Genomic DNA, 139,810 nt, shown 5'->3' on the forward strand with positions numbered 1-139,810 from the left:
GTGTGGGTTAGGTGGACTGGCTGTATTAAGTTGCCTCTTACTGTGGTGGGTGTATAATTTTGGGGATTAGCCTTGGTAAATGTGCAGGGGTAGGGTGGGGGAGAGGGCCTTTCAGAGAGTTGTTGCAGACTTGATGGGCCGAATGGCCTCCTTCCGTAGGGATTCTATGAACAGGGCACCAAGCGTGGTGGATTTCAATAACCCAAACACTAACTGGGATCCAATCGGTGTGAAAAGTATCGTGAGAGCAGAATTCTTAAAATGTGTCCAGGGGAAAGTTCATTGGGCAGTACACAGCAAGCCCCACAGGGGAAGGGGGGTAGTCTGGGGCTCAGTGTTAATGGGCGATCCAGTGGAAGGGGTTGGCGTTGGAGGACACTGGGAGGTGGGGGGGTGGTGATCAGAATTCAGTGGATTTTGGGTCGTTATGAGACTAAGGGTTAAAGTTCTGTTGGGGAAAGGCCAATTTTACTGAGCTGGGATTTGGGAAAAGTGGATTGGAAACAGTAATCAGAAGGTCAGTCAGTGTCGGAGCATTGGGGAGGGGATAGAGGGAGTGAGGGTACACACCAACTCTCTTCCCACACGGAGAAGGGGGGTGGGACTAACAAACCCAGGATGTTAAAGAGCAGAGTAAAGCAAAGGCTGTGAGCAGGATAGAAACTAGGGCAAGAACACTCAGGAGTTGAATTAGTTTAGTGAAGGGAGGGGTTATGGAGAGGTGGGGGGTGGGAATATTGAATCGGGTATAATGATGAGCTGGATCGGTAAGGTCACAATCCAGGCAGTCACCAGGACTGTATCCAAGGCTGTTCCGGGATAAGAAACGGCAAAAAGACGGATCCACTCCAGCTCTGACTACAGTCCTGGGGCCAGAGGCCTGGGAGACAGCCAGGGAGAAACTCTCCATTTTACAGGGAGTGAGGGTGGGGGGATTCACACTGGGGGGGTAGGTAAGGGTGATGGGGATCTCGCTGGGTGGGGGGGATTCACACTGGGGGGGGGTAGGTAAGGGTGATGGGGATCTCGCTGGGTGGGGGGGATTCACACTGGGGGGGGGTAGGTAAGGGTGATGGGGATCTCGCTGGGTGGGGGGGATTCACACTGGGGGGGGGTAGGTAAGGGTGATGGGGCTCTCGCTGGGTGGGGGGGATTCACACTGGGGGGGTAGGTAAGGGTGATGGGGCTCTCGCTGGGTGGGGGGGATTCACACTGGGGGGGTAGGTAAGGGTGATGGGGCTCTCGCTGGGTGGGGGGGATTCACACTGGGGGGGGTAGGTAAGGGTGATGGGGTTCTCGCTGGGTGGGGGGGATTCACACTGGGGGGGGGTAGGTAAGGGTGATGGGGATCTCGCTGGGTGGGGGGGATTCACACTGGGGGGGGGTAGGTAAGGGTGATGGGGCTCTCGCTGGGTGGGGGGGATTCACACTGGGGGGGGTAGGTAAGGGTGATGGGGATCTCGCTGGGTGGGGGGGATTCACACTGGGGGGGGTAGGTAAGGGTGATGGGGCTCTCGCTGGGTGGGGGGGATTCACACTGGGGGGGGTAGGTAAGGGTGATGGGGATCTCGCTGGGTGGGGGGGATTCACACTGGGGGGGGTAGGTAAGGGTGATGGGGTTCTCGCTGGGTGGGGGGGTTCTCGCTGGGTGGGGGGAAGGGGATTGGGGGGGGGTTCTCACTGGGCAGGGTGGTAGATGAGGGTGGGGGGATGGTTGAGGGTGGGGGATTCTCACTGGGTGAGGGAGGGGGTATTCTTGCTGGGTGGGGTGAGGGTGGGGGGATTCCTGCTGGATGGGGGGGCGGGTATTCTCGCTGGGTGAGTGGTGGGTGAGAGTGGGGGGGGGATTCTCGCTGGGCAGGGGATTCTCGCTGGGCAGGGGCTGGGTGAGAGTGGGGGGGGGATTCTCGCTGGGCAGGGGGTGGGTGTGAGTGGGGGGGGGGGGGGGGGGTGACTCTCCCTGGGCTGGGGGTGGGTGTGAGTGGGGGGGGGGGGGTGACTCTCCCTGGGCTGGGGCTGGGGGTGGGGGTGGGGGTGGGGGTGAGTGGGGGGGGGGGGATTCTCCCTGGGCTGGGGGTGGGGTGGAGTAGGGATGAACCATCATGTAATTTTCCAGGTTTGAGCTGATTAAATATGCATCATTTTGGAGCTCAGTGAATCACGGGGCGAGCTGGACAGGAAGTCATCATTAGTTGTTAGCTGATGGGGTGAAAGGTCCTGGTGCCCGATTGAAACATGACCCAGACTGACCTCGAGTCACTACGGGCCAGGAGTTCAGCGTCACTCATCCAGACAGCTTCCAGCCACATCTCGTCCTGGAGTAGCTGACAGAGATAGTCAGCCTCACTCTGGGACATCTGTCAGTGTTACTGTATTCAATCCTGCTTTACGTAGCAGACCCCAATGTCACACTCCATCACGTTGTGACTCCCACACTGACAGGCTGTTGGAACAGTGAAAATGGAGTCTGTTTGTACTCAGTACCAATCTCAAATGGCTGTGTTGAGTTTGGGTTCCCTTCCCCTTCCTCCACCGGTAAAAATGGGAGTGGGACATCCACATCTGGCCCCTATCCCCCATTGCTAAAGGTGGCCTGACAGAAAGGCAGCCCATGGTATCAGGGTCACAAGCTCTGTCCCTCAGCAGCTGAGTGTGCTGTCTGGACACACTCACCAATACTGAGTAACACAGGCTCACTTACACACTGATCCCTGATTGTTAACTGTTCAATTTCCCCTAGGAATGGACATATACCCGGGATCAGCAGATCAGGCAGAAGCAGCTCTGTCTCTCTGTGACCACCCTGTTCCCGGGATCTCAGGTTATTTTGACACCTTGCAGTGACCGAGATGGTAAACAGGTAATGTCTCTCGCTACCACATCTCACTCAGGCTGTGGAACCTCTGAGTGGAAAGAGTTGAACCTCCAGACCATGTGAGCCTGTGTACAGTTCAGTGTGTGTGTGTGTGTGTGTGTGTGTGTGGACCATGTGTGCGATGTGTGGATCCATGTCAATCTTTGTCCTTGTGTAAGCATGTGGACAGTGCATGTACGTACATGTGAACGGTGCATGTGGATGTACAATGTGTATATATACAGTATGTGTGTATACATTGTGTGTCTGTGTCTATGGACTGTGTGACCGTGCATATGGATACAGTGTGTTTCTGTGTACATGGACAGTGTGTCAGTATTTCTGTGTATTCAGTGTGTACCTGTGTATGTGGAAATTGTCTGTATGTGTATGTGGACAGCGTGTGCTGCAGGTGTGCCTGTACTGTAATATCCCGTGTTAGGGATTGTGTGGTTTGCACACAGAGATTCGAAGTAACACACAATAGATTTATTGAAAGATGTTTTTGGCAATGAACAGAAAATGAAACTAAGAGAGAATTCTGTGAAGCATCCCAATGACATCACCATCAAATCATGTGACTGGCTCTTAATGCAATCATACAACCGTGTCACATATAACATCCTTTCCCCTTTACACTTCATCTTCAGTTTGAACCGTGTAAGAAATTGGAGCTGTTTTTGCTAAGACTGTGACGAGTACCCATTCCTCACTCACAGCATAATGACACACTAACACTCAATCTCCTTGTTGAAATGAGCTTCGATTTGCCCTTAACTCTCTTCGAGCAACTTGAGATTGGTCTGCTGTTGGAAGTTTCTGGAGGTAATAAAAAATCAAACATAGTTCTCAATTTTCTCTTTAAGAGGAGAGGTGAACTTTGGGTAGTTGCATGCGTAGTGTTTCTATAAGATGCTAAAAAGCTAGTCACATAACATACTAACAAACCTTGTCCTTTTGGACCATACCATTAAAAAATGTTTGAAGGATCATACAAATCTTTCAACCAATCCATTGGTTGATGGATGATGAGGTGCAGATTTTATGTGCTGAATACCATTTACTTTGAGATCAATCTCAAACTCTTGTGAACCAATATCGCCAACAACCTGTTCTGGTTTACCAAATATTGTCAAGTTTTTCAATGGTTTGTTCAGATGTCGTAGATATCGTGATAATAATATCTGCCCACTTTGAGTGTGCATCAATTATAACTAAGAATTTGACCCTCAAATGGATCAGCAAAATCTACTTGCAATCATTGCCATGGGATTTTAGGCCAATCCCAAGGGTGTAAAGGAATCAATAGTGGTGTATTTCTTATTCGTGCACAGGATTGACACTGTCCCACTTTTTCTTCAATCTGCACCCAAAATAACTGGTATTAATTCCTTCATCCGAACCGAACCAAAATATCATGTAACTGTTCAAGAACTCTTCCACACAAACTAGAACTCAAATTCCCCACAATAGACACCCACCTTCTCAATAGGTGTGTGTGTGTGTGTGTGTGTGTGTGTGGATACAGTGTGTGTATACAAAGCACTCCATTTAATCTTTGCCTTATATATTCTTTGTGTCACACAGCGTTGGCAGAGGGCTGGCTCCCGTATCGAGCACCAAGTTTCCCGTTACTGTTTAGACACTGAGCTGTCAGGAGATGAAGACATGAAAATCCTGGTGATAAATCCGTGTGAGAAAACAGCCCTCAGTCAGCGCTGGGACATGGCCTAGGTGCCCTGGGAACTGAGAAACCTCAGCACTTCAAGCAATAGCAGAGAAAGACTGGATAACCTGTGAGATTAAAAACTGTTTCCAGATTGAGATCCAACCAAAGTCCTTTTGCAACTTGACCTCCTCAAAAGACTCCTGCCTTTTGTGAGCTGGGGTTTGTGATAAGGAAGGCCTGACACTTGGGTCTTATCTTTTAGGCCTCAACTCCATTGCCATGACTGCTGATGTGGACACAGATTTATCAAGGTGGATTCACTTTACAAGTTGTTGAATAATTTGAGTGAGTTTGGAGAATGAGAATATCTTGTTCTGTTTGATACACAGTGAGTGTGGGTATTTACTGTCATGTGAAGAGGTATGGTTTGATCCACACCTGCCCTGCTTCTGGAGTTGGCCAAATGTCATCCAGACTCAAAACTTTGACTCTATTCTCTCTCCACAGATGCTGTCAGACCTGCTGAGATTTTCCAGCATTTTCTGTTTGTGTTTGAGGTTGAATATTTCACCTGCTCCCCAGTGCACTGGGAGTGAATGTGCTGTTCAGAATGAAGAGATACTGGGGAAAGGAGGGAGTGAAGGAGAGGCGAGTGTCGGAATACCACACTATTCTCCAATCACCAAGATCCGTACTTCTGGACTCACTTTGTTATTTGCACATTCCCACACCAAGATTCTCCTGACACCCAGTCAGGATCTATATTCCCGGAGAATGTGAAACATCTTGGAAAACACCAATTCCTCCACTCCAGTATTCCAGAATTAACAGTCCGTGTCCCATCCATTCACCATTTAGAGATCAAATGGATCCTCAACCAGACTAATCATCCTGATTGATCCCTCATTCAAAAGTGGAACCATCACTAATGGATTTGAGTCCAATAAAGGCAATTCACTCTCATAATTTGTATTGAAAATGATCCCTTGTGGATCCTATCAAAACAGAACCTATCCAACAGCAACCGGTTCTTTACTTCCAATGGAAAGGGAATCAGCTGGGACGGTGGAGGGAGCGCGACGCCGGGGGGGGCAGAGCGCGACGACGGGGGGGCAGAGCGCGACGCCGGGGGGGGGCAGAGCGCGACGACGGGGGGGGCAGAGCGCGACGACGACGGGGGGGGGGGGGGGGGGGGCAGAGCGCGATGCCGGGGGGGGGGGCAGAGCGTGACGCCAGGGGGAGCAGAACACGGTGGGGGAGAGTGACGCCAGGGGGAGCGGAACGCGGGTGGGGGGAGAGTGACGCCGGGGGAGCGGAACACGGGGGGGGGGGGGGCGGGTGGGGGGAGAGTGACGCCGGGGGGAGCGGAACACGGGGGGTGGGGGAACGTGACGTTGGTAGAATCATTACTGTGGTGATTGTCCCTTTAAGCGTATCACCTTCAATAGCAGAGTAATGTTCACCCGGCCTGTGGGACCAGTTGGAGCACAGAGAGGATAATCACCCCAGGGTGATGGACAGGACACGTCAGGAGCCAGAGGCAGCCATAAGGTTGCTGTTTTCCTATTAAATCCTTTTTGTGTTCGCAAATCGAGTCTGTGAAAGTGCATCATTACTCCTGGTGACGAGTTTAAATGATCATGTCACTGCCTGTTTCAATCAAAGTTAAGAAGACATGCTCACCTGAAGCTTCTCTTCAAGCAAATGGAGATAGTGCCAGGCCCTGAATAACATAAAATCAGAAAAGATGGACAAGTACAAGATGGGTGACCAACAGAGGGAACACAGCCAGAGCCCTGGGTCAGAATCCAGGGTGAACAAAATACACAAAATGTACCTGCGTTTACATCATGGATCCAGGAGGCTCAGTGCATTGGAGAGGCTGTGGGAGAGACACAGGAAAAACCTGAACTGGCCAGCAGAGTCAAACATTTAGATAGAAATCAATAAAATTACAAGAGTCAGCGACAGGGTGGACAGAATCTTTGTCCCAGAGCTGAAATGTGTAATAGTAGGGGACGTGCATTAAGGTGAGAGGGGAAAGTTCAGTGGAGATCTGAGGGGCAGGGTTTTTTACACAGTGTGGTAGGTGTGTGTAACGCACTGTCAGGGGTGCTGCTGGAGGCAGATACAATAGGAGCGTTTAAGGGGCTTTAGATAAGCATGTCAATATGCAAGGAATAGAGGAATAGGGACCAAATGCAGGCAGAAGGGGTTAGTATAATTTGACGTCATGTTCAGGACAACATCAAGGGCATTCCTGTGCTGTCCTATTTTGTGGGGCAGCACAGTGCCAGGGACCCGGGTTCGATTCCCGACTCGGGTCACTGGCTATGCGGAGTTTGCACGTTCTCCCTGTGTCTGCTTGGGTTTCCTCCGGGTGCTCCGGTTTCCTCCCTCAGACTGAAAGACATGCTGATTAGGTTGATTGTCCATGCTAAATTTTCCTTCAGTGTATCCGAAAAGGTGCCGGATTGTGGCGACTAGAGGAATTTCACAGTAACTTCATTGCAGTGTTAATGTAAGCCTTGTAACTAATAAATAAATATGTTCGAAGGAAACCAATAGTGTACACAATACTCCAGGTGTGGGGGTTGAGGGGGGAGGGGGTGCTTATACCATTCTGAACCGCTATTTTTTGGTGGGTCAGGTTGGGAGACGCGTGTGTGCGCCCATTTGCAGGATTCGCGCACGCGTTCCCAACACTTGCCCGTCTCTCACCACCAGAGAGGACACGGTTGGGACAGCACTGGAAACCAGTAGGAAGGCCAGGTAAGTGATTTTGATCCATTTTGAATGTAAATGTGATTATTGGGCCTGGGACTGAATTCTCGGAGTCCGCTAGCATCTCCCACCCTGCCAGGAATATTTCACTCTGGCAGGGTTTATAACAGCTCCCCACATTCCGGGAACTAGCAGGAGAGCCAGTCGGAATGAAGGGGGCAATTAGGGCCCCCCCCCCAGTGCAGTCGGGCAGTGAGTGGGTGATGCCTCCTGAGCATGTGCACCATGGCAGTGCCAGTCTGTGGGGGGTGGGGGGGGGGGGGGTTTCTGCCTCCCACTGAAAAAAGTCATGATTTACATGAGTTTTCCCACCAATTCAGCACTTAGAACTTCTTTGGGAGAATCCACCCACCCACTCACCCACGGTCTCACCAATTCTCAGTACAACAGAAGCATAAGCTCCCTATTTTTGTAATCAATCCCCTTCTCAATAGACAATAACACTCTATCAGCTTTCCTCGTGACCTGCTGTACCTGTTTCCTAGCCTTTTATGATTCATGCATTAGGACACCCAGATCCCTCTGCTGCTCAGAGTTCTGAAATCTCTCACCATTTAAATAATAAGATTCCTTTCTATTTTCCCTGCCAAAATGGACATTTTCCGCATTATACTCATTGGCCAGATCTTTGCCTAGTCACTAATTTTACCTGTATTCCTTTGGAGCCTCCTTGTGTCCCCTTCAACTTGCTTTTTGCTCTTTGTGCCATCTGCAAATTTAGCAAACATATTCCGAATCTTCATCCAAGCCATGTACAGAAATGGGAAAAGGTTGAAGCCTTAGCACAGATCCCTGTGGCAAATCATTCACTGCATCCAGCCATATTCCAATTGGGCCAGCGGACCTGCTGAGGTGAATCCTGATTTCCTCGATGCCCATCAGGAATTCCGATTTCTGGCCGACACTCCATTCCGCGTGGCATTGAGATGACCGCGGGCCTCCTGCTGCCACCCAACATCTCAAAACAGAACCTTTCACAACCCCAGGACATCACAAAATGGCTGTTCGCCGAACCGAATATTAGTGAAATGTAGGCAATCTGCACAGCAAGATCCCACACATAGGAATGTTGTAATGACCGGATAATCTGTTCTTTGAGGGTTAAGGGATTCACTAAATCAATGCTAAAGTCAGAACAAGTTCTCTGATTTAAACACCTGAAGAGCTTCAAAGGATTCTGCCAAGATAGAAATGTCTCAGCGATTCCTCTGTGTTTCACATTGGCTGTTTGTTCCAGATACAGAACTCAAACAGAATAAAGTGGAAGCCACAACTGCCACCTTGTGGAAGCATTTTAATAGGAATATTTTAGGAATACTGGGACTAAGCCCTGTGACAAAAAGGACACAAAATAAACACATACAAAGCAGTGTCCCCTGTGTGGATCATCTGAGGTTTGTTTACTTGGGTCTTCTCCCCTTTTTTCCAGCAAATTAATCTGGAGGAAGAACGGGAGAAACTCGGGATAAGAACAGCACAATGTGGAGCAGACAGCTGGAAGCACAACTCCCAGGAGCAAAAGAAAGTAACTCAATGGCAAAAATGAAAGCTCATCCATACAATCACTGATAAGCACATGATGCCCAAACTGAGGAATACAGGGCAAAATCAGACAGGAAAAGATCAGCAGAAATCAGAACTGGAATAGGCCATTCAGCCTTCGAGCATGTTCCAACATTTCATAAGATTATGGACCATTAACAAATGACAAATTGAAAACAGATGCAAAGCCCTGGGCTCCACAGCGATTCAGAATGCTGTTAATACACCATGATTTAGGTTACTTTAAAATATCCTGAAAACAGAAAGAACAAAGCATAATGAACCGACACAGTGCAACATAAACACAGGGTAATGAACCGACACAGTACAACATAAAAACAGGGTAATGAACCGACACAGTGCAACATAAACACAGGGTAATGAACCGACACAGTGCAACATAAACACATAGTAATGAACCGACACAGTCGAGTATAAACCAAATAATTCCCCTCTCTCCCTCCATGCAATTAGAGAAAGTTGACAGCACATATGCAGGCCACTCATATCTTCTGTTCCATGCCAGCCCATGGATACCCAGGTTCCCCTTCTAATCACGCAGTCCTGCACCCAGCCCTTCGGCTTACACCACTTCAGATGCAGTTCCACATACTTTTAAAAAGAGTTTAGCAATTCTGCCTCCATCACCACCTCGGGCAGTGAAGTCCAGGTACCCAACACCTTTTCTGTAAAAAACCTCTTCCCCATATTCTCTCTAAAGGCAGCATGGTGGCAGAGGGATTAATACTGTTGCCTCATAGCTCCAGGGTTAAATTCCTGACTTGGGTCACTGTTTGCGTAGATTCGACATGTTTTCCCCATGTCAGCGTGAGTTTCCTCCCACTGTCCGAAAGACATGCTGGTTTTAGCATGGCCAATACACCGATTCTCCTCAGTGTACCCAAACAGGCACTGGAGTGTGGCAACTAGGGAATTTTCACGGGTATGACCAGCATTTAATGCCCAGCATTAATTGCCTGTGAGACGGTGCTGGTGAGCCACGTTCTAGAAACGCTGCAGTCCATCTGTGGATACACCCACAGAGCTGGTAGGAAGGGTATAGACACACCCACAGAGCTGGTAGGAAGGGTATAGACACACCCACAGAGCTGGGAGGAAGGGTATAGACACACCCACAGAGCTGGTAGGAAGGGTATAGACACACCCACAGAGCTGGTAGGAAGGGTATAGACACACCCACAGAGCTGCGAGGAAGGGTATAGACACACCCACAGAGCTGGTAGGAAGGGTATAGACACACCCACAGAGCTGGTAGGAAGGGTATAGACACACCCACAGAGCTGCGAGGAAGGGTACAGACACACCCACAGAGCTGGTAGGAAGGGTATAGACACACCCACAGAGCTGGTAGGAAGGGTATAGACACACCCACAGAGCTGCGAGGAAGGGTATAGATACACCCACAGAGCTGCGAGGAAGGGTATAGACACACCCACAGAGCTGGTAGGAAGGGTATAGACACACCCACAGAGCTGGTAGGAAGGGTATAGACACACCCACAGAGCTGGTAGGAAGGGTATAGACACACCCACAGAGCTGGTAGGAAGGGTATAGACACACCCACAGAGCTGGTAGGAAGGGTATAGACACACCCACAGAGCTGCGAGGAAGGGTATAGACACACCCACAGAGCTGGTAGGAAGGGTATAGACACACCCACAGAGCTGCGAGGAAGGGTATAGACACACCCACAGAGCTGGTAGGAAGGGTATAGACACACCCACAGAGCTGCGAGGAAGGGTATAGACACACCCACAGAGCTGCGAGGAAGGGTATAGACACACCCACAGAGCTGGTAGGAAGGGTATAGATACACCCACAGAGCTGGTAGGAAGGGTATAGACACACCCACAGAGCTGGTAGGAAGGGTATAGACACACCCACAGAGCTGGTAGGAAGGGTATAGACACACCCACAGAGCTGGTAGGAAGGGTATAGACACACCCACAGAGCTGCGAGGAAGGGTATAGACACACCCACAGAGCTGGTAGGAAGGGTATAGACACACCCACAGAGCTGCGAGGAAGGGTATAGACACACCCACAGAGCTGGTAGGAAGGGTATAGACACACCCACAGAGCTGCGAGGAAGGGTATAGACACACCCACAGAGCTGGGAGGAAGGGTATAGACACACCCATAGAGCTGGTAGGAAGGGTACAGACACACCCAGAGAGCTGGGAGGAAGGGTATAGATACACCCACAGAGCTGGTAGGAAGGGTATAGACACACCCACAGAGCTGGTAGGAAGGGTATAAACACACCCACAGAGCAGTGAGGAAGGGTATAGACACACCCACAGAGCTGCGAGGAAGGGTATAGACACACCCACAGAGCAGTGAGGAAGGGTATAGACACACCCACAGAGCTGGTAGGAAGGGTATAGACACACCCACAGAGCTGGTAGGAAGGGTATAGACACACCCACAGAGCTGCGAGGAAGGGTATAGACACACCCACAGAGCTGCGAGGAAGGGTATAGACACACCCACAGAGCTGGTAGGAAGGGTATAGATACACCCACAGAGCTGGTAGGAAGGGTATAGACACACCCACAGAGCTGGTAGGAAGGGTATAGACACACCCACAGAGCTGGTAGGAAGGGTATAGACACACCCACAGAGCTGGTAGGAAGGGTATAGACACACCCACAGAGCTGCGAGGAAGGGTATAGACACACCCACAGAGCTGGTAGGAAGGGTATAGACACACCCACAGAGCTGCGAGGAAGGGTATAGACACACCCACAGAGCTGGTAGGAAGGGTATAGACACACCCACAGAGCTGCGAGGAAGGGTATAGACACACCCACAGAGCTGGGAGGAAGGGTATAGACACACCCATAGAGCTGGTAGGAAGGGTACAGACACACCCAGAGAGCTGGGAGGAAGGGTATAGATACACCCACAGAGCTGGTAGGAAGGGTATAGACACACCCACAGAGCTGGTAGGAAGGGTATAAACACACCCACAGAGCAGTGAGGAAGGGTATAGACACACCCACAGAGCTGCGAGGAAGGGTACAGACACACCCACAGAGCTGCGAGGAAGGGTATAGACACACCCACAGAGCTGGTAGGAAGGGTATAGACACACACACAGAGCTGGTAGGAAGGGTATAGACACACCCACAGAGCTGGGAGGAAGGGTATAGACACACCCACAGAGCTGGTAGGAAGGGTATAGACACACCCACAGAGCTGGTAGGAAGGGTATAGACACACCCACAGAGCTGGTAGGAAGGGTATAGATACACCCACAGAGCTGGTAGGAAGGGTATAGACACACCCACAGAGCTGGTAGGAAGGGTATAGACACACCCACAGAGCTGCGAGGAAGGGTATAGACACACCCACAGAGCAGTGAGGAAGGGTATAGACACACCCACAGAGCTGGTAGGAAGGGTATAGACACACCCACAGAGCTGGTAGGAAGGGTATAGACACACCCACAGAGCTGCGAGGAAGGGTATAGACACACCCACAGAGCTGCGAGGAAGGGTATAGACACACCCACAGAGCTGGTAGGAAGGGTATAGATACACCCACAGAGCTGGTAGGAAGGGTATAGACACACCCACAGAGCTGGTAGGAAGGGTATAGACACACCCACAGAGCTGGTAGGAAGGGTACAGACACACCCACAGAGCTGGTAGGAAGGGTATAGACACACCCACAGAGCTGGTAGGAAGGGTACAGACACACCCACAGAGCTGGGAGGAAGGGTATAGACACACCCACAGAGCTGGTAGGAAGGGTACAGACACACCCACAGAGCTGGTAGGAAGGGTATAGGCACACCCACAGAGCTGGTAGGAAGGGTATAGACATACCCACAGAGCTGGTAGGAAGGGTATAGACACACCCACAGAGCTGGTAGGAAGGGTATAGGCACACCCACAGAGCTGGTAGGAAGGGTATAGACAAACCCACAGAGCTGGTAGGAAGGGTATAGACACACCCACAGAGCTGCGAGGAAGGGTATAGACACACCCACAGAGCTGCGCGGAAGGGTATAGACACACCCACAGAGCTGGCAGGAAGGGTATAGACACACCCACAGAGCTGGCAGGAAGGGTATAGACACACCCACAGAGCTGATAGGAAGGGTATAGACACACCCACAGAGCTGCGCGGAAGGGTATAGACACACCCACAGAGCTGGTAGGAAGGGTATAGACAAACCCACAGAGCTGCGAGGAAGGGTATAGACAAACCCACAGAGCTGCGAGGAAGGGTATAGACACACCCACAGAGCTGGTAGGAAGGGTATAGACACACCCACAGAGCTGGTAGGAAGGGTATAGACAAACCCACAGAGCTGGTAGGAAGGGTATAGACAAACCCACAGAGCTGCGAGGAAGGGTATAGACACACCCACAGAGCTGGGAGGAAGGGTATAGACACACCCACAGAGCTGGTAGGAAGGGTATAGACACACCCACAGAGCTGGTAGGAAGGGTATAGACACACCCACAGAGCTGGTAGGAAGGGTATAGACACACCCACAGAGCTGGTAGGAAGGGTATAGACACACCCACAGAGCTGGTAGGAAGGGTATAGACACACCCACAGAGCTGGTAGGAAGGGTATAGACACACCCACAGAGCTGGGAGGAAGGGTATAGACACCCACAGAGCTGGTAGGAAGGGTATAGACACACCCACAGAGCTGGTAGGAAGGGTACAGACACACCCACAGAGCTGGTAGGAAGGGTACAGACACACCCACAGAGCTGGTAGGAAGGGTATAGACAAACCCACAGAGCTGCGAGGAAGGGTATAGACACACCCACAGAGCTGGTAGGAAGGGTACAGACACACCCACAGAGCTGGTAGGAAGGGTATAGACAAACCCACAGAGCTGCGAGGAAGGGTATAGACACACCCACAGAGCTGCGAGGAAGGGTATAGACACACCCACAGAGCTGGTAGGAAGGGTATAGACAAACCCACAGAGCTGCGAGGAAGGGTATAGACACACCCACAGAGCTGGTAGGAAGGGTATAGACATACCCACAGAGCTGGTAGGAAGGGTATAGACACACCCACAGAGCTGGTAGGAAGGGTATAGACACACCCACAGAGCTGCGAGGAAGGGTATAGATACACCCACAGAGCTGGTAGGAAGGGTATAGACACACCCACAGAGCTGCGAGGAAGGGTATAGATACACCCACAGAGCTGCGAGGAAGGGTATAGATACACCCACAGAGCTGGTAGGAAGGGTATAGACACACCCACAGAGCTGCGAGGAAGGGTATAGATACACCCACAGAGCTGGTAGGAAGGGTATAGACACACCCACAGAGCTGGTAGGAAGGGTATAGACTCACCCACAGAGCTGGGAGGAAGGGTATAGACACACCCACAGAGCTGGTAGGAAGGTTATAGACACACCCACAGAGCTGGTAGGAAGCGTACAGACACACCCACAGAGCTGGTAGGAAGGGTATAGACACACCCACAGAGCTGGTAGGAAGGGTACAGACACACCCACAGAGCTGGTAGGAAGGGTATAGACACACCCACAGAGCTGGTAGGAAGGGTACAGACACACCCACAGAGCTGGTAGGAAGGGTATAGACTCACCCACAGAGCTGGGAGGAAGGGTATAGACACACCCACAGAGCTGGTAGGAAGGTTATAGACACACCCACAGAGCTGGTAGGAAGCGTACAGACACACCCACAGAGCTGGTAGGAAGGGTATAGACACACCCACAGAGCTGGTAGGAAGGGTATAGACACACCCACAGAGCTGCGAGGAAGGGTATAGACACACCCACAGAGCTGGTAGGAAGGGTATAGACACACCCACAGAGCTGGTAGGAAGCGTACAGACACACCCACAGAGCTGGTAGGAAGGGTATAGACACACCCACAGAGCTGGTAGGAAGGGTATAGACACACCCACGGAGCTGCGAGGAAGGGTATAGACACACCCACAGAGCTGGTAGGAAGGGTATAGACACACCCACAGAGCTGGTAGGAAGGGTATAGACACACCCACAGAGCTGCGAGGAAGGGTATAGACACACCCACAGAGCTGGTAGGAAGGGTATAGACACACCCACAGAGCTGGTAGGAAGGGTATAGACACACCCACAGAGCTGGTAGGAAGGGTATAGACACACCCACAGAGCTGCGAGGAAGGGTATAGACACACCCACAGAGCTGGTAGGAAGGGTATAGACACACCCACAGAGCTGGTAGGAAGGGTATAGATACACCCACAGAGCTGGTAGGAAGGGTATAGATACACCCACAGAGCTGGTAGGAAGGGTATAGACACACCCACAGAGCTGGTAGGAAGGGTATAGATACACCCACAGAGCTGGTAGGAAGGGTATAGACACACCCACAGAGCTGGTAGGAAGGGTATAGATACACCCACAGAGCTGGTAGGAAGGGTATAGACACACCCACAGAGCTGCGAGGAAGGGTATAGACACACCCACAGAGCTGGTAGGAAGGGTATAGACACACCCACAGAGCTGGTAGGAAGGGTATAGACACACCCACAGAGCTGGTAGGAAGGGTATAGATACACCCACAGAGCTGGTAGGAAGGGTATAGACACACCCACAGAGCTGCGAGGAAGGGTATAGACACACCCACAGAGCTGGTAGGAAGGGTATAGACACACCCACAGAGCTGCGAGGAAGGGTATAGACACACCCACAGAGCTGGTAGGAAGGGTACAGACACACCCACAGAGCTGGTAGGAAGGGTACAGACACACCCACAGAGCTGCGAGGAAGGGTATAGACACACCCACAGAGCTGGTAGGAAGGGTATAGACACACCCACAGAGCTGGTAGGAAGGGTATAGGCACACCCACAGAGCTGGTAGGAAGGGTATAGACACCCACAGAGCTGGTAGGAAGGGTATAGACACCCACAGAGCTGGGAGGAAGGGTATAGACACACCCACAGAGCTGGTAGGAAGGGTATAGACACACCCACAGAGCTGCGAGGAAGGGTATAGACACACCCACAGAGCTGGTAGGAAGGGTATAGACACACCCACAGAGCTGGTAGGAAGGGTATAGACACACCCACAGAGCTGGTAGGAAGGGTATAGACACACCCACAGAGCTGGTAGGAAGGGTATAGACACACCCACAGAGCTGCGAGGAAGGGTATAGACACACCCACAGAGCTGGTAGGAAGGGTATAGACACACCCACAGAGCTGCGAGGAAGGGTACAGACACACCCACAGAGCTGGTAGGAAGGGTATAGACACACCCACAGAGCTGGTAGGAAGGGTATAGACACACCCACAGAGCTGGTAGGAAGGGTATAGACACACCCACAGAGCTGCGAGGAAGGGTATAGACACACCCACAGAGCTGGTAGGAAGGGTATAGACACACCCACAGAGCTGGGAGGAAGGGTATAGACAAACCCACAGAGCTGCGAGGAAGGGTATAGACACACCCACAGAGCTGGTAGGAAGGGTACAGACACACCCACAGAGCTGCGAGGAAGGGTACAGACACACCCACAGGGCTGGTAGGAAGGGTATAGACACACCCACAGACCTGGTAGGAAGGGTATAGACACACCCACAGAGCTGGTAGGAAGGGTATAGACACACCCACAGACCTGCTAGGAAGGGTACAGACACACCCACAGAGCTGCGAGGAAGGGTATAGACACACCCACAGAGCTGGTAGGAAGGGTATAGACACACCCACAGAGCTGGTAGGAAGGGTATAGACACACCCACAGAGCTGCGAGGAAGGGTATAGACACACCCACAGAGCTGGTAGGAAGGGTATAGACACACCCACAGAGCTGGTAGGAAGGGTATAGACACACCCACAGAGCTGGTAGGAAGGGTATAGGCACACCCACAGAGCTGGTGGGAAGGGTATAGACACACCCACAGAGCTGGTAGGAAGGGTATAGACACACCCACAGAGCTGGTAGGAAGGGTATAGACACACCCACAGAGCTGGTAGGAAGGGTATAGACACACCCACAGAGCTGGTGGGAAGGGTACAGACACACCCACAGAGCTGGGAGGAAGGGTATAGACACACCCACAGAGCTGGTAGGAAGGGTATAGACACACCCACAGAGCTGGTAGGAAGGGTATAGACACACCCACAGAGCTGGTAGGAAGGGTATAGACACACCCACAGAGCTGGTAGGAAGGGTATAGATACACACACAGAGCTGGTAGGAAGGGTACAGACATACCCACAGAGCTGCGAGGAAGTGTATAGACACACCCACAGAGCTGGTAGGAAGGGTATAGACACACCCACAGAGCTGCGAGGAAGGGTACAGACACACCCACAGAGCTGGTAGGAAGGGTATAGATACACACACAGAGCTGGTAGGAAGGGTATAGACACACCCACAGAGCTGCGAGGAAGGGAACAGACACACCCACAGAGCTGGTAGGAAGGGTTTAGATACACCCACAGAGCTGCGAGGAAGGGTATAGATACACCCACAGAGCTGGTAGGAAGGGTATAGACACACCCACAGAGCTGCGAGGAAGGGTATAGACACACCCACAGAGCTGGTAGGAAGGGTATAGACACACCCACAGAGCTGGTAGGAAGGGTATAGACACACCCACAGAGCTGGTAGGAAGGGTATAGACACACCCACAGAGCTGGTAGGAACGGTATAGACACACCCACAGAGCTGGTAGGAAGGGTATAGATACACCCACAGAGCTGGTAGGAAGGGTAGAGACACACCCACAGAGCTGGTAGGAAGGGTATAGACACACCCACAGAGCTGGTAGGAAGGGTATAGACACACCCACAGAGCTGGTAGGAAGGGTATAGACACACCCACAGAGCTGGTAGGAAGGGTATAGATACACCCACAGAGCTGGTAGGAAGGGTATAGACACACCCACAGAGCTGGTAGGAAGGGTATAGACACACCCACAGAGCTGGTAGGAAGGGAGTTCCAGCATTTTGACCCAGCAAAAATGAAAATCTGTTTCTGAACATTTTTAATCTGCTTCTTTTAGCTGAAGAGTGTAAAATGAAACGGGAACAATACTGAGCATCAGTACCTCACTGGCAGGGGCACCAGAAGCTATAGGACAGCAGCTGAGAGGCAGTGACAGAGTGTCTCCTCACTTATTTAGGACAAGGATACTGTCAGAGGGAATAAACAAGTATTCTGAGTCTGGGTCAGCATTCAGTAAAACGGTTTTATTTCCACATGAATGAGGAAGTGTCAGCCTCCGCACCAGTGAAGTCCCGTCTGTATCCCGGCTGTTTCTGAAGATACAAAAGCTGCACGCGTTACTTATACTGTTCTCTGGGGTTCAGAGTGTTGTAATACAGGATATCATTGAGATGAATCACTTGAATTGATTCTGGTTGATCTATTTTGATGGGTACTTCACCTTAATTGGTTGTGTCTGGCTGTCCTTGTCTGTTTTGTGATACAAAAGCAATGTGTGTGATAAACAGGTTTTGATGGTGTGACAACACCCCATCTCCAGGTATGCCTATTCTGAAGAAGTGCTGAAAAAAAATCTTTTTTCTCTCCGTACAGATGCTGCCAGACCTGCTGAGATTTTCCAGCACTTTCTCTTTTGGTTCCACTACCAAACCCTGTTAAACATCACTTGAAACAACTTTCCACTTGCAAGGGCATCCATCGCCCCCTTGGTTTCTTGTTACTAAACCAACCTTTGATCTAATTTGCCACTTTACCCTGCATCTCATGAGCTTTCAACAAGGTTGAGATGACTGACAGGAGCTTATGAATTTGGGCTGAGGTTTATGAGATGCTAAGAGACTGTTTGGTCTGTGGGATATATAATATAACTTTCCAAAAATGCCAGTTGGCAGAAGCCCAACTAGACCGCAGACAGGTGCTACAGCTGGCCTTATCATTGGAAAAGGTGACAAGTCACAGGTCATCCCGAAACCCACGGCAGTTCGACTGGATTCGGGGACCAACACTTGACTGCAGGCAATCCTCCCTCAGGAAGGATCTGGATACAAATAAACTGCAGGACAGTGCCAAAACAAGGCCTAGCTTTGACCAGACAAACAACAGTCCCTGCAGAATCCCACCCAGCAAGGCAATGTAATTGTTACTGAAATATGGATTCAGAACAGCAAAGTAAGCCTCAGGACCAAGAGTTAGGGAAAAAAACATGTTGGCCGGTGTCCAGTAGAGTCCACACCCTGGGAGCTCCATCTGATGTAGAATTAAACTGCATAGCAATATCCAAACCGGACCCAATTAAGATAACTGTAAGATTAAATGGACATCCAGTGTTAATGGAGGTTGATACAGGTGCGGCCGTATCAGTGATCGGAGAACCAGTGTTCAGTGAAATCCACACTGGATTCCAACCCCTAAACTTAACCAAGACATCGGCAAGACTGAGAACTTATACAGGGGAACTTCTGAGAGTTGAGAGGACAACATTTGTATGAAAAGCAACTGGTGCAGTTACCATGAATGGTAGTGGATGACTCAGGCCTGGCCTAATGGGGTGAAACTGGCTGAGAGAACCTGGATTGGATTGGGTAGTTATGATGTGGAGATGCCAGCATTGGACTGGGGTACAACAGAAAGAAATCCCACAACACCAGTTTAAAGTCCAAACAGGCTTATTTGTAGCAAAAGCCACAAACTTTCAGGACAGCCTGTCCCTTCGGCAGGTCCTAAAAGCTTGCGGCTTTTGCTATAAATAAACCTGTTTGGACTTTAAACTGGTGTTGTGGGATTTCTTTCTGTTGGACTGGGTAAACACCTTCCAGTTAGAAAATGGTTCCTTGTCTGAAGTCCTACTCAAATACCCAGACATTTTCCAGGAAAGGTAAGGAACCATAAAAGGAGGCAAGGCGACCTTATACATCAACCAGGATGCAGTCCTGTGATTTTGCAGGGCACGCCCAGTACCATTTACTTGAAGAGAAAAAGTGGAAACAGAAATTCGAAGACTGGATGGAACCAGGAGGTATCATAAAATCTGTCCAGTTTGCAGAATGGGCAGCACCGGCGGTGCCTGTTTTGAAGCCAGATGGTTCAATCCATCTTTGCGGGTTCTTTAAACAACCGACAGTTATTCACAAGTGGACAAATAGCCAGTTCCCTGGATCGAGGATTTATATGCGAAGTTGGCAGGGGACTTTTATTCTCGGAATTAGATATGAATCATGCTTTTTGCAGTTGCAGCTGGATGAAGGTTTGCAGAAATATTCCACAATCAATACACTAAAGGACTTCCAGCAACACACAAGGTGAGCTTTTGATGGATCATCAGCCTTGATATTCCAGAGAACAATGGAAGCCATTTACCTGGATAACATTCTCATTACAGGTAAGACAAAGGCAGAACACCCACAGAAGCTGGAGGAAGTTCTTAATCACTGGCATGCACCGAAAGGGGGAGAAATGCTTCTTCTTGGTACCTCACATGACCTTTTGGGCCAACAAGTCAGGTCGCCATCCTCTGGGGGACCTGGTACGGGTGATTAAAATTGTCCCAGCTCCCACCTCCATCCCGGATATGGTCATTTTCAGCACTGGTGATGTGCTATGGAAAATTCATACCAAACCAGCCTCCACCTTGGTTCTGCTACAAAAGGATCAAGCCTGGGAATGATCCATTTGTCAAGATCTGGTTTTCAAGAAAATAAAGCAACAGCTGTCTTCGTTGAATGTCTTAGCACATTATAATCCCAGAAAAGAATTAGTGCTCACCTGTGATGTGTCTCCATACAGCACCAAAATAATATTAGCACATAGATAGCAAAATGGACATTAGCGCATTGATGGCACAGTGTATGCCGCTAGGACCACAGCCATAGCAGAAAGAACGTACGCCCATATTCATAAGGAAGCGTTGGCAGTAACATTTGGAGAGAAGAAATTTCATCAATACCTTTGTGGGCAGAAATTTGTGATCATCACCATTACTGCACCCAAGAGAATGAGAACGATGGTGTGGAATTCATGGAGAGAGGTTCTTCAGAAGGACACGGTACATACATATGTATGGCTGACACGGGGGCACAGTGATTAGCACTGCTGCCTCACAGCACCAGGGACCCGGGTTTGATTCCCGGCTTGGGTCACTGTCTTTGCAGAGTTTACACGTTCTCTCTGTGTTTGCGTGGGTTTCTTCTGGGTGCTCCACTTTCCTCCCACAGTCCAAAGATGTGCAGCTTTGGTTGACTGGCCATGCTAAATTACCCCTTAGTGTTGGAGGACTAGCTAGGGTGAATAAACGGGGTTATGGGGACGGGACCTGTGCAGACTCGATGGGCTGCATGCCGTCCTTCTGCACTGTAGGGTTCTATGATTCTATATGGATTTCAGCAAAACCATTTCACCAAAATCCCACGTGGGAGACTTGTAAAGAAGGTGAATTCACATGGGATACAGGGTAAATTAATAAAGTGGATTCAAAATTGGCTCAGATGTCAGAGACACAGGGTGACGTCCAGTGGCCAATAGCGTACCACAAGCATCTGTGTTGGGTCCCCTATTATTCATCATTAATAGAAATGACATTGCTGAGTATGTGCAGGTATGATTACTAAGTTTGTGGAAGGCACAAAGATTGGCTGGGTAGTTAACAGTGAGGCTGAATGTCTTGGGCTACAAGGAGATAAAGATGGAATGGTCAAATGGGCAGATAAGTGGCGGATGGAATTTAACCCTGTGAGATGACATTCTTTGGAAGCAGTAATGTGACAAGCAAGTATTCAATGAATGGTAGGATCTAGAAAGTTCTGTGGAACAAAGGGACCTTGGCGTGTTGGTCCACAGATCTCTGAAGGCGGAAGGGCATGTTGGCAAGGTGGTGAAAAGGGCATATGAAACACTTGCCTTTATCAATCGCGGAATAGATTACAGAAGCAGAGAAGTCATGTTGGAGTTGTGTGGAATTTTGGTGAGGTCACAGCTAGAGCACTGTATGCAGTTCTGGTCACCACAGTTTAGGAAGGATGTGATTGCACTGGAGAGGATGCAGAGGAGCTTCACCAGGGTGGAATGTTTAAGTTACGAAGGGAGGTTGGATAGGCTTGGGTTGTTTTCTCTGGAGCAGAGAAGACTGAGGGGCGACCTGATTGAGATGTACAAGTTTATGAGGGCCACGGACAGAGCGGATAAGGAGCAGCTGTTCCCCTAAGACCCTTGTCAGGCCTCACTTGGAGTACTGTGCGCAGTTCTGGTCGCCTCACTATAGGAAGGATGTAGAAGCTATTGAAAGGGTGCAGAGGAGATTTACAAGGAGGTTGCCTGGATTGGGAGGCATGCCTTATGAAGATAGGTTGAGGGAGCTGGGACTCTTCTCCCTGGAGAGACGAAGGTTGAGAGGCGACCTGATAGAGGTTTATAAAATGTTGAGAGGAATAGATAGGGTGGATTCTCAGAGGCTATTTCCCCGGGTTGAAATGGTCACTACAAGAGGACACAGATTTAAGGTGCGGGGAGGCAAGTACAGAAGTGATGTTAGGGGTAAGTTTTTCACTCAGAGGGTGGTGAGTGAGTGGAATCGGCTGCCATCAGTGGTGGTGGGGGCGAACTCGCTGGGGTCTTTTAAAAGACTTCTGGATGAGTATATGGGATTTAGTGGGATTGGGGGTTATAGATAGGTCTATAGATTGGTAGGTGTTGATGTGATCGGCGCAACTTGTGGGCCGAAGGGCCTGTTTGTGCTGTAGTGTTCTATGTTCTAAGTTGAAGGGTCAGTCACAAGGGGACAGAGGTTCAAAGTGAGGAGTGGGAGGTTTAAGGGGGAATGTGAGGGAAAACCTTTTTACCCAGAGGGTGGTGACGGTCTGGAATGCGCTGCCTGGGAGGGTGGTGGAGGCGGGATGCCTCACATCCTTTACAAAATACCTGGATGAGTATTTGGCACACCATAACATTCAGGGCAATGGGCCAAGTGCTGGCAGATGGGATCGGGTGGGAGTTCAGGTGTTTCTAATGTGTCAGTGCAGACTCGATGGGCCAAAGGGCCTCTTCCGCGTGGTATAATTCTATGATACTAAGAAAGGACAAAGCAGTGCCACCGATAACATCAGCTTGGATCCAGCGATGGGCTCACAGCTATCAGCTGGAGCATTGACCGGGAGGTTGAGTGGCAAACACAGATTCCTTGAGTAGGTCGCCTTTAACAGACACCCCAGTGATGGGACCCAAAGTGGAAGAGACAGTAATGACTGCATTTTCTGGATACCTTCCTGGTGGCTGCACATAATACACGTCTCTGGACACAAAAGGGCCCTGTGCTTGCAAAAGTGAAGCGCTGAGTAATGACAGGGGCAACGGAAAGGCCAGTCCGACCCCAATTCCACCCTTACTGGAGGAGAGTAGGCCATGGTAGAAGGTGTAATACTACTCTGGGGAGGATGAGTGGTAGTTCCGAGTCAGGGCTGCCATGCTGAACTGGCTGAATCACATCACGGATACCCAGGAGTGTCCATAATAAAGATGTTACCAGGAGCTATGTTTAGTGGCCCAGATGGACACGGACATAGCGGCACCAGTGGGTCTGTGGCTACAATACCAGCAAGGACCAAGGTGGCCACCAGCAGCTCCCCTACAGAATGGCTGCAGGTGGATTTGCAGACCCGCTCATGGTTCAATATTCTTGGTCAGAACGGGAGGCCCCACTCCAAGGTGTTGGACGGACAGAAGGTGAAGTCTGCGAACACCATGGTAACAGTAGAGAAACTTTGCATCTCAGTGGTGACACATGGGATCCCGGAGATGCCAGCCTCTGACAATGGACTGGCTTTCACAGCCAGGAGTTCACCCAGTTCATGAAGTCGAATGGGATTCTGGATGGCACCATGCCATCCAATATTGAATAGCCTCACACAGAGAGCAGTGCAGCCTTTGAAAACTGGGTTAAAAAAGCAGCCAGCAGTGTCAATGGACACCAAGTTCTCCCACTGGTTATTTAGTTAGAGGACAACCTCCAGGCCACAAGATGAATAACACCCGCAGAATCGCACCAGGTTCATTCTGCTCTTCACAAACCTGCGGGGAGGGGAAGGTGGAAAAACCAGAAGCTCAACACAAAAGCCACAGCAATAGCAGCCGGGAGAGACACATGGAGAGCAGGGAAAGCATCAGGTAAAGAATTACAAGATGGTCTCGTGTGGGTACTTGAAATGGTTAAGTCTAAGACAAAACACACATGGGTGAGACCATCCTGAATAAACATTCTGTCCAAGCACAAGCCCCTAAATCACCTGGAGCCAACACTGTCCAGCAAGACCCAGACTCTCTGTCGCCCACAGGTAGGAGCTGGGATTCTGAAAGGGGCACAGCAGGTGGAGCAGCCGCAACTCCTCTGCTGCTCAAGGGACAAACTCAAACTCTGCCTGTTAGATAAACTCCTCCCAAACTGGATGCTGCGTTGGAGGATCTGGACCCAGTGCTGAAAAGCAAGACATCCCTGAGGTGCATTGACTGCTGAGGTTCCTCGGACTTACGGAGGGAGGGTTTAATGATCTCACCGAGGTACAAGAGGCTGGTCTCTTCGAGTATAAGCTCCCTGATTGAAGCTATAATGACCTGCCCAATGAGGGAGTCTCACTGGTCTATAGTGTACCGAAAGCACTCCGACTCAAACAGAATGAGTAAATAAAGGGAACCTGCTGAAGGAACACTCACCTCTCAGGAGTTACTTCACTTTCCTCCTTCGCATCCTCACTCCCACACCCTCCCTATCACTCTCCTCTCCCCCTCCTCCCCACCCTCCATCCCACCATTCCCCCTCACTTCTCCTCCACCCTTCCTCCCCTCCCCACCCCCTCTCATTTTCCCCCTCCCCATCCCCTCCTCTCCTCCCCCCTCCTCTCTTACCCCCCACCCGCCCCCCTCCTCTCCTCCCCCACCCACCCCTCCCCCTCCCCTCCTCACCCCTCCCCTTCCCCTCCTCACCCCCCACCCACCCCCCTCCCCCCCCACCCACCCCTCCCCCTCCCCTCCTCCCCGCACCCACCCCTCCCCCTCCCCCCTCCCCCCCCTCCTCTCCTCTCCCCACCCCTACCCCCCCTCCCCTTCCCCCTCCCCCTCTCCCTCCCCCTCTCCTCCCTCCCCCTCCCCTGCAGTTCCCCGCTCTGCCTCTGGGTGCTGCTCTTACCCACATTCCGGGAGCAGCGACGTGGATGTTGGAAAGTTTGGGGAAAGTTTCATTGAGAGTTGGTGAGTTTGGGGAGATGTTGGAGATTGCTGTCTGGCTCAGTGACCTCCCGCCTGCCTGAACATCTGGGCCTCAAGCAGTGTGCCGAAGGCTGGCAGAATGGACGGGGCGGTGACTATCATCCTGCTTTCTATGGCAATGTTTGGGGGCTGCTTGCTGCTGGGACTGATCCCTTTAACCATCAGACTGCCCCAGGTAAGAGACTGCTTCCTCACCCACAAGCCTGTCTCTGTCCCTGCCACTCCTCAGCCCCAGACCCTGTCCCTTTCACTCCTCAGCCCCAGACCCTGTCCCTGTCACTCCTCAGCCCCAGACCCTGTCCCTGTCACTCCTCAGCCCCAGACCCTGTCCCTGTCACTCCTCAGCCCCAGACCCTGTCCCTGTCACTCCTCAGCCCCAGACCCTGTCCCTGTCACTCCTCAGCCCCAGACCCTGTCCCTGTCACTCCTCAGCCCCAGACCCTGTCCCTGTCACTCCTCAGCCCCAGACCCTGTCCCTGTCACTCCTCAGCCCCAGACCCTGTCCCTGTCACTCCGAGCTTAGTGCGAACCACAGCGATTACTTTCAACCCGTTTGCTGGAAAGTTGAACTTGTATCAAAGTGCTGCTGTGAACTGTTCCCTCCCTGTAAATAAGCACATTCCTGTTCTCTCAGCCCCGCTGCTTAATGAGAAATAGAAATACCCAGATAAACTGGGGCTCAGACAGACAAAATGATGTAGGCATTGTCCTGCTATCATTTCTGTTTTGGATATTGAATTCCAATTGGAAGTGAACCTGAGTGTTTGGGAATGTGGATGATATTATCCATCTCTTCACTATCTCCCTCCTAAGTGTGGGAGTCACTTCACACAGGGCAATGTAGCTTCCTATCATCAGGATACAGTCACCGCGTATGACACTGGGGCGCAGCTCTGCCATTGTAAAGCAGTTGACGTTGTGTATATGGATTTTAGTAAAGCATTTGATAAGGTTCCCCATGGTAGGCTACTGCAGAAAATGCAGATGCATGGGATTGAGGGTGATTTAGCAGTTTGGATCAGGAATTGGCTAGCTGATAGAAGACAGAAGGTGGTGGTTGATGGGAAATATTCAACCTGGAGTTCAGTTACTAGTGGTGTACCTCAGGGATCTGTTTTGGGGCCACTGCTGTTTGTCATTTTTATAAATGACCTAGATGAGGGTGTAGAAGGATGGGTTAGTAAATTTGCTGATGACACCAAAGTCAGAGGAGATGTAGACAGTGAGGATGGATGTTACAGTTTGCAGAGGGACATAGATAAGCTGCAGAGCTGGGCTGAGAGGTGGCAGATGGAGTTTAATGCAGAAAAGTGTGAGGTGATTCACTTTAGTAAGAATAACAGAAGTACGGAATATAGGGTGGAAGGACACTTAGTAGTGTCGACGAGCAGAGAGATCTCGGTGTACGTGTACGTAGATCGCTGAAAGTTGGCACCCAGGTTGATAAGGTTGTTAAGAAGGCGTACAGTGTGTTAGCTTTTATTGGTAGAGGGATTGAATTTCGGAGCCATGAGGTCACGTTGCAACTGTACAAAACTCTGGTGCGGCCGCACTTGGAGTATTGCATACAGTTCTGGTCGCCGCATTATAAGAAAGATGTGGAGGCATTGGAAAGGGTGCAGAGAAGGTTTACCAGGATGTTGCCTGGTATGGTGGGATGGTCTTATGAGGAAAGGCTGAGGGACTTGAGGTTATTTTCATTAGAGAAGAAGGTTACGAGGTGACCTAATTGAGGCATACAAGATGATCAAAGGATTAGATAGGATGGACAGTGGGAGCCTTTTACCTCAGATGGTGATGGCTAACACGAGGGGACATAGCTTTAAATTAAGGGGTGGTAATTATAGGACGGATGTCAGAGGTAGGTTCTTTACTCAGAGGGTAGTAAGGACGTGGAATGCCCTGCCTGCAGCAGTTGTGGACTCGCCAACTTTAAGGGTGTTCAAATGGTCAGTGGATAGGCATATGGATAACATTGGAGTAGTTTACGTTAGAGGGTCATTAGATTGGTTCCACTGGTCAGTGCAACATTGAGGGCTGAAGGGCCTGTACTGCGCTGTAATGTTCTATGTATATAACACCGGGGTACGGCTCTGTCACTGTATATAACACCGGGGTACGGCTCCGTCACTGTATATAACACCGGGGTACGGCTCTGTCACTGTATATAACACCGGGGTACGGCTCTGTCACTGTATATAACACCGGGGTACGGCTCTGTCACTGTATATAACACCGGGGTACGGCTCTGTCACTGTATATAACACCGGGGTACGGCTCTGTCACTGTATATAACACCGGGGTACGGCTCTGTCACTGTATATAACACCGGGGTACGGCTCTGTCACTGTGTATAACACCGGGGTACGGCTATGTCACTGTGTATAACACCGGGGTACGGCTCTGTCACTGTGTATAACACCGGGGTACGGCTCTGTCACTGTATATAACACCGGGGTACGGCTCTGTCACTGTATATAACACCGGGGTACGGCTCTGTCACTGTATATAACACCGGGGTACGGCTATGTCACTGTGTATAACACCGGGGTACGGCTCCGTCACTGTATATAACACCGGGGTACGGCTCCGTCACTGTGTATAACACCGGGGTACGGCTCTGTCACTGTGTATAACACCGGGGTACGGCTCCGTCACTGTATATAACACCGGGGTACGGCTCTGTCACTGTATATAACACCGGGGTACGGCTCTGTCACTGTATATAACACCGGGGTACGGCTCCGTCACTGTATATAACACCGGGGTACGGCTCCGTCACTGTATATAACACCGGGGTACGGCTCCGTCACTGTATATAACACCGGGGTACGGCTCTGTCACTGTATGACAGTTGATACAACACTGGTGGGGACAGGTCTGTGATTTGATTTATTATTGTCACATGTATTAACGTACAGTGAAAAGTATTGTTTCTTGGGCACTATACAGACAAAGCATACTGTTCATAGAGAAGAAAACAAGAGTGCAGAATATAGTGTTATAGTTATAACTAGGGTACAGAGAAAGATCAACTTAATGCAAGGCAAGTCCATTCAAAAGTCTGATGGCAGCAGGGAAGAAGCTGTTCTTGAATTTCCCTCCTCCCTCCCTCCGTCCCTCCCTCCCTCTCCACCTCCCTCCCTCCCTCCCCTCCCCCCCCTCCCCCCCCTCCACACCCCTCCCTCCCTCCTCCACACCCCTCCCTCCCTCCCCCCTCCACACCCCTCCCTCCCTCCCCGCCTCCACACCCCTCCCTCCCTCCCCCTCCACACCCCTCCCCCTCCACACCCCTCCCTCCCTCCCTCCCTCCCTCCCTCCACACCCCCCTCCCTCCCCCTCCCCCCCCTCCCTCCCCCTCCTCCCTCCCCCTCCCTCCCCCCTCCCCCTACACTCCCTCCCTCCCCCTACACTCCCTCCCTCCCTCCCCCTACACTCCCTCCCTCCCCCTACACTCACTCCCTCCCTCCCTCCCCCTACACTCCCTCCCTCCCTCCCTCCCCCTACACTCCCTCCCCTCCCCCTACACTCCCTCCCCTCCCTCCCTCCCCCTACACTCCCTCCCCTCCCTCCCTCCCCCTACACTCCCTCCCCTCCCCACCCCTCCCTCCCCACCCCTCCCCCCCTCCCTCCCCCCCTCCCCCCTCCCCCCTCCCTCCCCCCCCACACCCCCTGCCCCCCCCCACACCCCCTGCCCCCCCTACACCCCCTGCCCCCCACACCCCCTCCCCCCCCCCACACATCCCCTCCCCCCCAACACACCCCCTCCCCCCTCCAAGAAAGATCTCCTTAAAGATCCTCCACTGCTCCTCAGCAGACCTACCTTCCAATGCGCTCCCCCAGTCCACATTCGCCAATTCCTCTCTCATCCTACCGTACTCCCTCTGTTCAAACAAAGGATGCGTGTCCGGGAACCCACTTTCTCCTCCTCCATCTGCACCAGAAACTCCACCATACAATGATCGCTCTCCCCAAGAGGATCCTTCACCACAAGGTCCCTAATTCTACCCACCTCATTACATAACACCAGATCCAAGACAGCTCGCCCCCTCGTCGGCTCCAACACACACTGTTCAATGTAGAGATTATTACCTCTTGAGCTCCTGCTTGCCAGTTTCTCAACTGCCTGAACATTGACTGTAAGGCCACATCCCCCTTTCTATCTATAAATGACTGCCTACTGTAGGCCCTCCATTTCCTCTCCAATCCTCTGCTTTCAGACCCTTACTCTGCTGTGAGGAGGGCAGTTCTCAATGAAGGATAGAGTGTGTTGCGTGTTCCAGGCTGGGTTTAAAGACCAGAACTCATGGGTAGAGGACCCCTGTACCAGGGCAAAGCTGAAAGCTGTTTGTGTGTCAGCTTTCTGATCATCATGGGTTGGGTTTATCACTCCGATACCTCTTCATAGTACAGTTGACTGTTTGCCCACTAATCCAGCTCTGCTTGGCTGTGTCTCCCTCAGCTTAGCTTCTCCAGCTCTCGCATTATTGCAAGTCCTACCTTGGATCTAGTTCCATGCTGACACTAGGTGAAGTGGGTGAGTGGGTAAATGGGTTGGAGGTTGTGGACAAAGCTGAGCCTGTCTCCCTTCCCCGGTTCCTGATATAAAAGAGCCCACCAATTGTTTGCACTTATTCTGAATCATTGGCATTGGCTGTGAGAAGTTGTACATTTGACCTCCTTGATAAGACAAAAGGTATTTTGAGAATTGAGTCTGGCTAAGAGCCAGGTCCCTTAGTTATGAAGAGAGGGACAGAGGCAACTCTGTTTATTAATGAACTGGATTCCAGCAAACAAATACTGAGCCAGTGTGTGAGCAAAGTGACAATACATCCTGCAGGCTTCCCCCATTGATATGAATCCACCCACAGTATGAATTAAAGAAAGGACTTGTATTTCTCTGCATCATATTGGTCTCGCCAGTGTCTTGTAATACAACTAATTATTTTGACATGAGTTATTCTTCAGGCAAAACTGGAAGCCATTGATGCTAATAACAAATACCGATAACATAATTGCTTGAAACTTCTCCACTCCAGTCTCAGAATTCCAAACAAATGTCGTTTCTCTAACTAACCCAGCTGTTAAATCCCAGCTCCCTGCACTGCCCCTTCTCAATGTTTCACATCTTTCTCACCATAATAATGACCAGATATTTTTTCTCATTATACCCTCATGGGATGTGGGCATCGCTGACTAGACCAGCCTTTGTTGTCCATCCCTAATTGGCAAGGTGGTGGGGAGCTACCTTCTTGAATCACTTCAGTCCATGTGATGTAGGTACACCCACAGTGCTGTTAGCGTCATAAAGGCTCATAGCATGGAAACAGGCCTTTGGCCCAACTTGTCCATGCTGCCCAGTTTTTAACCAGTAAGCTAGTCCCAACTGTCTGTGTTTGGCTCCTATCCCTCTATACCCATCTTATCCATGTAACTGTCTAAACACTTTTTAAAAGACAAAATTATACCCGCATCTACTTAGGGAGAGAGGGAGTTCCAAAGCTTTTGACCCAGCGTCAGTGAAGGGACGACACTATATCTCTAAGCTGGTCTGTGGCCTGGAGGGGAACCTGCAGGTGGTGGTGTTCCCTCCTGCCTGCTGTTCTTCTCAGTGTTGGAGGTCCTGGATTTGGAAGGTGCGGTTTTGGGGCCTTGGTGAGATTTTTTTTAATGGACATGGACATTGCTGGCATTTTATTCCCATCCCTAATTGCCCCTGAGCTGAATCATTTGCTCAGCTGTAACAGAGGACAACCATGTTGCTGTGAATCTGGAGTCACATTTAGAAAAGGATGACAGATATTCTCTCCTAAAGGAACATTAGTGAAGCAGGTGGTTTATTACAACAATCAATGATAGTTTCATAGTCGCCATTACTGAGAACTTGTACTCCAGATTTATTTATTAATATAAATACCACCAGCTCCTGTGGTGGGATTTCACCCATGTCCCCATTAGTGTCAACAGTGACATTACCACTATGCCACCATCTCTCCTAAATGCACTGCTTCTTGAGGACTATACACGTTACTGCCACTGTGCACTGCTGGTGGAGAGAATGAATGCTCCAGATAGTAAAGGGGATGCTGAAAGTGCATACTGTCTTTTCCTGGATGGTGTCGAGATGATTCACTGTTGTTGGTGCTGCATTTGTCCAGGCAAGTGGAGAGTATTCCATTACATTCCTGACTTGTGCTTTGTAGATGGTGGACATGCTTTGGGGAACCAGGAAGTGAGTTACTCACCGCACTATTTCCAGCCTCTTACCTGCCCTTGTAACCACAGTATTGAGGTAGCTAGTCCAATTGAGTTTCTGGTAATCTCCAGGATGTTGATAGTTGGGGATTCAACAATGGTAATGTCATTGAATGCCAAGGATCGATGGTTAAATTCTCACTTTCTAGCTGTGACACTAACAGTTACTACACAGAAACTACAGAAGGTCATGAATGTAGTCCGATCCATTACTCAAACCAGCCTCCCATCCATTGACTCTGTCTACACTTCCCGCTGCCTCGGAAAAGCAGCCAGCATAACTAAGGACCCCACACACTCCGGACATTCTCTCTTCCACCTACTTCCTTTGGGAAAAAGATACAAAAGTCTGAGGTCACATACCAACTGACTCAAGAACAGCTTCTTCCCTGCTGCTGTCAGACTTTTGAATGGACTTACCTCTCATTAAGTTGATATTTCTCTACACCCTAGCTATGACTGTAATACTACATTCTGCACTCTCTCCTTTCCTTCTCTATGAACAGTATGCTTTGTCTGTATAGTTGGCAAGGAACAATACTTTTCACTGTATGTTAATACATGTGACAATAATAAATCAAACAAGTCACTGTTTATTCTGCAGGGTAAGGATCATTCACTGTGTAACTGTACACAGTCACTGTTTATTCTGCAGGGTAAGGATCATTCACTGTGTAACTGTACACAGTCACTGTTTATTCTGCAGGGTTAAAGTAAACACTAGACTTGCCTGAGTCTGAACTCTAAACCTTTAGAATCATACATACTAATGAGCCTCCATTGTTGTTTAGTTGATTGATTGCTGATTATCTGTCGTAAAATATTGGTTTGAGCCTCACTGACTTTAATGTCAGGAAAGAACTGTAATGTAACGCACTGTGTGTGAAAAAAGCAAGTGAAACCACCTAACAACTTTGAAGAAACCACAGCAGTCAATCAGGCTGAGAATCTTTATGAACATAGCAATTTACAACAGCAGTTTATTATTGTGGAGCAGTCAGTGTGTATTATTGTGGAGCAGTCACTGTGTATTATTGTGGAGCAGTCAGTGTGTATTATTGTGGCGGAGAGCAGTCAGTGTGTATTATTGTGGCGGGGAGCAGTCAGTGTGTATTATTGTGGAGCAGTCAGTGTGTATTATTGTGGAGCAGTCAGTGTGTATTATTGTGGAGCAGTCAGTGTGTATTATTGTGGAGCAGTCAGTGTGTATTATTGTGGAGCAGTCAGTGTGTATTATTGTGGCGGGGAGCAGTCAGTGTGTATTATTGTGGAGCAGTCAGTGTGTATTATTGTGGAGCAGTCAGTGTGTATTATTGTGGAGCAGTCAGTGTGTATTATTGTGGAGCAGTCAGTGTGTATTATTGTGGAGCAGTCAGTGTGTATTATTGTGGAGCAGTCAGTGTGTATTATTGTGGAGCAGTCAGTGTGTATTATTGTGGAGCAGTCAGTGTGTATTATTGTGGAGCAGTCAGTGTGTATTATTGTGGCGGGGAGCAGTCAGTGTGTATTATTGTGGAGCAGTCAGTGTGTATTATTGTGGAGCAGTCAGTGTGTATTATTGTAGTGCAGTCAGTGTGTATTATTGTGGTGCAGTCAGTGTGTATTATTGTGGAGCAGTCAGTGTGTATTATTGTGGAGCAGTCAGTGTGTATTATTGTGGAGCAGTCAGTGTGTATTATTGTGGAGCAGTCAGTGTGTATTATTGTGGAGCAGTCAGTGTGTATTATTGTGGTGCAGTCAGTGTGTATTATTGTGGAGCAGTCAGTGTGTATTATTGTGGAGCAGTCAGTGTGTATTATTGTGGAGCAGTCAGTGTGTATTATTGTGGAGCAGTCAGTGTGTATTATTGTGGAGCAGTCAGTGTGTATTATTGTGGAGCAGTCAGTGTGTATTATTGTGGCGGGGAGCAGTCAGTGTGTATTATTGTGGTGCAGTCAGTGTGTATTATTGTGGAGCAGTCAGTGTGTATTATTGTGGAGCAGTCAGTGTGTATTATTGTGGAGCAGTCAGTGTGTATTATTGTGGAGCAGTCAGTGTGTATTATTGTGGAGCAGTCAGTGTGTATTATTGTGGAGCAGTCAGTGTGTATTATTGTGGTGCAGTCAGTGTGTATTATTGTGGAGCAGTCAGTGTGTATTATTGTGGAGCAGTCAGTGTGTATTATTGTGGAGCAGTCAGTGTGTATTATTGTGGCGGGGAGCAGTCAGTGTGTATTATTGTGGAGCAGTCAGTGTGTATTATTGTGGTGCAGTCAGTGTGTATTATTGTGGAGCAGTCAGTGTGTATTATTGTGGAGCAGTCAGTGTGTATTATTGTGGAGCAGTCAGTGTGTATTATTGTGGAGCAGTCAGTGTGTATTATTGTGGAGCAGTCAGTGTGTATTATTGTGGCGGGGAGCAGTCAGTGTGTATTATTGTGGAGCAGTCAGTGTGTATTATTGTGGTGCAGTCAGTGTGTATTATTGTGGAGCAGTCAGTGTGTATTATTGTGGTGCAGTCAGTGTGTATTATTGTGGTGCAGTCAGTGTGTATTATTGTGGAGCAGTCAGTGTGTATTATTGTGGAGCAGTCAGTGTGTATTATTGTGGAGCAGTCAGTGTGTATTATTGTGGTGCAGTCAGTGTGTATTATTGTGGCGGGGAGCAGTCAGTGTGTATTATTGTGGTGCAGTCAGTGTGTATTATTGTGGCGGGGAGCAGTCAGTGTGTATTATTGTGGTGCAGTCAGTGTGTATTATTGTGGCGGGGAGCAGTCAGTGTGTATTATTGTGGAGCAGTCAGTGTGTATTATTGTGGAGCAGTCAGTGTGTATTATTGTGGAGCAGTCAGTGTGTATTATTGTGGTGCAGTCAGTGTGTATTATTGTGGTGCAGTCAGTGTGTATTATTGTGGCGGGGAGCAGTCAGTGTGTATTATTGTGGAGCAGTCAGTGTGTATTATTGTGGAGCAGTCAGTGTGTATTATTGTGGAGCAGTCAGTGTGTATTATTGTGGAGCAGTCAGTGTGTATTATTGTGGCGGGGAGCAGTCAGTGTGTATTATTGTGGCGGGGAGCAGTCAGTGTGTATTATTGTGGAGCAGTCAGTGTATTATTGTGGAGCAGTCAGTGTATATTATTGTGGAGCAGTCAGTGTGTATTATTGTGGAGCAGTCAGTGTGTATTATTGTGGAGCAGTCAGTGTGTATTATTGTGGCGGGGAGCAGTCAGTGTGTATTATTGTGGCGGGGAGCAGTCAGTGTGTATTATTGTGGAGCAGTCAGTGTGTATTATTGTGGAGCAGTCAGTGTGTATTATTGTGGAGCAGTCAGTGTGTATTATTGTGGAGCAGTCAGTGTGTATTATTGTGGCGGGGAGCAGTCAGTGTGTATTATTGTGGAGCAGTCAGTGTGTATTATTGTGGAGCAGTCAGTGTGTATTATTGTGGAGCAGTCAGTGTGTATTATTGTGGAGCAGTCAGTGTGTATTATTGTGGAGCAGTCAGTGTGTATTATTGTGGAGCAGTCAGTGTGTATTATTGTGGAGCAGTCAGTGTGTATTATTGTGGAGCAGTCAGTGTGTATTATTGTGGAGCAGTCAGTGTGTATTATTGTGGAGCAGTCAGTGTGTATTATTGTGGTGCAGTCAGTGTGTATTATTGTGGAGCAGTCAGTGTGTATTATTGTGGAGCAGTCAGTGTGTATTATTGTGGAGCAGTCAGTGTGTATTATTGTGGAGCAGTCAGTGTGTATTATTGTGGAGCAGTCAGTGTGTATTATTGTGGAGCAGTCAGTGTGTATTATTGTGGAGCAGTCAGTGTGTATTATTGTGGAGCAGTCAGTCTGTATTATTGTGGAGCAGTCAGTGTGTATTATTGTGGAGCAGTCAGTGTGTATTATTGTGGAGCAGTCAGTGTGTATTATTGTGGAGCAGTCAGTGTGTATTATTGTGGAGCAGTCAGTGTGTATTATTGTGGAGCAGTCAGTGTGTATTATTGTGGAGCAGTCAGTGTGTATTATTGTGGAGCAGTCAGTGTGTATTATTGTGGTGCAGTCAGTGTGTATTATTGTGGCGGGGTGCAGTCAGTGTGTATTATTGTGGAGCAGTCAGTGTGTATTATTGTGGAGCAGTCAGTGTGTATTATTGTGGAGCAGTCAGTGTGTATTATTGTGGAGCAGTCAGTGTGTATTATTGTGGAGCAGTCAGTGTGTATTATTGTGGAGCAGTCAGGGTGTATTACTGTGGAGCAGTCAGTGTGTATTATTGTGGCGGGGAGCAGTCAGTGTGTATTATTGTGGAGCAGTCAGTGTGTATTATTGTGGAGCAGTCAGTGTGTATTATTGTGGCGGGGAGCAGTCAGTGTGTATTATTGTGGAGCAGTCAGTGTGTATTATTGTGGCGGGGAGCAGTCAGTGTGTATTATTGTGGTGCAGTCAGTGTGTATTATTGTGGAGCAGTCAGTGTGTATTATTGTGGAGCAGTCAGTGTGTATTATTGTGGCGGGGAGCAGTCAGTGTGTATTATTGTGGAGCAGTCAGTGTGTATTATTGTGGAGCAGTCAGTGTGTATTATTGTGGAGCAGTCAGTGTGTATTATTGTGGTGCAGTCAGTGTGTATTATTGTGGAGCAGTCAGTGTGTATTATTGTGGAGCAGTCAGTGTGTATTATTGTGGAGCAGTCAGTGTGTATTATTGTGGAGCAGTCAGTGTGTATTATTGTGGAGCAGTCAGTGTGTATTATTGTGGCGGGGAGCAGTCAGTGTGTATTATTGTGGAGCAGTCAGTGTGTATTATTGTGGTGCAGTCAGTGTGTATTATTGTGGAGCAGTCAGTGTGTATTATTGTGGTGCAGTCAGTGTGTATTATTGTGGTGCAGTCAGTGTGTATTATTGTGGAGCAGTCAGTGTGTATTATTGTGGAGCAGTCAGTGTGTATTATTGTGGAGCAGTCAGTGTGTATTATTGTGGTGCAGTCAGTGTGTATTATTGTGGCGGGGAGCAGTCAGTGTGTATTATTGTGGTGCAGTCAGTGTGTATTATTGTGGCGGGGAGCAGTCAGTGTGTATTATTGTGGAGCAGTCAGTGTGTATTATTGTGGAGCAGTCAGTGTGTATTATTGTGGAGCAGTCAGTGTGTATTATTGTGGCGGGGAGCAGTCAGTGTGTATTATTGTGGCGGGGAGCAGTCAGTGTGTATTATTGTGGTGCAGTCAGTGTGTACTATTGTGGAGCAGTCAGTGTGTATTATTGTGGAGCAGTCAGTGTGTATTATTGTGGCGGGGAGCAGTCAGTGTGTATTATTGTGGCGGGGAGCAGTCAGTGTGTATTATTGTGGAGCAGTCAGTGTGTATTATTGTGGAGCAGTCAGTGTGTATTATTGTGGAGCAGTCAGTGTGTATTATTGTGGAGCAGTCAGTGTGTATTATTGTGGTGCAGTCAGTGTGTATTATTGTGGAGCAGTCAGTGTGTATTATTGTGGAGCAGTCAGTGTGTATTATTGTGGAGCAGTCAGTGTGTATTATTGTGGAGCAGTCAGTGTGAATTATTGTGGAGCAGTCAGTGTGTATTATTGTGCTGCAGTCAGTGTGTATTATTGTGGAGCAGTCAGTGTGTATTATTGTGGAGCAGTCAGTGTGTATTATTGTGGAGCAGTCAGTGTGTATTATTGTGGTGCAGTCAGTGTGTATTATTGTGGTGCAGTCAGTGTGTATTATTGTGGCGGGGAGCAGTCAGTGTGTATTATTGTGGAGCAGTCAGTGTGTATTATTGTGGAGCAGTCAGTGTGTATTATTGTGGAGCAGTCAGTGTGTATTATTGTGGAGCAGTCAGTGTGTATTATTGTGGAGCAGTCAGTGTGTATTATTGTGGAGCAGTCAGTGTGTATTATTGTGGTGCAGTCAGTGTGTATTATTGTGGCGGGGTGCAGTCAGTGTGTATTATTGTGGAGCAGTCAGTGTGTATTATTGTGGAGCAGTCAGTGTGTATTATTGTGGAGCAGTCAGTGTGTATTATTGTGGAGCAGTCAGTGTGTATTATTGTGGAGCAGTCAGTGTGTATTATTGTGGAGCAGTCAGTGTGTATTATTGTGGAGCAGTCAGTGTGTATTATTGTGGGGAGCAGTCAGTGTGTATTATTGTGGAGCAGTCAGTGTGTATTATTGTGGAGCAGTCAGTGTGTATTATTGTGGCGGGGAGCAGTCAGTGTGTATTATTGTGGCGGGAGCAGTCAGTGTGTATTATTGTGGAGCAGTCAGTGTGTATTATTGTGGAGCAGTCAGTGTGTATTATTGTGGAGCAGTCAGTGTGTATTATTGTGGAGCAGTCAGTGTGTATTATTGTGGCGGGGAGCAGTCAGTGTGTATTATTGTGGCGGGGAGCAGTCAGTGTGTATTATTGTGGAGCAGTCAGTGTGTATTATTGTGGAGCAGTCAGTGTGTATTATTGTGGAGCAGTCAGTGTGTATTATTGTGGAGCAGTCAGTGTGTATTATTGTGGAGCAGTCAGTGTGTATTATTGTGGAGCAGTCAGTGTGTATTATTGTGGAGCAGTCAGTGTGTATTATTGTGGAGCAGTCAGTGTGTATTATTGTGGAGCAGTCAGTGTGTATTATTGTGGAGCAGTCAGTGTGTATTATTGTGGAGCAGTCAGTGTGTATTATTGTGGCGGGGAGCAGTCAGTGTGTATTATTGTGGAGCAGTCAGTGTGTATTATTGTGGCGGGGAGCAGTCAGTGTGTATTATTGTGGAGCAGTCAGTGTGTATTATTGTGGAGCAGTCAGTGTGTATTATTGTGGAGCAGTCAGTGTGTATTATTGTGGAGCAGTCAGTGTGTATTATTGTGGAGCAGTCAGTGTGTATTATTGTGGAGCAGTCAGTGTGTATTATTGTGGAGCAGTCAGTGTGTATTATTGTGGTGCAGTCAGTGTGTATTATTGTGGAGCAGTCAGTGTGTATTATTGTGGAGCAGTCAGTGTGTATTATTGTGGAGCAGTCAGTGTGTATTATTGTGGAGCAGTCAGTGTGTATTATTGTGGAGCAGTCAGTGTGTATTATTGTGGAGCAGTCAGTGTGTATTATTGTGGAGCAGTCAGTGTGTATTATTGTGGAGCAGTCAGTGTGTATTATTGTGGAGCAGTCAGTGTGTATTATTGTGGAGCAGTCAGTGTGTATTATTGTGGAGCAGTCAGTGTGTATTATTGTGGAGCAGTCAGTGTGTATTATTGTGGAGCAGTCAGTGTGTATTATTGTGGAGCAGTCAGTGTGTATTATTGTGGAGCAGTCAGTGTGTATTATTGTGGAGCAGTCAGTGTGTATTATTGTGGAGCAGTCAGTGTGTATTATTGTGGTGCAGTCAGTGTGTATTATTGTGGCGGGGTGCAGTCAGTGTGTATTATTGTGGAGCAGTCAGTGTGTATTATTGTGGAGCAGTCAGTGTGTATTATTGTGGAGCAGTCAGTGTGTATTATTGTGGAGCAGTCAGTGTGTATTATTGTGGAGCAGTCAGTGTGTATTATTGTGGAGCAGTCAGTGTGTATTATTGTGGAGCAGTCAGTGTGTATTATTGTGGAGCAGTCAGTGTGTATTATTGTGGCGGGGAGCAGTCAGTGTGTATTATTGTGGAGCAGTCAGTGTGTATTATTGTGGCGGGGAGCAGTCAGTGTGTATTATTGTGGAGCAGTCAGTGTGTATTATTGTGGAGCAGTCAGTGTGTATTATTGTGGAGCAGTCAGTGTGTATTATTGTGGCGGGGAGCAGTCAGTGTGTATTATTGTGGAGCAGTCAGTGTGTATTATTGTGGAGCAGTCAGTGTGTATTATTGTGGAGCAGTCAGTGTGTATTATTGTGGTGCAGTCAGTGTGTATTATTGTGGAGCAGTCAGTGTGTATTATTGTGGAGCAGTCAGTGTGTATTATTGTGGAGCAGTCAGTGTGTATTATTGTGGAGCAGTCAGTGTGTATTATTGTGGAGCAGTCAGTGTGTATTATTGTGGCGGGGAGCAGTCAGTGTGTATTATTGTGGAGCAGTCAGTGTGTATTATTGTGGTGCAGTCAGTGTGTATTATTGTGGAGCAGTCAGTGTGTATTATTGTGGTGCAGTCAGTGTGTATTATTGTGGTGCAGTCAGTGTGTATTATTGTGGAGCAGTCAGTGTGTATTATTGTGGAGCAGTCAGTGTGTATTATTGTGGAGCAGTCAGTGTGTATTATTGTGGTGCAGTCAGTGTGTATTATTGTGGCGGGGAGCAGTCAGTGTGTATTATTGTGGTGCAGTCAGTGTGTATTATTGTGGCGGGGAGCAGTCAGTGTGTATTATTGTGGAGCAGTCAGTGTGTATTATTGTGGAGCAGTCAGTGTGTATTATTGTGGAGCAGTCAGTGTGTATTATTGTGGCGGGGAGCAGTCAGTGTGTATTATTGTGGCGGGGAGCAGTCAGTGTGTATTATTGTGGTGCAGTCAGTGTGTACTATTGTGGAGCAGTCAGTGTGTATTATTGTGGAGCAGTCAGTGTGTATTATTGTGGCGGGGAGCAGTCAGTGTGTATTATTGTGGGGGAGCAGTCAGTGTGTATTATTGTGGAGCAGTCAGTGTGTATTATTGTGGAGCAGTCAGTGTGTATTATTGTGGAGCAGTCAGTGTGTATTATTGTGGAGCAGTCAGTGTGTATTATTGTGGTGCAGTCAGTGTGTATTATTGTGGAGCAGTCAGTGTGTATTATTGTGGAGCAGTCAGTGTGTATTATTGTGGAGCAGTCAGTGTGTATTATTGTGGAGCAGTCAGTGTGTATTATTGTGGAGCAGTCAGTGTGTATTATTGTGGTGCAGTCAGTGTGTATTATTGTGGAGCAGTCAGTGTGTATTATTGTGGAGCAGTCAGTGTGTATTATTGTGGAGCAGTCAGTGTGTATTATTGTGGTGCAGTCAGTGTGTATTATTGTGGCGGGGAGCAGTCAGTGTGTATTATTGTGGAGCAGTCAGTGTGTATTATTGTGGAGCAGTCAGTGTGTATTATTGTGGAGCAGTCAGTGTGTATTATTGTGGAGCAGTCAGTGTGTATTATTGTGGCGGGGAGCAGTCAGTGTGTATTATTGTGGAGCAGTCAGTGTGTATTATTGTGGAGCAGTCAGTGTGTATTATTGTGGAGCAGTCAGTGTGTATTATTGTGGCGGGGAGCAGTCAGTGTGTATTATTGTGGAGCAGTCAGTGTGTATTATTGTGGAGCAGTCAGTGTGTATTATTGTGGCGGGGAGCAGTCAGTGTGTATTATTGTGGCGGGGAGCAGTCAGTGTGTATTATTGTGGAGCAGTCAGTGTGTATTATTGTGGAGCAGTCAGTGTGTATTATTGTGGCGGGGAGCAGTCAGTGTGTATTATTGTGGCGGGGAGCAGTCAGTGTGTATTATTGTGGAGCAGTCAGTGTGTATTATTGTGGAGCAGTCAGTGTGTATTATTGTGGCGGGGAGCAGTCAGTGTGTATTATTGTGGCGGGGAGCAGTCAGTGTGTATTATTGTGGCGGGAGCAGTCAGTGTGTATTATTGTGGAGCAGTCAGTGTGTATTATTGTGGAGCAGTCAGTGTGTATTATTGTGGAGCAGTCAGTGTGTATTATTGTGGAGCAGTCAGTGTGTATTATTGTGGAGCAGTCAGTGTGTATTATTGTGGAGCAGTCAGTGTGTATTATTGTGGCGGGGAGCAGTCAGTGTGTATTATTGTGGAGCAGTCAGTGTGTATTATTGTGGAGCAGTCAGTGTGTATTATTGTGGAGCAGTCAGTGTGTATTATTGTGGAGCAGTCAGTGTGTATTATTGTGGAGCAGTCAGTGTGTATTATTGTGGAGCAGTCAGTGTGTATTATTGTGGAGCAGTCAGTGTGTATTATTGTGGAGCAGTCAGTGTGTATTATTGTGGCGGGGAGCAGTCAGTGTGTATTATTGTGGAGCAGTCAGTGTGTATTATTGTGGAGCAGTCAGTGTGTATTATTGTGGAGCAGTCAGTGTGTATTATTGTGGTGCAGTCAGTGTGTATTATTGTGGAGCAGTCAGTGTGTATTATTGTGGAGCAGTCAGTGTGTATTATTGTGGAGCAGTCAGTGTGTATTATTGTGGAGCAGTCAGTGTGTATTATTGTGGAGCAGTCAGTGTGTATTATTGTGGAGCAGTCAGTGTGTATTATTGTGGCGGGGAGCAGTCAGTGTGTATTATTGTGGTGCAGTCAGTGTGTATTATTGTGGAGCAGTCAGTGTGTATTTTTGTGGAGCAGTCAGTGTGTATTATTGTGGTGCAGTCAGTGTGTATTATTGTGGAGCAGTCAGTGTGTATTATTGTGGAGCAGTCAGTGTGTATTGTTGTGGAGCAGTCAGTGTGTATTATTGTGGAGCAGTCAGTCTGTATTATTGTGGAGCAGTCAGTGTGTATTATTGTGGAGCAGTCAGTGTGTATTATTGTGGAGCAGTCAGTGTGTATTATTGTGGAGCAGTCAGTGTGTATTATTGTGGAGCAGTCAGTCTGTATTATTGTGGAGCAGTCAGTGTGTATTATTCTGGAGCAGTCAGTGTGTATTATTGTGGTGCAGTCAGTGTGTATTATTGTGGCGGGGAGCAGTCAGTGTGTATTATTGTGGAGCAGTCAGTGTGTATTATTGTGGAGCAGTCAGTGTGTATTATTGTGGAGCAGTCAGTGTGTATTATTGTGGAGCAGTCAGTGTGTATTATTGTGGTGCAGTCAGTGTGTATTATTGTGGAGCAGTCAGTGTGTATTATTGTGGAGCAGTCAGTGTGTATTATTGTGGAGCAGTCAGTGTGTATTGTTGTGGAGCAGTCAGTGTGTATTATTGTGGAGCAGTCAGTGTGTATTATTGTGGAGCAGTCAGTGTGTATTATTGTGGCGGGGAGCAGTCAGTGTGTATTATTGTGGAGCAGTCAGTGTGTATTATTGTGGAGCAGTCAGTGTGTATTATTGTGGAGCAGTCAGTGTGTATTATTGTGGAGCAGTCAGTGTGTATTATTGTGGAGCAGTCAGTGTGTATTATTGTGGAGCAGTCAGTGTGTATTATTGTGGAGCAGTCAGTGTGTATTATTGTGGAGCAGTCAGTGTGTATTATTGTGGAGCAGTCAGTGTGTATTATTGTGGTGCAGTCAGTGTGTATTATTGTGGCGGGGAGCAGTCAGTGTGTATTATTGTGGAGCAGTCAGTGTGTATTATTGTGGAGCAGTCAGTGTGTATTATTGTGGAGCAGTCAGTGTGTATTATTGTGGAGCAGTCAGTGTGTATTATTGTGGAGCAGTCAGTGTGTATTATTGTGGAGCAGTCAGTGTGTATTATTGTGGAGCAGTCAGTGTGTATTATTGTGGAGCAGTCAGTGTGTATTATTGTGGAGCAGTCAGTGTGTATTATTGTGGTGCAGTCAGTGTGTATTATTGTGGAGCAGTCAGTGTGTATTATTGTGGAGCAGTCAGTGTGTATTATTGTGGAGCAGTCAGTGTGTATTATTGTGGAGCAGTCAGTGTGTATTATTGTGGAGCAGTCAGTGTGTATTATTGTGGAGCAGTCAGTGTGTATTATTGTGGAGCAGTCAGTGTGTATTATTGTGGAGCAGTCAGTGTGTATTATTGTGGAGCAGTCAGTGTGTATTATTGTGGAGCAGTCAGTGTGTATTATTGTGGAGCAGTCAGTGTGTATTATTGTGGTGGGGTGCAGTCAGTGTGTATTATTGTGGAGCAGTCAGTGTGTATTATTGTGGAGCAGTCAGTGTGTATTATTGTGGAGCAGTCAGTGGGTATTATTGTGGAGCAGTCAGTGTGTATTATTGTGGAGCAGTCAGTGTGTATTATTGTGGAGCAGTCAGTGTGTATTATTGTGGAGCAGTCAGTGTGTATTATTGTGGAGCAGTCAGTGTGTATTATTGTGGAGCAGTCAGTGTGTATTATTGTGGAGCAGTCAGTGTGTATTATTGTGGAGCAGTCAGTGTGTATTATTGTGGAGCAGTCAGTGTGTATTATTGTGGCGGACAGTCAGTGTGTATTATTGTGGGAGCAGTCAGTGTGTATTATTGTGGAGCAGTCAGTGTGTATTATTGTGGAGCAGTCAGTGTGTATTATTGTGGAGCAGTCAGTGTGTATTATTGTGGAGCAGTCAGTGTGTATTATTGTGGAGCAGTCAGTGTGTATTATTGTGGAGCAGTCAGTGTGTTATTATTGTGGAGCAGTCAGTGTGTATTATTTGTGGAGCAGTCAGTGTGTATTATTGTGGAGCAGTCAGTGTGTATTATTGTGGAGCAGTCAGTGTGTATTATTGTGGAGCAGTCAGTGTGTATTATTGTGGAGCAGTCAGTGTGTATTATTGTGGAGCAGTCAGTGTGTATTATTGTGGAGCAGTCAGTGTGTATTATTGTGGAGCAGTCAGTGTGTATTATTGTGGAGCAGTCAGTGTGTATTATTGTGGAGCAGTCAGTGTGTATTATTGTGGAGCAGTCAGTGTGTATTATTGTGGAGCAGTCAGTGTGTATTATTGTGGAGCAGTCAGTGTGTATTATTGTGGAGCAGTCAGTGTGTATTATTGTGGAGCAGTCAGTGTGTATTATTGTGGGCAGTCAGTGTGTATTATTGTGGAGCAGTCAGTGTGTATTATTGTGGGAGCAGTCAGGTGTATTATTGTGGTGCAGTCAGTGTGGTATTATTGTGGAGCAGTCAGTGTGTATTATTGTGGAGCAGTCAGTGTGTATTATTGTGGAGCAGTCAGTGTGTATTATTGTGGCGGGGAGCAGTCAGTGTGTATTATTGTGGAGCAGTCAGTGTGTATTATTGTGGTGCAGTCAGTGTGTATTATTGTGGAGCAGTCAGTGTGTATTATTGTGGTGCAGTCAGTGTGTATTATTGTGGTGCAGTCAGTGTGTATTATTGTGGAGCAGTCAGTGTGTATTATTGTGGAGCAGTCAGTGTGTATTATTGTGGAGCAGTCAGTGTGTATTATTGTGGTGCAGTCAGTGTGTATTATTGTGGCGGGGAGCAGTCAGTGTGTATTATTGTGGAGCAGTCAGTGTGTATTATTGTGGAGCAGTCAGTGTGTATTATTGTGGCGGGGAGCAGTCAGTGTGTATTATTGTGGCGGGGAGCAGTCAGTGTGTATTATTGTGGTGCAGTCAGTGTGTACTATTGTGGAGCAGTCAGTGTGTATTATTGTGGAGCAGTCAGTGTGTATTATTGTGGCGGGGAGCAGTCAGTGTGTATTATTGTGGAGCAGTCAGTGTGTATTATTGTGGAGCAGTCAGTGTGTATTATTGTGGTGCAGTCAGTGTGTATTATTGTGGCGGGGAGCAGTCAGTGTGTATTATTGTGGAGCAGTCAGTGTGTATTATTGTGGAGCAGTCAGTGTGTATTATTGTGGAGCAGTCAGTGTGTATTATTGTGGAGCAGTCAGTGTGTATTATTGTGGTGCAGTCAGTGTGTATTATTGTGGAGCAGTCAGTGTGTATTATTGTGGAGCAGTCAGTGTGTATTATTGTGGAGCAGTCAGTGTGTATTATTGTGGAGCAGTCAGTGTGTATTATTGTGGAGCAGTCAGTGTGTATTATTGTGGTGCAGTCAGTGTGTATTATTGTGGAGCAGTCAGTGTGTATTATTGTGGAGCAGTCAGTGTGTATTATTGTGGAGCAGTCAGTGTGTATTATTGTGGTGCAGTCAGTGTGTATTATTGTGGTGCAGTCAGTGTGTATTATTGTGGCGGGGAGCAGTCAGTGTGTATTATTGTGGAGCAGTCAGTGTGTATTATTGTGGAGCAGTCAGTGTGTATTATTGTGGAGCAGTCAGTGTGTATTATTGTGGAGCAGTCAGTGCGTATTATTGTGGCGGGGAGCAGTCAGTGTGTATTATTGTGGAGCAGTCAGTGTGTATTATTGTGGAGCAGTCAGTGTGTATTATTGTGGAGCAGTCAGTGTGTATTATTGTGGCGGGGAGCAGTCAGTGTGTATTATTGTGGAGCAGTCAGTGTGTATTATTGTGGAGCAGTCAGTGTGTATTATTGTGGCGGGGAGCAGTCAGTGTGTATTATTGTGGCGGGGAGCAGTCAGTGTGTATTATTGTGGAGCAGTCAGTGTGTATTATTGTGGAGCAGTCAGTGTGTATTATTGTGGCGGGGAGCAGTCAGTGTGTATTATTGTGGCGGGGAGCAGTCAGTGTGTATTATTGTGGAGCAGTCAGTGTGTATTATTGTGGAGCAGTCAGTGTGTATTATTGTGGCGGGAGCAGTCAGTGTGTATTATTGTGGCGGGGAGCAGTCAGTGTGTATTATTGTGGCGGGGAGCAGTCAGTGTGTATTATTGTGGAGCAGTCAGTGTGTATTATTGTGGAGCAGTCAGTGTGTATTATTGTGGAGCAGTCAGTGTGTATTATTGTGGAGCAGTCAGTGTGTATTATTGTGGAGCAGTCAGTGTGTATTATTGTGGCGGGGAGCAGTCAGTGTGTATTATTGTGGAGCAGTCAGTGTGTATTATTGTGGAGCAGTCAGTGTGTATTATTGTGGAGCAGTCAGTGTGTATTATTGTGGAGCAGTCAGTGTGTATTATTGTGGAGCAGTCAGTGTGTATTATTGTGGTGCAGTCAGTGTGTATTATTGTGGTGCAGTCAGTGTGTATTATTGTGGAGCAGTCAGTGTGTATTATTGTGGAGCAGTCAGTGTGTATTATTGTGGTGCAGTCAGTGTGTATTATTGTGGAGCAGTCAGTGTGTATTATTGTGGAGCAGTCAGTGTGTATTATTGTGGAGCAGTCAGTGTGTATTATTGTGGAGCAGTCAGTGTGTATTATTGTGGAGCAGTCAGTGTGTATTATTGTGGAGCAGTCAGTGTGTATTATTGTGGAGCAGTCAGTGTGTATTATTGTGGCGGGGAGCAGTCAGTGTGTATTATTGTGGTGCAGTCAGTGTGTATTATTGTGGAGCAGTCAGTGTGTATTTTTGTGGAGCAGTCAGTGTGTATTATTGTGGAGCAGTCAGTGTGTATTATTGTGGAGCAGTCAGTGTGTATTATTGTGGCGGGGAGCAGTCAGTGTGTATTATTGTGGAGCAGTCAGTGTGTATTATTGTGGAGCAGTCAGTGTGTATTATTGTGGCGGGGAGCAGTCAGTGTGTATTATTGTGGCGGGGAGCAGTCAGTGTGTATTATTGTGGAGCAGTCAGTGTGTATTATTGTGGAGCAGTCAGTGTGTATTATTGTGGAGCAGTCAGTGTGTATTATTGTGGAGCAGTCAGTGTGTATTATTGTGGAGCAGTCAGTGTGTATTATTGTGGAGCAGTCAGTGTGTATTATTGTGGAGCAGTCAGTGTGTATTATTGTGGAGCAGTCAGTGTGTATTATTGTGGAGCAGTCAGTGTGTATTATTGTGGAGCAGTCAGTGTGTATTATTGTGGCGGGGAGCAGTCAGTGTGTATTATTGTGGAGCAGTCAGTGTGTATTATTGTGGCGGGGAGCAGTCAGTGTGTATTATTGTGGAGCAGTCAGTGTGTATTATAGTGGAGCAGTCAGTGTGTATTATTGTGGAGCAGTCAGTGTGTATTATTGTGGAGCAGTCAGTGTGTATTATTGTGGAGCAGTCAGTGTGTATTATTGTGGAGCAGTCAGTGTGTATTATTGTGGAGCAGTCAGTGTGTATTATTGTGGTGCAGTCAGTGTGTATTATTGTGGAGCAGTCAGTGTGTATTATTGTGGAGCAGTCAGTGTGTATTATTGTGGAGCAGTCAGTGTGTATTATTGTGGAGCAGTCAGTGTGTATTATTGTGGAGCAGTCAGTGTGTATTATTGTGGAGCAGTCAGTGTGTATTATTGTGGAGCAGTCAGTGTGTATTATTGTGGAGCAGTCAGTGTGTATTATTGTGGAGCAGTCAGTGTGTATTATTGTGGAGCAGTCAGAGTGTATTATTGTGGAGCAGTCAGTGTGTATTATTGTGGAGCAGTCAGTGTGTATTATTGTGGAGCAGTCAGTCTGTATTATTGTGGAGCAGTCAGTGTGTATTATTGTGGAGCAGTCAGTGTGTATTATTGTGGAGCAGTCAGTGTGTATTATTGTGGTGCAGTCAGTGTGTATTATTGTGGCGGGGTGCAGTCAGTGTGTATTATTGTGGAGCAGTCAGTGTGTATTATTGTGGAGCAGTCAGTGTGTATTATTGTGGAGCAGTCAGTGTGTATTATTGTGGAGCAGTCAGTGTGTATTATTGTGGAGCAGTCAGTGTGTATTATTGTGGAGCAGTCAGTGTGTATTATTGTGGAGCAGTCAGTGTGTATTATTGTGGCGGGGAGCAGTCAGTGTGTATTATTGTGGAGCAGTCAGTGTGTATTATTGTGGAGCAGTCAGTGTGTATTATTGTGGAGCAGTCAGTGTGTATTATTGTGGTGCAGTCAGTGTGTATTATTGTGGAGCAGTCAGTGTGTATTATTGTGGAGCAGTCAGTGTGTATTATTGTGGCGGGGAGCAGTCAGTGTGTATTATTGTGGAGCAGTCAGTGTGTATTATTGTGGCGGGGAGCAGTCAGTGTGTATTATTGTGGTGCAGTCAGTGTGTATTATTGTGGAGCAGTCAGTGTGTATTATTGTGGAGCAGTCAGTGTGTATTATTGTGGCGGGGTGCAGTCAGTGTGTATTATTGTGGAGCAGTCAGTGTGTATTATTGTGGAGCAGTCAGTGTGTATTATTGTGGAGCAGTCAGTGTGTATTATTGTGGAGCAGTCAGTGTGTATTATTGTGGAGAGTCAGTGTGTATTATTGTGGCGGGGAGCAGTCAGTGTGTATTATTGTGGAGCAGTCAGTGTGTATTATTGTGGAGCAGTCAGTGTGTATTATTGTGGAGCAGTCAGTGTGTATTATTGTGGAGCAGTCAGTGTGTATTATTGTGGAGCAGTCAGTGTGTATTATTGTGGAGCAGTCAGTGTGTATTATTGTGGAGCAGTCAGTGTGTATTATTGTGGAGCAGTCAGTGTGTATTATTGTGGTGCAGTCAGTGTGTATTATTGTGGCGGGGAGCAGTCAGTGTGTATTATTGTGGAGCAGTCAGTGTGTATTATTGTGGAGCAGTCAGTGTGTATTATTGTGGAGCAGTCAGTGTGTATTATTGTGGAGCAGTCAGTGTGTATTATTGTGGCGGGGAGCAGTCAGTGTGTATTATTGTGGAGCAGTCAGTGTGTATTATTGTGGAGCAGTCAGTGTGTATTATTGTGGAGCAGTCAGTGTGTATTATTGTGGAGCAGTCAGTGTGTATTATTGTGGTGCAGTCAGTGTGTATTATTGTGGAGCAGTCAGTGTGTATTATTGTGGAGCTGTCAGTGTGTATTATTGTGGAGCAGTCAGTGTGTATTATTGTGGAGCAGTCAGTGTGTATTATTGTGGCGGGGAGCAGTCAGTGTGTATTATTGTGGAGCAGTCAGTGTGTATTATTGTGGAGCAGTCAGTGTGTATTATTGTGGAGCAGTCAGTGTGTATTATTGTGGCGGGGAGCAGTCAGTGTGTATTATTGTGGAGCAGTCAGTGTGTATTATTGTGGAGCAGTCAGTGTGTATTATTGTGGAGCCGTCAGTGTGTATTATTGTGGTGCAGTCAGTGTGTATTATTGTGGTGCAGTCAGTGTGTATTATTGTGGAGCAGTCAGTGTGTATTATTGTGGAGCAGTCAGTGTGTATTATTGTGGAGCAGTCAGTGTGTATTATTGTGGAGCAGTCAGTGTGTATTATTGTGGTGCAGTCAGTGTGTATTATTGTGGCGGGGAGCAGTCAGTGTGTATTATTGTGGAGCAGTCAGTGTGTATTATTGTGGAGCAGTCAGTGTGTATTATTGTGGAGCAGTCAGTGTGTATTATTGTGGAGCAGTCAGTGTGTATTATTGTGGTGCAGTCAGTGTGTATTATTGTGGAGCAGTCAGTGTGTATTATTGTGGAGCAGTCAGTGTGTATTATTGTGGAGCAGTCAGTGTGTATTATTGTGGTGCAGTCAGTGTGTATTATTGTGGAGCAGTCAGTGTGTATTATTGTGGTGCAGTCAGTGTGTATTATTGTGGAGCAGTCAGTGTGTATTATTGTGGAGCAGTCAGTGTGTATTATTGTGGAGCAGTCAGTGTGTATTATTGTGGAGCAGTCAGTGTGTATTATTGTGGAGCAGTCAGTGTGTATTATTGTGGAGCAGTCAGTGTGTATTATTGTGGAGCAGTCAGTGTGTATTATTGTGGCAGGGTGCAGTCAGTGTGTATTATTGTGGTGCAGTCAGTGTGTATTATTGTGGCGGGGAGCAGTCAGTGTGTATTATTGTGGAGCAGTCAGTGTGTATTATTGTGGAGCAGTCAGTGTGTATTATTGTGGAGCAGTCAGTGTGTATTATTGTGGAGCAGTCAGTGTGTATTATTGTGGAGCAGTCTGTGTGTATTATTGTGGAGCAGTCAGTGTGTATTATTGTGGAGCAGTCAGTGTGTATTATTGTGGAGCAGTCAGTGTGAATTATTGTGGAGCAGTCAGTGTGTATTATTGTGGAGCAGTCAGTGTGTATTATTGTGGAGCAGTCAGTGTGTATTATTGTGGAGCAGTCAGTGTGTATTATTGTGGTGCAGTCAGTGTGTATTATTGTGGCGGGGTGCAGTCAGTGTGTATTATTGTGGAGCAGTCAGTGTGTATTATTGTGGTGCAGTCAGTGTGTATTATTGTGGTGCAGTCAGTGTGTATTATTGTGGAGCAGTCAGTGTGTATTATTGTGGCGGGGAGCAGTCAGTGTGTATTATTGTGGAGCAGTCAGTGTGTATTATTGTGGAGCAGTCAGTGTGTATTATTGTGGAGCAGTCTGTGTATTATTGTGGAGCAGTCAGTGTGTATTATTGTGGCGGGGAGCAGTCAGTGTGTATTATTGTGGTGCAGTCAGTGTGTATTATTGTGGAGCAGTCAGTGTGTATTATTGTGGCGGGGTGCAGTCAGTGTGTATTATTGTGGAGCAGTCAGTGTGTACTATTGTGGAGCAGTCAGTCTGTATTATTGTGGAGCAGTCAGTGTGTATTATTGTGGAGCAGTCAGTCTGTATTATTGTGGAGCAGTCAGTGTGTATTATTGTGGAGCAGTCAGTGTGTATTATTGTGGAGCAGTCAGTGTGTATTATTGTGGAGCAGTCAGTGTGTATTTTTGTGGAGCAGTCAGTGTGTATTATTGTGGAGCAGTCAGTGTGTATTATTGTGGAGCAGTCAGTGTGTATTATTGTGGCGGGGAGCAGTCAGTGTGTATTATTGTGGAGCAGTCAGTGTGTATTATTGTGGAGCAGTCAGTGTGTATTATTGTGGAGCAGTCAGTGTGTATTATTGTGGAGCAGTCAGTGTGTATTATTGTGGAGCAGTCAGTGTGTATTATTGTGGAGCAGTCAGTGTGTATTATTGTGGAGCAGTCAGTGTGTATTATTGTGGCGGGGAGCAGTCAGTGTGTATTATTGTGGAGCAGTCAGTGTGTATTATTGTGGAGCAGTCAGTGTGTATTATTGTGGAGCAGTCAGTGTGTATTATTGTGGAGCAGTCAGTGTGTATTATTGTGGAGCAGTCAGTGTGTATTATTGTGGTGCAGTCAGTGTGTATTATTGTGGCGGGGAGCAGTCAGTGTGTATTATTGTGGAGCAGTCAGTGTGTATTATTGTGGAGCAGTCAGTGTGTATTATTGTGGTGCAGTCAGTGTGTATTATTGTGGAGCAGTCAGTGTGTATTATTGTGGTGCAGTCAGTGTGTATTATTGTGGTGCAGTCAGTGTGTATTATTGTGGAGCAGTCTGTGTATTATTGTGGAGCAGTCAGTGTGTATTATTGTGGTGCAGTCAGTGTGTATTATTGTGGAGCAGTCAGTGTGTATTATTGTGGAGCAGTCAGTGTGTATTATTGTGGTGCAGTCAGTGTGTATTATTGTGGAGCAGTCAGTGTGTATTATTGTGGTGCAGTCAGTGTGTATTATTGTGGAGCAGTCAGTGTGTATTATTGTGGTGCAGTCAGTGTGTATTATTGTGGAGCAGTCAGTGTGTATTATTGTGGTGCAGTCAGTGTGTATTATTGTGGAGCAGTCAGTGTGTATTATTGTGGTGCAGTCAGTGTGTATTATTGTGGAGCAGTCAGTGTGTATTATTGTGGAGCAGTCAGTGTGTATTATTGTGGAGCAGTCAGTGTGTATTATTGTGGAGCAGTCAGTGTGTATTATTGTGGAGCAGTCAGTGTGTATTATTGTGGAGCAGTCAGTGTGTATTATTGTGGAGCAGTCAGTGTGTATTATTGTGGAGCAGTCAGTGTGTATTATTGTGGCGGGGAGCAGTCAGTGTGTATTATTGTGGAGCAGTCAGTGTGTATTATTGTGGCGGGGAGCAGTCAGTGTGTATTATTGTGGAGCAGTCAGTGTGTATTATTGTGGAGCAGTCAGTGTGTATTATTGTGGAGCAGTCAGTGTGTATTATTGTGGAGCAGTCAGTGTGTATTATTGTGGAGCAGTCAGTGTGTATTATTGTGGAGCAGTCAGTGTGTATTATTGTGGAGCAGTCAGTGTGTATTATTGTGGCGGGATGCAGTCAGTGTATTATTGTCGCGGGGGGCAGTCGGCCTGTATTGTCGCGGGGAGTAGTCTGTGTGTGTTATTGTTGCGGGACAGTTTCGTGTATTTTTGAACAGTCAGTGTATGCTGCTGCAATAATGTTGCCCTCTCCTGTTCTCTCTCCGGAACCTGTGTAGGAGAAGCTGAAGTTTGTAACTGTTCTGGGAGCTGGATTACTGTGTGGTACAGCGCTGGCCATCATTATCCCTGAGGGAATTGAGCTGCTGCTGAGCAACAGCATGGCAGGTGTGTGGTCACTTACATTCATGCACATTGATACTGCATTTATATAGATCCAGGGAACCTCTCTCTGTTAGCCTGTGGGCCATCAGCCTGCTTCCAGCCTGAGGAACATAGAACATAGAACATTACAGCACAGAACAGGCCCTTCGGCCCACGATGTTGCGCCGACCAGTTAAAAAACAATGACCCACTAATCTAAACCAATCCCTTTTCGTCCATAAACCTATCCACGGATCTCTTAAACGCCCCCAAACTAGGCGCATTTACAACTGCAGCAGGCAGGGCATTCCAATCCCTCACCACCCTCTGGGTAAAGAACCTACCCCTGACATCCGTCCTATAACTACCCCCCCTTAGTTTAAAGCCATGCCCCATCGTGCTAGCTTTCTCCATCAGAGGAAAAAGGCTATCACTATCCACCCTATCTAAACCTCTAATCATCTTATATGTTTCAATAAGATCCCCTCTTAGCCGCCTTCTTTCTAGCGAAAACAACCCCAAATCCCTCAGTCTCTCCTCATAGGACCTCCCCTCCATACCAGGCAACATCCTGGTAAACCTCCTCTGCACCCTCTCCAAAGCCTCCACATCCTTCCTGTAATGTGGGGACCAGAACTGCACACAATACTCCAAGTGCGGCCGCACCAGAGTTGTGTACAGTTGCAACATGACGCTGCGACTCCTGAATTCAATCCCCCTACCAATAAACGCCAAGGCACCGTATGCCTTCTTAACAACCTTATCTACTTGATTCCCAACTTTCAGGGATCTATGTACACATACACCTAGATCCCTCTGCTCATCCACACTATTCAAAGTCCTCCCGTTAGCCCTATACTCAACATATCTGTTATTCCTACCAAAGTGAATTACCTCACACTTCTCCGCATTAAACTCCATCCGCCACCTCTCAGCCCAGCTCTGCAACCTGTCTAAGTCTCCCTGCAAACTATGACACCCTTCCTCACAATCTACCACACCTCCGACTTTGGTGTCATCAGCAAACTTACTAATCCACCCAACTATACCCTCATCCAGATCATTAATAAAAATTACAAACAGCAGTGGCCCCAAAACAGAGGCACACCTGAGGCACACCACTCGTAACTGAACTCCATGACGAATATTTACCATCAACCACCACCCTCTGTCTCCTATCTGCTAGCCAATTCCTGATCCAATTTCCTAGACTACCCTCAATCCCATACATCTGCATTTTCTGCAGAAGCCTACCATGGTGAACCTTATCAAAGGTTCAGAGACTGGGCACTGGGCACTATCTAACACGTGGATTGAGCCCAGACCACTGGAATCATCCTCTACCAATTCAGCCATCTGAACAAATTAACTGCCATATACATCAAGGTGGAAGATTAGACTGAACATGAATATGGAATTGCTAAACTGTAGGAGCAGTGAGACTCAGAGTATTCATATCGAATGATCTTACTGTCTGAGTTCACTGCGTGTAAAGTCTAAATGGCAATACAATCATAGGCCGTAAGAGCTCTCCCCTCCTCACCCCTACAGCTCCCTTTCCCCTTCTCCACCCCTTATCCCTTTTCCCATTCCCTCCTGCTTCCTTCCCTCTGTCCATTGCAATGAGTCACTGGATCACACTCCCCTGATGAAGCAATTCTTCTATCCTGTTGATAGGGTAGATACTCAATGCTTCTGACTCAGATGGCACAACCTCACTCTCCTAATTGATTTGATTAGAAAAAAAAAGAGCAACTTGCATTTATAGAACACTTTACACCCTCTCGGACCTTCCAGACTGCTTTGCAGCCCATGATGTACTTTTCCTGTCGGAAAGGCTCGAATGGGGAGGTTCCACCTCAGGATATCATACTCTGGCTAATGGTGATAATATGGCCGTAATGAAGGCTGCCCAATATAAATTCGCATGTCTGGCTGCCCTAGGATATGTTCTCCTGACAGAAAACTGATAGTTTTGTCATATTTAACAATATCTCGCCCTCCCTATTTAGATATATAAATCTTTCAGATTATCCCCTCCAAGTTAGTTAGTTATATATCTGTGATTCTGTTCCTCTGTCTATTATGTAAGGGTGGGGCCTGGTAGGATGGGAGATGGAGGGGTCATGTGGGGGTGGGGGAAGGGGGTGTTTGTGGGTGGCGGGTGTGGGGGAATGAAGGGGGTGTGGGGGATGTGGTGGGGGGTGGGTGTGGGGGCATGAGGGGGGTGTGGAGGGGATGGGTATGGGGGAATGAGGGGTGTGTGGAGGGGGTGGGTGTGGCGGCGTGAGGGGTCTGTGGAGGGGGTGGGTGTTTGGGGGGATGGCGTGAGGGGGTGGTTGGAGGGGGGAGCTTTGACAAAAAGCAAAAAAAACCTCTTCTGAAAATAGATTTTGGAAAAACATTTTATCTGAAATTGCAGATCAGCCCAGGAATATGTCCCAGAGTCAAATCCTTGCAGAAATCCAGATGTCTGACAAAAACCAGGCTGACACAAAACAGTTTGTACCTCCTCACTTCATCATTGGCATCTCCCTTGTCATGGGCTTCCTTCTGATGTTCATTGTTGATCAAATCGGCAACTGCATTGTGTGGCAAGGAGGTAAATGTTCCACTCTCTGACTAAAATAGCTTATGTTTTCAATATTCACCTTTGTTTCCATAGTTTGAGAGATGAAAAGCCAAGCATTCACTGCACATAATTAAACCCCTTCTGGTGAAATATCGTTTTGAACTGCTGCAGCCCATATGGTAAGAAGTAAAGGAATAGGAGCAGGAGTAGGCCATTTGGCTCTTTGAACCTGCTCCAAGATTCAACTAGATCATAGCTAGTCTTCTACTATACTGTTCCCAATGCTATTTTCCCTTGATATCTTTAATATTTAGATATCTTTCAATCTCAGTTTCAAATGTACTCAATATGTAAACCCCCACAGCCCTTTGGGATAGAGAATTCCAAAAGATTCACTATCCTCTGAGTGAAGAAGTTCCTCCTCATCTCAATTCGAGGTGGCCTGCCTCTTATTGTCACTGGTTCTATTCCTGCCCAAGGCAGGGGTAATGCCCTTCTTGCATCGACCCTGTCGAGCCCGGTAAGAAACATTGTATGCTTCAATTGCCTCTCATTCTTCTAAACTATAGAGGATACAGCCCCAGTCTCCTCAATGGACTTCCAGCCATCCAAGGAATCAGTCTGGTGAACCTTCACTGAACCTCTGCTAAGGCAAGTATATCCTTCCTTGGGTAAAGAGACCAAAATTGTACACAATACACCCAGCACAGTCACCAAGGCTAAGTACAACTCCAGCAAGAATCTTTACTCCTGTACTCAAAGCCTCCCATGGTTCTGAATGTACCTTGTGGGATTGACCCAGTGACAATGAAAGAAGGGCAATATATTTCCACATTGGGACGATGCGTTGGGGGGGATCCTGGAAGTGGTGGTGTTTCCTCAACACAGCAGCATTTAAGATTACAAATCACTCAAACAGTTGTCTTGCTTTGAACCGGAAGAGCAGCTCATGAGCAGCAGACTCAGTGTACCTGAGCCGGGATCTGTCTGCATAAACACAGTGGGACTTTCAGAGTGGACCTATCGGCCTCATTGTTCACAGTCTTCAAATATTTAACAGCTTGGGCTAGAAGCATAGACAAATTTACGGCACAGGAAGAGGCCATGAAACCCATCAGCCCAGAGCATTTTCCTTTTATACAAATTGGGGGAATTGGATGCACCTTGCATCAGTTGGGTGCAAGATTCTGTTAAAATGCATTTATAATATCTCAACTTTCACACTTTAGCAGTGGAAGAAAATATGGTCATTACTATCTTTACTTTGCATTTAATGATATTGTTTGGTGTATTCAGGCGTGAATCATAGAATCCTGACAGTGCAGATGTAGGCCATTCAGCCCATCTAGTCTGCATCAACCACAGTCCCACCCAAGCCCTATCGCCATAACCCTACTTATTTAATCCACTAACTCTCTGACATTAAGGGGCAATTAGCATGGCCAATCAGCTTAACCTGCACATCTTTGGACTGTGGGAGGAATGATGTGGGTATGCCGGTGTTGGACTGGCGTAAACACAGTAAAAAGTCTGACAACACCAGGTTTTAGTCCAACCTATTTATTTGATAATATTCTCACAAGCTTTCGAGGGGACAGCCTCTTCGTCAGGTGAATGGAGAGTTCTGGCCTCAGACAGAGCATATAAAGCACAGACAGTTTAGAGATTACTGATTAAAATGCGAATCCTTACACCTAACCTGCTGTTCAAGACCTGAAGTGGCTGACAATGTGAGTGGTAGGAGCACTGATCACAGGTTAAAGAGATGTGTATTGTCTCCAGACAGTACAGTAAGTGAGGTTTTGCAAACCCAGGCAAGTCACGGGGGTTACAGATAGTGCGACATGAACCCAAGATCCCTGTTGAGACCGTCCTCGTGTGTGCGGAACTTGGCTATCAGTCTCTGTTCAGCGACTCTGCGCTGTCGTGTGTCATGAAGGCCGCCTTGGAGAATGCTTACCCGAAGGTCAGAGGCTGAATGCCCGTGACCGCTGAAGTGTTCGCCAACAGGAAGGGAACAGTCTTGCCTGGTGCACTAAAAGAGTTGAGTCGATGGTTAAAAAGAAAAAGGAGGCTTATGTTCGGATGAGATTGGAGGGCTCAGATAGTGCACTAGAAAGCTTTAGATTGGCTAGGAGGGAGTTGAAGAGTGAGTTGAGAAGGGCTAAAAGAGGACATGAGAAGACTTTGGCTGATAGGATTAAGGAGAATCCTAAGGCGTTCTATAGGTATGTCAAGAACAGAAGGTTGGTCAGGGCAAGATTAGGGCCAGTTACAGACAGCAGGGGGAAGTTGTGTGTGGAACCGGAGGAGATTGGAGAAGTATTGAACCAATATTTCTCTTCGGTGTTCACGCAAGGGGACATGAATATAGCTGAGGAGGACATTGGGTTGCAGGGGTGTAAAATAGACAGTATTACGGTTGATAAAGAGGATGTGCTGGAAATTCTTGAGGGGCTGAAAATAGATAAGTCCCCTGGTCCGGATGGGATCTACCCTAGGATTCTCTGGGAGGCTAGAGAGGTGATTGCAGAGCCTCTGGCTCAGATCTTCAGGTCGTCATTGGTCTCTGGTGTAGTCCCGGAGGATTGGAGGATAGCGAATGTTGTCCCATTGTTTAAGAAGGGGAACAGAGACTTTGCCGGGAATTATAGACCGGTGAGTCTTACTTCTGTTGTGGGCAAGGTTTTAGAAAAAATTATTAGGGATAGGATTTATAGTTATTTGGAGTGTAATGAATTGATTAGAAATAGTCAGCATGGTTTTGTAGCGGGTAGGTCGTGCCTTACTAACCTTATTGAGTTTTTTGAGAAGGTGACCAAAGAGGTGGATGGTGGTAAGGCAGTTGACGTGGTATACATGGATTTTAGTAAGGCGTTCGATAAGGTTCACCATGGTAGGCTTCTGCAGAAAATGCAGATGTATGGGATTGTGGGTAATCTAGGAAGTTGGATCAGGAATTGGCTAGCAGATAGGAGACAGAGGGTGGTGGTGGATGGTAAATATTCATCATGGAGTGCAGTTACGAGTGGTGTGCCTCAGGGATCTGTTTTGGGGCCACTGTTGTTTGTAATTTTTATTAATGATCTGGATGAGGGTATAGTTGGGTGGATTAGTAAATTTGCTGATGACACCAAAGTTGGAGGTGTGGTAGATTGTGAGGAAGGGTGTCATAGTCTGCAGGGAGACTTAGATAGGTTGCAGAGCTGGGCCGAGAGGTGGCGGATGGAATTTAATGCGGAGAAGTGTGAGGTAATTCACTTTGGTAGGAGCAACAGATGTGTCGAGTATAGGGCTAACGGGAGGACTTTGAATAGTGTGGATGAACAGAGGGATCTCGGTGTGTGTGTACATAGATCCCTGAAAGTTGGGAATCAAGTAGATAAGGTTGTCAAGAAGGCGTACGGTGTCTTGGCATTTATTGGTAGGGGGATTGAATTTAGGAGTCGCAGTGTAATGTTGCAACTGTACACTACTCTAGTGCGGCCGCACTTGGAGTACTGTGTGCAGTTCTGGTCCCCGCATTACAAGAAGGATGTGGAGGCGTTGGAGAGGGTGCAGAGGAGGTTTACTAGGATGTTGCCTGGTATGGTGGGGAGGTCCTATGAGGAGAGACTGAGGGATTTAGGGTTGTTTTCGTTGGAAAGAAGGCGGCTAAGAGGGGATCTTATTGAAACATATAAGATGATTAGAGGTTTAGATAGGGTGGATAGTGATAGCCTTTTTCCTCGGATGGAGAAAGCTAGCACGAGGGGGCATGGCTTTAAATTAAGGGGGGGTAGCTACAGGACGGATGTCAGGGGTAGGTTCTTTACCCAGCGGGTGGTGAGGGATTGGAATGCCCTGCCTGCTGCAGTTGTAAATGCGTCTAGTTTGGGGGCGTTTAAGAGATCTCTGGATAGGTTTATGGACGAAAAGGGATTGGTATAGGCTAGTGGGTCATTGTTTTTGTAACTGGTCGGCGCAACATCGTGGGCCGAAGGGCCTGTTCTGCGCTGAAATGTTCTATGTTCTATGTTCTATGTTCTATGACTGTCGAGCGATGTTCATTCATCCGTTGTCGTAGCGTCTGCATGGTCTCCCCAATGTACCATGCTTCGGGACATCCTTTCTTGCAACGTATCAGGTAGACAATGTTGGCCGAGTTGCAAGAGTATTTACCATGTACCTGGTGGATGGTATTCTCACGTGTGATGATGGTATCCATGTCGATGATCCGGCATGTCTTGCAGAGGTTGCTGTGACAGGGTTGTGTGGTATTGTGGTCACTGTTCTCCTGAAGGCTGGGTAGTTTGCTGCGAACAATGGTCTGTTTGAGGTTGTGTGGTTGTCTGAAAGCAAGAAGTGGGGGTGTGGGGATGGCCCTGGCGAGATGTTCGTCTTCATCAATGATATGTTGAAGACTCCGGAGAAGATGTCGTAGCTTCTCCGCTCCGGGGAAGTACTGGACGACGAAGGGAACTCTGTCCACTGTGTCCCGTGTTTGTCTTCTGAGGAGGTCGGTGCGGTTTTTCGCTGTGGCGCATTGGAACTGCCGATCTATGAGTCGAGCACCATATCCTGTTCTTACGAGGGCATCTTTCAGGGTCTGGAGGTGTCTGTCACGATCCTCCTCATCTGAGCAAATCCTGTGTATACGGAGGGCTTGTCCATAGGGGATGGCTTCTTTAACGTGTTTAGGGTGGAAACTGGAGAAGTGGAGCATTGTGAGGTTGTCTGTGGGCTTGCGGTACAGTGAGGTGCTGAGGTGACCGTCCTTAATGGAGATGCGTGTGTCCAAGAATGCAACTGATTCTGGAGAATAGTCCATGGTGAGTCTGATGGTGGGGTGGAATTTGTTGATATCATCATATAGTTGTTTCAGTGATTGTTCACCATGAGGCCAGAGGAAGAAAATGTCATCGATGTATCTAGTGTACAGCATCGGTTGAAGATTCTGGTACATTGGGGAGACCATGCAGATGCTACGACAACGGATGAATGAACATCGCTCGACAGTCACCAGGCAAGACTGTTCCCTTCCTGTTGGCGAACACTTCAGTGGACACGGGCATTCAGCCTCTGACCTTCGGGTAAGCATTCTCCAAGGCGGCCTTCACGACACACGACAGCGCAGAGTCGCTGAACAGAGACTGATAGCCAAGTTCCGCACACATGAGGACGGTCTCAACAGGGATCTTGGGTTCATGTCGCACTGTCTGTAACCCCCGTGACTTGCCTGGGTTTGCAAAACCTCACTTACTGTACTGTCTGGAGACAATACACATCTCTTTAAACTGTGATCAGTGCTCCTTCCACTCACATTGTCGGCCACTTTATGACTTGAACAGCAGGTTAGGTGTAAAGATTCGCATTCTAATCAGTAATCTCTAAACTGTCTGTGCTTTATATGCTCTGTCTGAGGCCAGAACTCTCCATTCACCTGACGAAGAGGCAGTCCCCTCGAAAGCTTGTGAGTATATTATCAAATAAATCGGTTGGACTAAAACCTGGTGTTGTCAGACTTTTTACTGTGGGAGGAAACCAGACCACTCGGAGGAAACCCACACAAACATGGGGAGAATGTGCAAACTCCACACAGACAGTGACCCAAGCCGGAAATCAAACCCAGCTCCCTGGCGCTGTGAGGCAGCAGTGCTAATCTGTGTGCTGCCGTGCTGCCCCACTGTGGGAGGAAAGCCAGTGGTAATCCAGTTCCTAAAGCTGAAGATAGATTTACAGTTCTCCACTTGTGTGTTTTCTGATTTAAAATCACTGAAGAGGGGAGATGGTGGCAGAGTGGTAATGTCACTGGACTAGTAATCCAGAGGTTAATGCCCTGGGGACACTGGTTCAAATCCCAGCTGGTGAAATGTGAATTCAATTAATTGATAAATCCAGAATTGAAAGCCAGTCTCAGTAACGGGCCTCAACATCTAACCCAAGATGTAAAAACCCAAGAGGGAAAGAAATCTGCTATCCTTACCCAGTCTGGCCTACGTGTGACTTGAGTCCCACAGCAATGTGGTTGACTCTTAGCTACCGTCTAAAATGGCTGAGTGAGGCACTCAGTTCTTGATTTTATTCCTCGTTGTCATACAGAACTGCATTGAACAAGCCCACACCGTAGGTGGGACCTGCAAGTTTTGAGTCCAAAAGAACCCTCCACAAAGGCATTAGAGCTAAAGAGCTTTGAGAGGGTAGGGCAGCACAGTGGTTAGCATTGCTGTCTGCCAGAGACCCAGGTTTGATTCCCTGTCTCTGTGGAGTTTGCACATTCTCCCTGTCTGTGTGGGTTTCCTCTGGGTGCTCCAGTTTCCTGTTCAAAGATGTCCAGGTTAGGTGGATTGACCATGCTAAATTGCCCCTTAGTGTCAGGGGACTAGCTAGGGTAAATGCATGAGGTTATTGGGCTAGGGCCTGGGCAGGATTATGGTTGGTGCAGACTCGATGGGCTGAATGGCCTCCTCTTGCACTGTAGGGTTCTATGATTCTGGTGGAGCTGGAGCTCGCGATGAAACCCAGGTTCACACCATCCTTTTTGAAGTCTGATTCAATCCAGGTTCTTCTTAACAACTTACCATTGTCATTCCCATTGGGCACCCAAAAAACAAACCTCAACCAGTAAAAAGCAGCTCCGTCTCCCTCAGTCAGGTCAGTGAGACAGAAACTCCACTGGCACACGGCATTAGTGATATTGACTGTTCGGTGGCTAAACAGCAGCACAGGCCAGTTGGCACATTGAAATCCCTATTTCATCCTGGGGAGGGAGATAACTGGCAGCTTGTCCGTGTCACTGAGTATAAATAGGTGAAATGTGCCGTGGGTGAGGTTTGGTTCTAAGCTGGCAATATCTCATTAGTTTGTGTCTTTTCTTCCTGCACTATCAGGTCATTGAGCAGTCAGGTCTGCTCACTCTACAGTACACTCTTTGTACTGGCTGCTGCTTTTGGCAGTGGATGGGGAGTATCTGAGATTGGGTGACAGACAGGTTCTCGCCAGTGAATAGAGACTCTCTTTGTTCTGTCTCTGGGCTTTGATTCCGATAAGCAAGCTCTCTCTCTGCTTCCGAAAATGTCCCATGTCCCAAAAAACAGTGTTCTTGCCCAAAGCAAAAAGACAACTGCTGTTAAACTTGGCACATCCTCTATTCAGCCAATATGGTTTGAAATGATTGGAAAGATCTTCTTTTCTCTAAATGAATAAATCAGAAAAGGGCTTGAGAGTAAGCTGAGCTGGTCAGAAGGAAGCTGGATTCGTAGAGACATAGTGGTTTACAGCTTGCAAATAGGCCCTTTGGCCCAACTTGTCAATGCCACCTTTTTTTAAACCCCTATATTGTCCCAGTTGCCCACATTTGGCCCACATCCCTCTATTCCCATCTTACCCATGTAACTATCTAAATGCTTTTTAAAAGACAAAGTTATACCGACCCCTATTACTACTTCTGGCAGATGTTCCAGACAGTCACCGCCCTCTGAAAAAAATTGCCCCTCTGGACCCTTTTGTATCTCTCCCCTCTCACCTTAAACCTGTGCCCTCTAGTTTTAGACTTCCCTACCTTTGGGAAAAGATATTGACTATTTAGCTGATCTATGTCCCTCATTATTTTAGACCTCTATAAGATCACCCCTCAGCCTCCTTCGCTCCAAAGAAAAAAGTCCCAGTCTTTCCAGCCTCTCCTTATAACTCAAGTCCTGGTAGCATCCTAGTAAATCTCTTCTGCACTCTCTTTCTAGTTTAATAATATCTTTTCTATAATAGGGTGATTTTGGGGCAGTTACCCTGACTATATCGGTGGGATCCAGTACACCACACAAGAACAAACATCCTGCTGCTCATATGTTTTTCCAGCTGGGACAGTGCAAAGTTTTCTTGCCACTCCCCCTTCTCTTTCTCTGCTCTCCCACCTACTTACCTCCTCTACCTACCTCTGTCCCCTCACTGATATTCCCACCCCTCTCCTTTTCTGCACCTGCCCTCACCCTTTTCACTCGTCTCTGATAGGAGCCTGTATTTGGCCAATCCCTCAAGGACTGCAGCCCCTCTTTAAAGGAGCAGCTATTGTTGGCCAGTGAGGAAAGGACTGGTCAGATGGATCTGAGCTACACGTGGCTGGAATGTGTCCCAGAACACTGAGTGCCCTTTGCAGATTTTGGTTGGAGGGCAGCCTGTATGGATTTTCATACAGAAGGAGCTGCAAGATGGGTCAAAACTGTGGAAGGATAATGGAGCAGATCAGAAGAATGGTTTAACAGCTTCAAGAAGCTTGCAGAGGTAAGGCTAGCAAGTTTCCTCCTACACTGGATGCTGTAGTTTGGACAGAGGAAGTTTGCTCACTTTCCCATTGTGACTGACTGTGCATGACAAGCCATCACAAACCTTTCAACCAGCCTATTGCAAGCAGATGAATGAAGTGGGAAGGCAAGGCCATTGCTGGGGGCCTGTCCCAAACTGCAGCTTGTGGGATTACCCCCTCCATAAGCCATCGCTGCCCCTTCAAAGTCCTGCTGCCTCTGATGGTGGTAAAGCTGGGCCTAGCTTTCAGGTCCCTCATCACTAATCACATCCACCTCGGGGATTGTCCCCAAACTGACAATGAAAAGGCCGACCAGCAGGTAACTCACCTTCTGTCAGGCCCTCAGCACCATCTCCGTTCTGGGGTTTACAAATCCATATTCCTCAGCCCACACGCTGAATGAACTGCTGACACAGCACAAACCTTGTCACCCCATGCCTGGAAATGTTGTTGCATTAGCAATGATTGTATCCAAACCTAACTGCATGGCACATGTTGATTTGCACACATTAACCAGGCCATATGGTGAACACTGACCTCTCATTGATATTGGCAAATCTCTTTCACCCAATCCAGCACTGCAACTTCCACAAAGAACAAGGAAAATTACAGCACAGGAACAGGCTCTTCGGCCCTCCAAGCCTGCACTGACCATGCTGCCTGACTTAACTAAACCCCCCTACCCTTCCAGGAACCGTATCCCTCTATTCCCATTTCATTCATGTATTTGTCAAGAAGCCTCTTAAAAGTCACTACCGTATCTGCTTCCACTACCTTCCCCAGCAGCGAGTTCCAGGCACCCACCACCCTCTGTGTAAAAAAATCTGCCTCATACATCTCCTTTAAACCTTGCCCCTCACACCTTAAACCTGTGCCCCCGAGTAATTGACTCTTCCACCCTGGGAAAAAGCTTCTGACTATCCACTCTGTCCATGCCTCTCAGGTCACTCCTCAACCTCCGATGCTCCAGTGAAAACAAACCAAGTTTTTCCAACCTCTCCTCACAGCTGATGCCCTCCATACCAGGCAACATCCTGGTAAATCTTTTCTGTATCCTCTCCAAAGGCTCCACATCCTTCTGGTAGTGTGGTGACCAGAATTGAACACTATATTCCAAGTGCAGCCTCACTAAATTCTATAAAGCTGCAACATGACTTGCCAATTTTTAAACTCAATGCCCCGGCTGATGAAGGCAAGCATGCCATATGCCTTCTTGTCTACCTTCTCCACCTGCATTGCCACTTTGTGACCTGTGTACCTGTACACCCAGATCCCTTTGCCTATTAATACCCTTAAGGGTTCTGCCATTTACTGTATATTTACTATCTGTATTAGACCTTCCAAAATGCATTACCTCACATTTGTCCAGATTAAACTTCGTCTGCCATTTCTCCTCCCAAGTCTCCAACTGATCTATATCCTGCTGTATCCTCTGATAGTCCTCATCGCTATCCACACATCCACCAACTTTGTGTTGTTCGCAAACTTACTAAACAAACCAGTTACATTTTCTTTCAAATCAATTATATATATTACAAACAGCAAAAGTCCATGCACTTGATCCCTGAGGAATGCCATTTGTCACAGTCCTCTATTCAGAAACACACCCTTCCACTGTTACCCTCTGTCTTCTATGATCGAGTAAACACATAAGAAGTCTCACAACACCAGGTTAAAGTCCAACAGGTTTATTTGGTAGCAAATGCCACTAGCTTTTGGGGCTTTGCCCTTCATCAGGTGAGCGGCAAAGCCCTGAAAACTCGTGGTGTTTGCTACCAAATAAACCTGTTGGACTTTAACCTGATGTTGTGAGACTTCTTACTGTGTTTACCCCATCCAATGCTGGCATCTACACATCATGACTTCTACGATCGAGCCAGTTTTGTATCTATCTTGCCAGCTCATCTCTGATCCCATGCGACTTCACCTTCTGTATCAGTCTGCCATGAGGGACTTTGTCAAAGGCCTTACTGAAGTCCATGTAGACAACATCCACTGCCCTACCCTCATCAATCGTCTTCATTACTTCCTCGAAAAACCCAATCAAGTTAATGAGGCATGACCTTCCCCTTCCCCATATAGACCACAACCATGTTGTCTCTCGCTAATACGTCCAAGTATTTCCAAGTGGGAGTAAATCCTGTCTCGAAGAATCCATTTGTCAATCACTCAACCTGTACCAAGCACCAACACAGGTACATGTACTCCAGGAGTTTGATGCAGAAACTTACCTTTATATCTCACCCTCAGGATGTCCCTAAGTGTTTCACTTTTGTCGTCACTTTGTAATGTAAGAAAGATGGCAACCAATTTACACAGTAAGAAATCTCACAACACCAGGTTAAAGTCCAACCAGTTTATTTGTTAGTAAACCCACAGGCTTTCGGAAACGCTGTTCCTTCGTCAGGTGTGTGGAAAGTTCTGATCAGAGAAGGGAACTTTCCACACACCTGACCAAGGAGCAGCGTTTCCGAAAGCTTGTGGGTTTACTATCAAATAAACTGGTTGGACTTTAACCTGGTGTTGTGAGATTTCTTACTGTGTTTACCCCAGTCCAATGTTGGCATCTCCACATCATAACCAATTTACAGCCAGCTATTCTTTTCAGCCTTTCCTGTTGATAAGGGATTCATTGGCACCTTATTGCCTACCCCTAATTGTCTTTCAGAAAATCTGATACCTTGTATCTCTGTAGTTGTCCTGAGATAAAAGAAGGTTGAAAAGAGATTTATAAAGGTGTTCAAAATCATGAGATAGACAAAATAAATATGGAGAATATTGATAGTGAGGAGTTGTGAATGATACTGAATATTGTGCAGTCATCAGCAAACATCCCACTTCTGACCTTTTGATGGAGGAAAGGTCATTGACAAAGCAGCTGAAGATGGTTGGACCTAGGACAGTAATCCTGAGGAACTCCTGCAGTGATGTCTTGGAGCTGAGATGATTGACTTCCAACCATCATGACCATCTTCCTTTGTGCTGAGTATGAGTCCAACCAGCAGGGAGATTTCCCTGATTCCCATTGACTCCAGTTTTGCGAGGATTTCTTGATGCCACACTTGGTCGAATGCTACCTTGATGTCCTGGGCTGTCACTCTCACCACACTCTGGAGTTCAGCTGCTTCGTCTTGGTTGTAATGAGCTCTGGATGGTCCTGACAGAACCCAAACTGCAACACAATGAGCCTTTTGACAGCACTTTTGAAGACATCCTCTGTGACTTTAATTGAGAGAAGGCCAATGGGGCAGGAGTTGGCTGGATTGGATTTTCTTGTGGGGGACAGAGGCCAGACCTGCTGGAATAGGTGTCAGTGTTGTCGCTATACTGGAACAACTTGGCTAGGGGACACGGTTAGCTCTGGAGCACCAGGATATCTTTGCTATAACCATTCCAATGTGATAATGACCAGTCATCTATTTTTAGAACATAAGAACATAAGAAATAGGAGCAGGAGTAGGCCATCGAGCCCTTCGAGCCTGCCCCGCCATTCAATAAGATCATGGCTGATCTGTTGTGGCTCAGTTCCACTTTCCCGCCCTCTCCCCATAACCCTTAATCCCCTCTCTTATCAAGAACCCATCAACCCGCTTCTTAAAAATATTTAGCGAGGCAGCCTCCACCACTTCAACGGGCAGAGAATTCCAGAGATTCACCACCCTTTGAGTGAAGAAGTTCCTCCTCAACTCCGTTCTAAACCGCCTCCCCTTTATCTTGAGGCTGTGCCCCCTAGTCCTACTGTCGTTTTTGAGCGGGAAGAGTCTCTCCACCTCTATCCTATCCATCCCATTCATCATCTTATACGTCTCAATGAGATCTCCCCTCATTCTTCTAAACTCTAACGAGTACAAGCCTAGTTTATTCAGCCTCTCCTCATAGCTCAATCCCCTCAACTCCGGTATCAGCCTAGTAAACCTCCTCTGCACTCCCTCCAGGGCCAAAATATCCTTGCGCAGGTGCGGCGCCCAAAACTGCACACAGTAGAGATGATCAAGGTATAGACATTAGCCAGAATATAATGGAAAACCCCTTTTGAAATCACATCACGGGATCTTTATCACTGGCTGGACAGGGCAGATGGGCCTCTGATGTGATGAGTTATATATTTATTCGCCACTAACATAATATTTTATGTTTCCACACAGAGCCCAGGACAGGCCCGGGTGCTGGATCTAGCCTCACTGCAACACTGGGCCTGGTTATTCATGCTGCAGGTACCAAGACTGATTTCTCCCACTTAAACTATCCACAGGGGCCTGGTGGAGTTTGGGGCTCAGTTTTAAGTGAAATGTGTTTGAGCTGGTGAAGAGTCTTCTGTCTAGTTTGCAGTAAAATGCTTAGGCTTTGTGTAGAACAATGAGGCGAGGAGCACGGGGTAGTGTGGTGTGGAGTGAGGATGATGAAGGACTGGGGTGTGGGCAGAGGGAGTGCTCGGTTTGGTGCATGGGGGGTGGCTCGGTGTTGGGGGGGAAAGGGGTGCTCAGTTCGAAGGAGTGCTCGGTTTGGTGTGTTGGGGGGGGAAAGGGGTGCTCGGTTTGGTGTATGGGGGGGGTTCAGTGTTGGGGGGGAAAGGGGTGCTCGGTTTGGTGTGTTGGGGGGGAAAGGGGTGCTCGGTTTGGTGTGGAGCAAGGGGGGGGTGCTCAGTATGTGGGAGGGGCACTCGGTGTGGTGGGGGAAGGGGTGCTCTGTGTGGAGAGGGGCTCAGTGTAGGGTTACGGGGATAGGGCAGGGTAAAGGACCTGGGTAAGTGGCTCTGTCAGAGAGTTGGTGCTGGTTTGATGGGCTGATTGGCCACCTTAGAACATAAGAACATAAGAAATAAGAGCAGGAGTAGGCCACCTAGCCCCTCGAGCCTGCCCCGCCATTCAATAAGATCATGGCTGATCTGTCGTGGCTCAGTTCCACATTCCCGCCCTCTCCCCATAACCCTTAATCCCCTCGCTTATCAAAAACCCATCAACCCGCGTCTTAAAAATATTTAGCGAGGCAGCCTCCACCTCTTCAACGGGCAGAGAATTCCAGAGATTCACCACCCTTTGAGTGAAGAAGTTCCTCCTCAACTCCGTTCTAAACCGTCCCCCCCTTTATCTTGAGGCTGTGCCCTCTAGTCCTGCTGTCCTTTCTGAGCGGGAAGAGTCTCTCCACCTCTATCCTATCCATCCCATTCATCATCTTATACGTCTCAATGAGATCTCCCCTCATCCTTCTAAACTCTAACGAGTACAAACCCAGTTTATTCAGCCTCTCCTCATAGCTCAACCCCCTCAATTCCGGTATCAGCCTAGTAAACCTCCTCTGCACTGCCTTCAAGGCCAAAATATCCTTGCGTAAGTGTGGCGACCAAAACTGCACACAGTACTCCAGCTGCGGCCTCACCAGTGCCCTGTACAGTTGCAGCAAGACCTCCCTACTTTTATATTCTATCCCCCTCGCTATGAAGGCCAGCATCCCATTTGCCTTCCTGACCACCTGCTGCACCTGTAGGCTGGGTTTTTGTGACTCATGCACAAGGACCCCCAGGTCCCTCTGCACCGTCGCCTGCTGCAGCTTTTCGCCCTGTAAGTAGTAGTCCTTCCTACCATTATTCCTACCAAAGTGGATCACCTCACACTTGCCAACATTGTATTCCATCTGCCAGGTCCTCGCCCACTCACTCAGCCTATCTCGATCCCTCTGAAGACTTTCCACACCCTCCGCACAATTTGCCATTCCACCAATCTTTGTGTCATCAGCAAATTTCGACACCTTACACTCGGCTCCCTCCTCTAGATCATCTGTATAAATGGTAAATAGCTGAGGCCCCAGCACCGACCCCTGGGGCACTCCACTCGTCACCATCCGCCAATCCGAATAGCACCCATTGACACCCACTCTCTGCCTCCTATTTGACAGCCAATCCCCTATCCACGCTGACACCTTACCCCCAACTCCATGCCCCCTAACCTTCTGTAACAACCTTTTGTGAGGCACCTTATCAAACGCCTTCTGAAAATCGAGAAACACCACATCCACCGGTTCCCCTCTGTCCACCACACTAGATGCATCCTCATAGAATTCCAATAAATTTGTCAGACACGACTTCCCCTTAACGAAACCGTGCTGCGTCTGCTCTATTAAACAGGTCTCCTCAAGATGCCTCGCTTTTTTCTCCTTGATGACGGATTCAAGCCTTCTGTGGGGATTCTATGATTCTAACTCTTTTAACTCTGGTAACGTTCTGATGAATCTGTTACACCCCCTCCAAGGTCTATCTATCCTTCTGCAGATAGAGTGCCGAGATTAAAAGCATTATTATAGATTGGGAACTAACTGGAATTCTGTGTAACTGTAATGTAACCTCCTTATGTGAAAAGGAATTCCTCTGTAACATGGCTTCATAACTAACCTGTTTTATTGCCTTTTCCAGCGGACGGTGTGGCCCTTGGTACAGCAGCAGGGTCTTCCCAGATCTCTCTCCAAGTTATTGTGTTCTTTGCCGTCATCCTTCACAAGGTGAACAGACATGCTAACTTTCACATTTAGCGTTGGTGAGCTCTGGCTAGTGGTGGTGAGGATCACCTGAGAAGGTGCTGGACCTTCTCCTTCACCCACGGCAGTCCTGATGTCCTGACCAATGTTTATCACACAACCAACATCGCTATAACAGCAGTCATTATCACATTGCTGACCACAGGAGTTTGCTGCCCCCAAACTGGCTGTGGAGAAAGGAGTAGAATGTGCTGTCAGTTTCTATAACCAGGAGGAGACTGGTCTTTCATTAATCTGGCTTCCCCTTAAACACCTTTTTAAACAAATTCAAATCTCAGTGCTTAGACATCCTGGACGAAGCTGGTTTCTCGATCGTGCTTTTGCCAGTGGACTAAACATCCAGTCCCTCCAGCTGCCTGCAGTATGTACTGTCTACAGAAGGCACTGTGGAGGTCTCTTTGACAGTAACTCTCTTCCCACTGACTCCCATTAGCAGGAAGTTAGACAGAAGCGATATCCTGGAAATACCACTCTCTCCACTTTTCCCCATCACTCAACATGCTGACTTGGGGCTATATCGCTGCTCCTTCACTATCACTGGGAGAAGATCCCGGAACTCATTCCCGAACAGCACTGTAGAACATTTATATCTCCCTCTGTCCTTAATCCTCAGCTTAACCAAATTTCCAACTTCTCACTCAATCTACATCTCTCAGGCATGGTCAGCAGTGTACGTGACATATTAGCAATACTGTATTTTAGAATTCAATTAGCTTAGTTGGCATGTTGTCCTATAATGTCTGGACGTACTAATGTCGGGTCTATCATTCCCTAGTGTAGCAAAATTGGGTGAGTAATTGTAGATTGGCGTTTATAAAACGCAAGGGAAAAAGCTTTGTATGGTCCCTTTAAAAGGTGGTGCTTTTTCTGTGATTAAAGAGTTAAAAAAATGCAAGTACATAGAGAGGCCAAACGGAAACATTTGTATCAAAAGGCCAAGCAGCAAGGTTACCAGGACAATAGGCTTTTGAATTTAGCCAATCAATTTGAATCAGGCACTTAAGATACCAAGAACCTATTTAATTTAAATCTGATAGTTTTGACAACCTAGGACCAATCCTATTGTGGGAAATATTGATATGTCATCACAAGTATAAAAGAAGGGGGCAGTGGAACAAAAAGAGAGCAACTGCCACCTGCCAGAAGTAACAGCTCACAGCTCTCAATTCTCAAGAGAGAGAATCGCTGGCTCTTGTAGCTTCATCTTAGAGAAAACACCATCTTGATAGCAAAGGTACCAAAGAAGAAAGAAGTTCCAGGCAGAAAAATCAACAGAGAACACCCAGAATATTCCAGAAGACACAAAACCTGGTTGTAATTTAGAGAATGACTACGCTCTATTTTTGCTAATGAGTAGGAATTGTTTTTATTGAAAAACATATCATTAGAATCTTGTTTTATTCAGGAATAGTTGATAGTGGGAAGGATTTATTCAGTTTAAGAGTTTAGTTAATACGTTCACTGTTAGATAAGTAAATTGTTAGGTGTTGATTTTAGAGTGAGTATATCAGGGAGTTATTTTTTTACAACCTCAAGAGTTGCTGAAGCGTAGCTCGCACCGCTTCACACATACTCTTTACAGATTATGAGGTGAGGTACTCTGGATGTTTTGGTGTCAGTTTTTAGAGGGGGGGGGGGTCAACCTCCATTTTATAACACTAGTCATTCCTAATCTTTTCCTCAGTCAGTTCAGTCCCATTTGATTGGGTAATTTAGCTTCCATTTGCTCTTTTATTTGCTCCTTTACGTTCCTTGCCACTCCCAATTTCCAAATTGGGACCTTTTCACTTTGCTCAATTTAACCTCAAATCGCAAAATTAGATCAACAAGCAAGGTAGCAGGTGTTATCAGAGTAAGCCAACTGCAGGAGCTTGTGGTGACAGAAAGTCTGGCCCAATCTCAGCTTCTAACAATAAGCTGGTGCATTTCAGTGGGGTGCAATGATCTCCTGCTAAGTATCAGTAGGGTGCAGAGACCTTTGATGGGAGATTGATGAATCAGGCCCAGACAGGTTTGTCTATTGTACAACTGGCCTGCCTGAGGTTTGACTGTGTTTGATTTTTAAAATGCCCAATTCTTTAATTTAGGATATCCAATTTTATCAGCCTTAAAACTAGGCCCTGTTTATGTTACAGGGTGGGTGTGTAACAGAGAGAAAGCAAGAGAATTACATGCAGATTCTGTGAATAAAATCATTCATTGAGATTGCCTGGCAGAGTTGACTGTGTGTGCTCACTGCTGTCCATCTGGACATTTCCAGGCTCCTGCATCCTTTGGTTTGGTGTCGTATCTGATGCACGCGGGTTTAGAGAGACAGCAGATTCAGAAACATCTCTTTGTATTCTCTCTGGCAGCCCCACTTCTTGCCATCACCACCTACTTTATCGTCAGCAAGGTAAGCCCCACCATTAAATCCACCTCCAAAACTCAGTCTCCACCTTGTTTTCATGCCTCCGTTCATTCACGCCCTCCTCTCTTTTCTCCTCTCTCAATCTCCTCTGCTCTGTCTCTCCTCTCCTCCTCCTCCTCCTCCTCCTCCTCCTCTCTCGCTCTCCTCCTCCTCCTCCATTTCAAATTCAGATCCCACACTCAGATTCACAGAAACATAGAAGATAGGAGCAGGAGGAGGCCATTTGGCCCTTCGAGCTGCTCCACCATTCATCACAATCATGGCTTATCATCCAACTCAATAGCCTAGTCCTGCTTTTTCCCCATAACCTTTGATCCTATTTACTCCAAGTGCTATGTCCAACCGCCTCTTGAATACATTCAAAGTTTTGGCATCAACTACATCCTCTGGTAATGAATTCCACAGATTCACCTCTCTTTGGGTGAAGAAATGTCTCCTCACCTCCTTTCTAAATGGTCTATCCTGAATCCTCAGACTGTAACCCCTGGTTCTGGACTCCCCCCACCAACAGGAACATCCTCCCTGCATCCATCCTGTCTAGACCTGTTGGAATTTTATAAGTCTCTGAGATCCTCCCTCATTCATCTGAACTCCAGTGAAAACAATCCTAACCTAGTCAATCTCTCCTCACACATCAGTCCCACCATCCCTCAGCCTCTATCATCTTCTTCTCTGCTCAAAATCTCCATTGAGTGGAATTCATGTTCACAGCTGTGATTTCACAATCTACAATAAAATCAGTTTGATTTTTCTTCTTACTTCTTTTCCTCCTTCACCACTTTATCCTTCTTCATTTCTTCATCTCTTTCCTCATTCCTTCTTGTCTTTTACCTCTTCCATCCTTCCTTTCTGCACATCCCTTCCCTCCTTTCCATTTACTTTTTCTCTCCCACTCTCCCTTCCTCTTTGCTCCCTCCCTGTTTCTTCGGAGTGTTTCAAATGCGTGTCCCAGACCTATCTGTTTGCAAGTTGTAGTAGGGTGCTGGTTTATTGGTGTGTGATGTGGAGGATCAGCTGTTACAAGTTGATAGCCCCATCTGAATCTGATCATTTGTTTCCCCCTCTTCTTCACAGAGCAGCATTGGCTCACTGCACCAGACCAAGGCCACTGGTATTGGGCTGCTCTTCTCTGCTGGGACATTCCTCTACGTTGCGTCTGTGCATGTATTGCCCGAAGTCAGCAGCCAAAGTCACCATGGGGTCACCAACAGCAGTGGCAAGAAAGGCCTGGGTATTCTTGAAAGCCTGACCCTGATTGTGGGCTGTACAATTCCTGTTTTCCTATCACTGGGACTTCATGATGTGTAACTGGAATTGGAGCCTTGCCTTGCATCATCAAGCCTACATTCCTTCCAACAGTGTGACCTGTACCTCGAGTGGGAGGCAGGAGGTCTCAGCCCCTTCTGACAATGGCATGTGCAGACATCGCAAGTGGGGACAATGTCAAATTAATGTCTTGTAAAATTAATGAGAGCAAGGAGCATTTCTTGTTGAATAATGGGTAATCTATTACTGGGGTGGGGGTTAACAAGACACCATTGGATTGGGAGGGCGGGGGAATAGATGCAATAGCATCTCCACACACAGATATGTGCAAGCACACAGCCCATCCCCTTCCACCACACACACACATAGTGTATTGTAGTACATATCTAGTTGATATTCCCATAATATTATTTTGTTTTCTAAATTTTCTTTTCCTTCTGGTTAAGTTCTTAATATTTGTGTTTAGTTGATGCCACTCGGTCAATCCAGCACATCCTTATTAGACAAATAAATCCTAAAGGGAAAAATACAAATTAATGTTTCAGGCAAAATCTTTTGTGTCAATTCTATAAAGGGTTCCACTCTGTCTATTCAGCTAATGACTGTCCTGATGTATATTTCCAGAATGCTCTCTATTCCTACTTCATCTTTCCAGTGTTTGCCTTTAATTAATTTCTATTCTCCCTGCAAAATTAAAATATTTACTCTGAGTTGAACAGAAATAAAATCATCATTTCGCTTCCCACTGAGGCAGGTGACCAGACTGTAGGAGTCAAGTGGTGTTTCTAGGATAGGAACTCAGCATGCTGCCTGTCACACTATCTAACCTCCCACATGTACACTAGAGGCTGCAGCAAGCACCATCTCAGTGTCAGTAATTTTAAGTTATCTACAAATGGCTTCGCTTACAGAGCAGTGAAACTGGCTGAGGTAGGAAAATGCTTGAATGTAAGAGGACTAGATGTAAAAGCAGAGGAAACAGAGTTTTTATTAATGTAAAACAAGGATTACTGGTGTGAAGCATTCAAAGGATTTACTAATATAAACCATAGTAAGGGGAGTGTAAGTTGTGTCTTTTTGTATAGAGCTGAATAACTTCCAACTAACTGGATTATTGATATTAAATATATAGGGCTTGAATTATTCAAGTAAAGCAAATTGGGGCGGGGGAGGTGGAAACTTACTGAGCAAATTTTCTCCCTCCGCTGCTGAAGCTTAACCACAAATAAGGATTTCCCCTGAACTTAGAGCGTACTTACAGCACAGGAGAAGGACATTTTGCTCATCTTGTTCATGGCAATCATGAAAGGGCAGGCTAACCCCACTTTCTGGCATTATAGAATGCGACACTTACATACAAATTCAGGTGAAGAAGTAGACCGTTGGGCCCCTCAAGCCTGCTTCGCCAACTGATAAAATCATGGCTGATCTGACTGTGGCCTCAACTCTCCTGCCTACACCCATAGCCCTTTGACTGAGCCAGTCTCCACTGCTCTCTGGGGAAGAGAATTCCCTCGATTAACAACCCAACAGAAAAGATTTCTCTTCCTCTCTGTCTTAAGCGATCCCATGTTTTTAAATGGAGCATCCTAGTTCTGGTCTCTCCCTCAAAGGGAAACATCAAAATAGGCAGTCTGTTAAGTTCCCTTTGGATCTCATATGGTTCAGTAAGATCACCTCTCAGTCTTCTAAGCTTCAGTGGACATAGACCTAACCTGTTCAGCCTTGCCTCATAAAATAACCCCTTCACCCCAGGAAACAGTTCAATAAGTACATATCCAGTACTTTTGAAATGCTATTTGTGTTTCTGCTTTCACATCCTCCCAGGCAGTGAGATTTATTTCCCTGCCATCTTTTAGATGAAAAATATACTCCTCAATTCCCCTTTAAAACTTCTACCAATAACTTTAAATTTATGCCCCTGGTTATTGCACTCTTGGACCACCTAATCCACTCTATCCAGACTCCTCAAATTCATACGTCATAATTAACTCTCCCCTCAATCTCCTCCGTTTTAAAGTAAACAACTTTTGTTCATGACTAATATTCCACAGTCTTGGCAAAATCCTCATCAATCTTCTCTGTGTCCTTTCCATTTTGATCTGCAATGTAGCCCAGATTTAATGCATCTGCAGTCTACCTACTGTCTTGTACAGTTCCAATACAACCTCCCTGTGGGCAGCACGGTGGCACAGTGGTTAACACTGCTGCCTCACAGTGCCAGGGACCCGGGTTCGATTCCTGGCTTGTGTCACTGTGTGGGTTTCCTCCAGGTACTCTGGTTTCCTCCCACAATCTGAAAGATGTGCTGGTTAGGTGCATTGACCCAAACAAGCACCAGACTGTGGCGAGTAGAGGATTTTCACAGTAACTTCATTGCGATGTTAATGTAAGCCTACTTGTGACCAATAAATAAACTGACTTTGCTTTCGATCCTAATGAAGTGAAGCATCTGTTTGCTGCCTTGACCACTTTATCTACCTGCCTTGAAAACGGCAGGGATCTGTGATTACACACTCGAGGTCCCCCTACTCCTCTACAATTCTCAGTATCCTACCACTTATTGTGAATTTCCTTACTTGTTTGCCCTCCACAAATACATTATCCTGTTCTTCTCCAAAGTAAATTCCAGTTCCAGCTTTTCCATCTACCTGACCAGTCCACCGCTATCTTCCTGCAGTCAGTCTGCAGCTTTCTACCTCACTATTCATCACACAACAGGCCACTTTATATCATCAGAAGATTCTTAATCATGTCTCCAGCATTTAAGTGTAGATCGTTGATATATATCACAAAACCCAAGGGACCCAATACTGGGCCTTGCAGATCCCCACTGAAAACCTATGAATCACCAAACCACCTGATCCTTTGCTTCCTGTGGCTGTGCTGATTTTGGATCCACTTTGCCTTTTTCTTTACTTTTACTTTACTGATCAATCTCAATATGGAACCTGAAAAGGCCTTGCTAAAATCCATGTAAACTAAATCCAACCACATCACTCACCCTTAAAAAATTCAATCCACTTACCCAGATATAACTTTCGCTGTCTTTGCTGCCTTTCTGAATGGTGATTAATTTAGTCCCTCAGAATTTTCCCCTATAACTTGCCCAGCACTGGGATTAGGCTGTTGGTCTGTAATTACTCAATCTATCCTTTTCTGCCTTTGTAAATAATGGTATAACATTAGCAATCCTCCAGTCCTCAGGTACAATTCCTGTAGTTGGAGAAGATTGGAAAATATTAGTAGGAACCTATGTGCTTTCCTCCCTTGCTTTTCTTAGCGGCCTAGGGTAGATTTCATAGAATCCTACAATGCAGAAGGAGGCCATTTGGCTCAATAAGTCTACACAGACAACAATCCCACTCGGACCTCATTGCCGTAGCCCCACATATTTACCTTGCTAGTCTCCCTGACACTAAGACGCAATTGAGCATTAGCCAATCAACCTAACCTGCACATCTTTGGAATATGGGAGGAAACCCAGGCAGACATGATGAGGATGTACTAACTCCACACGGACAGTGACCCAAGGTGGAAATTGAACCTGCATCCCAGGTGCTGTGAGCAGTGATAATCACTGTGCAACCCTGGGCATCTGGGCCTATTGTTATATCTACTTGCAAATGTGCCAAATCCTTTAATGTTTTCTCTCTTACTCTGTCACAGGGGACACGGTGAAGCCCTGGGGAAATTCAGCCCCAGTGCTGTTTATAGGATTTTGCTGAAGCATAATTGCAGTTATACAAAGAACAAAAAAAATTACAATATAGGAATAGGCCCTTCGACCCGCCAAGCCTGAACTGATCATGCTGCCTGACTTAACTAAAACCCCCTATGCTTCTGGTTCATGTACTTGTCAAGACACCCTTTAAAAGTCACCAACGTATCCACTTCCACTACCTCCCTCAGCAACAAGTTCCAGGCACCCACTACTCTCTATATAAAAAATCTGCCTCGTACATCTCTCTTAAACCTTGCCCCTCACACCATAAACCTATATCCCCGAGTAATGGTGGATGGTAAATATTCATCATGGAGTGCAGTTACGAGTGGTGTGCCTCAGGGATCTGTTTTGGGGCCACTGTTGTTTGTAATTTTTATTAATGATCTGGATGAGGGTATAGTTGGGTGGATTAGTAAATTTGCTGATGACACCAAAGTTGGAGGTGTGGTAGATTGTGAGGAAGGGTGTCATAGTCTGCAGGGAGACTTAGATAGGTTGCAGAGCTGGGCCGAGAGGTGGCGGATGGAATTTAATGCGGAGAAGTGTGAGGTAATTCACTTTGGTAGGAGCAACAGATGTGTCGAGTATAGGGCTAACGGGAGGACTTTGAATAGTGTGGATGAACAGAGGGATCTAGGTGTGTGTGTACATAGATCCCTGAAAGTTGGGAATCAAGTAGATAAGGTTGTCAAGAAGGCGTACGGTGTCTTGGCGTTTATTGGTAGGGGGATTGAATTTAGGAGTCGCAGTGTAATGTTGCAACTGTACACTACTCTAGTGCGGCCGCACTTGGAGTACTGTGTGCAGTTCTGGTCCCCGCATTACAAGAAGGATGTGGAGGCGTTGGAGAGGGTGCAGAGGAGGTTTACTAGGATGTTGCCTGGTATGGTGGGGAGGTCCTATGAGGAGAGACTGAGGGATCTAGGGTTGTTTTCGTTGGGAAGAAGGCGGCTAAGAGGGGATCTTATTGAAACATATAAGATGATTAGGGGTTTAGATAGGGTGGATAGTGATAGCCTTTTTCCTCGGATGGAGAAAGCTAGCACGAGGGGGCATGACTTTAAATTAAGGGGGGGTAGCTACAGGACGGATGTCAGGGGTAGGTTCTTTACCCAGCGGGTGGTGAGGGATTGGAATGCCCTGCCTGCTGCAGTTGTAGATGCGTCTAGTTTGGGGGCGTTTAAGAGATCTCTGGATAGGTTTATGGACGAAAAGGGATTGGTATAGGCTAGTGGGTCATTGTTTTTGTAACTGGTCGGCGCAACATCGTGGGCCGAAGGGCCTGTTCTGCGCTGTAATGTTCTATGTTCTATGTTCTATGTTCTATGTTCTAATTGACTTTTCCACCCTGGGAAAAAGCTTCTGACTATCCACTCTGTCCATGCCTGTCATAATCTTGTAGACTTCTATCAGGTCTCCCCTCAACCTCCGTTGTTCCAATGAGGACAAACCAAGTTTCTCCAACCTCTTCTTGTAGCTAATGCCCTCCGTACCAGGCAACATCTTGGTAAATCTTTTCTGTACCCTTTCCAAAGTGAATTGAACACTATGTTCCAAGTGCGGCCTAACTAAGGTTCTATAAAGCAGCAACATGACTTGCCAATTTTTAAACTCAATACCTCGGCCGATGATGGCAAGCACGCCATATGCCTTCTAGACTATGTTCTCCACCTGCATTGCCACTTTCAGTGATTTGTGTACCTGTATATCCAGATCTCTTTGCCTATCAGTACTCCTAAGAGTTCTGCCATTTACTATATATTTCCTATCTGTATTAGACCTTCCAAAATGTATTACCTCACATTTATCCGGATTAAACTCCATCTGCCATCTCTCCGCCCAAGTCTCCAACTGATCTATATCCTGCTGTATCCTCTAATGGTCCTCACCGCTATCCGCAAATACACCAACCTTTGTGTCATCTGCAAACTTAGTAATCAATCCAGTTACATTTTCCTCCAAATTATTTATATATATTGTAAACAGCAAAGGTCCCAGCACTGATCCCTGAGGAACACCATTTGTCACAGCTCTCCATTCAGAAATGCATCTTTCCACTCCTACCCTTTGCCTTCTTTGACCGAGCCAGTTTTATATCCACCTTGCCAGTTCACCTCTGATCCCATGCAACTTCACCTCCTGCACCAGTCTACCATGAGGGACCTTGTCAAAGGCATTACTGAAGTCCCTGTACCCTCATCAATCATCTTCATCACTTTTTTGAAAAACTCATTCAAGTTAGTGAGACACAGCCTCCCCTTCACAAAACCAGGTTGCCTCTCACTAATATGTCCACTTATTTCTAAGTGGGAATAAATCCTGTCTTGAAGAATCCTCTCCAATAATTTCCCTACACTGATGTAAGGCTCACCTGCCTGTAATTACCTGGATTATTCTTGCTACCCTTCTTAAACAAAGGAACAACACAGGCTATTCTCCAATCCTCTGGGACCTGTCCCGTAGCCAGTGAGGATACAAAGATTTCTCTCAAGGCCCCAACAATTTCTCTCTTACCTTTCTCAGTATTCTGGGGTATATCCCATCAAACTCTGGAGACTTGCCTACCTTGATGTTTCTCAAGAACCCCAATACCTCCTTTTTGATCTCAACATGACTCAAACTATCTACACATTCTTTCCCAGACTCATCATCCATCAAGAGCTTCTCTTTGGTAAATACTGCTGCAAAGTACTCATTTAATACCTCACCCATTTCCTCTGGCTCCACACATGTCCTTGAGTGGGCCAACCCTCTCCCTGGCTACCCTCTTGCTCTTGTGTAAAAAGCCTTGGGATTTTCCTTAATCCTGCTGGCCAGTGCTGTAATCCACACTTGAGTCTAGTAAAACTGTAAGAAGCCCTGCTGTACTATTAATGATTCATAAACATGAGTAATGTTCACTCTAAACACTGGTGCATATACGCAGTCCTTGTTGCTGGGCATAATGGGACATGATGAATTAAGAAGATTGTTCAATCTGGAAAGGTATTGGCTGAAGTGTCATTTTCTCCTCTATAGTACAGCGACAAAAATACTGAAAACTGGAGAGAATATGAGCAAAGCTCAAATTGGTGTGATTTGAAATGCAACTTCCTGAAAGAGTAAGCAGATTGATTCGACCTGATTTACTAGATTGCTATCAGGATTTGATGGATTGAGTTATAAGGACAGACTGGGACTTTTTTCTCTGGAGTGTAGAAGGTTGAGGGGCGATCTTATAGAGGTCTATAAAATAATGAGGGCATAAATCAGCTAGATAGTCAATTTCTTTTCCCAAAGGTAAGGGAGTCTAAAACTAGAGGGCACAGGATTAAGATGAGAGGGGAAGGATACAAAAGGGTCAAGAGGTGCAATTTTTTCACACAGGGTGGAGTAGTGTCTGGAACAAGCTGCCAGAGGTAGTAATAATGGTGGGTACAATTTTGTCTTTTAAAAAGCGTTTAGATAGTTACATGGGTAAGAATGATATAGAGGGATATGGGCCAAATGCGGACAATTGGGATTAGTTTAGGAGATTAAAAAAAAGAGCGGCATGAACAAGTTGGGCTGAAGGACCTGTTTCCATGCTATAAACTCTATGATTCTATCCTTCCTCATGTCTGGCACCTAAAGCTGGATGCAGTATTCCAGATGAGGCCTAACCAATGACTGATATAAGTTCAACATGACTCTCTTGTACTCAGTGTCCCTATTAATAAAGTCTAAGGTACAGAAAATGCAGATGTATGGGATTGAGGGTGATTTAGTTAATTGGATCAGGAATTGGCTAGCTGATAGAAGACAGAGGGTGGTGGTTAATGGAAAGTATTTGTCATGGAGTTCAGTTACAAGTGGTGTGCCTCAGGGATCTGTTTTGGGGCCACTGCTGTTTGTAATTTTTATAAATGATCTGCATGAGGGTATAGAAGGATGGATTAGTAAATTTGCTGATGACACCAAAGTTGGAGGAGTGGTAGATAGTGAAGAGGGGTGTCATAGTTTACAGAGAGACTTGGACAAGTTGCAGAGCTGGGCTGAGAGGTGGCAAATGGAGTTTAATGTGGAAAAGTGTGAGGTAATTCACTTTGGCAGGAATAACAAATGTGTAGAGTATAGGGCTAACGGTAGGACTCTGAATAGTGTTGACGAACAGAGGGATCTAGGTGTATATGTGCATAGATCCCTGAAAGTTGGAAATCAAGTCGATAAGGTTGTTAGGAAGGCATACGGTGTTTATTGGTAGGGGGATTGAATTTCGGAGCTGCAACGTCATGTTGCAACTGTATAAAACTCTGGTGCGGCCGCACTTGGAGTATTGTGTACAGTTCTGGTCCCCACATTATAAGAAAGATGTGGAGGCATTGGAGAGGGTGCAAAGGAGGTTTACCAGGATGTTGCCTGGTATGGAGGGAAGGTCCTATGAGGAGAGGCTGAGGGATTTGAGGTTGTTTTTGTTAGAAAGAAGGCGGCTAAGAGGGGATCTTATTGAAACGTACAAGATGATTAGAGGTTTAGATAGGGTGGACAGTGATAGCCTTTTTCCTCAGATGGAGAAAGCTAGCACGAGGGGACATAGCTTTAAATTAAGAGGTGGTAGTTATAGGACGGATGTCAGAGGTAGGTTCTTTACCCAGAGGGTGGTAAGGGTATGGAATGCCCTGCCTGCTGCAGTTGTAGATGCGCCAAGTTTGGGGGCGTTTTAGAGGTCCGTGGATAGGTTTATGGATGGAAAGGGAATGGTTTAGGTTAGAGGGTCATTGCTTTTTTCTTAATTGGTCGGCGCAATATCGAGGGCCTGTTCTGCGCTGTAACATTCGATGTTCTATATGCTTTATTAACTATTCTCTCAACATGTGCTGCCATCTTCAATGACATATACATAAACACGGAGGTCCCTCTATTCCTGAACCTCCTTTAGAGTTTCTCCCTTTAAGCTGTCCCTCCATATTCTTCCTGTCAAAATGAAGCAAGAAACAATACTTTTCAATGTATACTAGTACCTATAAGAATAATCAAATCAAATCACCTCACATTTCTCTGCATTGAACATCATCTGCCACTTGTCAGCCCAGTTCACCCACGTGTCAATATCCTTTTGATATTCAAAACTCTCCCCATCGCCATTGACAATGTTTCCAATCTTTGTATCACCTGCAAGTTTTGAAATCATATTCTGAACACCACAGTCTAGGTCATTAATATATATGAGGAAGATTAAGGGTCCCAACATTGACCCCTGGGAAACTCCACTACAAACCTTCCTCCAATTTGAAAACCAACCATTTATCACCACTCTCTCTTTCCTATCACTCAGCCAATTTCTCATCCAAGTGCCTACTTTCCCTTTTATTCTGTGAGCCGGAATTTTGCTCACAAGTCTGTTGTAAAGCACTGTATCAAATACCTTTTGAAAATCCATGTACACATCAACTGTGTTACCCTTATCAACCTCAAAAAACTCTAGCAAATTAATTAAACGTTATTTTAATTTAATGAATCTATGCTGGCTTTCCTTAATTATCCTGTATTTGTCTCAGTGCTATTGATTTTGTCTCAAACTAGTTTCCAGAGGTTTCCCTCCCATTGAAGTCAAACTGCTCTATAGTTACCGGCTTTATCCTTGTGCCCCTTTTTGAACAAAGGTGTAACATTCACAATTCTCCAGTGTTCTGGCATCACCCCAATGTCGAAGGAAGACTGGAAGATTATCACTCATGCCATTGCAATTTCCACTCTCACTTTCCTCAGTACCCTTGGAGACATCTCATCCAGTCCTGGAATCTTATCTATTTAAGATCACTTTTCCAACACATCCTCTTCCTCAATTATAAATTCTTCTAGTGCACTGGTTACCGTCTCTCATTCCTTAGCCTGGACAACATCTTCTTCCTTGGTAAAGACAGATACAAAATACTCATTCGATATCTCTGCTTTCATCCCCAATCTTTCTTTTACCATCCTTTTATTATTTACATGACAACCTTAGGTTTTCTTGTATGTTAGCTGCCGGTCTCTTTTCATACTCTCTCCTTGCTTTCCTTATTAGTTTTTTTCATTTCCTTCCTGTTCCTTCTATATTCATCCTGATTCTCTATTGTATTTTCTACCTGAAATCTTCCATATATGCATATCTTCCTTTCCATCTTTACCTCCAACACATCATCCAGGGCACTCAGGATATATTTTCCTATCTTTTCCCTTCAAGAGAATATATTTTCATGTTGCCTGCAAGACTTTTTCTTCGAAGGTAGATCATTTTTTTCAACCACCATTTTTTTCAGTCAACTTTTGATTCCAATTCCAATTTGATTGCAACTTACTATCCCACCTATTTTAGTGTCATCTGCAAATTTAGCTATAGTACCTTCTATCCCTGTATCCAAGTCGGAATCCTGTGGCACCCCACTAGTTACATCTTGCCAACCAGAAGGAGACCTATTTATCCAGACTCTCTGCCTTCTGTCAGTCAGCCATTTATCTATCCTAACCATATGATCTTACCTTGTGCATCAGACTTCTTTGCGGAACTTTATCAAACGCCGTCCTGAAGTCCAGATATACTACATCTACAGGATACCCATTATCCACTTTGTTTGTTACATCTTCAAAAAATTCTAGCAGATTAGTCGATTTATCTTTCATAAAGCCATAAGGACTGAAGAATTGCATTTTGACTTTCCAAATGTCCTGTTATTACTTTGTTAGTAATGGATTCTAACAATTTCCTAACAACAGTCATTAAACTAATTGGTCTATAGTTTCCTGCAAGAGCAGGTCAGAGGCTGGGAACTCTGTGGTGAGAACTTACCTCCTAATTCTCCAAACTCTGTTTACCATCTACAAGGTACAAGTCAGAATGTGATAGATTACTCTCAACTTGTTTGTGAAAGGATATGTGTTACTTTTTAAATATATTTTGGAGATTATGGTGGGTTTTTTGTAAAGAAGGCTATGTGTGTCTCCATAATTACTTGAACAAGAGAAGGCTATCAGAGACAGCTTGTCTGTGAGAACTGAGAGATGAAAGGGTAAAGATGGGAAGTTAAGGTGAGGTTAGATTTAGAAGTACATTGATTAGATCTAAAATTTGCATTGTAAGATAAGTAGGGACTTGGCTTTTCGGCTGTTGAATTTCAAAGGAGAGTTTAGAAGTGACAAGGAACTTTTGCAACTTACAAAGTTTTATAGGTAAGTAAACAGAGGAATGTATATTAAATTTTATTGATCTAAAGTAAAGAAAATGTGGCGCTAGAGTGGTGACTTCTTGCAAGCTAACTGTATGTTTGGACAGTGCACAAGAAACTATACTTTTCACTGTATATCAATACATGTGACAATAATAAATCAAATGAAAACATGAATATGAGAAGTTGAGTTCAAACTCTAGAACTAAGGTTCCCTGTTTCAAAATGAGGGCTCACCCATTTAAAACAGATGAGGGAATTTGTTTTCATTGGCATGGTTATGAGTTTTTGGAACTCTTCCTGAAAAGGTGGGGGAAAGGGAGTCTTTGAATATTTTTAAGGCAGGGGTGGATCAATTCTTAGAAAACAAGAGGGTATTAGGTTATCAGGAATGGGCAGGAATTAAATTTGAGGTGGCTATCAGATCAGCCATGATATTATTGAAAGACAGATCAGGCTCAAGGGACTGAATGGCTGATTCCTGATCCTTGATTTGTATGTTCATAAGAGGAGGACAGAACTTGAGATGAAAGAGGAAATAGTTATTTAAGGAAAGATGTTTAACTGAGCTGTAGTAGCCTGGGTGGGGTAATATCCTGGAGACCAGAAATGTTTGGGGATAAGCTGTGACAGTGGGGAATTTGAAACAGCTATCCAATTCCAAGTCAGAAGTCTCTGATTTTCAGAAGACAGTTTGTTTCTGAACCTTCTCCATGAATTTCCACACCTAAGTGGAAGTTTTTGATGAATTGTGTGGCATACCTTTATTGAAGCACTCCGCGAGGTATTACTGGATGTTTAGAGTCAAAACCTATAAGGGAGTTATTATCAAGAAGGTCATTTACTCTTGTGCTTTGACCAAGTGGTTGTTTTTTGTGGGGGGAGTTGGGGGGGGGGGGAGGTGGAGTGAAGGGGGGTGCAGGGGTTGGTTGGGTTGTTCTGTAGGACTGTTTTAACTGTGTAACCCTAATCTTATGTGCTTCATTTTTTGTTAATAAATCTCTTAATTTTTAAAATCCAAACTGTGTTCCTGGAGTTCTATGCTTTTGGGCTCTTCCTCCTTATTTTCAAAATACAAAGAAAGGTTTATGATCAAAGACAACTTGTCCTCTGGGACTGGGCTTTCTTCGCAAGTAACATCTGCTGTTATTGCGACATCTGGCTGAGTGCAAGAAGCTTGACACATCCAGGACAATATAACCTTCTTAATTCACAGCCCATCCATCGCCAACACACAGGGTGGGGATTTTCCGCCTGAGGTCAATGGGCCTTTGCATGGTCCACACCCACTATGATTCCCATGGCGGGTGGCATGGGAAAATTCTGTCCACAGTATCAGCAGTGTGCACCATCTACAGGATGCACTGCTGTAACTCACCCAGGCTCTTTCAACAGCACCTTTCAAGCTCATGACCTCCACTAGAAGGATAAGGGCAGTAGGTGTATGGGAACACCACAATATGCAAGTTCCTCTCCATGCCACACATCATTCTGACTCGGAAATATATCGCTGATCTTTTGCTGTCACTGTGTCAAAATCCTGGAATTCATTTCCGATAAGCAGTGTGTGTCTACGTGCACCACATGACCCACAACGCTTGAGGAAGGTGACTCACCACCACTATCTCAAAGGCAAATATGGGCAATGAATGCTGGCCTAGCCTGTAAATTACAGACCCTGTGAAAGAATAAAAAAGACCGTAAACCATGTTTTAGAATTTACACCTTGGACTGTGACTGTGAATTTACACCTTGGACTATAACTGACAGATTGTCAACTGTAACCTGTGCATGTGACCACTTTATCGCTTGTGAAATGTCTGTTCTGAGAGTTAATATAGTTAAAGGTATGGGTCTAAATGCAAGAACACTGAAAACATTCAGATATCAGAAAAGAACATTAAGCACACAAGTTTGTCTTTCTAGTGGCCAGTACCACAGCATCTCTCTACACACGCTTTAATTATCCAGAAGACTATTCCAAATGTTTCTGACTGAATAAAGAAATTCTTCGCTACAGCTGCTCCAAATTTACTTTTCAGTAAATACATTTATGCTCATTTTTACTACCCTGAATGGCATCCTTAATTTGCCATATTGATACCATTAATATTTTAGATATTTCAGCCCTCCCTCTTGAGAAACGATAGAACCTGAGTTTCTGTAATGTTCCCTGGTTCACTTCACATTTAGGATCAGGTGTTGACTTTCTCCACAATCTCTGATGTCGTTATAATTATTTTGCTAGGTGGTGACTGGACACAAGAGCAGAGGCTGAATTTAGAAACTTTGCTATTGGAACATCTGGCATTTTCATTCTTGTCTTCCTGAACAAGAGGACAATCTGCATTTATATTATGCTTTCGCAATCTCAGCAGGTCTCAATGTGCTTCACAGCCAAATGTAATCATCATTTTGTAAGGGAATAGGACAGCCAATTTGTGCATAGCACAATCCCACAGGTAGCAAGGAAATAAATGACCAGGGTGGTTGTTTTAGTGATGTGGATTGAGGGTTGAATATTGGCCAGAAGATCTTATATCTTTTATCATCATGACAACACAGCTAGGGCCTTGGTTTCACTTCCCTCAGATAGTGAGATGGGATTAGGAATTGAGGACAGTGCTGTCCATTTCTGCCAGCTTTGCGTGAAGTGAATAACTGAAAGAGAGAGAGAAGGAGGAGTCTAGATAAAAAGCATCAAGCAGCTGCTAGTCTCACTCAATGCTTCCGTCAGACTTCCCCTTTGGGAAGAGACAAAAGGATTATAAAAAACTGAAGTTGAGCACTTCAGTAGCTGCAACTGACAAGATAAAAAACGGCCAACTTGCAAGATCAAAGTTGAATTTATCAAAGCATCTTTACTCTAGGGTGTTAAATTGGAGACATGTTCAGCAAAAATGACTCAAAATTCTCTCTCACATAATTTGAATAATAATTATGATAGTACTGCAGTATAGTTTTTATTTGATGTAAGAATAAATGGATTATGTAATGCAAATGTAGGTGATATATCAAATATAATTTATAAATAAATAGCAAAACAAATGGCAATATGAAAGTAGAGAAGTAGAGATTTGAATAGTTTTCTTTGCAGTACAATGTTGTTACTAGTAAGAGTTTATTATTGCATTTTCACAAGTTTCCATTGGAGAATATCCATTATACATGTGGGCACAGTGTGGCAGGTGATAACAGCCAGGCTGGGACCATTTGGAAAAAAAATCGTCAACAATCTCCAAGGTAAAAAAGGGAGAAAAGGGAAAAAATATCTAGTGAGCAGTCTCAAGTGGCTCATGCCTGCAAGAGAAATGGGAGGTGCATTAATATCCAAGCTCCTTTCAATGGGTAAAATGAATAAGGAGTTCTGATGAAGAATATAATGGGTATTTTGTACAAGCAAATAAAATTGCAAATTGCTCATACCAACAGAGTGACATGGTGACACAGTGGTTACCACTACTGCCTCATAGCACCAGGGACCCAGGTTCAATTCCCAGCTTGGGTCATTGTGTGAAGTCTGCACGTTCTCCCTACTGTTGTGTAGGTTTCCTCCAGGTGCTCCGGTTTCTTCCCACAGTCTTAAAGACGTGTTGGTTAGGTGCATTGAGGGAGAATTTAGCAAGGCCAATGTACCCAAACAGGCGTCGGACTGTGGCGACTTGGGGGTTTTCACAATAACTTCATTGCAGTGTTAATGTTAGCCTACTTATGACACTAATAAATAAACTTTAAAACTTTTAGCTTTTCTTAGTACAGTAGAATGTAAAACGTTTAATTTGCCCTGGAGCCTGCTTCATCCAGTCAAGTAAGAAGTCTCACAACACCAGATTAAAGTCCAACAGGTTTATTTGGTAGCAAACGCCATTAGCTTTCGGGGCTCTGCCCCTTCGTCAGGTGAGTACAGAGTTCTGATCACAAACAGGGCATATAAAGGCACACACTTTTTACAGCTAACCAAGTCTTAAAGGTGCAGACAATGTGAGTGAAGATAGCATTAAGCATAGGTTAAAGAGATGTGTATTGTCTCCAGACAGACAGTTAGTGAGATTTTGCAAGCCCAGGCAAGTCATGAGGGTTACAGATAGTGCGACATGAACCCAAGATCCTGGTTGAGGCCGTCCTCATGTGTGCAGAACTTGGCTATCAGTTTCTGCTCAGCGACTCTGTGCTGTCGTGAGTCATGAAGACCGCCTTGGAGAACGTTTACCCGAAGATCAGAGGCCGAATGCCAGTTACCGCTGAAGTGTTCGCCAACAGGAAGGCAACAGTCTTGCCTGGTGATTGTTGAGTGATGTTCATTCATCCATTATCGTAGTGTCTGCATGGTCTCCCCAATGTACCATGCTTCAGGATATCCTTTCCTGCAGCATATCAGGTAGACAACGTTGGCCGAGTTGCAAGAGTATGTACCGTATACCTGTTGAATGGTGTTTTCACGTGGGATGATGGCACCCGTGTCGATGATCTGGCATGTCTTGCAGAGACCGCTGTGGCAGGACTGTGTGGTGTTGTGGTCACTGTTCTCCTGAAGGCTGGGTAGTCTGCTGCGGACAATGGTCTGAGGTTGTGCAGTTGTTTGAAGGCAAGAAGTTGGGATGTGGGGATGGCCTTAGCGAGATGTTTGTCTTCATCAATGACATGTTGAAGACTCCGGAGAAGATGTTGCAGCTTCTCCACTTCGCAGACATACTGGACAACAAAGGGTACTCTGTCCACCGTGTCCCGTGTTTGTCTTCTGAGGAGGTCGGTGCAGTTTTTCGCTGTGGCACGTCGGAACTGTCGATTGATGAGTTGAGCACCATATCCTGTTCTTATGAGGGCATCTTTCAGCGTCTGGAGGTGTCCTCCTCATCTGAGCAGATCCTGTGTATACGGAGGGCTTGTCCATAGGGGATGGCTTCTTTAACGTGTTTAGGGTGGAAGCTGGAGAAGTGGAGCATTGTGAGGTTGTCTGTGGGCTTGCCATACAGTGAGGTGCTGAGGTGACCGTCCTTAATGGAGATGCGTGTGTCCAAGAATGCAGCCGATTCTGGAGAATAGTCCATGGTGAGTCTGATGGTGGGGTGGAACTTGTGATATCATCATATAGTTGTTTCAGTGATCGTTCATCATGAGTCCAAAGGAAGAAAATGTCATCGATGTATCCAGTGTATAGCATCGGTTGAAGGTCCTGTGTGGTGAAGAAGTCTTGTTCAAACCTGTGCACGAAGATGTTGGCATATTGAGGTGCAAATTTGGTCCCCATGACTGTTCCATGTGTTTGGATGAAGAACTGGTTGTTGAAGGTGAAGATATTGTGGTCCAGGATGAAGTGCGCAAGAAACAATACTTTTCACTGTATACTAACATACGTGACAATAATAAATCAAATCAAATCAAATCTGTCACACTTCAGATATCACATTGTGAAATACTAAATAATTTTAATTAGGATCCTGAAATGTGAAGTCAGTTATGACTCCCTCTGACATTAACAGTTTATAAGTATCGGCACTTATCCAGATTTCCGTGTTTACAGGAAAGGACTTAAAGGAACTGACCAACTTTGCAACTAAACTGGCACCAAGGAATGTCACAGGAAGGTCGCTAGTTTTATCTGTACACAGGCTGGTGCCTCTCTGTGGTCCTTCCTTTTATGATTTAAAAGGAAATGGTTTCTTGAAAGTAAATGAACATTACAAAACAATATAATTATTGTGTAAATAATTTTCTCACTGATTTGTGATAACAAAAATGCCACTTAAGATCCTCCTCCCTTAAGGATTCTGGGTACTAGTGCAATCAGTGCCCCTTTTCCCAGCAAATCAACACATTCTGATTCCTATCCTTACAACTCTTCTACTCCTCTGGCATGTAGTTGTACGTGTGTTGTATGCGTAAAGAGAATTTTGACCCAGTGACTGCGAAGGAATGGCGATATATTTCCAATTGAAGATCTGCCATCCTTACCAGGTTTGATCTAAATGTGACTCGAGACCCACATCAATGTAGTTGACTCTTAACTGTCCTCTGTCAGCGACTTAGTTGCATCAGTAACAAAGTACTGTTGGTGTTCTTACACCACATAAATGGCAATTCAAGAAGCTGGTTCACCATTATCTTCTCAAGGGCAGTTAAGAATGGGCAATAAATGCTCACCTTCTCAACACCTTGTCAGTGATATTCACTTCCCAAGAACAAATACAAAGATTTTAGTGAAGACTGAGGCTGCAGTTTGAAGTCTATGGTTAGAGTAACAGCAAGTGTTGTCTTTATTTTGTGTATTATGAAACTGTTTATTTATCTGTTATGTAACTAAAACCAAAAACTGACCCATGCGCTATTAAGATTGCATATTCAGTTTGGTTTCAAAGAGAAGTGATAAATTCCAATAATCAGTGCACAGAGTACAAGTTAATTAAAAGAGGATCCCAATCTTACACTTTTAGATTTTGGATCTCCACAGCAGAAGTTTTCTGCTGCAGAAGTTGATTGCCAGACATAGAATGTAGAAAGGAGGAGAGCAATGCATAGAGTTAATTGTTCAAAACAAGATCATGTCACATATAAAAAAAAACCCACTTAGTACCAGGAAAAATTAGGATATAGCACCCATCCCTCAATCTGACTTAAAGGGAATTGTAACAAGTGACAATGGAAAGCTGAACTCAAAGTCTAAAGGAATCTTTCTCTATTTGATATATTTAGGGCATATGGAATTACATTTCCTATTTACACTTGCTGTTAATGCAGTGAATGAAACAATGGTTCATTCAGGCACTGACTACATCTTGACTTACTGAACCAGATATTGTCACACTATTTACTGGCAATGGTAACATGAAGCTTTTCTGAATGATAGAATTACCTTCCCTCTAATCCTACTGAAGTGATGATTAACAGCAGTCTAGTGAGAGGGAGTTGGCTGGAGCAGCCTGCCAAGTACTCATTAGAGGCAAGGTTACGACGCATTCTTCCCCTGAAAATATAAACAGAGGCTGAGTAAACTCACTTATCTTTTGGGACCCAGTGTAAAGAGTAATAATTATTAACTTTTGACACAAAAAGCAAGATACTACAGAAAATACTTAGCAGGTCTGCAGCATCTGTAGACAGAGGATCAGAGTTGTTTCAAGTTGTTAATTTTCATTAGATTTACTTCCATCTGGTCAGTGCAAAAATAAACCAAAAAAATGTCTTCCTCATAATAATGCCAATATCACACTGAAAAAGATTACCGAAACCATTTTAAATGGAGTCCAAAGAAGTGGGTCATTGAAAACACTAAGGAATGGTGTCTAATGACATTTACTTTGTCGGGACAGAGGTCTGGCAACTCTGTGGTGCTACACTGGAAATGATAGAATATTGTTGTACAAAATTACAGAGCTCAAGCATCAACTGTGTGCCAGTGCATGCTTAGCCTCTATACAAGTTATCCAAGTGTATCACAGTGACAGTGTGTAGAGGAAATGAGGTGGATGTGGAGTTTCAAAAAAAACCTTTATAAGATAGAACATAGAACATAGAACATTACAGCGCAGAACAGGCCCTTTGGCCCACGATGTTGCGCCAACCAGTTACAAAACAATGACCCACTAACCTAAACCAATCCCTTTTCGTCCATAAACCTATCCACGGATCTCTTAAATGCCCCCAAACTTGGTGCATTTACAACTGCAGCAGGCAGGGCATTCCAATCCGTCACCACTCTCTGGGTAAAGAACCTACCCCTGACATCCGTCCTATAACTACCCCCCCTTAATTTAAAGCCATAGCAGATAAAATACTGGAAAGATGTTATTGAGGAGAATATTGATAAAAATAATTAGAGGATGTGAAGTATCAGGGTAGGTAGCATGTGGTCAAAAATACCAGACCGTACTTCATAAGCTCAGTAGTCTCTTTCGGACTTGTGTTCACTTCTCATATCTTTGACTATTGCTTTTTTTCAAGCAAATATCCAAATCCCTTTTCAAAAGGAACTGATGAAACTTTGTTGAAAAACAGCATTTATGTAATTCCACATTTTAAATGTTTTCCAATTTCCTCATGTTTAATGACCACAAATATCTATACTTATACTTAATATTGTGATTTACAGAGACACTAAGAAATTTTCCTCACATTTTAACTCCTATGAGGGGATGTCCACAGGTATCAGGTGCCCTCTCACACCTCACTCAAACTGACTATTATATGATATCTAGAGAGTGAATGTCAATAAATCATTACTCCATCATGAAAGTGCATAATGGCCAAGCTCAATCTTCATGGGGTATGCATTGGGCAAATCTCCAGTGGGTTTCACTAGGTGAATATCGGGACCGAACCCCTGGTAAATTATCTTAACCCTGGGATACCAAGAGCTTCTGTAATATGCTGCAGTATCCTGTTACCAGGCACCTGCTAATTCAGTTCAGAATAGTGATCACACTTGGAAATAAGAAGACACTTGTTTAAGAATAATTTATTAAAATGATTAATCAGACAATATTAAATGGAGCATAAAAAGAGACAAAAACATTACAACATGTACACAGGCACTAGTCTTTAATAAAAATAAAATACCTATTATGTAATTTAAGGAAAGCCTCACTCTGTATAAAAATAGTATATAACTTATTTCAAATATATATAAATATGGAAAATAAAAGAGACCCAGTAACAGAAATTGGGGCTGCATTAAGCTTGGGAGATAGACCTGGTACTTCCACCAATACAGCTCACCAAATAACTCACAAAAAAAGACTATCAAGTTTGTTTTGGTGGAATTCCACAGGGCATAAATAATCTCATCTAATCAAACAGACTGAATTATTCTGCTGCCATTAACCAATAGCTATTATAAATTTTAACAGGTGATATTAAATCCTGACCAAAATTGAGAGTGCAATTTCTCATTTTAGTTTTAAAGGCCCATTATTTCACAAACTAAACCTGATCAAAGGTGCCATTATTAAAAATTTATAAAACAGATTATGAAGTATTAAATTAGCCAACATACATCCCAAAATATTCCAATCATGTCACTTTGCTCTCTTAGAAAAACACTAACATATCTCAAAGCACTCTACGTACAATGATTTACAGCAAATATTTGCACACTGCAAACTCGAGATGAATGACCAACTTATCTGTTTTTTGGTTGTATTGACTGAGGAAGAAATGGCCAGATCAGCAGATTCCCTGCTCCTCTTTAGATCATGCTTTGGGATCTTTAGCACCATTTCTTACGCTGGAGGAGGCAAGCAGACAGGTACATGAAGGATAGCACCTTCTACATCTCCCTCAGTATAGTTAGCATAGATTGGGGGTTCAAATGCTTGGCAGGGAACTCAACTTAAACTTCTGGCCCAAAGATAAGTCTGTCACCAAGTTGACTGAAAAGTTAATGCTGCAGTTTGTCTGTTGGTATACAGTCTGTTGATATGTGGAAAAAATAGTTTTCATATCAGCTACATAAAAAATTGTCACTTTTCCAAGAACTTATTACCAGGGAAAATTCCAGGCAGCGTGCTGGTATTTTCACATAATTCAGTCAGCAGGCAAGGCTTCTCACTTTCAACACACACTCTGATAAAAGCACCAATTATTCCCTCCCAATTCAATTCTATAGTCATAACGTATGAGAAAATGTACAGGTTAGGAACTGTGTGATATTCCATTCAGGTGACTCGAGGAGAAATTTAGCTCTGTAAACTGGTTGATAATATGGCAAATATTGAAACTGAATTCTTTGTTCCCGTTATTAAGCCAAGCTAAACAAATGCTACATACATTTTGCTTCTGTCACAGAGTACATCTGTATGGATTGATGGATTTTCCTTCAGGTGGATGATGGCTCCAATGGGACAGTGGATTGGCTGAACTATACAAAATGACTGCAAATCAGCAGCATATAAAATCGCTTTGCACACACACAAACACACAAATAATGCAGCAAGCACCAAATGACATGAATCATTTAAAAAACTAAAATCCCACCTCCACCCGCATTTGTACAAATAAACTCTCATCCCTCTTCTCCCAACATTGCTACAGGTAGTATTATCAGGTGCCTCGTACCTGTTCAGTTTTTTGCTGCATGGCACAGAGAAGCCCTGACGAAAACGGAGAAACTAATTGGAAAAAAAAAGGTTGGCCATGGCTGTGCCACAACTGATGGGCGAGATTTCAGCAAGACCAGAAGATATAGGAACAAAATTAGGCCGTTCAGTCCATCGAATCTGCTCTGCCATTTAATCATGGCCGATAAGTTTCTGAACTCCATTCTCCCTTCTTTTCCCTGTAACCTTTGATCCCCTTACCAATCAAGAACCTATCTATCTCAGTCGCAGATATACTCAGTGACCTGGCTTCCAGAGCCTCCTGTGGCAATGAATTCCATAGATTCACTACCCTCTGGTTGAAGAAATTCCTCCTCATTAGCAGCATTCCACTAAGATCAGGAGGGGCAACCAACAAGGATTACTCCATATTAGAGGGATTAGTGGGTAAATATATAGGGAGAAGGGGGTAGGGCCTGGGTGGGATTGTGTTTGGTGCAGACTCGATGGGCCGAAAGGCCTCTTTCTGCACTGTAGGGTTCTATGATTCTATGATACAGCATTCCACACCCAACCTCGGGATCTGTTTTCATCAATGATTTGGCTGGTCTTAATGTTTACCCAGATCTATCTGCCATGAATGTTATTTAATTACAGCTGTAGGCCCTATAGCTTTAGGAGAGATTTTTACTGATGGTACAGTTGCTGGGATAAACCCAGTCCCTGGCAGAAAGTAAAAACACCTAGAAGTGCCACAGCTTACTGTGAAGCCAAAAAAAAAGCTGTTAGCTGCAAATTGGCACATTTCAGATTTCATTTGTCTTTTTGCACAAGTTGATGCTCCATGGACAGGGTTTCTGGCAGGAAAACTCACACTGATTTACAATGGTTACTTTCAGTTTCATTGGTTAAAAGTAGTTTCTTTGCTGGGGGAGCTACATTTGTTCTTTATCCCACTACAGCACTCCTGGTCATTCCATTGATGGGAGTGTTTTAGCTTTTATTAAGTAGGTTCTCAGACACGTCATGCAATTAAGAATCTTTTAACCATCCATTTCTCTTTCTGTCTCATGTTAAGCTCTATGGAGCTTTCCAAGGATCCGTCATTGGCCCTCCGACTCTTCATTTACATGATGATCCTGAGTGACCCACCTCCTGATAGGGATTCCAGGCTCTGTGTATACACTGATAAACCTGGCTCTAATTCTCTATTAACTTGGTATGGTCAAACTATCTATCTGACATCCACGATGGACTTTTACCGGCACATTGGCCCGAGGCTGTACAATCCTGCCTGAGGCCAATGGAGAATGCCGGTAAAATTCCAGCCCTGTCTCTGATAAACTCACCACTAAATTCTCACTGTTATCACTGACTGAAAATGGAGGTGAGAAACTTAAAATAATTCATATCAGTTGAAGAAAAGTGCCAGATAAATTAATGGAACTAAGACCAACAAATTCCCTAAAACCGATGGCCTACATCCCCAAGTTCAATAAAATGTTCCATAAAAGATGGCTACAGACACAGTGGATGCATTGCTCCTGACATTCCAAAATTCCCTTGGTTTTAGAACTGTCTCAGAGGCCTGAAAAGTCAGCAAACATACGTAAAGCTGCTATCAGAAAAAGAAGGGAGAGAGAAAACAGGAAATGTTTCAGTCATCAGGAACATTTCTGGAATCTATTATTAAGGATGTGTTGACAAGGCAACTGGAAAATTGTACTATGATTAGGCAGAACCAACATGTATTATATTGTGTCTGACAAATTTATTAGCGTTGTAGAGGATGTAATTAAAGAGGAACCAGCAGATGTATATATAAAAGGCATTTGACAGTGTACTCAAAAAGGTTATCAAAAAAGGACTCAGGGGATTGGAGGCAATATACTAGCGTAGCTTGAGAACTGATAAGTGCACACATCTAAATCCTGTGTCTGGCATGGGTTCCTACCACCAAAGTTCCCTGTCCATTCCTTTTGTCATCTCATTCTCTCAGCATATCTTTCAAGATTGCAGTATATGAGAAGGTTGACAGGCAAGACACTGAGAGCCAGTGTTCACCGGCAGATCCAAAGAGAAATCATAGAATGCTATGGTGCAGAAGGAGGCCATTCGGCCCATCGAGTCTGCACTGACCACAATCCACCAAGACCCTATCCTCATAATCCTAGCTAGTCTCCCTGACACTAAGGGGTAATTTTGGCATGGCCAATGCATCTAACCTGCACATCTTTGGACTGTGCAAGGAAACTGGAGTACCTGCAGGAAACCCACACAGACACAGGGCGAATGTGCAAACTCCACACAGACATTGACCCAAGCCAGGAATTGAACCTGGTTCTCTGGCACTGAGGTGGCAGTGCTAACCTCTGTGCCACCCATCATTGGACTTGAAGCATTAAGTCTGTTTCTCTCTCCACAGATGCTGGCAGACCTGCTGAGTCTTTTTTCCAGCAATTTGTTTCTATTCCACTGACAGGTGGGTCAGTAACCAAACAGATAGATCAAAGAATTGACAGAGGGTGAGAGGAGGGGTATTTTTCCTTGTTCTTGAGCTCTGATGATCTGCTTGAAAGATGTGATGAAAGCATCTCAATAGTAACTTTCAAAAGGGAATAACCTAACAAATGAAAAGTTTCAGGACTGAAAAGACCAGGGGAGTGGGACAAATGAATAACTGTTTTAGTCAGATATGCCAAATGGTCTCTTTGTATAATTCTAGAACAAGAATAAAAACATTTATGCCGCAGCAATGCTGAAGCAACATGCTCAATGGCATGTCTCCCAGAACTGCAACAAGGAGAGATTGTTAATCAACTCCCAGTCCAGAAATGTTCCTGATGTCACTACTGCCGCAGTACACTAATTAGATGATGGAAGGTAAAACAGAACTGTACGTGTCGGATATCTGCTATAAACAGTAATTACTGTAAAATCACAGCTGGTTCCTCCAAAGAATAATAAAGGCAGGTTAATGTCTGTAATCCAGTATTCATGAGGGATCTACTTCCAAAATGTCTTTTTTCCCTATTTTCAGATACGGGTTATTTATTTCCAGCATTTTGGTTTGTAGAACATTATCTTAATTTCAGTGATGAATTCCTAATTGTTGGAGAGCTTGTATTTATTGCATAAAGAAAATCCCATCACCCCCCCCCATTCCTAAACAATCCATCCCAAAATAATATAAAGAGGTGAAACAACAGAACAAAGATAAATAAAAGCAAGAATAAAAACTCAAGAGTCAGAAAGGTGATGAGATGGTACAGACTCACAGAACATTCATTGTAGCACCTCAAGTTGATAAGGCTGTAAAAATTAACCTCTTGAGAGACAATGATGAGGCTATATAGAATCTTAGTGCGATCTCAGAGTAGAATGTGCAGTATTAGACCGAGCATGGAGAAGGCAAGGATGGGGGAGAGGGCGAGGGGGGAAAGGGCAAGGACGGCAAGGGCGAGGGCAAAGAGGACGAGGGCGAAGAGGGCAAGGACGGCAAGGGCGAGGGGGCAAGGGCGAGGGGGAGAGGGCGAGGGTGGAGAGGACGAGGGGGAGTGGGCAAGGGGGAAGAAGGCAAGGGGGATGAGGGTGAGAGGAAGCAAGGAGGGAGAGGGTGAGGGGGAAGAGGGCGTGGGGGAAGAGGGCGAGAGGAAGCAAGGAGGGAGAGGGCGTGGGGGTAGAGAGCGAGAGGAAAGAGGGCGCGGGGAAGAGGGCGCGGGGGAAGAGAGCGAGGGGGAAGAGAGCGAGGGGGAAGACGGCGAGGAGGTAGAGGGCGATGGGGGAAAGAGCAAGGGGGAGATGGCGAGGGGGAAGAGGACAAGGGGGAAGAGGGCAATGGGGAAGAGGGCGAGAGACAGCAAGGGGGTAGAGAGCGAGCGGGGTGAGAACGAGGGGGAGAGGGTGAGGGGGAGAGGGCAAGGGAGGAGAGAGCGATGGGGGAGAGGGCGAGGGGGTAGTGGGCAACGGGGAGGGAGCGAAGGGGAAGAGGATGAGCGGGAAGAGGGGGGAGAGGGCGAGGAGGAGAGAGCAAAGGGGAAGACGGTGAGGAGGAAGACGGTGAGGGGTGAGAGGGCGAAGCGGAAGAGGGCGACGGGGGAGAATGCGAGGGGGAAGACAGTGAGGGGGAAGAGGGCAAGGGGAAGAGGGCGAGGTTGCCAGGGTGAGGGGGAGAGGGCAACGGGGAGGGAGTGAGGGGGAAGAGGGCGAGCGGGAAGACGGGGGAGAGGGCGAGGGGGAGAGGGCGAGGGGGAAGACAGTGAGGGGGAAGAGGGCGAGGGGAAGAGGGCGAGGTTGACAGGGCGAGGGGGAGGGGGCGAGCGGAAGAGGGCAACGGGGAGGGAGTGAGGGGGAAGAGGGCGAGCGGGAAGAGGGGGGAGAGGGCGAGGGGGAGAGGGCAAGGGGGAAGACAGTGAAGAGGAAGACGGTGAGGAGGAAGAGGGTGAAGCGGAAGAGGGTGACAGGGGAGAATGCGAGGGGGAAGAAGGCGAGGAGTAAGAGGGGGAGGGGGATGGGGCGAGGTGAAGAGGGCGAGCGGGAGGAGGGGGGAGGGTGCAATGGGGAGAGAGCGTGAGGTGGGGAGAGGGCTGGGGGAGAGGGTGAGGGGGAGAGGGCAAGGGGGGAGACAGCGAGGGAGAAGAAGGCGAGGGGGACAGGGCGAGCGGGTGAGGACGAGGGGGAGAGTGCAAGGGGGAAGAGGGCGCGGGGGAAGAGGGCGCGGGGGAAGAGGGCGAGAGGGAGAGGGTGAGGGGGAAGAGAGCGAGGGGGAGAGGGCAAGGGGGAAGAGGCCAAGGGGGAAGAGGGCAAGGGGAAGAGGGTGAGGGGGAAGGGGGCGAGGGGGAAGAGAGTGAGGGGGAAGGGGGCGAGGGGGAAGAGGGTGAGGGGGAAGGGGGCGAGGGGGAAGGGGGCGAGGGGGACAGGGCGAGGCAAAGAGGGCGAGCGGGAGAGGATGAGGGGGAGAGTGCAAGGGGGAAGAGGGCAAGGGGGAAGAGGACAAGAGGGAATGGGCAAGGGGGAGAGGGGGAGGGGAGAGGGCAAAGGAGGAGAGGGTGAGGGGGAGAGTGTGAGGGGAAAGAGGGCGAGGGGGAAGAGGGCAAGGGGAGAGTGCAAGGGGTAAGAGGATGAGGGCGAAGAAGGCGAGGGGGAAGAGGGTAAGAGGGAGATGGCGAGGGGGAAGAGGGCGAGGAGGAAGAGAGTGAGGGGGAGAGGGTGAGGGCGTGGGGAAAGAGGGCGAGGGGGAAGGGGGCGAGGGAGAAGAAGGCTGTGGGAGAGGGCAAGGAGGGAGAGAGCAAGGGGGAGAGCAAGGGGGAAGAGAGCAAGAGGGCGAGGGCGAGGGGGAGAGTGGGAGAGGGCAAGGGGGGGAGGGTGAGGGGAGGAGGGTGAGGGGGAGAGGGCGAGGGGGAGAGAGCGAGGGGGCAAAGGGCAAGGGGGAAGAGGGCAAAGGGGAGAGAGGGGGAGGGCGAGGGGAGAAGGCCGAGGGGGAGAGGGCGAGGGGGAGAGGGCGAGGGAGGAGAGGGTGAGGGGGAGAGGGCAAGGAGGAAGAGGACAAGGGGGAACAGGGTGAGGGGGACAGGGCAAGCGGGAGAGGACAAGGGGGAGAGTGCAAGGGGGAAGAGGGTGAGGGCAAAGAAGGTGAGGGGGAAGAGGGTGAGGGCGAAGAAAGCGAGGGGGAAGAGGGTGAGAGGGAGAGGGCGAGGAGGAAGAGAGTGAGGGGGAGTGGGTGAGGGCGAGGGGGAAGAGGGCGAGGGGGAGAAGGCGACGGGGCGAGAGCGAGGGGGAAGATGGTGAGGGGAAGAGGATGAGGGGGAGAGCGCGACGGGCAGAGGGCGAGGGGGAGAGGACGAGGGGGGTAGGGCGAGACGGAGAGGGCGAGGGAGAGAGGGCGAGGGGGGAGAGGACGAGGGGGGAGAGGGCGAGGGGAAGAGGGGAGGGCGGAGAGGGTGAGGGGGGAGGGCGGGAGGGAGAGGGCGAGGGGGAGAGGGCGAGGGGGAGGAGAGGAGGAAGAGGGCGAGGGGAAGAGGGTAAGGGGGAAGAGGGCAAGGGGGGAGGGGGAGACAAGGGAGAACAACCGGTGTGGAACGGGAAAAACGGGCTAAAGGAAGCAGCGAGAGAAGGCGTAAAGGGGAAGAGAGAGATGGGGATGAGGAGGAGAAGAGGGGGGTGATGAGGTGGAAGTTAGGGAAGGGGATGAGGGGGAGAGACAGAGAGGGGGATGAGGGGGAACAGAGAGGGGGATGAAAGGGGAGGAGACAGAGGGGATGAAGGGGAGAAGAGGGGGCTGAGGGGGAGAGAGAGGGGTGGACGAAGGGGAGAGACAGGGTGATGAAGGGAAGAGAGAGAGGGATGAGGGGGAGGAGAGAGAGTGGATGCAGGGGAAGAGAGAGGATGGATGAGGGGGAGGGGGGGATGAAGGGGAGAGGGAAAGGGATAAAGGGGAGGAGGGAAAGGGGGATGAAGAGGGAAGAAAGGGGGGATGAGGGGATAAGAGAGAGGGGATATGAGGGGGAGAGAGAGGGGGATGAGGGAGGGAGAGAGGGGGGTGAGGGAGGGAGGGGGTGAGGGGGAGAAGAGGGGGATGGGGGGGAGAGAGAGAGAGGGGGATGAGGGGGAGAAGAGAGAAGTGGATGAAGGGGAGAAGAGGGGAATGAGGTGGAGACAGAGAGAGGGGGATGATGGAGAGAAGAGTGGGATGAGGGGAAGAGAGAGGGGGGATGAGGAGGAGAGAGAGGGGGATGAGGCAGAGAGGAGAGAGGGGGGATGGGGGGGGGACAAGGAGGAGAGAGAGAGGGGATGAGGTGGAGGAGACTGAGAGGGGGATGAGGTGGAGGAGACAGAGAGGGGATGAGGTGGAGGAGACAGAGAGGGGGATGAGGGGGAGAGAGAGGGGGATGAGGGGAGAGAAAGAGGGGGGTGAGGAGGGAGAGAGAGGGGGATGGGAAGAGAGAGGGGGTGATGGGGGTCAGGAGAGAGATGGGTGCAGCGGGGAGATAGAGGGAGATGAGATGAAGAGAGGGGGGATGGAGAGGGGAGACAGCGGGGAATGAGGGGGCGAGAGAGAGGGAGTGGAGTGGAGGAGGGGGATGAGGGGACGGGGGGATGAGCGGGAAAGAGAGGGGGATGAGGGGAGGAGAGAGATGGGTACGAGGGGAAGGAGAGGCAGGGATGAGGAGGGTATTAGGGCATCAATTGAGTTGACGGGCTGATGAGGATGGCTGAGGGGAAGTGACGGGCATGAGGCAGGAGGAAGGCAGTCGGCCAAGTGGGAAGTTGGATGGCCAGGTGGCAGGGATGGGGTGGATATCGAGGTGCAGAAGGCCTGATGGAGGAGTGCGAGGATGGGCTGGGGATTGTGAGAGGCACCATGTCGAGGAGGGATGTGTGCTGAGTGGGTGACAGACAAAGGCAAGGAGGTAGAACAGGATGCAGAACAGGAGAAAGATGGGGAGGTCAGGGATGGTAGGGCAAGGGTGAAGGATGAGGGGGAGATACTGGGGAGTGCGGTGGAGGGGGGCAAAGGAGGTAGTAAGAAAAGATGGGGTGTGAGATGGGTTGGGGCAATTGGGAAGGCGCATGAGGATAAATTGTGTGCAGCCAGTAAGGGAGGATAGTGAGGGAGAGTGGGGACAGTGAGGAAGGGTGGGGCAGTGAGGGAGGATGGAGGCAGTGAAGGAAGGTGGGGCAGTAAGGGGGGGAACAGTGAGGGAAGGTGGGGGCAGTGAGGGAAGGCGGGGCAGTGAGGGCAGGGACAGTGAGCGAAGGTGGGGGCAGTGAGAGGATGTGGGAGCAGTGAAGGAGAAGGGGGACAGTAAGGGGAGGATGGAACAGTGAGGGAGGGGGCAGTGAGAGGGCAAGGGGGGAGAGGGCAAGGAGGAAGAGGGCAAGGGTGTAGGGAGAGACGAGGGAGAGCTGCAACTTACTGTCAGCAAGAAGACAGACCATAGATTGCAAATAATTATCTGAAATTCCTATCAGCAATAAGACACAGCACAGTCTGAAATTGCTATCAACAATAAGACAGAGCACAGTCTGTAATTACTATCAACAATAAGACAGAGCACAGTCTGTAATTACTATCAACAATAAGACAGAGCACAGTCTGTAATTACTATCAACAATAAGACAGAGCACAGTCTGTAATTACTATCAACAATAAGACAGAGCACAGTCTGTAATTACTATCAACAATAAGACAGAGCACAGTCTGAAATGACTATCAGCAATAAGACACAGCACAGTCTGTAATTACTATCAGTAATAAGACAGAGCACAGTCTGAAATTGCTATCAACAATAAGACAGAGCACAGTCTGTAATTCCTATCAGCAATAAGACAGAGCACAGTCTGAAATTGCTATCAACAATAAGACACAGCACAGTCTGAAATTCCTGTCAGCAATAAGACAGAGCACAGTCTGAAATTCCTATCAGCAATAAGACAGAGCACAGTCTGAAATTACTATCAACAATAAGACAGAGCACAGTCTGTAATTCCTATCAGCAATAAGACAGAGCACAGTCTGAAATTGCTATCAACAATAAGACACAGCACAGTCTGAAATTCCTGTCAGCAATAAGACAGAGCACAGTCTGAAATGACTATCAGCAATAAGACAGAGCACAGTCTGAAAGTACTATCAACAGTAAGTCAGAGGAAAGTCTGCAAATTACTATCAGCAATAAGACAGAGCACAGTCTGAAATTTCAATCAGCAATAAGACACAGCACAGTCTGAAATTACTATCAGCAATAAGACACAGCACAGTCTGAAATGACTATCAGCAGTAAGACAGAACACAGTCTGAAATTACTATTAGCAATAAGACAGAGCACAGTCTGAAATTACAATCAGCAATAAGACAGAACACAGTCTGAAATTACAATTAGCAATAAGACAGAGCACAGTCTGAAATTACAATCAGCAATAAGACAGAACACAGTCTGAAATTACAATTAGCAATAAGACAGAGCACAGCACTAAATTGCGATCAGCCATGAGACAGAGCGCAGTCTAAAATTTGTATGACCGAGAATACAGAGCACGGTCTGAAATTACTATCAGCAATAAGACAGAGCACAGTGTCAAATTACTATCAGCACCGAGACACAGCACAGTCTGAAAATTACTATCAGCATTCAGACAGAGGAAAGTCTGCAAATCACTTACAGCAAGAAGGCACAGCACAGTCTGAAATTACTATCATTAACAGGACAGAGCACAGTCTGAAATTACAATCAGCAATAAGACAGAGCACAACCTGCAAATTACTATCAGCAATAAGATAGAGCACAGTCAGAAATTACTATCAGCAATAAGACAGAGCACAACCTGCAAATTACTATCAGCAATAAGATAGAGCACAGTCTGAAATTACAATCAGCAATAAGACAGAGCACAACCTGCAAATTACTATCAGCAATAAGATAGAGCACAGTCAGAAATTACTATCAGCAATAAGACAGAGCACAACCTGCAAATTACTATCAGCAATAAGATAGAGCACAGTCTGAAATTACAATCAGCAATAAGACAGAGCACAACCTGCAAATTACTATCAGCAATAAGACAGAGCACAGTCTGAAATTACTATCAGCAATAAGACAGAGCACAACCTGCAAATTACTATCAGCAATAAGACAGAGCACAGTCTGAAATTACTATCAGCAATAAGACAGAGCACAGTCTGAAATTACTATCAGCAATAAGACAGAGCACAGTCTGAAATTACTATCAGCAATAAGACAGAGCACAGTCTGAAATTACTATCAGCAATAAGACAGAGCACAGTCTGAAATTACTATCAGCAATAAGACAGAGCACAGTCTGAAATTACTATCAGCAATAAGACAGAGCACAGTCTGAAATTACTATCAGCAATAAGACAGAGCACAGTCTGAAATTACTATCAGCAGTAAGACAGAGCACAATCTGAAATTACTATCAGCAATAAGACGCAGCACTGTCTGAAATCACTATCAGCAATAAGACAGAGCACAGTCTGAAATTACTATCAGCAATAAGACACAGCACAGTCTGAAATTACTGTCAGCAATAAGACACAGCACAGTCTGAAATTACTATCAGAATAAGACAGAGCACAGTTGAAATTACTATCAGCAATGAGGCAGAGCACAGTCTGAAATTACTATCAGCAATAAGACGCAGCACAGTCTGAAATTACTATCAGCAATAAGACAGAGCACAGTCTGAAATTACTATCAGCAATAAGACAGAGCACAGCCTGAAATTACAATCAGCAATAAGATAGAACACAGTCTGAAATTACTATCAGCAATAACATAAGAACATAAGAAATAGGAGCAGGAGTTGGCCATCTAGCCCTTCGAGCCTGCCCCGCCATTCAATAAGATCATGGCTGATCTGTCGTAGCTCAGTTCCACTTTCCCGCTTTCTCCCCATAACCCTTAATTCCCTTGTCTGTCAAAAACCTATCTGCCCGTGACTTAAATATATATGATAGATGATCTGGAGGAGGGAGCCGAGTGTAAGGTGTCGAAATTTGCCGATAACACAAAGGTAAGTGGAACAGCAAATTGTGCGGAGGGTGTGGAGAGTCTGCAGAGGGATTTAGATAGGCTGAGCGAGTGGGCGAGGAACTGGCAGATGGAATACAATGTTGGCAAGTGTGAGGTTATCCACTTTGGTAGGAATAATAGTAGGAAGGACTACTACTTACAGGGCAAAAAGCTGCAGCATGCTACGGTGCAGAGGGACCTAAGGGTCCTTGTGCATGAGTTGCAAAAACCCAGCCTACAGGTGCAGCAGGTGGTCAGGAAGGCAAATGGGATGCTGGCCTTCATAACTAGGGGGATTGAATATAAAAGTAGGGAGGTCTTGCTGCAACTGTACAGGGCACTGGTGAGGCCGCAGCTGGAGTACTGTGTGCAGCTTTGGTCGCCGCACTTGCGCAAGGATATTTTGGCCTTGGAGGGAGTGCAGAGGAGGTTCACTAGGCTGATACCGGAGTTGAGGGGGTTGAGCTCTGAGGAGAGGCTGAATAGACTGGGCTTGTACTCGTTAGAGTTTAGATGGATGAGGGGGGATCTCATTGAGACATATAAGATGATGAAAGGGATGGATAGGGTAGAGGTGGAGAGGCTCTTCCTGCTCAGAAAGGACAGCAGGACTAGAGGGCACAGCCTCAAGATAAGGGGGGGTTGCAGTTTAGAACAGAGTTGAGGAGGAACTTCTTCACTCAAAGGGTGGTGAATCTCTGGAATTCTCTGCCCATTGAATTGGTGGAGGCTACGTCACTAAATATATTTAAGACGCGGGTAGATAGGTTTCTGGTAGGCAAGGGGATTAAGGGTTATGGGGAGAAAGCAGGAAAGTGGAACTGAGCCACTTCAGATCAGCCATGATCTTATTGAATGGCGGGGCAGGCTCGAAGGGCTAGGTGGCCTACTCCTGCTCCTCTTTCTTATGTTCTTATGTTCAGTCTGAAATTACTATCAGCAATAAGATAGAACACAGTCTGAAATTACTATCAGCAATAAGATTGAACACAATCTGAAATTACTATCAGCAACAAGATAGAACACAGTCTGAAATTATCATCAGCAATAAGATAGAACACAATCTGAAATTACTATCAGCAATAAGACAGAACACAGTCTGAAATTACTATCAGCAATAAGACAGAGCACAGTCTGAAATTACTATCAGCAATAAGACACAGCACAGTCTGAAATTACTATCAGCAATAAGACAGAGCACAGTCTGAAATTACTATCAGCAATAAGACAGAGCACAGTCTGAAATTACTATCAGCAATAAGACAGAGCACAGTCTGAAATTACTATCAGCAATGAGACAGAGCACAGTCTGAAATTACTATCAGCAATAAGACAGAGCACAGTCTGAAATTACTATCAGCAAAGAGACAGAGCACAGTCTGAAATTACTATCAGCAATGAGACAGAGCACAGTCTGAAAGTACTATCAGCAATAAGATAGAGCACAGTCTGAAATTACTATCAGCAACGAGACACAGCACAGCCTGAAGTTAATATGACCAATAGACAGAGCACAGTCTAAAATTACTATCAGCAACAAGACACAGCACAGTCTGAAATTACTATCAGCAATAAGACAGAGCACAGTCTGAAATTACTATCAGCAACAAGACAGAGCACAGTCTGAAATTACTATCAGCAACAAGACAGGGCACAGTCTGAAATTACTATCAGTAATAAGACAGATCACAACCGACAAATTACTGTCAACAATAAGACACAGCACAGTCTGAACCTACTATCAGCAATGAGACAGAGCACAGTCTGAAAATTACTATCAGCAATAAGGCAGACCACAGCATGAAATTACAGTGAGCAATGAGACAGAGCGCAGTCTGCAAAATACTATCGCCAAGAAGACAGAGGACAGTCTGCAAAATATCATCAGCAATAAGACACAGCACTGTCTGAAATGCTACCAGCAGTAACACACAGCACATCTGAAGTTGCGATCAGCAATAAGACAGAGCACAGTCTGAAATTACTATCAGCAATAAGACACAGCACAGCCTGAAATTACTATCAGCAATAAGACACAGCACAGCCTGAAATTACTACCAGCAATAAGACAAATTACAGTCTAAAAACGCTATTAGCAATAAGACAGATTACAGTCTGAAATCACGATCAACAGTAAGACAGATTACAGGCTGAAATTACAATCAGCAATAAGACAGAGTACAGTCTGAAATTACTATCAGCAATAAAGCAGAGCTCAGTCTGAAATTACTACCAGCAATAAGACAGAGTACAGTCTGAAACTACTATCAGCAATAAGACGCAGCACAGTCTGAAATTACCATCAGCAATAAGACAGAGCACAGTCTGAAATTACTATCAGCAATAAGACAGAGCACTGTCTGAAATTACTATCAGCAACAAGACAGAGAACAGTCTGAAATTACTATCTGCAATAAGACACAGCACAGTCTGAAATTACTATCAGCAATAAGACAGAGCACTGTCTGAAATTACTATCAGTAATAAGACAGAGCACAATCTGAAATTACTATCAGCAATAAGACAGAGCACAGTCTGAAATTACTATCAGCAATAAGACACAGCGCAGTCTGAAATTACTATCAGCAATAAGACAGAGCGCAGTCTGAAATTACTGTCAGCAATAAGACAGAGCGCAGTCTGAAATTACTATCAGCAATAAGACAGAGCACAGTCTGAAATTACTATCAGCAATAAGACAGAGCACAGTCTGAAATTACTATCAGCAATAAGACAGAGCACAGTCTGAAATTACTGTCAGCAATAAGACAGAGCGCAGTCTGAAATTACTGTCAGCAATAAGACAGAGCGCAGTCTGAAATTACTATCTGCAATAAGACACAGCGCAGTCTGAAATTACTATCAGCAATAAGACAGAGCGCAGTCTGAAATTACTATCAGCAATAAGACAGAGCGCAGTCTGAAATTACTATCAGCAACAAGACAGAGCACAGTCTGAAATTACTATCAGCAATAAGACAGAGCACAGTCTGAAATTACTGTCAGCAATAAGACACAGCACAGTCTGAAATTACTGTCAGCAATAAGACAGAGCGCAGTCTGAAATTACTATCAGCAATAAGACACAGCACAGTCTGAAATTACTGTCAGCAATAAGACACAGCACAGTCTGAAATTACTGTCAGCAATGAGACAGAGCACAGTCTGAAATTACTATCAGCAATAAGACACAGCACAGTCTGAAATTACTGTCAGCAATAAGACACAGCACAGTCTGAAATTACTGTCAGCAATAAGACAGAGCACAGTCTGAAATTACTATCAGCAATAAGACAGAGCGCAGTCTGAAATTACTATCTGCAATAAGACACAGCACAGTCTGAAATTACTATCAGCAATAAGACAGAGCGCAGTCTGAAATTACTATCTGCAATAAGACACAGCACAGTCTGAAATTACTATCAGCAATAAGACACAGCACAGTCTGAAATTACTATCAGCAATAAGACAGAGCGCAGTCTGAAATTACTATCAGCAATAAGACAGAGCACAGTCTGAAATTACTATCAGCAATAAGACAGAGCACAGTCTGAAATTACCATCAGCAATAAGACAGAGCACAGTCTGAAATTACTATCAGTAATAAGACAGAACGCAGTCTGAAATTACTATCAGCAATGAGACAGAGCACAGTCTGAAATTACTATCAGCAATAAGACAGAGCACAGTCTGAAATTACTATCAACAATGAGACAGAACACAGTCTGAAATTACTGTCAGCAATAAGACAGAGCACAGCCAGAAATTACTATCAGCAATAAGACAGAGCACAGTCTGAAATTACTATCAACAATTACACAGAACACAGTCTGAAATTACTATCAGCAATAAGACAGAGCACAGTCTGAAATTACTATCAGCAATAAGACAGAGCACAGTCTGAAATTACTTTCAGCAATAAGACACAGCACAGCCTGAAATTACTTTAGGCAATAAGACAGAGCAGTCTGAAATTACTCTCAGCAATAAGACAGAGCACAGTGTGAAATTACTATCAGCAACAAGACAGAACACAGTCTGAAATTACTATCAGTAATAAGACACAGCACAGTCTGGAATTACTATCAGCAATAAGACACAGCACAGTCTGAAATTACTATCAGCAATAAGACAGAACACAGTCTGAAATTACGATCAGCAATAAGACAGAGCACAGTCTGAAATTACTATCAGCAATAAGACACAGCACAGTCTGAAATTACTATCAGCAATAAGACCCAGCACAGTCTGAAATTACTATCAGCAATAAGACAGAACACAGTCTGAAATTACTATCAGCAATAAGACACAGCACAGTCTGAAATTACTATCAGCAATAAGACCCAGCACAGTCTGAAATTACTATCAGCAATAAGACAGAACACAGTCTGAAATTACGATCAGCAATAAGACAGAGCACAGTCTGAAATTACTATCACCAATAAGGCAGAGCACAGCCTGCAAATTACTATCAACAATGAGACAGAACACAGTCTGAAATTACTATCAGCAATAAGACACAGCACAGCCAGAAATTACTATCAGCAATAAGACACAGCACAGTCTGAAATTACTATCAGCAATAAGACAGAGCACAGTCTGAAATTACTATCAACAATGAGACAGAACACAGTCTGAAATTACTATCAGCAATAAGACACAGCACAGCCAGAAATTACTATCAGCAATAAGACAGAGCACAGTCTGAAATTACTATCAACAATTAGACAGAACACAGTCTGAAATTACTATCAGCAATAAGACAGAGCACAGTCTGAAATTACTTTAGGCAATAAGACAGAGCAGTCTGAAATTACTCTCAGCAATAAGACAGAGCACAGTCTGAAATTACTCTCAGCAATAAGACAGAGCACAGTCTGAAATTACTATCAGCAATAGGACAGAACGCAGTCTGAAATTACTATCAGTAATAAGACAGAGCGCAGTCTGAAATTCCTATCAGCAATAAGACATAGCAGAGTCTGAAATTACTATCAGCAATAAGGCAGAGCACAGCCTGAAATTACTATCAGCAATAAGACAGAGCACAGTCTGAAATTACTATCAGCAATAAGACAGAGCACAGTCTGAAATTACTTTAGGCAATAAGACAGAGCAGTCTGAAATTACTCTCAGCAATAAGACAGAGCGCCGTCTGAAATTACTATCAGCAATAAGACACAGCACAGTCTGAAATTACTGTCAGCAATAAGACAGAGCACAGCCTGAAATTACTATCAGCAATAAGACAGAGCACAGTCTGAAATTACTATCAACAATAAGACAGAGCACAGTCTGAAATTACTATCAGTAATAAGACAGAGCACAGTCTGAAATTACTATCAGCAATAAGACAGAGCACAGTCTGAAATTACTATTAGCAATAAGTCACACACATTCTGCAAATTACTATCAGCAATAAGACAGAGCACAGTCTGAAGTTACTATCAGCAATAAGACAGAGCACAGTCTGAAATTACTATCAGCAATAAGACAGAGCACAATCTGAAATTACTATCAGCAATAAGACAGAGCACAGTCGGAAATTACTCTCAGCAATAAGACAGAGCACAGTCTGAAATTACTGTCAGCAATAAGACAGAGCACAGTCTGAAATTACTATCAGCAATTAGACAGAACGCAGTCTGAAATTACTATCAGTAATAAGACAGAAAGCAGTCTGAAATTACTATCAGCAATAAGACAGAGCACAGTCAGAAATTGCTATCAGCAATAAGGCAGAGCACAGTCTGAAATTACTATCAGCAATAAGACAGAGCACAGTCAGAAATTACTATCAGCAATAAGGCAGAGCACAGCCTGAAATTACTATCAGCAATCAGACAGAGCACAGTCTGAAATTACTATCAGCAATAAGGCAGAGCACAGTCTGAAATTACTATCAGCAACAAGACAGAGCACAGTCAGAAATTACAATCAGCAATAAGACAGAGCACAGACTGAAATTACTATCAGTAATAAGACAGAACGCAGTCTGAAATTACTATCAGTAATAAGACACAGCACAGTCTGAAATTACTATCAGCAATAAGACACAGCACAGTCTGAAATTACTATCAGCAATAAGACAGAGCACAGACTGAAATTACTATCAGTAATAAGACAGAACGCAGTCTGAAATTACTATCAGCAATAAGACACAGCACAGTCTGAAATTACTATCAGCAATAAGACAGAGCACAGTCTGAAATTACTATCAGTAATAAGACAGAGCGCAGTCTGAAATTACTATCAGCAATAAGACACAGCACAGTCTGAAGTTACTATCAGCAATAAGACAGAGCACAGTCTGAAATTACTATCAGTAATAAGACAGAGCGCAGTCTGAAATTACTATCAGCAATGAGACAGAGCACAGTCGGAAATTACTCTCAGCAATAAGACAGAGCACAGCCTGAAATTACTATCAGCAATAAGATAGAGCACAGTCTGAAATTACTGTCAGCAATAAGACAGAGCACAGCCTGAAATTACTATCAGCAATGAGACAGAGCACAGTCTGAAATTACTATCAGCAATAAGACAGAGCACAGTCTGAAATTACTATCAGCAATAAGACAGAGCGCAGTCTGAAATTACTATCCGCAATAAGACAGAGCGCAGTCTGAAATTACTATCAGCAATAAGACAGAGCACAATCTGAAGTTACTATCAGCAATAAGACAGAGCACAGTCGGAAATTACTCTCAGCAATAAGACAGAGCACAGCCTGAAATTACTATCAGCAATAAGATAGAGCACAGTCTGAAATTACTGTCAGCAATAAGACAGAGCACAGTCTGAAATTACTATCAGTAATAAGACAGAAAGCAGTCAGAAATTGCTATCAGCAATAAGGCAGAGCACAGTCTGAAATTACTATCAGCAATAAGACAGAGCACAGTCTGAAATTACTATCAGCAATAAGACACAGCACAGTCTGAAATTACTATCAGCAATAAGACACAGCACAGTCTGAAATTACTATCAGCAATAAGACAGAGCACAATCTGAAATTACTCTCAGCAATAAGACACAGCACAGTCTGAAATTACTATCAGCAATAAGGCAGAGCACAGCCTGAAATTACTATCAGCAATAAGACAGAGCACAGTCTGAAATTACTATCAGCAATAAGACAGGGCACAGTCTGAAATTACTTTAGGCAATAAGACAGAGCAGTCTGAAATTACTGTCAGCAATAAGACAGAGCGCCGTCTGAAATTACTATCAGCAATAAGACACAGCACAGTCTGAAATTACTATCAGCAATAAGACAGAGCGCAGTCTGAAATTACTATCAGCAATAAGACAGAGCGCAGTCTGAAATTACTATCAACAATAAGACAGAGCACAGTCTGAAATTACTATCAGTAATAAGACAGAGCACAGTCTGAAATTACTATCAGCAATAAGACAGAGCACAGCCTGAAATTACTATCAGCAATAAGACAGAGCACAGTCTGAAATTACTATCAACAATAAGACAGAGCACAGTCTGAAATTACTATCAGTAATAAGACAGAGCACAGTCTGAAATTACTATCAGCAATAAGACAGAACACAGTCTGAAATTACTATTAGCAATAAGTCACACACATTCTGCAAATTGCTATCAGCAATAAGACAGAGCACAGTCTGAAATTACTATCAGCAATAAGACAGAGCACAATCTGAAATTACTATCAGCAATAAGACAGAGCACAGTCGGAAATTACTCTCAGCAATAAGACAGAGCACAGCCTGAAATTACTATCAGCAATAAGATAGAGCACAGTCTGAAATTACTGTCAGCAATAAGACAGAGCACAGTCTGAAATTACTATCAGCAATAAGACAGAATGCAGTCTGAAATTACTATCAGTAATAAGACAGAAAGCAGTCTGAAATTACTATCAGCAATAAGACAGAGCACAGTCAGAAATTACTATCAGCAATAAGGCAGAGCACAGTCTGAAATTACTATCAGCAATAAGACAGACCACAGTCAGAAATTACTATCAGCAATAAGGCAGAGCACAGCCTGAAATTACTATCAGCAATAAGATAGAGCACAGTCTGAAATTACTATCAGCAATAAGACAGAGCACAGTCTGAAATTACTATCAGCAATAAGACAGAGCACAGTCAGAAATTACTATCAGCAATAAGGCAGAGCACAGTCTGAAATTACTATCAGCAATAAGACAGAGCACAGTCAGAAATTACTATCAGCAATAAGACAGAGCACAGACTGAAATTACTATCAGTAATAAGACAGAACGCAGTCTGAAATTACTATCAGTAATAAGACACAGCACAGTCTGAAATTACTATCAGCAATAAGACACAGCACAGTCTGAAATTACTATCAGCAATAAGACAGAGCACAGACTGAAATTACTATCAGTAATAAGACAGAACGCAGTCTGAAATTACTATCAGCAATAAGACACAGCACAGTCTGAAATTACTATCAGCAATAAGACAGAGTGCCGTCTGAAATTACTATCAGCAATAAGACAGAGCGCAGTCTGAAATTACTATCAGCAATAAGACAGAGCGCAGTCTGAAATTACTATCAGCAATAAGACAGAGCACAGCCTGAAATTACTATCAGCAATAATTTAGAGCACAGTCTGAAATTACTATCAACAATAAGACAGAGCACAGTCTGAAATTACTATCAGTAATAAGACAGAGCACAGTCTGAAATTACTATCAGCAATAAGACAGAGCACAGTCTGAAATTACTATCAGTAATACGACAGAAAGCAGTCTGAAATTACTATCAGCAATAATACAGAGCACAGTCTGAAATTACTATCAGCAATAAGACAGAGCACAGTCTGAAATTACTATCAGCAATAAGACAGAACGCAGTCTGAAATTACTATCAGTAATAAGACAGAAAGCAGTCTGAAATTACTATCAGCAATAATACAGAGCACAGTCTGAAATTACTATCAGCAATAAGACAGAGCACAGTCTGAAGTTACTATCAGCAATAAGACAGAGCACAGTCTGAAATTACTATCAGCAATAAGACAGAACGCAGTCTGAAATTACTATCAGTAATAAGACAGAGCACAGTCTGAAATTACTATCAGCAATAAGACAGAGCACAGTCTGAAATTACTATCAGTAATAAGACAGAAAGCAGTCTGAAATTACTATCAGCAATAATACAGAGCACAGTCTGAAATTACTATCAGCAATAAGACAGAGCACAGTCTGAAATTACTATCAGCAATAAGACAGAACGCAGTCTGAAATTACTATCAGTAATAAGACAGAAAGCAGTCTGAAATTACTATCAGCAATAATACAGAGCACAGTCTGAAATTACTATCAGCAATAAGACAGAGCACAGTCTGAAGTTACTATCAGCAATAAGACAGAGCGCAGTCGGAAATTACTCTCAGCAATAAGACAGAGCACAGCCTGAAATTACTATCAGCAATAATACAGAGCACAGTCTGAAATTACTATCAGCAATAATACAGAGCACAGTCTGAAATTACTATCAGCAATAATACAGAGCACAGTCTGAAATTACTATCAGCAATAAAACAGAACACAGTCTGAAATTACTATCAGCAATAAGACACAGCACAGTCTGAAATTACAATCAGCAATAAGACAGAACACAGTCTGAAATTACTGTCAGCAATAATACAGAGCACAGTCTGAAATTACTATCAGCAATAAAACAGAACGCAGTCTGGAATTACTATCAGCAATAAGACAGAGCACAATCTGAAATTACTATCAGCAATAAGACAGAGCACAGTCTGAAATTACTATCAGCAATAAGACACAGCACAGTCTGAAATTACTATCAGCAACAAGACAGAGAACAGTCTGAAATTACTATCTGCAATAAGACACAGCACAGTCTGAAATTACTATCAGCTAGAAGACAGAGCACAGTCTGAAATTACTATCAGCAATAAGACAGAACACAGTCTGAAATTACAATCAGCAATAAGACAGAACACAGTCTGAAATTACTGTCAGCAATAATACAGAGCACAGTCTGAAATTACTATCAGCAATAAGACAGAACACAGTCTGAAATTACTATCAGCAATAAGACAGAGCACAGTCTGAAATTACTATCAGCAATAAGACAGAGCACAGTCTGAAATTACTGTCAGCAATAAGACAGAGCACAGTCTGAAATTACTATCAGCAATAATACAGAGCACAGTCTGAAATTACTATCAGCAATAAGACAGAACACAGTCTGAAATTACTATCAGCAATAATACAGAGCACAGTCTGAAATTACTGTCAGCAATAAGACACAGCACAGTCTGAAATTACTATCAGCAATAAGACAGAACGCAGTCTGAAATTACTATCAGTAATAAGACAGAAAGCAGTCTGAAATTACTATCAGCAATAAGACAGAGCACAGTCAGAAATTGCTATCAGCAATAAGGCAGAGCACAGTCTGAAATTACTATCAGCAATAAGACACAGCACAGTCTGAAATTACTATCAGCAATAAGACAGAGCACAATCTGAAATTACTATCAGCAATAAGACAGAGCGCAGTCGGAAATTACTCTCAGCAATAAGACACAGCACAGTCTGAAATTACTATCAGCAATAAGACAGAGCACAGTCTGAAATTACTATCAGTAATAAGACAGAGCGCAGTCTGAAATTACTATCAGCAATAAGACAGAGCGCAGTCTGAAATTACTATCAGCAATAAGACACAGCACAGTCTGAAATTACTATCAGCAATAAGACAGAGCACAGTCTGAAATTACTATCAGTAATAAGACAGAGCGCAGTCTGAAATTACTATCAGCAATAAGACAGAGCGCAGTCTGAAATTACTATCAGCAATAAGACAGAGCACAGTCTGAAATTACTATCAGCAATAAGACACAGCACAGTCTGAAATTAGTATCAGCAATAAGATAGAGGGCAGTCTGAAATTACTATCAGCAATAAGATAGCGCACAGTCTGAAATTACTATCAACAATAAGACAGAGCACAGCCTGAAATTACTATCAGCAATGTGATGGGAAGTCCACTAGAACATACAGATGGTTTGAATATGAGACTTTGTAGAGATGAAGTTGACCAGCTTTCATTGCAGTCTTATAAAAAAGATAACTTATGGATGGCTAAAAGTTCACAGTTTTTAGATTTTGTTTCCTGAATAGTGCAAAAATTAGGATTTGTTCTGTGCATTTGCCAAGACATTTAAACATGCACAAGTAAAACACTTTTTACATTTTTCCAAGTAACGACAGGACAATTGTTTTCCCCAGATTCACAACACTGGTTGAAGAAATCAGGTCATGATGAAGCTTTTGAGTTGTGTTTACATGACAATAAACTTCATCATCTTACAATTCAATCAAATGCCTTTCAATGGATTCCCCAAATATTTAACTTCCTTCTGTGAAAACTCATTACCTCATAGTTTAATATTAACTGAAGTACAATCAGCCATGTTGATTCCTTCTCTAAAAACTTGTAACTTGCTGCCCCAACATCATCAAGCAAAGCAACAAAATAAAGTCCCTTCTGAGAGAGGCGGCACTAATGAGGAACTAAATCGGGTACTCTAATTATGGGATTTCATTCTTTCCCCTCACACATGAATTAGTAAGCCATCTTTTTCACTAGGCTGGCCCACAGTGCTGCTTCCATTGCCATCTGGTTAAACGAACGTCTGTTGATCTGTTCCCTCACTCGTTCTCTCATTTGAAAGGCAGCTCGGGCAACTTGACGCGACTCCTCAATGGTGGCTCTCTTTACCTTCAGTATCTCTTCACTCCTCCTGTCTTTTCTCTTAATAGTTTCTTCCATTGCTTGCCGGTGCCATTCTTCTTCTTCCTCCACCTTCTTTTTTATCTGCTGGTGGATTTTCTCTTTCTCTGATCTGCTCTTCTGGGACTGAAGGGCTTTGTTTTGGACACTTTTCAACACCGTTTTCTGGGCCTGTTCAATTTTGAGGTCAGAGATTTCAGCCAATGCTTCCTTACGTTCCTTCTGTTCCTGTTCTAATTTTTCAGCCCTTAAGCGAGCCTGGAGGATCTGGTTTTGCTCCTTGATTGCTCTTTCTTTCAGGCCTCTCTTTCTTTCTTCCACAAGAAGTTTGTGGTTTTCCTTGAATTTTAAAAGCTTGCGCTCCAGTGACATCCTCACCATTAACTCCTCAGTTTTGGTTAGATTGTCCAGCTCCTTTTTCAGGATCAGATGTTTCAGTTTTTCATGCTCATTCTCCAGTCTGATTTTGTTTTGGTCGCTCATTTCCTTCAGCAGCCTTTTCTGGGCAGCATTTGACAGCTTTGCCTGCGAGACCTGTACTTCTTGCTCTTTAGTGACCTGCTTGATAATTTCCTTTTGCTTCTGTAGCTGATTTTGGTGACGTTTACGGATCTCTGCTTCATATTTTGCTTGTTCTATTTTTTCCTTTTTCTTTAATTCCTGCTTCTCAGCTAACATTCTCCATTTGCTTTCTTTGAAAACCACATCTTTCTCCCGCAGCTCAGCCATCTGTTTCATTTCCTGCTGTATTTTAGACTGTCTCATTTCCCGTTCTTTTCTCCACCTGTGAACACATGAAATTCAGTTTATGAAAAGAAAAGTTTGTGCTTACATAAGAACATAAGAACATAAGAAATAGGAGCAGGAGTAGGCCATCTGGCCCTTCGAGCCTGCCCCGCCATTCAATAAGATCATGGCTGATCTGTCGTGTCTCAGTTCCACATTCCCGCCCTCTCCCCATAACCCTTAATCCCCTCTCTTATCAAAAACCCATCAACCCGCGTCTTAAAAATATTTAGCGAGGCCGCCTCCGCCACTTCAACAGGCAGAGAATTCCAGAGATTCACCACCCTTTGAGTGAAGAAGTTCTTCCTCAACTCCGTTCTGAACCGCCCCCCCTTTATCTTGAGGCTGTGCCCCCTAGTCCTACTATCCTTTCTGAGCGGGAAGAGTCTCTCCACCTCTATCCTATCCATCCCATTCATCATCTTATATGTCTCAATGAGATCTCCCCTCATTCTTCTAAACTCTAACGAGTACAAGCCTAGTTTATTCAGCCTCTCCTCATAGCTCAACCCCCTCAACTCCGGTATCAGCCTAGTAAACCGCCTCTGCACTCCCTCCAAGGCCAAAATATCCTTGCGTAAGTACGGCGCCCAAAACTGCACACAGTACTCCAGCTGCGGCCTCACCAATGCCCTATACAGCCACAGCAAGACCTCCCTACTTTTATATTCAATCCCCCTCGCTATGAAGGCCAGCATCCCATTCGCCTTCCTGACCACCTGCTGCACCTGCAAGCTGGGTTTTTGCGACTCATGCACAAGGACCCCGAGGTCCCTCTGCACCGTCGCCTGCTGCAGTTTTCCGCCACGTAAGTAATAATCCTTCCTACCATTATTCCGACCAAAGTGGACCACCTCGCACTTGCCAACATTAAATTCCATTTGCCATTTCCTGGCCCATTCGCCCAGCCTATCTAGATCCTTCTGTAGACTCTCCACACCCTCCGCACAATTTGCCGTTCCACCAGTCTTGGTGTCATCAGCAAATTTCGACACCCTACACTCGGTTCCCTCCTCCAGATCATCTATATAAATGGTAAATAGCTGAGGCCCCAGCACCGACCCCTGGGGCACTCCACTAGTCACCATCCGCCAATCCGAATAGCACCCATTGACCCCCACTCTCTGCCTCCTATTTGACAACCAATCCTCTATCCATGCTAACACCCTACCCCCAACTCCATGCCCCCTGACCTTCTGCAATAACCTCTTGTGAGGTACCTTGTCAAACACCTTCTAAAATCAAGAAAGGCCACATCCACCGGCTCTCCTCTATCCACCACCCTAGACACATCCTCATAGAACTCCAGTAAATTTGTCAGACACGACTTCCCTTTAGCGAAACCGTGCTGCGTCTGCTCTATCAAGCAATTCCTCTCAAGGTGCCTCGCTATTTCCTCCTTGATGACGGATTCTAACATTTTACCTACAACAGACGTTAAACTAACCGGCCTATAATTCCCTGCCTTTTGCCTGGCACCCTTCTTAAACAACAGCGTAACATTAGCCGCTTTCCAATCTTCCGGCACTTCCCCGGAATCCAGCGACGTCTGGAAAATAACCACCAAGGCATCCACTATCACCTCCGCCATTTCTTTCAGAACCCTCGCATGCATTCCATCCGGTCCTGGCGACTTGTCGTTCTGCCCTCAAGACGTTCTAAATGTCTTCATAACCAACTGAGTACTTTTACTTTTCATTTCATGTAGGAAAGGGGGCAACTGCCACAAAGAACGATGAACTAAATTGCTTTGTTATCTGGTCTGGGTGGTGGTTTAGAGTTAAGAGTTGGATAGAACAACGGGAGAGCTCTTTAGAGGGCAGATTAGCTTCAGTTTAATGCCTCCTCCAGGATAGCACTCAATTAGTACTGCATTGAAGTGTCAACCTTGAAATTAAGTCTCTGGAGGGGGATTTGACACTGTAATTGTCTGCCTCAAAGGTGCAGAGCCAAAACAGACCACTTATATAGACTGAAAGGGATAGTATTGAGGAAAACGTCTTGCAAAGCATTTCTAACATTATATTTCATAAATACAATGCTGTGATATCAGTGCTCTCACTTAGATTATTTAATAGTATTAGTAAGAAGTCTCACAACACCAGGTTATACTCCAACAGGTTTATTTGGAGTCATGAGCTTTCGGAGTGCTGTTCCTTCATCAGGTGAATGGAGATATAGGAGGAACCTACCTCTCCACTCACCTACGAAGGAGCAGCGCTCCGAAAGCTTGTGATTCCAAATAAACCTGTTGGACTTTCACCTGATATTGTGAGACTTCTTACTGTGCTCACCCCAGTACAAAGCCGGCATCTCTACGTCATTCATCGTATTACTATTGCAGCACCATTTAGTAACAGGCATGGTTAAATGAAGATGTTGCAGAGCTTGGGAAGAATCATAGAACATAGAACATTACAGCGCAGAACAGGCCCTTAGGCCCACGATGTTGCACCGACCAATTAAAAAGCAATGACCCTCTAACCTAAACCAATCCCTTTCCATCCATAAACCTATCCACGGATCTCTTAAACGCCCCCAAACTAGGCGCATTTACAACTGCAGCAGGCAGGGCATTCCGATCCCTCACCACCCTCTGGGTAAAGAACCTACCTCTGACATCTGTCCTATAACTACCACCCCTTAATTTAAAGCTATGTCCCCTCGTGCTAGCTTTCTCCATCAGAGGGAAAAAGCTATCACTGTCCACCCTATCTAAACCTCTAATCATCTTATATGTTTCAATAAGGACCCCTCTTAGCCGCCTTCTTTCTAACAAAATCAGGATTGGGACGAGAAGAAGAGAGGCAATTGCCTCCATGAGGAGACCAAAAAGCAAGGGAGAAATGCCAAACACCATGTGGTGAAAGACCTGCAACAGGTAAATGCTTACATTGGAAAGTCCCACTATTTGCACAGTTCAACTATAAATCTGACAACATAAAATTGCCTTACTCAATTGTTACAATGGTAATGTAAGATGTCTCTGATCCTTTTGGTTTATCTGAACAGAATATCCAAATCCTTTGAAATGATTTATTTGTAGAGGATGCTGCAGCAGTGTGGGTGTATAGTAGCACGGTTATGTTACTAGACTAGTAATCCAGAGGCCCTGATTAATAATCTGGGGAAATGAGTTCAGATTACAATGAAAGCTGGGAAATTTAAACTAATTAACTAAAGAAATCTAGAATAAAAGATAGTGTCAGCAACAATGACCAGAATGGTATAAAAACCTATCTGATTAACTAGTATCTTTTAGGAAACTTGATATTGACCAGTCTGACCCATGTTACTGCAGAGACACAACAACAGTGAACTTCTGTCCTCTGAATTGCCCTAGCAAGCCACTCCGCTGTATTCAAAAAGATAGCAAAGACCTCCTTTTCAAGGATAAATAGATATTGATAATAAATTCTGATTTTGCCACATCCTGTGAATGAATTCAACAATGAGCATCTGAAACCTCATTGGATAATTTGATGTTTGTTTCCACTGATAGATGACCCTCCTTGTTTTGTCTTCCCTTCCTTTACCCCATCTTTCCTGCAGGTAATTTCATCAAGATTGGCTATGGCTTGGTGGACATTGGGTATGGTAGTGGGGCTCTGAGGACAATGCTCCAAAGGCCCAGGTTCAAATCTCACAACAGCAGATGGTGAAATTTGAATTCAATAAAAATCTGGAATTAAAAGTCTAATGATGACCACAAAATCATTGTCAGTTGGTAAAGTTTATTTATTATTGTCACAAGTAGGCTTCCATTAATACTCTGGTAAATACTCAACTGGTTCATGAATGAAGGAAATCTGTCATCCTTACCTGATCTGACCTACATGTGGCTGACTGTTAACTGCCCTCTGAAATGACAATAAATGGTGGCCCAGCCAGTAACACCCACATCCGATGAATGAATAAAAAAACTGACCATCAGGCTATTCAGACTTGTGGTCTGATTTGGCAAATCAGACCACAAGGCTGTGCTCTACTCCTGGCTTACAAACAAAAACTGAAGCGGGAGAATCCATTAAAGTGCAATGTTGGTCAGAGAAATCGGATGAGCTCCTACGGGGCTGCTTGGAGTCAGTGGACTGGTCAGTATTTAAAAACTCTGCGACCAGCCTGAACGAGTACACCACTACAGAACTGACTTCATTAGTAAGTGTGTAGAAGACTGTATGCCAAAGAAGCAAATCCGCGTGTTCCCCAACCGGAAACCATGGATGAACAGGAATAACTTGATTTGATTTGATTTATTGTTGTCACATATATTAACATACAGTGAAAAATATTGTTTCTTGCGTGCTATACAGGCAAAACATTTCCTTCACAGAGAAGGAAACGAGAGAGTGCAGTATGTAGTGTTACAGTCATAGCTAGGATACAGAGAAAAATCAGCTTAGTATAAGGTAAGTCCATTCTAAAGTCTGACAACAGCAGAGAAGAAGCTGTTCTTGAGTCGGTTGGTACATGGCCTCAGACTTTTGTATCTTTTTCCCAAAGGAAGAAGGTGGAAGAAAGAATATCCAGGGTGCGTGGGGTATCCACTGCTTACTGAAGTCCAGGTCTGAGGCTTTCAAGTCAGGCGACAGTGACCTGTACAAGAAAGCCAGATAAGATCTAAGGAGATCTTTCAAAGATGCCAAAAGACAATACCGGACCAAGCTAGAGTCCTAGGCTAGCCACACCAACACCCACCAACTATAGCAAGGTCTGCAAGACATAGAGGCTACAAGATGAAGGCTCCAACGCACCCCTCCCTGATAAGCTTAATGCATTCTATGCCCGTTTTGAGCAAGAGGTCAACAAAAGTGTGCCCTCCGCCTGGAACCCTGGATGAACCTGTATCTGGGGTCACCATTGCAGAGGTCAGAGCAGCTTTCTCAAAAGTCAACCCACAGAAAGCACCTGGCCTGGATGGGGTACCCCGACGTGCACTCAGGTCCTGCATGGATCAGCTGGCGGGAGTATTCACAGACATATTCAACTTCCCTTTACAACAATCTGAGGTCCCTATCTGATTCAAGAAGACGACCATCATCCCGGTACCTAAGGAAAACCAAGCAACGTGCCTTAATAACTGTTGGCCGGTGGCTCAGATATCCGTCATTATGAAGTGCTTTGAAAGGCTAGTCATGGCACGAATCAATTCCAGCCTCCTGGATTACTGGGATCCACTATCCACTACAGTTTGCCTAGCACTGCAGCAGGTCCACAGCAGACACCATTTCTCTGACCCTGCACTCAACCCTGGAACACCTAGATAACAAGGACACCTATGTCAGACTCCTATTTATTGACTACAGTTCAGCCTTCAACACCATTATTCCCACAAAACTCATCTCCAAACTCCGTGGCCTGGACATCTGCATCTCCCTCTGCGACTGGATCCTGAACTTCCTAACTCACAGACCACAATCAGTATGGATCGGCAACAACACCTCCTCCATGATTATCCTCAACACTGGTGCCCCACAAGGTTATGTTCTCAGCCCCCTACTATACTCCTTGTACACCTATGACTGTATGGCCAAATTCCCCTCTAATTCGATTTTCAAGTTTGTTGAAGACACAACCCTAATCTTAAACAATGACAAGACAGAGTACAGGAATAAGACAGAGAATCAGGTGAACTGGTGTGGCAACAATAATCTCTCTCTCAATGTCAACCAAATGAAGGAGATTGTCATCGACTTCAGGATTCGGCTTGCCTGGTTCATTCTGAGCATTGGCTTTGTGGCTTTAATGATGGAGTAAAAATTTAAAAATAAATAAATGGAGGCATGGCCAGCAATTTCTCCCTGAATGTTCTCTGAAGTCTCAGTGGAGCAATTAAGATTTTTAGAGGGACTGGAAAAGATTTTAGAGGTGGGAGGGGCAAGGCCATGGAGGGATTTGAAGGCATTCACTGCAGCAACAATCAATGCCATTAAGTGGTTCACTGGTTCACAGAGGCAAGTCTGGATAAGAAGCCATTCATCCCATCCAGCCCATTCTATCACAGAAACTTACAATTCCCCAATCCCCCTAACTGCCTCTTGTTTGACTCCAGGTTTCCTCTTCCTCTATTCTACCCAGAACACTGACTATTCCGGGTAATTATGATTGTGCCAACCGTGCCTTTTCCCAAGTTTGTTTCCAATGCTCTTTGTCCCACAGTCTTGCACAGGCACAGACAGGGCACAGACAAGAAGGGCCGAAAGGCCTGTTTTTGAGCTGTAATTTTCTATGGTTCTATGCTTTAACTGAATCAAAAAGATATCTTGTTCATCTACAACTGTAAAGTTACCATTTATTTGAAATTAAAACAGAAAATGCTGCACCACAAATCAGACAGCACTGTGAAGAGAGAAAGGTGGGATTCAGATTTCAACAGAAAGCCACTCATTTTCCTCCTTTTTCTCAATCTTTTCACAGAATTCAGTTTCTTTCTTGGACTGACTTTGCACGATGCCCAGCAAGACAACCTGAATCTAATATATCTCAGATTTTCCAATTGGTGTTGAATGAACATAGCCTCCTGAATGTGTCAGGAAGCTGAGGCTGTCTGAACCTAACTTTTAAAACCTTCATCATATTAAAAGGAAAACAAAAATCAATTCAACTGGTCAGCACATTGAAACCAAAACGTGTAGACAGTGACTGATGGGGACAGGTAAAATATCATAAAGATTTCAGTAAAGTGTAACAATAAATGTCTGAAATTTTCAGCTATTTAACCCCCGGAATTTCAATAAGATAATGATAAGCATGTGCAAGTATCATACTATGTGGCTTTTTTATTCATACATGGGACATGAGCATCACTGGCTGGCCAGCATTTATTGCCTATCCTTAACTGCCCTTGAAATGAGTGGCTTGCTAGGTCATTTCAGAGAGCAGTTAAGAGTCAACTGCATTGCTGTGGCTCTGGAGTCAGACTGGGTAAGGAAGGCAGATTTCCTTCCACAAAGGACAGTGAACCAGATGGATTTTTACAACACGGTGCCACAGTGGTTAAAGCTACTGCTTCACAAAACCAGAGACCCAGGTTCAATTCCCGGCTTAGGTCATTGTCTCTGTGGAGTCTGCACATTCTCCCCATGTCTGCATGGGTTTCCTTTGGGTGCTATGTTTCCTCCCACAGTCTGAAGACATGCTGGTTAGATGCATTGGCCATGCTAAATTCTCCCTCAGTGTAAAAAGTGTGTGGCAACTAGGGGATTTTGACAGTAACTTCATTGCAGTGTTGATGTAAGCCTACTTGTGATGCTAATAATGGTTTACAATGGTTTCCATGAACTGTCTTCAAAATTTGAGTTATGTGGAGAGAATTTTCTTCAATATAATGATATGTTGATCTATAATATGCGTATTTTAATAATAATATACTAAATGTTAAGCTGCTTTATTGGTGCTTTGCTTTGTTGGCATCTGGGATCATATTAATCTTCAAATGTCAAAATGGGTTCCCATTGGAAAATAGTTTGGGAGTAACTATACGAGATACCTCCCATGTGTGGTGATAAATTAAAAATAGAATGAGTTATTTGACCTGGTGTACATCTCATGATTTCCATTTTAACTCTGGAACAACCTTTTGCCAATGGACTGGAATTTTGTGTAGAAGTAGGGGGAATGAGAGTCTGAATAGTTTAATGATAATAAATTGCACATCTCAATTAACAGCATTACAGGAGAATCAAAGAAGCATACAATAAAGCAGCTTTGTATTTCTTCTCTACTGCAGTGGTATCAATAAGGTATAACAAGCCACATGATAAAAACACAATGTAATGTTTAATGCAGTCACCTGCCAATACTCTTGATTAAGCCTTTTTGTCTTTCAGTCTCCTGCTTTATTTGTGCTAATCTTTCCGTCCTCTTCAGTTTATCCCAGAACTGCTGGGCTTTGAGACATTGTTCTAGCCTCTCCTGTTCTTCCTGATGTTTAACCAGCATTAATGCTGCAATCTTCCGGTCTCGTTCAGGAATGATCACATTGGTTTCCTTTCGGATCTCACTGACAAGTTTGTCCAGTTTCTTTGCCGTGGCAGGGGACTGCCTTAGATCACCTAGACTGGTGTTCTTCCGAAAATATCCACTCACGCTGGTGTCCTCTGAACTCTTCCTTTTCTGCTGTGCAGGCGTCCACGCGTCCACTGATGTTTTACTTTCTTCTCTTGAAACTGCCCAGCCCGATGGCGTGTTCTTATCATCTGATAGAGGAGCCTTTGAAGATCTTTGGTCTTCGCGAAGAGCATCCAGAACATGATTGTTGGGGAGTCCAGATTCATTTGTAGATCTTGGAGCAGGGAATTTCATAAAAGTTGGGATGGGCGTTCTTTTGGCTTCTTCTTCCTCTTTGATGCACTGTCTCTCTTCTCTGCAATCTGTAAATTTAACCACAAAATTATCTCATCAACTGGCAAATGTACAAAAAGCAGCCTGCAGCCACTTATTATTACATAAAATAGATGAGTATACCGACAACCTAGAACCCAGATTTCATAATTAAAACAAGTTTTGTTTCATATATTAGAAAAAATACTCTTCCCAATTCAGCGAGAGAAAAATAACTTACGTTTATATAAACATCTTTTACCAGGCTAGGGTATTGCTAATTGTTTTACAGCCAATGAAGTATTTATAAAGTGTAATCACTATTATAAAAGGAAATTCAGCAGCCAATTTACATACAGGAAGCATTAATGAGGTAAATGACTAGATCATCTGTTTTAATAATATTAGTTGAGGGGTAAATACTAACAAAGAGACCAAGAAAAATTCCCCTGATCCTTTTGAGCAAAGCCGTAGGAATATTCTTTTACATTCCCCTGGGATGACTAACAGGATCTGGATTAACATTTCAGCAGAAAGATGGCACCTCGTACAATGCAGCACTACTTCAGAACTGCATTGAAGTGTTAGCCTGGAAGGTTATTATTCAAATCTTTGGAGTGGGATATGAATGAATTCATGCTTTTCTGACTCAGAGGTAAGACGATGAAATAAATCAAGGCTGGCACTTTATGAAGTACAAGGCTAAGCAGAAAAACGATGTTTTCCTAATTAAGACTGACAATACTGCCAAACAGAGAATATTTTGGTATTAAATTTCACATAATTTTAAAGCAATGGGCTTGGCTAGCTGTAGCTGAGAAAGTCCCTTCATTTTAGTCACGTAATTGCCAAAACAAAGACTGATCCAGTTGCATCAAGTTTACAATGAGAGACAACTAACCATTATAGTTTGCTCTTCTGCCTGTACGCAAATGGATTAAAGTCTGCATATTGGCTACACAATTCTTAACATATATCAGCTCACAGACTGGAGCAAGTATAGAACAGCAGAGAAAGCCATTCAGCCGATCTTGTCTATGCTGCTTCTTTGAAAGAACTCTCCAATTACTTCCACATCACATCCCTGCACTTTCCCCATATCCATGTAAATTATTTCTCCTTTAGCTATTTATTCAATTCTCTTTGAATGCTATGATTCAGTAAGTAGTCTCACAACACCAGGTTAAAGTCTAACAGGTTTATTTGATAGCACAAGCTTCTGGAGTGCTGCTCTCTCACCAGGTGAATGCCTGGAATGCACCTCTACATCAATGCTGTGACTGAATGTGCTTCTCCAACAGCTGTGCATTCCAGATGATAACAACTCACTGTATAAAAAAGTTTCCTCACATCCTCTCTGATTCTTTTTGCCAATCACATTAAGTCTGTGTCCTGTGTTTACTGACCCTTCAATCACTAGAAAAAATTTCTCCTAATTCACCGTCAAAACTTTTCAGAATATTGTGCACCTCTATCAAATCTCCTCTTCAACCTCTCTGCTCTCAGAGGGGCATTAGCAGCTCACGCCTACACTTCATGATTAAATGAAAACAAAATGACCCAGAGCTCCCCACAGAATCATTATCAATATTTTTACACTAGCTACATAACAATTACTTGTATTTATGTAGTGTTTTCAACGTAGCAAAATGTTATTTAAGGAGCTGTAAGATGGTCATAAGCTTGATCAGAAAGTTAGATTTTAAGGAGTCTTAAAAAGGAGAAAAATAGGTTTACAATAAATGAAGTTTTGGGAGCGAATTCAGAAGTTTAAGTATTACCTGAAGGTACTGCTGTCAATGGTGGAATGTTTCAAATCAAGCATATGCAAATACCCAAATCAGAAGAGCACAATATGAGAGGTGACGGTTAGGAGAGAAAGAGAGTGGTGAAGCAAAGGAGAATGGGAATTTTATGATTGGGGGATGTCAGACCAGCAGCCAATGTAGAGCAGTGAGCACAGGAGTGATCAGTGAATGGGGCCTGCAGCAAATTAGAAAACAGACAGTGAAAGTTTAGATGAGTCCATGTTTATATAGTGTGATATAGGTTAGCTCACAGGCAAGGCAAAGATAACCCCATCAACTTCAGTCTCTTCACATAAAATTAAAAGTTTATTTATTAGTCACAAGTAAGGCTTACATTAACACTGCAATGAAGTTACTGTGAAATTCCCTTAGTCTCATAGCCTCATTCCTGGTACTATTCTGGTAAAACTCTGCTACACCCAAAGGCCTTGATGACCATTCTAAAGTGCAGTCCTCAGAATTGAACACAGTACTCAATTTGAGGCTTAACCAGTGCTTGATAAAGGGTCAGGATAACTTCCATGCTTTTGTATTTTTATGCTTCCGTTAATAAAGCCCAAGAATCTAGTATATTTTTAAACGTATTTCTAAATTTGTCCTGCCACCTTCAAAGATTTTTTTAAAATATTATTTGACAGGATGTGAGCATCACTGGTTCAGCCAGCATTTATTACCCATCCCTAACTGCTCTTGAGGTGCCAGTGATGAGCTGCCTTCTTGAACCACTGTAGTCCATGTGGGGTAGGTATGCCACAGCGCAGTTAGGAAGGAAGAACCAGGATTTTGACCTAATGACAGCAAACAAGCAGTGATATCATTGCAAGTCGGGGTAGTATGTGGCTTGGAGGGGAATTGGCAGGTGCTGGTGTTCCCATGCTTCTGCTGCCCTTGTCCTTGGTGGCAGAGGTTACAAGCTTGGAAGGTGCTGTTGAAGGAGCCTTGGTGGGTTGCTGCAGTGCTATAGATGGTACACACTGCTGCCACCATGCACCAGTGATGGAGAGAGTAAATACTGAAGGTGGGTGGGTGGATGGGGTGCTAAACAAGCGGGCTGCTTTGTCCTGGATGGTGTCAAGCTTCTTAGAGCTGCAACCATTCAGACAAGTGGAGAGTATTCCATCACACTCCTGACTTCTGCCTTGCAGATAGGATTTGTTATTTAATGAAATTCCCAGCCTCTGCTCTGCTCTTGTAGCCACAGTATTCATAAGGCTAGTCCAGTACAATTTCTGGTCAATGATGTTGATGGTGGTGAATTCAGCAATGGTGATGCCACTGAATGTCATGGGCTAATGGTTAGAGTCTCCCTTGTTGGAGATGGTCATTGCCTAGCACTTGAGGAGCACAAATGTAACTTGCCATTTATCAACCCTAGCTACATTTCCTTGCCCACTATTTCTTTAAAATTGTACCAACAGTTTATGTTGCTTCTCCTCATTTTTCCTTGTCAGAGTGTATCACCTCACAGTGCTCAGCATTAAGCTATATCAGCCATGCATCTGCACATTTCACTATGAAATTTATTATCCTTCTTATTGCTTACAATATTTCCAAGTTTTGGACCACTGCAAATGTCAATACTACCTTGGATTACAGCATACAAGCTGATCGGTGTATAAGTTGATCAGACTTATCCAGCCCCAGAAATAGCACTGCTGCATACTCAGCCTATGAAACACAGGAACAGGCGTGTTGTTGTGAGCTCTGACACTACTCATCTCTTAATCCTTTCTTTTATCCTGATGCACAACCTGTAATAGTTGATCCTGTGTATAATCTGGGCAATGTTTGTGGAAGATCCTTTTTTGACTGCAGGAAGCCGAGTTAAGTGGAAGAAATCCTTGTTTCTGTGATGCAGCTGGAGCTGACCAGGGTGTAGGGCCCAGCTTACAGTGGTGATGTCGCTGATGAACAGGCCCATGCTTGGGTGGTGCTGTTGGTGCCAAGATGACAAAAATATGGAAGACTTTTTTTTAATCTGTGGCACAGATTATGAACACTCACCATGAAAAATTGCAAGATTTCCTACAATGAATGGTGCCGAGATGATAATCCTTTGAGTCGAGAGGGAGTTTCCTCAGTGAAGGCTCACCTTCTTTCCATGGAAATTCAACAACATACATTGAATATCTTAAGTTTATGGGCACAGTCATTAGCACTGCTGCCTCACAGCGCCAGGCACCCAAGTTCAATTCTTGGCTTGGATCACTGCGTGTGGAGTTTGCACGTTCTTCCCTGAATGTGTAGGTTTCCTCCAGGTGCTCCAGTTTCCTTCCTCAGTTCAAAGATGTGTAGGTTATGTGGATTGGTTATGTTTAATTGTCCCTTAGTGCAAAAGATGTGTAGGTTAGGTGAATTAGCCATGGTAAATGTATGGGGTTACAGAGATAGGGCAGAGGGGAGGTCTTGGGTACAATGTTCTTCCGAAGAGTTGGTGCAGATGCCTCTTCCTGCACTGTAGGTATTTTCAGTCACGGTGACATGGTGCATTGAGGATTGTTCATGAGCTGGTCCCCCCAGGAAGAGGAAGAGCTGTAGTGACATTCCCAGCTGATTTTGAGAACTGGCTGTGGTGCTTCCACAATTTTAATTGAGGGCTGGCTATCTCAAGTTCACGATCCGGTCACAGCTTAGGCCTTTGCTATCATTAATCCTGAACTTGTTCTCTTGTGATTTTACTCCTGATTAGAACTACAGAATCCCAACAGTGCAGAAAGAAGCCATTCGGCCTACTGAATCTAAGGGCACTTATTAACCACAAAAGACTTGAGATTTTTTTCTTTTCCCTTGCCTGTTACCCTGCAAATTTGGGATCATTAGCTATTTGCTGGTGGCTCTTCCACTGCTCTGCACCGGAGATGGTAGGTGGAGGGGGCCCTAGTTCTCTGGCCAAGGTCCCTCTTCTTTCTTTTTTCTTGTTAGGGCGCACTCCAAATGAGTTGTATGTCCTAAAGGTCGTTCAATACATATTTAATATTGTTACTGTGCTGTAATCCTTGATTTTGCACAGATGGAGTAGATTTTTTACCGCAGCCTTCATTTAGGTTATAGAAAAGATGACGAGTGCCACAGCAGAGTGGTAGGTGGATGGATAATTGATAGGGACTTAAATCCTCATTTTAGGTGAGGAAAGCTGTTGGTGTTGTGTTTTTCTTTTTGTGTTAGTTATTCTGGGTCTAACAAATCCTGCGCTTATCCGACTATAGTGCAGACAAACTAAATATCCCAGATTACACTGGACTTCTTTTCCTTGCCGTTGGTGTATCTGGTTGGTGAGATGCAGGGAGGTGTGTGCTGGTGCAAACCCAAGCAATATTGCTCGATGTTTAATTTAGAAGTGTTTATTTTGCTACTTTGTCAAAGGATATACACCATAGTGCAATAGTTCCATGGCTGTAGCCTGTTATCCTGATTCCCCACACTCTGTTTCCTTTCAATATCTGTCCAAAAGGAGAAGCTGATCTCAATGGCAGGGATTATGATGTCTGATTCTTTGAATTGTTTGTACTGACCTTTGCTGGTCTTCTCCATGTATATTTGTGAAGTGATGATTGTTCTGTACTGTGCTGAATGCTGGAAATTTGTTGTGCATCGTATTTTATGTGAAGTTGAAAATTCTCAATAAAACACTTCTTAAAAAAAAGTTACACATTAGAAGCATACACCTCCTAACCCAAAATTTAAAGTTTATTTATTAATGTCACAAGTTGGCTTACATTCACACTGCAATTAAGTTTCTGTGAAAATCCCCTAGTCACCACACTCCATCGCCTGTTCGGATACACTGAGGGAGAATTTAGCAAAGCCAATGTGCCTAGCCAGCACTTCTTTCAGACTGTGGGAGGAAATGGAGCACCCGGAGGAAACCCATGCAGACATGGGGAGAATGTACAAACTCCACACAGTGACCTAAGCCAGGAATGGAACCCGAGTTCCTGGCTACTTTTATATTTCTTTGATCTATCCAGAGGGATCCCAATAAAGAGGAATGATGTGCTCTTTGGAAAAGAACACATAAGAAACATAAGAAATAGGAGCAGGAGTAGGCCATCTAGCCCTTCGAGCCTGCCCCGCCATTCAACAAGATCATGGCTGATCTGAAGTGGCTCAGTTCCACTTTCCTGCTTTCTCCCCATAACCCTTAATTCCCTTGCCTACCAAAAACCTATCTACCCATGTCTTAAATATATTTAGCGAGGTAGCCTCCACCACATCAACGGGCAGAGAATTCCAGAGATTGACCACCCTTTGAGTGAAGAAGTTCCTCCTCAACTCCATTCTAAACTGTCGTCCCCCCCCCTTATCTTGAGGCTGTGCCCTCTAGTCCTGCTGTCCTTTCTGAGCCGGAAGAATCTCTCTACCTCTACCCTATCCATCCCCTTCATTATCTTATATGTCTCTATAAGATCTCCCCTCATCCTTCTAAACTCCAACAAGTACAAACCCAGTCTATTCGGCCTCTCTTCATAGTCCAACCCCCTCATCTCCAGTATCAGCCTAGTGAACCTCCTCTGCACTCCCTCCAGGGCCAAAATATCCTTGCGCAAGTGCAGCGACCAAAACTGCACACAGTACTCCAGCTGCACCCTCACCAGTGCCCTGTACAGTTGCAGCAAGACCTCCCTGCTTTAATATTCAAAACACCAATGGAAACAAAAGTTAAGTTCTTTGAAGGAGGTGAAATTCCTGGGTTTTATGATGGAATCCAGTCCCCTGCCCCAATGAGCGCTGGTAGGGGACTTCAAACATACCAGCAAACAACATGGCACCTAAATTAGTTTGAATAAGTTTCCTTTCCTCTCCCAGGACATCCTAGTGTGAGTCTAGTTGAATTGAACAACCCTCTCAAACTTCACCTTGGTCAGGCCCTCAAACAATTGCAGAAGGAGGAACTTAGATATGCATGTCCCCTCCATTGGTAGCTAAAGATCAGGACAGTAGGATTGAAGTGCAGCCAGAAATTGAGAAACAACCTTGGCAGGTACTTATAATGGGTTGCAATTTCACATATCCTACTTAGATGTGAAACACAAACTCCTCCAGTCTAAACAAATTACAGCAACTTGCAAGACCATGAACTGACCAACCAGTCTAATGCATAAATCCACTGGAAGCCACATCCTTGATAGACAAAGGGAGAATTCCTGCATAGAGAATGTCCTGTTATGAACCAGATCAGATCCCCAGCTTACTGACAGGTCCACTTGGGGATAGACAAGCGCTGAAATTCAAGACATTTACTAAAAAATAAAGCTACGTGATTCCACAGGTTTTGAAAACAAAGTAAATGTTACAATACAAGGCTAGAAAGATAAAACAATTTAAAATATCTATCTTATACTCTAACATTCAGGGTTACTATGAGACATATGTGAATTCACAGATAACCTGTGGTTAAACACCATAATGCACATTAAATGGCAGATGCGACCATCCAGACATCAGTAAACTGAGTCAATCAATATTCCTTGATTTACTTTTGTCACGTGTATTGTGATAAAGTATTGCTTCTTGCATGCTATACTGAAAAAGCATACTGTTGAAAGGGTACATGGGGAGAAGGAATGAAGAAAGTGCAGAATATAATGTTACAGTCATAGCTATAGAGCTATAGTATAGAGTAGTATAGAGAAAGATCAACTTAATGCAAAGTTGGACCATTCAAAAGTCTGGTGGCAGCAGGGAAGAAGATGTTCTTGAGTTGGCTGGTACAAGATCTCAGACTTTTGTATCTTTTTCCCCACGGAAGAGGGTGGAAGAGAGAATGTCCAGGGTGCGTCGGGATCCCTGATTATGCTGGCTGCTTTTCTGAAGCAGCGGGAAGTGTGAACAGTGTAATGGAAATGCTCCAAATTAAGCAGCTTCAATGATCGCTCACCTCGCAGAGTTTCAAACTCATCCCCTAAGACTCTCCACTCAATCTATGTTTTATTCATTCCTTTCTCGAGGGTGCCTTTCCCATATGGAGGAGTTGGGATGCTACGTTGTTAGTATTTACAAATTGTCAGATTGGTGTTAGTTGTTCTGGGCTGCTCCAAGGCGGTATAAGAGCCGTCAGCATTTCTGGTTCAAATGGATGAAGTTTCTGGCGGTCTCTTCCCATCTAATGCGGTGGGCAAAGTTCAAGGGCTCGGCTACATCTAGGTCACTAGTTACCTCGTAGTGTTGAAGGAGACACGTTCTTCTTCGAGATAATGGGCCTAGTCAGCAATAGCCCCGTGGGATGGATTTGGTGTCCACTTTGTAGATGGCTTTGCAGAAGCAGCTATACGTGCCTGCTTGATGGGGATATGACTGGGTGATATCATTACAACACTTCGTTCCAGTACCTTGCAGTATTCCTCCCAGTTGGCTTTGCAAAGGTTTCACCACACTTCTTTGAGCTGGTGAAAGGTAGTTGAGAGTCAGAACTCGTCTGTGCCAGCTGCATGGGAAGCTATGCAAGACTTGGCATGATGTGGGAATGGGTTGCCGTGTGTTGTGCTGACCCAGCAAAGATCAGGTAATTGCACTCCATCTTGCAGAGTAAAACTTCCTGAGTGTTTGGGGTAATAGATAAGATTGAATAAGATATTGATAATTATTCATCAGTTAGACATTTGGAACAATGAGTCCAAAATGTTAATCATTACAGCTAGACAACCCACACTCTTACCTCAAATAAGCTGATGCCAAAACTACCCTAAGACCCCTGCTATCTTGGTAGAAAAATCATAAAATGTAATGAAACAACAGAGAAAAGATTTAATGAGAGTGATGGGCCCACAGGTAATTGGCTTAGAAGTCAAAGGAAATTACATCAACAGATGACCAACATCCTGGAGAAACCAGAAACTGATTTGAAGTTCATCTGAGGAAGGATGTCCTTGCAATAGAGGGAGTACTGCCAAGGTTTACCAGGCTAATTCCTGGGCTGGCAGGTCTGTCATATGAAGGGACTAAGTAGTTTAGAAAGGATGGGGGGGGGGGGGGGGGAGGGAAGGATTGGAGGGGGGGGGGAGGGAAGGATTGGAGGGGGGGGGGGAGGGAAGGATTGGAGGGGGGGGGGAGGGAAGGATTGGAGGGGGGGGGAGGGAAGGATTGGAGGGGGGGGGGAGGGAAGGATTGGAGGGGGGGGGGAGGGAAGGATTGGAGGGGGGGGGGAGGGAAGGATTGGAGGGGGGGGGAGGAAGGATTGGAGGGTGGGGGGGGAGGGAATTGGAGGGGGTTGGGAGTGGGAGGGGGGGGGAGGGAAGGATTGGGGGGGGTTTGGAGGGGGGGGGAGGGAAGGATTGGAGGGGGGGGGAGGGAAGGATTGGAGGGGGGGGGAGGGAAGGATTGGAGGGGGGGGGGAGGGAAGGATTGGAGGGGGGGGGGAGGGAAGGATTGGAGGGGGGGCGGAGGGAAGGATTGGAGGGGGGCGGGAGGGAAGGATTGGAGGGGGGGCGGAGGGAAGGATTGGAGGGGGGCGGAGGGAAGGATTGGAGGGGGGCGGAGGGAAGGATTGGAGGGGGGCGGAGGGAAGGATTGGAGGGGGGCGGAGGGAAGGATTGGAGGGGGGCGGAGGGAAGGATTGGAGGGGGGCGGAGGGAAGGATTGGAGGGGGGCGGAGGGAAGGATTGGAGGGGGGCGGAGGGAAGGATTGGAGGGGGGCGGAGGGAAGGATTGGAGGGGGGCGGAGGGAAGGATTGGAGGGGGGCGGAGGGAAGGATTGGAGGGGGGCGGAGGGAAGGATTGGAGGGGGGCGGAGGGAAGGATTGGAGGGGGGCGGAGGGAAGGATTGGAGGGGGGCGGAGGGAAGGATTGGAGGGGGGCGGAGGGAAGGATTGGAGGGGGGCGGAGGGAAGGATTGGAGGGGGGCGGAGGGAAGGATTGGAGGGGGGCGGAGGGAAGGATTGGAGGGGGGCGGAGGGAAGGATTGGAGGGGGGCGGAGGGAAGGATTGGAGGGGGGCGGAGGGAAGGATTGGAGGGGGGCGGAGGGAAGGATTGGAGGGGGGCGGAGGGAAGGATTGGAGGGGGGCGGAGGGAAGGATTGGAGGGGGGCGGAGGGAAGGATTGGAGGGGGGCGGAGGGAAGGATTGGAGGGGGGGCGGAGGGAAGGATTGGAGGGGGGCGGAGGGAAGGATTGGAGGGGGGCGGAGGGAAGGATTGGAGGGGGGCGGAGGGAAGGATTGGAGGGGGGCGGAGGGAAGGATTGGAGGGGGGCGGAGGGAAGGATTGGAGGGGGGCGGAGGGAAGGATTGGAGGGGGGCGGAGGGAAGGATTGGAGGGGGGCGGAGGGAAGGATTGGAGGGGGGCGGAGGGAAGGATTGGAGGGGGGCGGAGGGAAGGATTGGAGGGGGGCGGAGGGAAGGATTGGAGGGGGGCGGAGGGAAGGATTGGAGGGGGGCGGAGGGAAGGATTGGAGGGGGGCGGAGGGAAGGATTGGAGGGGGGCGGAGGGAAGGATTGGAGGGGGGCGGAGGGAAGGATTGGAGGGGGGCGGAGGGAAGGATTGGAGGGGGGCGGAGGGAAGGATTGGAGGGGGGCGGAGGGAAGGATTGGAGGGGGGCGGAGGGAAGGATTGGAGGGGGGCGGAGGGAAGGATTGGAGGGGGGCGGAGGGAAGGATTGGAGGGGGGCGGAGGGAAGGATTGGAGGGGGGCGGAGGGAAGGATTGGAGGGGGGCGGAGGGAAGGATTGGAGGGGGGCGGAGGGAAGGATTGGAGGGGGGCGGAGGGAAGGATTGGAGGGGGGCGGAGGGAAGGATTGGAGGGGGGCGGAGGGAAGGATTGGAGGGGGGCGGAGGGAAGGATTGGAGGGGGGCGGAGGGAAGGATTGGAGGGGGGCGGAGGGAAGGATTGGAGGGGGGCGGAGGGAAGGATTGGAGGGGGGCGGAGGGAAGGATTGGAGGGGGGCGGAGGGAAGGATTGGAGGGGGGCGGAGGGAAGGATTGGAGGGGGGCGGAGGGAAGGATTGGAGGGGGGCGGAGGGAAGGATTGGAGGGGGGCGGAGGGAAGGATTGGAGGGGGGCGGAGGGAAGGATTGGAGGGGGGCGGAGGGAAGGATTGGAGGGGGGCGGAGGGAAGGATTGGAGGGGGGCGGAGGGAAGGATTGGAGGGGGGCGGAGGGAAGGATTGGAGGGGGGCGGAGGGAAGGATTGGAGGGGGGCGGAGGGAAGGATTGGAGGGGGGCGGAGGGAAGGATTGGAGGGGGGCGGAGGGAAGGATTGGAGGGGGGCGGAGGGAAGGATTGGAGGGGGGCGGAGGGAAGGATTGGAGGGGGGCGGAGGGAAGGATTGGAGGGGGGCGGAGGGAAGGATTGGAGGGGGGCGGAGGGAAGGATTGGAGGGGGGCGGAGGGAAGGATTGGAGGGGGGCGGAGGGAAGGATTGGAGGGGGGCGGAGGGAAGGATTGGAGGGGGGCGGAGGGAAGGATTGGAGGGGGGCGGAGGGAAGGATTGGAGGGGGGCGGAGGGAAGGATTGGAGGGGGGCGGAGGGAAGGATTGGAGGGGGGCGGAGGGAAGGATTGGAGGGGGGCGGAGGGAAGGATTGGAGGGGGGCGGAGGGAAGGATTGGAGGGGGGCGGAGGGAAGGATTGGAGGGGGGCGGAGGGAAGGATTGGAGGGGGGCGGAGGGAAGGATTGGAGGGGGGCGGAGGGAAGGATTGGAGGGGGGCGGAGGGAAGGATTGGAGGGGGGCGGAGGGAAGGATTGGAGGGGGGCGGAGGGAAGGATTGGAGGGGGGCGGAGGGAAGGATTGGAGGGGGGCGGAGGGAAGGATTGGAGGGGGGCGGAGGGAAGGATTGGAGGGGGGCGGAGGGAAGGATTGGAGGGGGGCGGAGGGAAGGATTGGAGGGGGGCGGAGGGAAGGATTGGAGGGGGGCGGAGGGAAGGATTGGAGGGGGGGGAGGGAAGGATTGGAGGGGGGGGAGGGAAGGATTGGAGGGGGGGGAGGGAAGGATTGGAGGGGGGGGAGGGAAGGATTGGAGGGGGGGGAGGGAAGGATTGGAGGGGGGGGAGGGAAGGATGGAGGGGGGGGAGGGAAGGATTGGAGGGGGGGGAGGGAAGGATTGGAGGGGGGGGAGGGAAGGATGGAGGGGGGGGAGGGAAGGATGGAGGGGGGGCGGAATCAGGATATTGGATTTGATGATCAGCCATGATCAAAATGAATTGGCAGAGCAGGCTCGAAGGGTCGAATGGCCTATTACTGCTTCTAGTATCTATGATGATGCACCACCTAAACCATTCAAAGATTAATCATGTGGAAATTGAGCCAACTTATTGTGCACATGGGTTGTGCTTTGGAGAGAATTGATAAGCAATAGCTTTGAGCTGCCAGGAGAACTGAATTTGCTTTCCAGATGGGAACAGAAAATCTGACAGAGTGAGACCAGGAAAGAGACAATCATGTCATCATGAGTCCTCTGCTGAAGATGGAAGTAAGAACCACACCGATCCAGTAAAGTCACGGCCTATTTTGTTAAATATTACTTTGATAAGATTATGCTTGATAATGCTTCATAAGTTACATCACTAGGTCATCTCTGATTGCCTGAATGACATCAGCCGGATTACTTTATAGTAATATTTTTCTTACACTTTTTAAAATGGATAGTTAACAATGGCTGCAGCTAGTCACATATTGGCTTTGGGAGGTTTGTGAGTACTTCAAAGAACAAAGACCAACACTTCAAACATCCTAGAATGTAACACTTCTCACATCATATAATATTCCAGCCTAGCAAACAAGCTGTCTGCACCAGTCAGCTATGAACAAAAGCACCTGTCTGCAAGTTCTAATCTCCAAAAATACTGCTAATGGCCTAAGCATTACCTGTTCTAACACAATGTTTCAAAGGGTCATCTGGACTCAAAACATCGGCTCTTTCCTCTCCTTACAGATGCTGCCAGGCCTGCTGAGATTTTCCAGCATTTTCTCTTTTTTCAGCAGGGGGGGCTTGTTTAGTCAACCTGATAGCAGGATCTTTTGGCCCTGGAGGGAGTGCAGGTGAGGTTTACTAGGCTGATACCGGAGTTGAGGGGATTGAGCTATGAGGAGAGGCTGAATAAACTAGGCTTGTACTCGTTAGAGTTTAGAAGAATGAGGGGAGATCTCATTGAGACGTATAAGATGATGAATGGGATGGATAGGATAGAGGTGGAAAGACTCTTCCCGCTCAAAAAAGACAGTAGGACTAGGGGGCACAGCCTCAAGATAAAGGGGAGGCGGTTTAGAACGGAGTTGAGGAGGAACTTCTTCACTCAAAGGGTGGTGAATCTCTGGAATTCTCTGCCCGTTGAAGTGGTGGAGGCTGCCTCGCTAAATATTTTTAAGAAGCGGGTTGATGGGTTCTTGATAAGAGAGGGGATTAAGGGTTATGGGGAGAGGGCGGGAAAGTGGAACTGAGCTACAACAGATCAGCCATGACCTTATTGAATGGCGGGGCAGGCTCGAAGGGCTGGATGGCCTACTCCTGCTCCTATTTCTTATGTTCTTATGTTCTTATGTTCTTACCTCCAAGAATAAAAAGGAATCCTGATTCAAGATTTCAGCCCTGGAAAAATACATCTAGGAAAGTGATGGGAGGTACGTTACATGACCTCCCCAAGCTGCTAGGACTTGTAATATTATCTTGCAGAACTGAAGGCAGCTCCTGCTTGACCATTGATGGGAATAGGACTCCAGGCCACAACCTGCACAATCTATCATCTTAACCATCAAGTAGGTGGCAGCAGAGAGAACTCTGGCTCGAATTAAAACATGATGTGGGTATGCCGGCGTTGGACTGGGGTAAACACAGTAAAAAGTCTGACAACACCAGGTTTAAGTCCAACCGATTTATTTGATAGTACACTCATTATTTGATAGTACACTTGATAGTGAGTGTACTATCAAATAAATCGGTTCAAATTAAAACTGCAAACTATTGGAACATTCAAACTCAACTCTTTGTGCCTTCTCCCTTCGTGGAAAACTCACTTCCGTAGAGACAGATCACCCTAAAACAGTCAGCTAACTTCTCTCAGAAAGAACCTTCCATTGGACTTTTAAGTCTGGATTCATATAAAATCCTTGTGTATATATTTTTATTGCATTTGGGCTCTGAAACCTCTTCCTTTCCTTTTTCTTCATCCCCCATTTATTGTGAGTGCATTGCAAAATCCCTTTTGTATATGTGTGTGCAAAAATAAATCCTTTTATTTTCTCCTATTTCAAGTCGGCTGCGCAAGTTATTCACAGAGGATTGAAGCACTCCAAATTTAAGGATTAGGGAAATTACTTTCCTTGCCATCTTGACATGAATGCTAACATTACATTTGCGTTCCTATCTGCCAACTGAACCTGCACATTAACCTTAAGAGAATCTTGAACAATGACTCCCAAGTCTCTTTGTGTTTCTGATTTCCTAAGCATTTTCCCATTTAGAAAATAGTCTATGTCTCTATTCTTCCTTCCAAAGTGCATAATTTGACATTTCTCCACATTGTATTCCTTCTGCTACTTTTTTTGCACACTCTCCTAACCTGTCCAAGTCCTTCTGCGGCCCCCTGCTTCCTCAATACTACCTGTCCCTCTACATGTCG

General features: G+C 45.7%; 2 protein-coding genes across 3 annotated transcripts; one reads left to right on the top strand and one right to left on the bottom strand.

Annotated features, from left to right (window-relative positions):
* The first annotated feature begins 25,060 nt into the window (after window positions 1-25,060).
* LOC145339424 (zinc transporter ZIP9-like) lies at window positions 25,061-77,127 on the top strand. 2 transcript variants are annotated; one of them, XM_080183881.1, is made up of 7 exons: window positions 25,061-25,238; window positions 51,981-52,089; window positions 54,488-54,667; window positions 67,061-67,129; window positions 69,322-69,407; window positions 71,704-71,838; window positions 72,928-77,127. In XM_080183881.1, exons 1-7 carry the CDS (start codon window positions 25,143-25,145, stop codon window positions 73,159-73,161), a joined length of 909 nt encoding a protein of 302 aa, XP_080040007.1. In that variant the 5' UTR covers window positions 25,061-25,142; the 3' UTR covers window positions 73,162-77,127. The 2 variants fall into 2 exon arrangements, with proteins under 2 accessions (XP_080040007.1, XP_080040009.1); XM_080183883.1 differs by lacking the exon at window positions 54,488-54,667.
* Window positions 77,128-115,689: 38,562 nt separating this feature from the next.
* On the bottom strand, window positions 115,690-130,798 carry LOC145339423 (coiled-coil domain-containing protein 185-like). The gene is made up of 3 exons (XM_080183880.1): window positions 130,780-130,798; window positions 124,930-125,509; window positions 115,690-117,135 (listed from the first exon to the last, which is right to left on the bottom strand). Exons 1-3 carry the CDS (start codon window positions 130,796-130,798, stop codon window positions 116,184-116,186), a joined length of 1,551 nt encoding a protein of 516 aa, XP_080040006.1. The 3' UTR covers window positions 115,690-116,183.
* Between the last annotated feature and the right edge of the window lie 9,012 nt (window positions 130,799-139,810).

Source organism: Carcharhinus amblyrhynchos, unplaced genomic scaffold (genome assembly GCF_965287045.1).
Source record: "Carcharhinus amblyrhynchos unplaced genomic scaffold, sCarAmb.v2.hapA scaffold_456, whole genome shotgun sequence".
NCBI classification, from domain to species: domain Eukaryota; kingdom Metazoa; phylum Chordata; class Chondrichthyes; order Carcharhiniformes; family Carcharhinidae; genus Carcharhinus; species Carcharhinus amblyrhynchos.

Excerpts from the sequence above, each read along its gene's own strand:
- LOC145339424 (XM_080183881.1), top strand. The coding sequence starts at position 25,143 with ATGGACGGGGCGGTGACTATCATCCTGCTTTCTATGGCAATGTTTGGG. Across the intron at positions 67,130-69,321 it reads CCTGGTTATTCATGCTGCAG|CGGACGGTGTGGCCCTTGGT; the intron begins GTACCAAGACTG and ends TGCCTTTTCCAG. Across the intron at positions 71,839-72,927 it reads CCTACTTTATCGTCAGCAAG|AGCAGCATTGGCTCACTGCA; the intron begins GTAAGCCCCACC and ends TCTTCTTCACAG.
- LOC145339423 (XM_080183880.1), bottom strand. Across the intron at positions 117,136-124,929 it reads TTAATCAAGAGTATTGGCAG|GTGGAGAAAAGAACGGGAAA; the intron begins GTGACTGCATTA and ends ATGTGTTCACAG.